The sequence below is a fragment of the Amblyomma mixtum genome, chromosome 1 (assembly GCF_055824585.1).
Source record: "Amblyomma mixtum isolate Tamu chromosome 1, ASM5582458v1, whole genome shotgun sequence".
In the NCBI taxonomy this organism is placed as follows: Eukaryota; Metazoa; Arthropoda; class Arachnida; order Ixodida; family Ixodidae; genus Amblyomma; species Amblyomma mixtum.
The window spans coordinates 57,061,645-57,181,553 of record NC_143012.1 but is presented as its reverse complement, the minus strand read 5'-3'; the positions used below and the strand labels follow the sequence as shown (position 1 = coordinate 57,181,553).

General features: G+C 46.4%; 3 protein-coding genes across 3 annotated transcripts; all 3 read left to right on the top strand.

Moving 5' to 3' along the window:
• The first annotated feature begins 9,284 nt into the window (after positions 1–9,284).
• LOC149366363 (dehydrodolichyl diphosphate synthase complex subunit Dhdds-like) lies at positions 9,285–61,055 on the top strand. The gene is made up of 7 exons (XM_089570533.1): positions 9,285–9,478; positions 10,132–10,274; positions 14,225–14,341; positions 18,409–18,513; positions 19,666–19,888; positions 58,030–58,128; positions 60,894–61,055. The coding sequence occupies exons 1-7, from the start codon at positions 9,431–9,433 to the stop codon at positions 61,053–61,055; spliced, it is 897 nt and encodes a 298-aa protein (XP_089426659.1). The 5' UTR covers positions 9,285–9,430.
• Positions 61,056–111,061: 50,006 nt separating this feature from the next.
• On the top strand, positions 111,062–112,236 carry LOC149366362 (uncharacterized). Its single transcript, XM_089570508.1, has 3 exons — positions 111,062–111,184; positions 111,496–111,646; positions 111,813–112,236. Exons 1-3 carry the CDS (start codon positions 111,139–111,141, stop codon positions 112,234–112,236), a joined length of 621 nt encoding a protein of 206 aa, XP_089426634.1. The 5' UTR covers positions 111,062–111,138.
• A 795-nt stretch (positions 112,237–113,031) lies between these two features.
• LOC149366361 (uncharacterized) lies at positions 113,032–116,404 on the top strand. The gene is made up of 4 exons (XM_089570497.1): positions 113,032–113,091; positions 113,996–114,180; positions 115,418–115,566; positions 115,631–116,404. Exons 1-4 carry the CDS (start codon positions 113,032–113,034, stop codon positions 115,798–115,800), a joined length of 564 nt encoding a protein of 187 aa, XP_089426623.1. The 3' UTR covers positions 115,801–116,404.
• Positions 116,405–119,909: the final 3,505 nt, after the last annotated feature.

Here is a 119,909-nt window from a genome sequence, read left to right as displayed (position 1 = left end):
TGGCGAAGAAAACAAAATGTTATTGCTGCGAGCACGGGTATTTTTTTAAGCGGAAATTCTAGTGTGTTCATTTTCACCAGCTGCCTCGATTGCAGGATGCTCTCGCATATGAGTTGGTTCTGGAGAAAATTATTATCCCTTTATTAACTCAGCTTACAGCGAGTGACTCCAAATTTTCGCAATTCGTGCCGGCGGTCCTTGAACTATCATATCCTAAATGCGGTAAGAAGCATGGAGAGAGCGCATCGCATTGGAATGCTGTAGCTGTCGCATGCCTCAAAGGAATCAGCACGAGTTGTTGCAAACGGCTTTGAAAAGAGGCTTATAACAGGGTGCACATTACAGAACCGCTACGCTGACACTTTCTATTAGAATTTGTGTTATTTGAATGTTTTATTACGGTATGCTAACTAGGGATTAACGTGCCGAAGTGACTCAGACTATGATGGACGCCGCGTAGTGGAGGGCTACGGAGTACCTCTAACAACCTGGGTATCTTTAGCGTGCCACGGCTGACAATGTACTCGCGGTCTTCTAGGCCAGTAGCCAAGCAGCTTATCGCGTGTGCCAAAGCGGTGGGCCTCACTGTTTTCCAGTGGTACAAAAGATCCATATGTCAAAGAAACCAATTCAGCACGCATTCAACTATGTGCACTCCTTTGGCAGCAACACGTGCTCAGCCTTAAAGTTGCACTGAAGAGGAATCTGAACTTGTCTTTTTGCCGCGGGAACTCGATCTACACGTTCCGAGCTTTTTTAGAAACCGCGATTTATTGCCCTGTGTGGCCGATTTTCCTAATTAAATCGAATTAACGTCCGGCTGCCGCCTTTTTTTTTTTGAATTCTGCCTCGTACGATGGGCGGAGTCGACCAACGCGTGGAGTGCCTTTCACCCAGTCCCGTGGCAGCTTGCCGCTCTGCCATCGGCGGAGTAATACGTAGTAGTCCGTAGTAGGAAATAGTCCTCGCCGATTTTTATTTCTGCGGGCTTATTTTGTGGCTATATTATCTGCGAATGAAATTATTTATTCATGGAAACCTAAAAAAAAATAAAGCGAAAGCAAAGCCTCCACGGAGCTGGCTGAAAGGCACTTCTCGCGTTGGTCGACTCCGCCCACCGTACGAGGCAGAATTCAAAAAATAAAGGCGGGAGCCGGACGTTAATTCGATTTAATTAGGGAAATCGGCCACACAGGGCAATAAGTCGCAGTTTCTAAGAATGCTAGGAACTTGTAGATCGAGTTCCCGCGGCAAAAAGACAAGTTCAGAATCCTCTTCAGTGCACCTTTAAGCTAATACTAGCAATGCTCGTGAGTGAATCTCACATTTCAATTGGACTACAGAAAAGGAGCAGTTTCTCTCGACATTGATTTTTAGCCTGACCGTTTTTACTTTCTCTATGTTTTTGATCCCGTAGCAATGAAATTAAAAGAAAAATGTTGTAGGAGCAGCGGTACCGAGAGAAGCGCAGTCTTGTGAAGAAATAGGGCAAAAATTGAACAACTGAGCATTTATTTATTATTTATTTATTTATTATTCCTCAAAGGTCCCTTTCGGGACATTACATGAGGGGTGGGGATAACACGGCAAAAAAAAAATATACATTAATAAGAAAATGGACAAAAATTACATTGATGAATGGGCTTCCTCGATGGTGGTCTTTAAAAGTCGGTGAATCATGATGGTGGCCACTTCAGCAGGGAGGTTATTCCAGTCACGGGCAGTCTTTAAGAAAAATGATTGCTGGAATGTGGTGGTATGGGCACGTTCAGGGTAAACAGCGTTCGGGTGGTTATGGCGGGAAATGCGATGGACACGTGGAATTAATTGGTTGGCTTCTGTAAAGTTGTGGAAGAATTTGTGAAATAAGCAGAGACGTGCTGTGTTCCGACGGGTGACTAGCATCATGGAATCATAGCGTTTGCAGACGAGAACACAGAGAGGACAGACACAACTGCGCTGAACTGTTAAGCTTATTTTGGGCGTGTTGTGACCCGCGCCTTATATTTTACACGAGGAAATCAACGCGCAAGCGCACCTGCAACACAGGTATGGAAAGGATGATCTGTAGCACCCACTTTTGATAAGGCATTCACGAGTGCTCCATCCTGATAAAACGAGGAAACGAGCACGAAAACAATCGCATGAAAAACAATCACAGCAGAAAATTAGCCAAGGCTGGGTCAAAAAATGCCTACAACTAACACAGCAAACACGAAAACAAGCCTAAAAACGAGGCATAAAAGCACGTGAAAAGATGGTAGAGGTGAGGCAATAATTAATATGGCAAAAGTTAATGAAGCGGTAAAAAAACAGATATAAGGAGTGTGGGCCAACAATCAACGCAGCCAAAAATTCAGTCAGGCGATAAAAGCAGGAAAAAGGATGGCATAAGTGAGGCAACAATTAACAGGCTGAAAAGAGGTGTTGAAAACAAATAAGTATGGAGAGGATGGAAGGTAGCTTCGAATGCAATACAATCATATTGATCCAGATAGGATTGTGATCGCTTTTTTTTTTTCCTGAACGCCTACTCGTGGCACGCTAGCGCAGCCTGATTTTAGGTTGTGAATGATGCCTGCTTCAATTATTTTTCCGAGTGAGCTGACTCTGTTATTTTGCCTTAATTCTGGGGTTCGCGAAGTTTGGACGGCAGCGATAAAGTTGACTACTTACAACTCGGATAAAGTTAACAGTTTGGAGCAGTTGTACGGGTGTCCTCTCTGTGTCCTCGTCTGCAAGCCCTGATTCCATGACGTCTGACAAAAGCCCACTAGCCCTGCAACACACCCTGCAAAACAAATCGCGAATACTGTAGACACGTACAAGCGCAAAAAAACACGGACAGAGAAAGACTTGGACAACACGAGCTCTTGAGTTGTCCATGCTTTCTCTGTCCGCGTTTTTTTGCGCTTATACGTGTCTGCTATGCCCCAACTAGCCCAAAGGTCTGTGCTCTCGAGAATATTGTGTATTGTTCAGGTGTTAGTGTCCCACTTCCCGCATCACTGTATCTCTATACCTTTTCGCAATTAGCCGCCGCGGTTGCTCAGTGGTTTTGGTGCTCGGCTGCTGACCCGAAAGACGCGGGTTCGACCCCGGCCGCGGCGGCTGAATTTCTTTGGAGGAGAAATTCTAGAGGCCCGCGTACTGTGCGCTGTCAGTGCACGTTAAAGAACCCCGGGTGGTCGAAATTTCCGGAGCCCTCCACTACGGCGTCTCTCATAGCCTTTGTCGTTTTGGGACGTTAAACCCTATGAACCAAACCAAACCAACCTTTTCGCAATTCTAGAAAGTGACTATTCTGCAGAGTATATTTGTCTTAGATATCTCTATTATTCCTTAGATACTGTGAATCCAGGATGCTGCTACGTCTGTTCACGCGGTAATGACCAACTATTCCTGCAACGGAAGAGTTAATGTCCTCTGAAGCAAGTATAAACTTGTACACTTAATGTCATGCCTCACTTCCGACTCTGCTGGGTAAAAAATAGCTTTGTTTGCGGATGAATTCTATAACAATAAAAAAAAATTCAAGTACAACGAAGTAAACAGTGAAGGGCGCCTGATAAAGAAAAAGAAACACACTGGGGCGCCAAACAGACCTAGCCAAAAGGGCACAAGGAAGGAGATTTATCGGGACAACACACCCCGCGAGGCGAGGTGGATGACACGCGAAAACTCCGGCTCTATGCGGTCGCCCAGGGGGCAGACTCGAGCTTTGACGCTGGTGTTAACCGGACGCACATCGAGGCTTCTTCTCAGCGCAAACTAACAAACCGGCTGTGCACCAGACCCTTGTGTGGGGTCTCTCTTTCGGCGACGCCCCGGAGGCCTCAGCGAGAGAACCTCAGCCGACACCCTGGCATCATAAGTACCAATCGGACAGTTTTCGCTTCCGTTCATTCCCTTTCCAATTCTGAACAAACCACCTGCGCCCGGTGATTTCTGTAATAAGTGCCTAGTTAAGCCGGCTATGATTTCAGTGCAGGAATGTATGCGGCTACATTTCGAGCTCTCCTTGCCCGCAAGTATTTGTCCGCGCGTTCAGAACACGAAAAAACTGACAAAATGAAACACACGCGGCAAAGTATAGGCCTCAGTGGGATTCGGACCCACGCCTCATAGGTGTCAATAATTACTTCTAAGCATTCAGCTTTCTTTCTTTTATTGCCGGACTTTCGCAAACACTGGTTACAAAACAAGAAACTAATTAAGACTAAAATAAAAACTTGCAGATCATCGGCGCTCAGCTTTCTTCACGAAGGTGTTTATTGTTTGTATTTCCCCCTCCCAACACAATTTGTAATTCAGCGGGCTCAGTGTCCAGTTTTGGTAAAAAAAAAAATGTTTCGTATCGTCAAGCCAGAACGACTTTGCACAGCTAGTATTAGACTTTGCCGCATTGTTGTTTTTTTCGCCTCACTAGTGGGGACCAATAACTAAACCTCTGGCGGTGGAGTGGATGTTTCGCGAACGTTCAGCGCATGCCAGTACCTGCCACGTTTTTTCAATGCCTCTCGCGTGTATACAGTGTGTTCCGCCCAAGATTTTGCACACTTTTTAAAAATGCCGTTTTTGAGTTGGAAGGGTGCCTTTTTCTTTCAGAATAGCATTCGCAGCGGTGTAGTACATCAGAATATAGCTACGGCGTGCTAACTAGCAGGCTGGTTCATCAATATTTAGTAGATAACTCTTAACTATTACTGCTTGGCTCCTTAACTATTGTGAGGCGTGTAGCCCACCGTAATCAGCCTCCATATCGGTTTTTCAGAGTTTCGAAAATGATATTACCCTCAGAGCTGTGGTCCAACAAATTTTGAGTTACGTGCACTGGAGAGTTGGCTTTGCCTGTAAGCTTTTCGAAAGGACATATGTTTTGGCGCGATGTAGCCAATGCTTATTGGGCCACAGAGCCGAGGGTAACCGTATTTTCGAAATTCTAAAAACTGGCATTGATATTACTTACTGTGGGCTACGCACGTCTTAGTAATTACGGCGCCTTGCAGTAATATTTTGATGTTTGAAGTTTATTAATTGGTTTTAGTTATTCAGGTTACAAACGCGCAATAGAACGGGAGCGAAAGGCGTAGCCTGAAAAGGGCTCCCGCCCTATCGAGCAGTAACGGCAAACAAGATGCAATCTCATACAAAACTAACATACATATTACATATATAATACATAATGTGCAGACAGCAAAGTTTGATATTGAACAGAAAAGAAAAATTGTGCAAACACGGACAAGGATGTTAAATACATCTAATACAAATAGAGCATGCTAAAGAGAAAGTTAAATAGCTGTATTCTAACAAAAGAAACGTAAACTAGAAGTTAATTATATAATAATAGTAAACCAACCAGCTTGCTAGTTAGCATGTTTTAACTCTATTCTGATGACTTACACCGCCTAAAATACTAGGCCAAAAAAAGCGCCCATCTAACTCAAAAAGCCTCTTTTTAAAGATTGTGTAAAGTCTTAGGTGACACACCCTGTATATGTGAATGCAAAATTATGCCGCACATACTCGGTTAAGGACCGCACTCGCCTATGGGCAGCTCCCTTCAACAAGGCAGCCAATAATTTGAAACAAAAGTAAGTAAACCTCCAAGGGTATATGTGTTCATGTACATTCTTTGTCAAAAGTTTAGAGCAAAGGGGGTTCACTTCCAAGCTTTATACTGGGACTCCATGAGCATTCATGGAAGTCCTACCTATTGCAGGAGGCAGTACCAGAAACCTTCTCATGTCCTGGAAATTTGGAGCGCTAGAGATCCATTAAGAACGACACAGTGTGGCTCAAAAGAAACCACCCTAGGCACCAAACTTTTGACAAAGGCTGTACGTATAAATGTCCACCCGTGGTACAATCTGTGAATAGTTATCAGGTTATAACAGCTGGCTGATTCCGCAGTTTAAATCCTCTTCCAGCGTGCCATACTGTGCAGATATGTGCCATCAATCGGGCCCCTGTACTTGGAGTGTATGGCAATGGTGGGACGTGAGCTGACGCTGACTCCACGTCTAAAGAGAGGTTCAGTGCAGCTCGACCAGCCGTTGAGTTTCGGTTGCGGCAGTGTAGTGTTATCGGAGACTGCCGCAGTATTGAGGTTAGAAATATTTTTAATGCGACGGATGGACCACAAAATGACTTTGTTTAAGAGGGTAGCGAGGAGCAGGGCCCTAGCAGCGGTAGCAGCGATGGCCATGAACGACTTAAAAGTATCTTAAAGCAGGCGCCAGACGCCGCAACAGGCTTTCGGGTAGAAATAAGCAGTTTCCCTCGAATAAAGCTATAAAATTGTTTGAAGAATGCCGCTTCCGTGATAGGGCCGTAACCCGGTAAAATCATGAAATAGAACGCTGTTGCCAGTTCCTAGTAGCAGAAGTTTCCATCGTTGGTGTTTTTACTTGTCCCCAAGAACCAACAATAATAAATAGTGAACACAGCTCTGGGGATAGCCATCGGGGTGTGCATTCTAGATAGTTAATAAAATGTATGTCTCTTTGCCCAAGGTACCATAAAACAATTTTACCAGCCATGCTTGAGTTGACATGCTCCTTTTCTTAGAGAGGAAGCATCACCAGAAAAATTCACGATGGAAAATTTATTGAAAGCACCACGGAAACAGGGCGCGACTTTCAACTGCAAGTGTAATTGATTCATCGACTGATTGATTGAAAGTCCTTTATTTTTAAAAGGAAGGCGCAAGTCTGCTGTGAAGAAAATAGGGACAGAACATTGATCACACGTCGAGGACCCTGTCAGTGTGCTGTGCATTTTGCTGAAGTGTAATTAAACTCCCATAGTTTGTCTTTCCGGAATAGATAATCATACTCATGATGATAAAGACAGCGTCTGTGTTGGCAGCGCTCTAGGCGGCGGCAGAATGGCACGGTTGTGGATCCGTGGTTATCATAGAGACGAAATATATTTAATAAAATGAGACATTTATTTACAGCTTACGATACGATTCAGTGAAACATAATTGCCAGATAAATATACTAACTAAACAAAATAACATGCCACCCAAAAATTTACCCTAAAGTATATTAGCAGTATGCACGAAGTCACTGAGCAAAACATAGGCCCACTGGGCGTTAAAGCACTCTAACCCGTTCATGAATCACGTTACATACAGCATTCAGTCAGTAAGTCTACTACACGCACACATCATCGCCATAACATTCATCGTCAGGCTGACAACGCTCACCGCAGGTTAAAGGCCCCTCCCATGCCTCTCCAATTAATGCTCTTTTGCCAGCTGCGTCACCGTATCCCCGCAAACTTCTTAATTTCATCCGCCCGCCTTACTTTCTGCCACCCCCTGCTACGCTTGCCTTCTCTTGGAATCCGCTCCGTTACCTTTAAGGGCCAGCTGTGATGTTGCTTTTGCATCACATCTCCTATCGAAGACTATCTCTTCCCCTTGGTTCCGAGTAGGATGCCATTAACCCGTATTTATTCTCTCACCCACTCTACCCGCTTTCGGTCTATTGGCTTAGCTATCAGTTTTTCTGTCCATAGCGACTTCCTCATATTGCTTCTGTTCTCATTGCCTGTGGCGAGACCTCCGGCGTAGAGGCGGCAGGCTTAATTAGTGCGGCATTGTTCGCCTTTGTGGCATAGATTCTTGGGCGCTGCTTCAAGGGCAAAGCGTGGCCTAAAGTGGTAGAAAAGCAAACATCACCACCGTCAGCCTGACTGCACCCACTGCATGGCAGACCCTCTCCCATGTCTCCAATTAACCCAGTCATTTTCCAGCTGCGGCCCCGTATCCCCGCAAACTTCTTAATCTCAATGGCCCATCTAACTTTCTGCCGCTTCCTGGTGCGCTTGCCTTCTCTTGGAATTCACTCCATGACCCAAAAGGACCAGCGCTTACCTTGACTTCGCATTACATGCCCTGCTAAAGCCCATTTTTTCTCCTTGTTTTTCGCTGGGATGTCATTTGTTCGCGTTTGTTCCCATACCCTATCTGTTCTCTTCCTGTCACTTAACGTGCACGTGTGATATTTATTTTCATTGCTTCAGTTTTTCATTTTCCTTTTTTTTTCTCCAGTGTAATGCAACATATCCCTTTAAAATTAATCAGTGGCACGGGCTTTCCAACCCCTAGTAGGCCCATGAAAGCTCGGGCTCGATACCAGTGGGGTAGCGCACATACCCAATTTGTAGGAGCTTGTTTTTCGGTTTATACCGCAGTAAACATGGAAACAGAGCGTGTCGCTGTGGAAATAAGTGATGGCAGCCCGTCTTCCTTACCAAGCGAACAATTTGCTAGGGCGTAGGGGTGATGTGGATCATGGAGAAATGCAAAAAATACCGCAAAAAAAATCGTGCTCTGCCGCTATAACAGGATTTGGCCACCTTAGCAAAGCTGTTGTCCGCACAAGTTGCAAAGATCCTTGATTAACCTCTGGACGTCGCTCCTGCTGTCTCCGGTCGCTCTTCTTCAGCGATGTCCTAGCTGATCTGTGTTTTCGAAGCCCCTGTCATGAACTTCGCTTAAAAACTTGCCCCCTTACAAAATTTCTTTTTTCACACTGTTTGTAGACTGTGCAAAGACCTCTGCTTATAAGGTGTGTACACTCTCTATAGACAAATCCTAGATAACAGTCTATAGGGAATACAAATGCTATAGACAGTCCATGGACGATCTATAGATTTACGGCCATACACTTAAAGAAGACTTTTCTCAATAGACTAGAATACAAAAAGAACTATCTAAAGGAAGGAAATAGAATGTATAAGTCTATAGACTGTGTATGGATCATTTTTATAAGGGCTGTAGCTACTGAATGTTTGGGTACACATTTACCGTTTCCCTTTTTGCGCCAAATTGATGTAAAGGAGGCGGCAACAAGTTGTATTTACAGTAAAGTGACAAAGCCCTACTGAAAAAAGTTCTATGATGCAATAACCTCATAGATCATTCATCATAGAATATCATACAATCTGTATGACATATCATACAATCTCTAAGATATATCATATAATTTGTATGATATATCATACAGATTGTATGATATGTCAAACCGATTGTATGAAATTCTATGATCAATGATCTATGAGGTTATTGCATCATAGAACTTTTTTTCAGCAGGGAGGGGCTTCAGTTCGCAGCAAAAGGGGAAATAATTGAATTCGCTGTATATGGCGGCTCCTTTTATAAGCAATAAAATTGCCATCTCACACATCATAAGTAGTTTATAAGCAATAAAAATTTGCCCAATTTGCTTTGCCTTTAGGTTTTCACATGTATTGTTATAAACGACCAAAATCTCTTGCAGTGGTCTTCAAAACTATATGGAACGTACAGCTTTCGTGGCACCAGAAGGCTGTGCTATGGATTTTGCGGCAAGGCGTAGTTCCTCGCCATGTCGCAGTCGTTCCTGATGGGAATAGACGCTACGCCAGAAGCAACGGCATGGAGCTGAGTGAAGCATACGGCATTATGATGCAGAACCTAGTGTTGGTACGAATTCATTACTGGATGTGTTATCTTTTCAAAATATCGCTATGGCACATTGTCTAAGGTATCTCTAGACAGCCTTTATTAGACTTTATTCATGAAACTGCTACTTCAAAGACCAGAACAGCAGCTTGGGCTTGTTGGTGATCCATCTCGAAGTAACAGCGCAAAAACATAGACAGCACACATAGAATAAAAAGACACCACGAGCGCTGACTTACAACAAGTTTATTTCGAGGTAAACATTGCCTGATATACTGCCTACACTCAGCACGTGACACAGATACGTGACTTCAAAGACCAAAATTAGAATTCGGAATTTCTCAGTTTACATGGTCTTCAGATCCTTTCCCACAAATATGGCTTCATTTGGGGTTCTGGCAGAAGCAACCGTGCCTTGTAGAATCCCTTTTCTATAGCATGGCTCATTGCCAGTTAAGAGTTAATTAATTCTGTGTCGCATACTGGATAGCCTACGTAAACGAAGCTCTACAGCACAGTTTATAAATTCTCTACTCCAAGTTTTGCTAAATTCGTCATAGTTTTCTCAAGTCATTTTACATTTTAAACTCTTTCAAACCCGAAGCTTGGAGCAATTGAAAGGAGTTCTTAATTGACGACGTAATTGTTCTTTTCACTCATGTGGGCGCTTCAAGTTTTGCCACTGGATTGCGAACCTTGGAGTCGCTAATATGTCAAGCTTCGTACTGAGCTCTCGGAACTTCGCTCGTGCGACTTCTGAACTGGACGCCGTCGTAAAAAAGCTTTTCCGCTTCTTTTCAGCAACTCTGGACTCTGTGTAAGTGCAGCTCCTACCTTTGTTTTCGTATTATTCCGGCGGTTTTCGTCGGATAAAAAAAAGGTCTAGCCGATTATTTTTCACTCGGAGTATTGCATAAAGGGCACAGAGCGGGAACACTGGAACACACCATTTAAATATACAGAATATTTTCGCGCACACTGTCAAGGAAACTATAGCAGATCATCGGCAGTCGCTCTAGTTTGTTTTTGTCAAACTGCAGTGAACCTCAGAATGCGAAGGTTTACCTGAAATACTGCATGGACTGCAGAGGAACGTTCCCGCATTCCACTTCTTTTAGAGTTGTCAACGGAAACATTCCATTTGAGCTTCGCACGTCCTAGTTCGGAGCAATGCTTTAAACCACCTTCATTGAGATCCCTTCTTGAAGGGCCTTATCCTAAATGCCTGTATAAATATATGCACAGAATGACATCTTAGTCCCTAGAAATCGCGCCTGTAATCGTTGATGACAACAGTTTGGCTTTCCTTGTGGCGTTAAGTAATGCCAGATGCAAATCCCTGAGGCACTTTAAATCTTTGCTGCATAAGATTTCGTGCTTTTTGACCACAACGTATCACAATGTGAGAACGGGGATAATTATATTTTGATGCTCTTTGCAAATGCTGACCGCAAATTGAGTACGGGAGTAGGAAAGGAAAACCAAGTCTAGAAAAGGTCATTTAAAAAGTCTGAGAGAGATAATGTTCACTGACATTCTTCCCCGCCTACAAAATTAGAAAATTAGTCTTTAAGCACTTCCTGACCCTGTGATGTGTTAACAGTGCGACGAAATATTCAGTCATCAGCGTATAAACGCATTTAAACCGATACACAACGAGTCTGGTTATTACATACCTATAAAAAGAAAAAAAAGCGGGCCTTAGATACAGCATTGCGGGTCGCCGGATGTTACACCAACAGAAGAGGACGTTGTTGAAATGAATTATACAAACAGTGAACTTTGAGTTAGGAGGCTGGATATTGAAATAACGAGGTAAGGACTATTTTTAGAAGGTAGTTGATCTTATTAAGTTAATCTTTAATCTGTAGTTAGTTAATCTTAAATTTGCTGTAAGCTACTCTTAAAAATTTCATGAAATTACTGGCATGAATCTAATGGATCGCACATTACGTTTTGCGGAAATTCAGTTAGTTGTGTACTGGTGCTGAATCCTAGACGAAAACCATGTTGTCAATTCCTTAGGCTACTTTACAATATCTTTCAAGATAATAAATGACTTGTGTAAAGAATGTGTGTCCGAGTAAGGCGCCTCAATAGACCAGTATACAAATAGTTCTACAAGTAGACTGCAATAGAGTGTTGCCGTACCAGTGGAAAGGCCTTACTTTGGCAAGTTATGAAAAGTAGGGTAGGTGGATAAAGATTTACGAGAGACGATGGCACTATATCTACTTATCGAAAGGGAGCAGCACATAACAATACAGATAAGTGCCTCATCTTGGCGCCTGTTTGCTTCAGTAAATAAATGTAAAATTGTATTAACACCTTCACTGAAATTATGGGAACACAAACAGGTGAGTGTAAATCACAACAAAGTGGAGGGACTTCTAAGTTATGCAACGTTTGAGCACGGAATTAAGCATATATTGAAAGCATATGTAATTGTTAGTCAATCTGAAGCTGCCAAGCATTTAAAGTAAACTACCTTGAATGTGCTGATCTGTAAAACATGTAAGAGGTCGTTTTATATTTTCGGTATTGTAACAACACAGGATAATTATACAGGTGATTTGACATGTGTTAGAGTTGGAACTTAGCACCATTGGACCTTGCAGTTTTACAGCATTTCCATTTCTTTAGAACAAGCACAGGCCGACACACTAGGCGATAAATGCAGTTATTCGCTTTGATTCACGATGAATCTGCATTTTTCTTCTTTTCATTTTGGAAGCAACAAAGCGGCTCAAACCAGTTTTAACAATATGGTCACAAAACCCATGACAGTGTTAACATCATCAGTAAAAGATAATTCTTCGACTTTCTCGAAGAATTCGTGCACTGCGTCAGTTACAGTAACATTATTGAGGCGGCAACAAAATAATTCTTGCTGTTCGTTATGCCAAGAATTTTCACACGCCTAAAGGATTTGCATGGGCAGATTTATTTTCCTACGCAGTAGTCATTTGTAACGAGGCCAGCTTTAACAAAACCTTTCCTCCTAGGATCCATTTGTAGCAGTAGTACTAGTAGTAGTCGTAGAGAGAAACCTTTTTCATACTGGAATGCTTTCACGCGGTTTTCAGTGTACGGCCTGTATTCCGCACCCTAGAGGTGTCCTGACCAGCATTGACGAGCACAACTATTTCTGAAAACTCCCGAGGAGATCGGCCAGGCGCTGTAACGAGGTGTTAGCGGTAGGAATGGTTATGGGAGGAGACGGAGAAGGAGGAAAAACTTTGTCTTCAGAAGTGCGTGTTGATAGTTCCGTGCTCGCTTAAGTCATGTATATATACAGGAAATTCACAGGAATATCAACAATATATGTAACCTATACCAATTACAGGACAGAACTCCAAGTTACCTTACAAGACACTTCGAGGATTGGTCAGTACCGATGTCACGTTCAAGTTAGGGGAAACCGTGTCTTAAGTACACAATACTAACGCTTTTGAATTATTATAATTCTGACCGTTTTGATCTCTTCACGGCAACCTACAAGGACCTCCGGCAGATGTATTTGGTTTCTATGTTATGTTGTCTAGCCTTGCTGTTGTTTTCTTTGGCATTTGTAGCAGTGAGTTCCGCTGCTGTTTTCTGTTTTTTTTTTGTTTTCTGTTGCTTTCGTTCACTATGAGTAATATATTTGCATCATATTAAACATGTATGTATATGTCTGGGTGTCAAGAATATGTTTGCTCATGTGATGCTGCTACTCTGCCGAAATAAGGGATTGTGGACCAGTCAAGCTGTCCAAGAACAGCTTTTTTTCTACAATCCCCCCATCTGTATTTGATGGCACATAAAAAGATTTCATAGATGCTCATCAGTCCTCGACTGACGCCGACCTGTGCGGCCCACTCCATGGCCCGGACCTGCACGGCCGTGTCAGAGCTGGCCAACACGGCCCCCCAGTGCTCAAAAGAAGGATATTGCAGCAGAGCCACAGTGGGCGGCTCTATCTTGCATTCCCACAGGATATTATCATATGTCACCGGGTCCCAACGCCATTTACACTACGGCTTCAGCTTTTGCGGATATATTTTGCTGAGTATATAGGGACTCGGGAAAGATCTCGTCTGGTGTTTTCTCCAAACACAGTCCTGCCCCTCCACCAAGTCTTATCCTGCGGTGGGAGAACCCTCCGGCTCAACATGGGAGGAGCTATGTTTGCTAAACCGAGCGTTTGGGAACTTTCGACATACGCATAATTGACGAATCTGGAGAACAGTGCAGAAGCTATAATCTGAGTGTAAGCGCTTCAGTTGGTAAATATTGTAAAGGAGTCCTACATGGTGGTTTTAATTAAACATTTATTAGAAAGCAGTACACACCAGATAGACATTCAGCCTTGGAAGCAGGAAATAATTAAGAGGTGGGTCCACAACGCTCGATTCAGCGCACATGACGCAGAGGACAAAGGAGCCTTTGCTAGAAACTGGAAGCTCAACTCTTAAACTAGGGTCTTCCAGGCGCCTATCAGTGCAACCACTTCATACCGAATGCCCTGAAAACAATGGCTGCTGAAGAGGAAACGGCATAGAAAAAACTGGATGCTCTCAAGGCAGCAGTCATACCACGTATTCTAACGACCTAATCTGCATGCTTCAGATTTCGTTGGTGCTTGAGCACGGCGGGAAAGTAGTATAGCTAGTCGAAAAAGGCAGTGATTATGGGAAACAAATCGGACTGCGAATCTCTTGTCTAGCGTAAGTTACATTGCGCACACATAAGTTTGTCCACGCTGAACATTATTCTCACGCGCAGTACCTGCCTCTCACGGCTTGGCCTCTGGATGCGACACTCGGGAGACATCAGTTTGTTCCCCGAAGGCATGCAGACAAAGATCGCACAAGTGGACGTGGCTACAGCTGACGAGAACTGGTGGGTGCCTTCCTGTTCCTTTCATATTCACATGACCCCCGCCCTAACACACGATCAGACCAGCTAAGGACCAGTGCAAAATAGAAATCCATATCAGAAATTCTAAAAAGAAAGCGCGTTGTAATGAGTTCATTCTCCCAATGAATATAAAAACGCGACCAATCAACTTCTATGCCCAGAAAATCTTCGTGCAAGGACAAAAATACTGCTTGGTTTGGTCCGTTTATGGAATTCTTTCGTTCCAAGGCGACTCACGCTTTGAGGGACGCCGTAGTGGAGGGCTCCGAGCAATTTAATTTGGAACAACGGGGGGTTCTTCAACGTGCCTTCACATCATGCAGTACATGGACTTCTAGAATTTCGCCTCCATTGAAATGCGTCTGCTGCGGCCGGGATCGAGCTGGTGTAAGTGTTCTTTTGAGCGCACACAAAGACGACACAGCAGAGGACGACCAGGATGCTGGCCCGCGTCTTCTGTGAAAGCTTAAAAGCGGTTCAGCTATCGGAGGCTTAAAGGAAGTATGTAACCGTTTGGGCTCAGCACCTGGAGTTTGATATGCAGGTGGCGATAGCTTCCCGCGCTATTGGACTCTCTTAAGTAAAGGTAAACTCCCGAAGTTATATACGCTACAAGATCACTGTTCGCTAAGTCGCCATAATCGCGCGTTATTTCACCCTGTTACACTGGTAAGGACCGCCGCCTCGTGAAAAAGCTATCACTCTCGCCTGTTGGCGACCTCTCGTTGGTTCGTTTCTTCACTCTACCCCTCACTCTTCCGTTCATTGGGGCCGCTTTCGCACGTCAATACTCACAACCTGGTGCCCACGTTTCGAGAAAAGAAAGAACGGCTGCCACACGCATATGACGTCGTTGCCCTGAATGGCGGCCAGGTGACAAATGCAAGTAAAGAAGCACCGCGCGATAGCATCTTGTTTATATGGCAGCGAGATAATTAATGTATGCTTTTATTTATGCCAGCGAAGTTTCCCCGCTAGGCCAATAGAGGACACTGCGCTCTGAGGCCCCGGTTTGGAGGCGGCTGAGTGGTACTTTATCTTGCCGCTAGAGTTCATTGCGTTTCGCGCATTGTGCTGTCAGCTTGCGTATTTGATCGCGTAATGTGCGCACTTTTCTCCAAAACATGGCTGGAGATTTGAGAGGTGCGTTCGTTACACGGGGGAAAGTACTCGGAGAAAATATGAAGTTGTAAAAGTGTGACAAAAAGGAGGCTGGTGAAATAAACACAGCTTTCGATACGATTTCTTGCGAAACAGCGCAACGGCAAAAGGTACCGAGGACGAGAAGGGACGATACACAGCGCTGCTCGATACGACACATCTTCAGAATAAAACAACGCTCTCATCCACTCAGTTTCCACGGTATACTATAGCAGGTGCATCGACTTTCATCTTAAGCCCGTTAAATAACACCTGCAGTGCCCTATAATGCTGTAAAAAGAGAGAACTTCAGTTCACTCTTGCAGGATTCCTTGCGTTCAACCGCAACAGTCCAACCGCAACAAGTTTATACAGTTCTTAACATGGCAAGGTGGAACAAGAAGCCTTATACAACCGTGCGCAATTTCAGTTGGTTCTCAGATTGCTGGGGAACATTTCTCTGATTGTTTCTTCGCTAGGACGGTATAAAGTGTCAATATAAAGAGATGACGATTTACAAGACTGCATAGTAGTTTCGATGTTTTAAAAACTGACTGCTGCTAGCATTCTCTATCATCACCAGTCAGCAGACGGGTGCGCGACAGGAGATAAGGAATGTGCACTGCGCTGGTAAAGCAAAATATGTTTTACACCATGGCTCAGTAAATGGCCGCTTCATTGGATACTCACTTCTGTAATAAAACGAGAACATGATGAATAGGCTGCGTTTGGTGTCGAGCGATATCCACAACCTGAGCCCACCAAAATTCCCGTATGCGGCCGTTTTGCTCGCCATTAGACCATGGCATCACTGAATTTGCGAATACTGGCACTGCTCTCCTTTGTTGAACCTGGCTGTCAAGCGAAACAAAAGCTTAACTTCAGCAAAAACTGTGCCTCTCCCGTAACCGACAGTAGAGTAAGCATGAAATGTTTACGGGCATAATGCGAAGCGCGCGCGGACCCTACGAGACGCTGGCCTGACAAGAATGTATATGCAGCGCGTTCAAAACTGTCCGAAGTGCGTAGAGGCGAAACCATTTTCAGCACCACTTTGGTTGGTTGGTTGGTTGGTTGGTTGGTTGGTTTGTGGGGTTTAACGTCCCAAAGCGACTAAGGCTATGAGAGACGCCGTAGTGGAGGGCTCCGGAAATTTCGACCACCTGGGGTTCTTTAACGTGCACTGACATCGCACAGTACACGGGCCTCGAATTTCTCCTCCAAAGAAATTCAGCCGCCGCGGCCAGGATCGAACCCGCGTCTTTCGGGCCAGCAGCCGAGCACCATAGCCACTGAGCCACCGCGGCGGCTCAGCACCACTTTGCGTATGTGACACTGGTGATGTTACCACTGGATTACGTCACACATAATTCATGTCGAAGTAATTACAAATTACTGATTAGTGTGTAATGACTGATTAATGAAAAAATACTAATAAACTGCTAATTAATGACGCTTAAGCTTCGCCTTTAGGAGTGGAACGCGACAGCGTGTTGTAGCGCTGCCAGAGAGAGAGAGAGAGAAAACTTTATTTACAAAGGAATTCGGGGCACGCTCCAGGGTCCCCGCACGACCCCACTGCACTCAAGTGTTTATGTTCCTGAGGTCCATAACACTGGCAGCACGGCCGGTGGCGATGGTCTGCACGGCCGGGTCCTCCGAATGCAGCAGGGTCTCCCAGTCCTCCCAGGTCTTGAGGTTCTCTAGGTCCCGCGGGGGAGGGTCCGCCGGGCAGAGGGAAAGGATGTGGAGGGAAGAAGCGAAGGGTTCTGGGCATAGGGCGCAAGCAGGAGTGGGGAAGGAGGGATGATAGTGGGTTAGGGTAAGGGGCGAGGGGAGAGTATGTGTTTGTAATCTGCGCCAGAGTGTTGCGTGCCTGTTATCTAGGGAGGGGTGGGGCGGGGGGTAGGCAGTCCGCGGAACGCCACCACCCGTTCGGCGTGATGCCTCGTCCTTTGAACGCGACGCTTTTTGAGGAAAGGAAATTACGCAGTAATTCTCTGCCATCTCGGTGGACACCTGAGCCGCACCTTACAGGAAGGTAGGAACGCCACCACCCGTTCGGCGCGATGCCTTGCCCTTTGAACGCAACGTTTTTTGAGGACAGGAAATGGAGCAGTAATTCTCTGTCATCGCGGTGGACACCCGAACCACACCGTAAAACATTTCATGCTTAAATATTGTGGCATGTATGTGCTTTTTGCACGCGTTACTAGCAATCGGAAATTATAATTCCGTGCATTATCAAACGACAGCTCGAATGATATCTTGATAAACATTGAGAAGGCACTGGCAGCAGTTATTTTTTGTGACTCGTTTGGAGACCAACCGGCGCTTGCATGTCGGTCGCGTAGGAGGGCTTAGAGAGTCTCGTTAAATCTCGTTAAGTCTCGTACGGTGCCCGGAAGTTCTCGTTTCAGAGCCCGGATGAGTGGATCTCGGTCTCGGAGTGACGTCGCCACACTGCCGACAACGGGAGCTAAAAGCATTTCATGCTTAAAATTGTTTTGCAAACAAATAGCCAACTTCAGCTGAGCGTAGACTTCAGTATAGCCTGTGAGTGGCACCTCCGATATGTGCGTAGTCTCTCCCATCATCTTTCCATGCATTCCACATATCATAGGTCTTTAGAGCGCAAATGTGAGACAAGGAACTGATGCTCCCGTTTCTATCATTAGTCGATGTTTCTGCCGCTGGTCGATGGTGGTTCAAATGGGGTGTGTGATTTTTATCTGATCCGCGAAAGGCCACGCAGTGGTGTCCTGATTTCATGTGGAAATGTCTGTTTCGTCGGTTTCAGAAATCTACAAATTTGAATTAACGACATACTTGCATGTCTTTTAATGACAGTTAGTTCCCCATTAGAAATCATCTTTTAAATGCACTGTGTACACGGTTCTATGTTGCAGTAAACTCACATGGACAGTTTGCGCCGCCTACACCAGTAGGCAGAACACGAAGTTCATGGCATTTGATTTTGCGAAGGCTGTTAAACAAGGAACCATCTCATCTGGGTGAGTAATCCAAATAACCACAACGATATTTTGTTCCTTGTCAACTCTGTTCCCTTTGCAGATAAGAAGCAAGTTTCAAAGTGGTGCCACTTTTTTGGTACCACTGTGATGCAGTTTTGTAAATGCCAGAAATTAATATTACACGTAGAACACCTTAGATTTACCTATAAGTTTTTTCTTGACGTTTAAAAACGTACATTCTTTTTCCCCGAGAGCTCCTGACGCATCTTTTCATTACGTTATAGCGCAAAATTACCACTGCTGCAGTCTGGGAAGGGCTTGCACACGTCTCTGTAAAGTCTTTCTTAGGCCGGAAGTTACATTTAGCCACACGTTATTCCGATATTGTGTCCCTACCACACTCAGACGCAGTTGGATCGCCAAAAACTTCGTTATGGAGCAAGAATGACACAAATACATAACTTTAGGCAAGCGAGTAATATCCAAAATCAATTGTCAGGACGTAAAGAATATTCTGCTTAAGGCACTGAGAACGGAATGAAGTTGGATTAATGAAAATGGATCCCCCACAAGCCCGAGCCCTCATAGTGCTATTTCGGAAGTAAATGCGCTGCATGGACCTATTTGTTTTTTTGACGCTTATTCCTTTGAAGAGGCTACAGAGCCATTCAGTTCAAAATTGTGATCACGGAGTATTTTTTTTTACGTTGGCGTCACGAGTGTGAATGATGCGACGGGAGAACATTTCAGAGCAAAGGTATTTGCAATAGTTGTGCAGTGTAGTGGCGGGCAAGCATGAAGCTACCAGAGGAGCCATTGAATCCATTATTTCTGTCAACAAAACTTGGATGGAGTGGTCATAGGTTTCTTTTTAACATGTTTGTTTTTTAAGTCAGGCTGCAAGGTACCGCAATGATCCACTTAGGACGCATACTTTGCACTGAAAATATAAAAATATCTAAGCAATAGTATATTTATGTGGTTGTCACTCGCACTTCCCTCTTCAGCAGGACATCTTTAATTGAAGAGGCAATGCTGATATATCTTTTTGTTGCAAAAAATGTAAAAGGTTTGTCTTGCTTATGTGACCATGCCCTTTCTTCGCTCCTCTAGCTGCCTCCATGAAGAGTTTGCCTCAGCCCTTACTTACATTTGATTTCACTTGTTCTCGCATGCTTCGGATTTTTGCAGAGACATTACACCGGAACTTGTGGACCAATACCTGGCACAGAACGAGAGCCCTGAAGTGCAGCTATGGTTTCGCAGCTCGGGCGAAGCGCGGTTCAGTGAATTTTTGGTGCTGCAAAACGGTTACGCCTATATCCACATGGATCCGCCTTTCTGGCCTGCGGTGAAATTCTGGAACTTGGCGAGCGCGATTTTGATGTTCCAGCTCTACTGGCCAAAAATCAGGGTGAGTTAATTTCCTCAAATAGGAACAGTGAATGCTGTCTCTGGCCAGATAAGACAAAATATGTTTAATAAGCCCAACACTTAAAAAGGCTGACACCTGGAATTGATTTCCGATCATGTCAGCAGTGTTCACTCTAAGCCAGGCAAAGTAAGCTGAATGAAGAAGCTTAGTTTTTAGCAATTATGTAAAAAGAACTGCAGTCACAAGTATGGTACTGAAAAGGACTACCCCATCGCATTCTCTAGCGAGAATTACAGAAATTGAGTTGCATTTTACAGAAATATCAGGCGATTCTTAACATTTATTACGGACGTGCAGCAGTGGGCTTCCATAACACCTGGATACAAAGGAAGTTTTCTGGTAAGAGGAAACCTAGGTTCGAAAAAAGCTTGAATGATATTTTTATTTCAAGAAGTATAAAAATACTCGAAAATTTTAAATTTAAAACTAATTTTTGGGGTAAGGAAAGGGCGCAGTGATTTCCTCACATCTTGGTGGACACTTGAACCGCGCCGTATGTGAAGCTATAAAGAAGGGAGTCACAGAAAAAAGGGAAAAGTTACTGCAATTCGTTTGTGGGTAGAAATCTCTGGCAGAACCAAGGCCACGCAATAAAAGAAAACATAGCCGGAAATTCTGGACAAGCACATTTTTGAACGGGAAGTTGTTTATGAACGCACTATTTTCATGCATCATATTATTCTCGTATAACAAGAAATATATCCGCAAATCTCCGCTAGAAAGGCTTGCACGGTCTTGCTATTAATTTTTTATATTGTTCAAAACGTCCGGTCTTGGCCGAGAACAGTTTTACGCGTGAAATGCAGTGCAGAAAAGACATATAACAGTCTAAAGAATAGCGCCCCAAGCAGCACAGTTAATCCCCCCTATATTGGAAATGTATTGGAAAAGGCCGGCCCTACAAGGGACCGCTGTGAAACGATCCATTTCCAATATTGGGCCGATTACTAGACCTGCTTGCGGCATAGGTGATAGTAGCTGCACTCGAGTTTTAATGGCCGCCAATCAGCCGCTTTTCTTGCCATTTCATAGCGAGCGACAGCGCGCTCGGCTGCCTTCGCTGCTTTTGCTGTAAGGCGACCCGTGTGACCACTGCAGGCTTCGTAACAAGAGCAGAAGCCGCGTGCACGTGCTAGCGATCGCGGTCGACGTCTGTGCCCACTTGCTCCTGCTTAAGAGCGCATGTGGGCGCCATCTCAGCTCCTTCAAAACGTTGCCGGCACTGGTCATGAAGGTCGTTACGTTTGCTTTAACGGTAGCTTAGTTAAACAGCCTATCGTTTTGTTCTGCGGAACGTGTTCCACGTCTCTGGCTGTTTATAGGGCCGTAACTGTCGCTATCTCGTTCGCTCTGCGGCGGCATTCGCCGCGGTGCCTTAGTGGATAGGTAGCTGTGGTGCTGAGCGAAAGGGCACTAGATTTATGCCCGCCGGCACCAGACACCGTTAAACACAGCTGGAATGCGAAATACGCCACTGCGCAGCGCAGGTTGCGCGCAATGCAAAGGACTGCAGGTGGTCGAAGTTAATCCGGAAACCACCTGTACAGCGCTTCTCTCTTCTTCTGTTACCTTTATCCCCTTTGCGCACCGTGATTTTGAGAACGAAACGAGAAATAACAGCACCTTTTTTTCCGCTTAAAGGAATTTTTTATTTGCTTCTCTCGCAAACAGCGCAGGCGGGCACGCTTCAGTGTAGGCGAAATGCAATACGCCCGCGTGCTGTGCTATGTGGGTGCATGTTAATGACTTAAGTGGCTGACATTTATTCGAGGTTTAGTCTATGGCAACCTCTTTCCACTCTTCTTGAACTCAATTCTTCCTGCTTTCACTCGAATACAGACTGAGGTGTCCAAATGGAAGGAAGACAGTTATTGTGGGCTTTCGTTCCTCAGATTAAATTCTCATTTTCCCGGCGCAGAAGGAACAGTTCAAACGTTACGGAGACGGTAAAATTGAAAGCACAGCCCGAGCGGCTACCAGTTAAGCACGCATCTCCAGTGGCTGCGCGTATGACCGGGCGGTCTAAGAAAGCGGAAAAAGCAGGAAGCGGAGATTATATGAAATGAAGTTCCGCTTCGAGCTCAAGACCATTCTGCGGGGTGCTGTTCAGACAGGAATGTTAGGAATATTTCCGATCTATTCGCCAGCATGCTTTCGTGAAGTTATTCTTAATTTTCGCCTCTAGCTTTAGACGATGTTCGCCTTAATTTGCGGAGAATATGAGCTAAACATGTCTTTCTTAAAACCTTCTCACGAGCAGCTGTAGCGATTGAAGTCATAATTCCGGAATAGATAAAATAAATTCAAGGAGTAAGTTGCTGCTCTCAGTCGCAGGCAATTTTTTAGGTTTCCCAGCAGCTTTCTACGTCTCTCTAACTTTAGAACCCTCGATCAGAGGCCGGTACTCTGAATATTAGTTCTAAACACCTGCGCTGAAGGCCCTAGGCAACATAAACGTTAACACGTGTTTATCGTTACGAGTAGTGGTTGAAACAAGTTTTATTATACTTCATTCTTGCTCACTTTTGCTGATCACCAAAGCTACCCCTACAACATGCCGTCAGCTAAAGGGAGAGCATTGGTACCTGGTCAACTGAACTTAGCAACGCAGCGCTCGTGCCGTTTGCTACAGCGCTGCACAATAGTATAGCAGGCATTTTCCGGGTCGACATAACCTGACGTCTTCACAGAGTTTCTCCGGAAACGCACAGATGTGAAATTTACTATTGGCTGTAACTTTTATGTTGCCACGTTTACGTTCACACTACATGCGCAAGCATTTCTTCCCGGGCAACTCCCGTGACTAAGTAACGTCACTGCCTCTGCTGATTTTCATTCCATACCATACTAGGTGGTGAAAAAAAGACATCGGAAATTCAATACCTCGGACATGCAGCGGATGGGTCATGCTGCACTTCTCCGTCAACGTGCATTCCTGAAGCGCACAGAAATGGAGAGAATGACCCGCATGCAAGAGCTTTCTTCTCGAGCCTGAATTCAAATCCTTCCCTGCGTGTCTTTCTAGCCCTACTAGCGGTGGTCCATTGGCAACAATTTTAAGCCTTCTGCAATAAAGTGAGTGAACGGCTGGCAACTGCGTGATGTCAGGGGTGGCTACTAGCGTCATCACTACTTCCTCAAAACCCTCCTAACTCTGCCTGTTCTTTCACATAACGTATCCGTCCCCACTGTGCACGTCATGAACACCAACGTTTCTCCTACATCGCTGGCGTTGAATTTCTCTGTATACTCACAACCCTCTCCGCCTACGTGGCGGGCTTAGTTACCCTTCAATTAGTTCGCGGATCAACTGGCTTTGCTGACTCTGACACAGAAGGACATCGCTGATGTTTACTGCTGCGCCACTGTAATCTTTTTTTCTAAGGCGAAAGCCTTTAGTGCCTCATCGTTGTCGACTGAAGGTTGTCAGGAGAGTGTTTTCAGCAGAAGTGTCACGTTTTTCTACTCAAACCAGAACAAAAATCTTTGTGCACGGTGGGATTCGAACCACCATCCTTCCGTTCCGTAACCGAGCGTGCTAATGGCTACACTACATCCTGCCAACGCATATGTAGTTCTCCTTGTCTAGGACGCTGGAGAGTGTTTGTAGAAAGCCGTCGAATCAGACAGATGCCTCTCAAAAATCTTTGTGCATGATGGGATTCGAACCACCATCCTTCCGTTCCGCAACCAAGCGTGCTAATGGCTACACTACATCCTGCTTACGCATCTGTAGTTCTTGTCTAGGACGCTGGAGAGTGTTTGTAGAAAGGCGTCGAATCAGACAGGTGCCTCCCAAAAATCTTTGTGCACGATGGGATTCGAGCCACCATCCTTCCGTTCCGCAACCGAGCGTGCTAATGGCTGCGCTACTTCCTGCCAACGCATATGTAGTTCTCCTAGTCTAGGACGCTGGAAAGTGTTTGTAGAAAAGCGCCAAATCAGACGATTGCCTCCCAAACGCCTTTCAGTGTCTCCAGCATTTAAGATTCACAAATAATTGTGTACTTAATTAACATCTTAACCACACATCAGTAACACAAGCAGTGACACCGCGCTTAAGGCTTTCGTCTCACCGCACTTTAGATCGACAAAGCGCCCCCCTGAATTTTTTTTTATACAGCGACAGCTATTAGCAGCGCATTCAACCGAAATCAGGTCGACCGGTGTCCACACAGCTGCAAACCAGAAGTTGGAAATTGCGTGCAGTGGCCGCCACTAGAGTGCTTGTATTATGCGTGTGCGATGCGGTCTGCGCAGACGCATAGGAGGTCGCATGATGACGCATACAACAAGTCATTTCTCTCAAACCGCTTGACGTGTAAGCAGGCGAACAGCTCGAAGCGGCCGCTCTGTGCCCCGCACGCGATTGAGACCGCCAACTGTTAGTCCCGAGCGTACCCGGAACGGTGCATCTCTGATATACTAGCAAACACTGTCGCGAACTATAGATCATGATTCTGTGCGATTAGCCGATGCAGAAGCCGAGTGCAGCCGCGCATGCACCTCAGATGTAAAAACTATCGATCAATTTTTCACATTTCATAGCAAGTGTAAGCGTTTAACGCGGTTTCTCACTCGCCTCTCGACCCAACCGAAGGTCGAAAAATATAGCAAGTTTTCAGTTTTGCGAACTTTTATAAAAATAGCGTGTGATGACTAAAGCAGACGCTTATATGCAGCGTTGTCGTGAAACTGAAGTGGTCTGTTTTTCATTTGGGCTGCAAATAAATAGGTAAATTATTTTTCAAGACGCGGCATCAAAAGATTATTGTAGCGCTGGCTCCTCAGAGGAGAGGTAGAATGTGCAGTCTTTGCCAACAGTTTTAACGGAACAGTGTTCCGCTGCAGCAAAATGAATGTTCCTAGAATGTTCCGCGTAGAGGATAAATCAAAACACAAGTAAAGCAGGAAGCTTATCAACCGCAGGAAGAAACTGTTTTGCATATTTTGTACCGTTTGTGTTTGTGTTGTGTTATGTCGAACTGTATATCGCCAGAACAAGTGGTTTCTATGAATTGGTGAAAAGGTGTAGATGTAGCCACTATGCGGCACCAGCCTCTTTGTTCTTGTTCATGTAAATGAAAAAAAAAACCTCTACTAGCATTTCAAGGTCATTCCGTCTTTAATGGTGCTGTAATGTCTATGTTATGCGGCTGAAGCAAAATGCCCTTGGACTTAAAACTTTTGACCAAGATTTACATAAGTATAAATAGACGTCGTTTTCTGATAATTGCTACGCTATGCTGCCTTTTATTGAAGCCTCAATTTCTGTGGACACAGAGAACCAACGTAGCCTTTAAATGCGCGAAAGGAATAACAAAGCGGTTTTCTTCCTCCCATTCACGTAACCAAATATTTGCTGAAGACAACTCTATATGCTGGCTACAGAAATGACTGCTAGCTGTGCGATGGGAAGGATATCTGAGAGCGCGAAGAAAAATATTTAAATCAACAAATATTGGTACGAGTGCAAAATGTAGTCCACGTTAACACAACTATAGCTATTCAGTTAAAGACCCTTATTAATCCGTATATATTGCCTTTTAGGTTAGCCCATAAGACCAAGCCAGGGAAGGGGAAAGCCATTTTATATTGTTTCAGGCTGCTCGTTATTTCTCAAAAATGTTCCACTATTTTCGTTTCCTCTTAAAGAATCTCATACACTCTTTATGTTAGGATCGATCGGTGCACATAATTATGGACTAATGGAAGATATACTCAAGAACAATCAAAACCGCATCACACAATTTCGACAATGTCTTGTACTATGGCCGGTGTTCCAAGCGCTATACACAGAAAGTTTCTAGTCATCATTCAAAATGGCGCTGCACAGAGCGGAGGACATTCGCATCTTCTACGAATGAACTGCAGATTTGCTATTATCGCCACTGCGGAGGTCGATTGGCAAACAGTTTTAATTATGCGTCAGCCTTGGTGCCATTCATCTATTATCCTTGTAGCCACTTAGTAACTGTATTCGATTAGGCTTCTATTCCGTAATCGAAGCCACATATTGATAAATATGCTACTGCTACGTCACTCCCCGAAGGAGGTAAAAGTTTAGGCAAATGGGTCGATCCTAAATGCAAAAAAATTCGGTGCCAACGAGAAACGCGAAAATTAGAGGATCGAAAATTATACCACTGCGTCGGCTACCAACCCTTTTTATCGCACGACATCTACGCGCTTCAATATGCTGCCCCGCACAGCATACTCATAAGCGAAATTACATTTCAACTTTTTAAAAAGGCACGCACAGAAAATGTCATCACAGCAAAGAGCAAGAGCGCAAAGCATGGGTTTCGACACAAGCCAAGGGCTCACACAATATAATGGATAAGGAACCAACTCAAACTAAAATTGATCATCTGGCAAGACACCGTTGAAAGTAGGTGTAGTGGAGCAGTATGACGCACGAAAAAATAAAACGAAGCAAGTTGTGCGAAAAGAAGTGATTTATAGGGTTCTAGCGTCCCAAAGCGGCTCAGCCTACGATAGACGCAGTAGTGGAGGGCTGCGAATACACCGACTACATGGAGTTCTTTAACGTGCACTGACATCACACAATGTACGGGCCTTCGTCATTTCCCTCCATCAAAATGCAACCGCCGCGGACGGCATCGAACCGGCGTATACCAAGTCAGCAGCCGAGAACCATAACCTCTAAGCCACCGTGGCGGCGTGTCATGAAAGCTGTCAAAACTGCCATCAGAAGACCAAGAGGAAGTTAAATCCAAGGTCAGCTCTGTAAAAGGAGAACCAACAAAACAATGATATAAATACAAGAATTAAATTTACACTTTCAGATCAACTGCATGGCATGAATGTAGTTGAAGCCATATGACAAGGAAACTCAACAGCCGGGGCATTAATAAACAAAAGCATCGTGAACAGTTCGAGAAGCCGCTCAGTCTACATCTTGTGATCAAGAGTATGGGATGTGACGCGCAAACATCGACCGAATCGTGGGGCTTGCTCATCTGGATGCACGAACCCCAGGTTAATACTGTCACGTAATGGTGACGACAGTCGAAGCAGTGAGGAAGACAGCCAAAAGTGCTTCAAAAGAAAACTCTTTATTGGGCTGACCTTTCGCCCAGAATGGACAGAATGACTCGGTGGTGGCGAAAGCAACAAGCATGCACGGCGGTAGTCGAACAGAATGCCCGCAGCTTTGACCGTGCTCAATTTAAAGCTCATAGCGAACAGCGTACAAATTTACTACAACTCTCCAGAATAATGTAGATCAATCGAGATAAATCTGTAATAAGGGAGCAATTACTCATCGACATCCACCCGAGCGTAGCCATATGGCTACAAAGGAAAGCACTCTGGTGAATGTCAATGAGTAATTACTCCCTTATTACAAATCAACTCCACCTTGGGGGATTCCCCTAAATATTGGACCAGAATGAATCTGGGCTTGTCTTGCATCACAAAGAGAGCGACAAAGCGGCATTCCGGCTGCTTTGAAGAATTAACAAACAAACACTACAAAGATTCACTGCAATATACATTCTCTATCTCAGACTTGACGTGAAGATGCCGCAGAACGACCCCATTATGAACGTTCTTAGAAGCATAACGGGCGACACGCTCTACCTAGTAGGAACAAGAACTGCGTGACAACTGGCGCAACCATCGCAGAATTTCAAATGAAGAGCCGCCGTTTCATGCTGCAGTTCACGTAAATCTCGATTACGGTCAATACCGCCGTCGCACAAGGACAAAGCACCTTCGCGTTTGGTACTGACACCGGGAAATTTGTTGCGAATAATTTTTCGCCACCGCGAATCCATAGCGCCAGTTGCCCTGACCGATCGCCATCAAAAGTAACTTTTTATTAGCCCTCCTGCACGCTTCGTGACCGGCCGGAAATCGTGAACATTGGCGTATAGTCTGTTCCCTCTCTGATTCACAAAAGTGGTCTTCCAGTTCACGAACCCTCCAAAGTGGCAAATCGGGCATAGCTCCTCTCCACCGCACCCAGGGTGTATGGATAGCAGCCTACCGAAAAGAATGGGCTTCAACTGCTGTGGAGAGGGCAATCTCTGGAGATAGCACCAAGCCACCTGTTTACGCAACTACCAGGTTTTTAACACTAAAATGCGACCACCCACATCAGCCGGTCCCAGCCGCTAGAACGTCGCCGATCACCATCAACCTACATTTAACCGCAGCTCTTCATTGCTCTGTAACGGTCTCCTGATTAAAAACGAGCAGATGCGGAGCATGGAGGTAGTATTACAACAACAAAAAGTCCAAAAAATTTCTCTTTCGACTGCCTGCATTAGCCGCAACTTGCTCAGTGTGTTAATTGATGGCCTACCTGCGACAACACTAACTGAAACAGTAGACCATGGGTATTAATCGGTTGCTAAAAGGCCACACGTCTGTGGCCTTTTGGGAATCTATATGACAGCAGCAACGAGTATGAATCGTTTCAGCCCCCACCTTCACCATGACGATTTTTTTAATGTGAAAGCACTCATACGATCGTCACAGCCGAGAAAAAATCATGCTTGGGCATCGCTCGTTGCCATAGCAACTGTGGTGCCAAGCGGCAACAATTTGACTCGGTCCACCCCGAACTTTGACCATGGCCGATTTGGACCATAATCGTTGCCCAGCCATAACTGCGCGTACCAGACACAACGGCGACATACAAATGTGGCCAGGTTCATTGCCGAAATTTGGCCCATGTGACCCCCGAAGTTTTACCTTAGCCGATTTTCCCCAGCATCGATGTCCAATCATATTGACCGTGCCCGAAACGATAGCGATTTTCAAGTTTGACCCAGGTCATTTCCAAAAATTTGATCAGGGCCGCGCCCGGAAAAGTAACCGAATTCATTGAGATTTGCAATATTTCGTTGCTTTAGTGTCGCTTGTGGAGTAACCATTTACGTCACCATGCTTTTGTACGTCACACACCGCTTCAAGAGTAGTTAAACCCCGGCTAATAATTATTTCAGCGTTGTTGTTGCTGTTGTTGTCCTCCAGATAATGGCGCGTACTCACTGCGGGGGATTGGCTATCACATAGGCGGTGACTGATAAGGGCTCAAAACGTTTAAAAAATGAAAACAAAATTAACTAAAATTTTGATGGAATAAAAAAACAAGAATGATAATAATAACAATAAGTAAACAAACAAAAAGGATTTAGTTTTGGAGATTTTAATAAACAAATAAAACACTGTCAGATGGGTGACTGAAAGAGGGAACGGGGCTAAACATGTATTAGGAAGCTTTGGTTACAGATAAATTTTGAACATCTGAAAGATGTTAGAACTGCAGCCGTTTCCTGTTTGAAAGGAAAGTTTGAGTGGCGGAGAGCACATTCCAGTTACTATGCCCAAGGGAGGAAGCACCAAGAAACAGAAACCCCAGCAGACTGACTCAGACCGGGCTATCGTAACGGGTGCTAGCAGGCGACTCCGCAGATGGGGAAGCGGCGGCAGATCAACAAAAAGTGTGTGTGTGAGAGAGAAAAACAACTTTATTGAACGTGGGATTTGGGACACGTAGGTCCCTGTCCGTCGTTTCGGGTTCAGCGCAGGGCGGGTACAATGGAGAGACCACCAGACCAGCGCCTTCAGCGTTTTCAGTACATGCTTTCATTTTATTGTTCTATTCTTTTTTAGCATGCAGCTACTGATGGTGGAAAACAAACAATAGTAGTCTGTAACTCTGGCTGCATTTTTCATTTTTAAGGCGAGAGCCTTTAATGGCTCATGCTCGCGGTGTCCGTCCATGCTCGCGGTGTCCGTCCATGCTTGCAGTGTCCGTCCATGCTTGCAGTGTCCGTCCATGCTTGCAGTGTCCGTCCATGCTCGCGGTAGCCGTCAATGCTCGCGGTGTCCATCCCTGCGCTGGAATCGTGCCAACCGCGGCCTCTCCTCCGCGCAGCGGCGCCACCTTCTCCGTAATTTCCTTTCCTCAAATTGTATTTAGAATGCTTCAAAGTATGCTAGGCGTGAAAATTCTTCTGCACAACAGCCGACCGTGCAGCCTCATAGTGTAAACGCTGGTAACTAACCACAAGCATCTAATCAAGATTCTTAAGCTGCGAGCTGCGGTAAACCAGAATTTACCTCTGCAGAGCAGCTTGTCCCGCCTACTAATAGGTGAAATGTGGGTAACCAAACGCAAGTGCCAACCAGTTCGTCCGACGAGCCAATCACTATGTTTTTCCACTGACCTTTTCGACTATGCAGCCGGGTGTCAACGGACCAGCAGGAGCCACTAACCTGAAGCGACTGCCTGCACACATGCCTTTGGGTAGGCTGCGCTGGGTTGATGAACTCAAAAAATTGGAAGAAGTGCTTCCTCCTTTGTTCTAAGGACTACGCCAGTGCTCGAAGCTTCTTATTACGTGTCGTGCCATGACCTGCCAGCTCTTCTGCTGGAAAACGCTGATATTCGCCAGTAAAATCTATTATATTCATGTTGATGACAATTTCAGCAGTACAGCGCTCACATCGCGGCCGTAAAGCTTGCTATTTGGGTGTAGCTAATTAAAAGCTCAATACCAGTGTAAGGCTCTACTGTAACAGCAAGTTGCAAACAGTGCCTACACTTGAACAGTCGTCTACGAATAACCAAGCTTAGTCCAGCCCGCGGGTAGCTTCAGAAAACACGTTACGCCTGAAAAATTTCACAGCAGAAAACTACACAGCCGAGGCAAACGCAATTCAGAGATATTAAGACATTGGCGCATAGTCTCAGGCGCACTTCATTACCTTTGGCCATAAATATCCCTCAGCGTTACGAAGCTTGGATCACAAGAGTGCCTTCAAGTACGAAAAAGATTTTTAGTTAAAAAAAATGCCGGAATTCATGAAAATGAACTCTGCCTTCCCCATAGCAAGATGCTAGTGTTTCGCAGGCTATGTCGCTTCGCCGTGTGCGGGTGAATGCTATATAAGCTAAATTATTCTTAATTTATATTAATAGCAATGTAGCGTACATATCGAATTAAACCAAGAAGAAGAGTGCGTTTTCAGCGCCATAATAGGTTCGCGGATGATGTAACAACATCAGATTATCGTTGAAAAAGACTGGCAATGCTGTATTTGCCATTAGAAGACACGAATGAATCTTAAGCGAGGAGACTGCACTGAAAACGACAGTAAATTTTCGCTTTTTATAGGAACACAAATCTCGCACTCCTTGGCGCGCAGTGCGGGAACTTCAGGACCAGTAATGATACGCGGAGCCTGTAGAGACACGTGTCGCCACGCTATAAAGTTTTTGAAAGAATGAATGTGGATACCCCAGCAGCACAGCTAGTAGGCTCAATACCGGAAATACAGTGGCAAAGGCGGTCCTATAGACGACCGATGTACAGTCATCCACCTGCCCAATATTCGAAATGCACTGTCAAAGGCCGGTTCTACAAAGGGCCGGCATGAAGCCATTATTTTCCCACATTAGGGCGGTTATCAGTGCTGCTTGAGTATAAGGAGAGAGGCCAGGTCGTTCGAGCCCTTCCGTTACTTTCCACAACGGAGCAATTTTATGGTGAAGGGGTTAATTCAATGAATACTTATGGTTTCAACCCAGAACAAGGGACGAGATTGGAAATACGGTTGCCTCTCGAAAGCTTGAAAGGTCGCACACGTGGAGCAAGAAAAGCACATTCTTGGCCACGCCTTTGTCGTGAAAAAAAAAAAAAAGCATCTCAACATTGGAGCATTGGCCGCAGGATTATTCATGCAGGTGGTGAGCGTCGAAGGCGCCAATCATGTTGGCTTTCGGCTTTACGCAGTCGGTAGGCTGAACTTTCAAGAGCTGCGCGCCATTGTTGTTCAGAAATTTTTTGTGCTTAAACTGCTTATTCTGGCCTCAAGAATGCCGAGTGGCAAAGGGTAAAATAATGTCAATGACTCTGTTTCATATATGCATGTGCAAATTTTATTGCCAAGTATCCCTAAATTGAAACACCATCACTCTTTAGTTGATAGGTACAGATATCATGGCATCGTACGTTTTTCTTTTTAGAAGGTGCACATCGCGATACAAACGTTGAAAATAACTGATAATATTAGCAGTGAAAACATTTTCCGCCATGCTAACTGCCACTGATGTACTGCAAATCTTGCTGCTCCGAAAATTGTCTACTGCATTCGCTGCCCAACATGAAAAAGAGCAACGCTCTTGATATTGAGAGGGTGAAATTGCTAAGAAGAAAATAAGCGCTTTTATGTGTGAAAAAACCCCTTGAAAAAGCGGTCAATTCGTAATGTACAGAGTTATGTGCAAAATACGTGTAGGGGTTGAGCCATCTAAAGATATCTGCGGCCAAGTTCAGCTGTTTAAGAGAGGTTCTTATCACATTTCTTTCAAAATAGTGCCCGCAGAATGTTCCTGCAGTGTTTCATTTACTACGCAAATCCCCGTGTCTTGCCTTCGCTAAGTGACTTGCTCCGAGATTCACCTTTTATACCTAGACCACCTGCGACGTGAAAACAGCACCGATCAGGAGCTACTGAAAATGGTTAGCGCGTAAATATATCTTGATTAACCTGTCTCCTTCCTGCGCTGTTGCCAACCTGTTGCTTTCCACTTTCATTTTTCTATGTGCCGTCTCTGTTTGCTGCAGCTACATTACTATGTTAGCCTATACCATACGTGACAAAAAAATGGAGGAGACACTTAAGTTCCGCCTTAAGTGCATGGAGTGATAAGGTAAGGGGCTAATGCTATATATGCTGAACGTCATTCTCCACTTTACGTTCTTAGATCCCTGGGAGTCCTCATACCACTCCTGACGCAGTGGTGCAGCAGTTAAGCGATGCGCCACCGCCCTGCGACGGTAGGTGCTCCCAGCGGTGGGCCTTGTGTGCCCCAGGTTGCCCTTCCCGAGAAGCCAGCCTTTAGGTTAACTGCCACCTGCCGCGGTGGTCAGTTTGCTCACCGTCCGGTGGACAGGTTGCGATGACGCCACAATGTCACGTGACCTAGGAGGCGCACCTACCTCCGAGGTAGCTATCGGGGCAACGCCTGCCAAAGTCATGCAAGTGTCTTTTCGCCCACAACGCCGGCAACGCCGACGCCGGAATTTCTGGGTAACAAGGCCTTCATCGCTAACGCATTAATGGGACGTTTTGTTGAACGCAAGGCCAAGCTGTAAGCATAATTTTCCCTCTGCGTGCCTGATTTCTTGATGGACTAATTCAACAAATGATATTTCATATTAGGTGGTCGAAATTTCCGGAGCCCTCCACTACGGCGTCTCCCATAGCCTTAGTCGCTTTGGGACGTTAAACCCCATAAACCAACCATTTTCTGCCATTTTGTTTTCTTTGTCGTGCCAATTTCTTTCCTTCTTGAACAATCGAGGGTTTGTAGTTTCAATAAAGCCCGACAGTATTTCTCAGAAGTCAACAAAGTACAATGTCAGAAAACAAAGGTGTCGGTAGTGTGAATGTACAGGCGTGATAAAATACCTGACGGTCATTGCTCCTGCTGAGTCACTTATTTGAATGATTGCGTCTCTGCCTCTATTCCGTAAGGTTACTCGTCTAAAAAACCTCAAGACTAATTTCGACGCTGACCACCGCTCACTTCAGGTGCCCTAGGGTACACGATACGAGAGACGTCGTTCATTGGAACGTTCAGTCTCATCAGGTTGCCCAGTAGTGCCTCACGTTCGGCACAAAACTGCGGGCGTGCTGAAACTAAACGGTGCACATAAGCCACAACGTCACAGTTTAAGCACATAATTGCAGTGGCGCGACCCTACTGTCATGTTCTATATGAGCTGGTCGTGTAAAATTATGGTGATATGCAGTCCATAAGGTACGAAAGGATAAATGGAAGTTCATAGCTTTTATGTGCGGAGTTCACAAGCATATTACACATAATTTCCATACGATTTCCATACAGTGCACATGCCGTCATATGGAGTTACATAAGTGATTTCCGTATAGACTATATCGACTCTGTATGCTTCATATCGACTCCACAAAATGTATATGGAAACTTATGGAATTGTGGGACTCGTCATATAGAAATTTCCAGTAGGGGGGTATACTCTTTATCCATGGCCGTGTAGGGGCGGTGTTCGTGTGCCGAAAACAGAATCCCTCTGGCTGTACGAAGAATGCCGCTATTATGTTTCTTTGCACTGCGTTTTCCAACCTGCGTTTTGTGAGTGAGTACGGCAGCAGCCCTTGTAGAAACCCATGCAGTAGAGACTCTGCAGCTGCATCGCAATTACGGCAAGCATTCCCACGTGGCACCTCAAGCACATCACCTCGTGCTGGTGTTATTCCGTGCTAGCATTCTGAAAGCCCACTTCTAGCGCGTGCGACAAAGCAATGGAATGGCGGTCAAAGCGGGACTTTGACCTCATCGGCCCTTTACGGCCACCATCTTCGGCAGCTTTTGGAGCGCCACGCCCACGATCACAACACGGACACTAAAGGAGGCGTGAATATTTTTTGGAGCTGTGGTTGTAGTTTCATCCCAAATGTGACACGAATGTTAGCGATGACGGCACGAAATTAAAGCCATAGCACAACACGTGGCGCCTAGCGAGATTCGGTTTCATCGGTTTGCTTCTTTTCTGTTATCCACTTTTTTCTTGCCTGCCTTGGAAAGTGTGGTATTTCGAGATTCCGGTAAGCGAGGAATGCACAAAACAGATGCAGCTGTCATCGCTTTTACCCTCGTCCATGTAAAGACCTCAAGAAGGCGGATGAGCGGCTCCTCCTGCACACCAATACATTGCTGTGCCCGGCATCACTAAAACATTTTGACCCTTCCTTTAACGGCACCTGCTCGCACTGTGGACCGGTGTCTGCTGACACCTATTACATGGTGTGGGCCTCCCCTCCAACTCGGATATTTCCCCCATCCCCAACCCAACCCAGGAAGTCTGGGAGGTGACCCTGCTCGGCTGCCACGACTTACAGGCCCAACAAGCTTTAGTCGGGCGCGCCCAGGCGGCGGCCACCGCCAATGGGGTCAGAAACTAGGGACCTCCGCCTTGTGCTTGTAAGGATATCGGTCCCTTACGGGCTGATCCCAGCATACCTCCTGTCTCTTCCTAATAAATGCTTTCACCACCACCGTCTACCGTGGTACGCGGTAAAGGGCAGTAAACGTGGTAAAGGGCACGCGTGCAGTTATTTAGCCTGCTCCAAGAACTGCTGCTGCTAGCTGCTGGCTCCTTTCAAGAGACAGCTACTCACAGCTGCTCGCAGCTGCTCAGACAAGACGGAGAGCCGCGATAGGGCATCTGACGATCGTTTTTAGCATAGAACAACGTTCTCAAGAGCCACAAAGACGTACAAAGTCTAGTGAAGAATGCAGCGTTTAAAAGAAGCAACAAAAAATTTGGAGGACGCTTAAGCTGAGCGGAACGCGACAGCGTCTTGCAGCGCTGCCAGGGAGTCCACAGAAGAGAGAGAGAGAAACGACTTTATCGCCATAGAATGGCGGGATTTAGGGCAGGTGGGCTTGGTGTGGGCCCCAGGTGGAGGCGACTTCCTTGGCCCACGAAACGAGTGCCAGTTGCATGCTCTTGTCTGCCCTTCTGAGGAGTTGGTTCCATCCCTCCTCGGACGGAGCTGGTAGTAAGGTTCGAGGGGGCGGGTTTCCCGCGCAACCCCAGAGGATGTGCGCTGGGGTGGCGATTTCTCTCTGGTAACAATTTTGGCAGACGGGGTCGTATTCCCCGTCTGTGATGAGTGAAAGTCTAGAATGGCTAAGGACGGAGTGTGTCTGCAACCTGCGGAGCAAGGTGGATTGCGCTCGATTTAAGTCGGGGTGGCGAGGCGGGAACTGGCGTCTCATCTCTCTGTGGAGGTTGGTGATTTCGGCAAAGGGCTGGGGAGCCTCAACAAAACACGTGTATACTACGTGGACGCTTCCGGCCCTCACCACGGGGGATGGTACACGGCCGCGGTAGTTCACAACAGCAACACAGTTAACGGCCTAACTTTCAGATCCCGCAGTGCAACACAAGCAGAAGAGGTCGCGATTGCTCTCGCGGCTTCACATTCCAATTCAAAATACATAATCACCGACTCGCGAGGGGCTTGTCGGAACGTCTAACAAGGCTGCACTCCCTTCCTAGCCTATCGAATATACCAAAATTGCATACGGGATACGGACCCCGCACACCGTTACCTCATATGGGCCCCTGCTCATCAGGGGTTGGCAGGAAACGAGGCAGCAGACGCAGCCGCCCGCGCGCTCTCTCACCGGGCTGTTTTCTCCTCCCCATCCATCAGGAACCCGATTTTAATCCGGTCTATACATTCAAAGATATTACAACATATTATCAAAATTGTCATCGCCTTTACCCTAGCCCATGTAAAGGCCTGAAGAAGGCGGATGAGCGGCTCCTTCTCCGCCTTATTACCAATACATTGCTGTGCCCGGCAGCGCTAAAACATTTTGACCCCTCCTTTAGCGGCAGCTGCCCACACTGTAGTGCAGTGTCTTCTGACACTTATCACATGGTGTGGGCTGCCCCTCCAACCCCGCTATTCCCCCCATCCCCAACCCAACCCGGGAGGACTGGGAGGCGACCCTGCTCGGCTGCCACGACTTACAGGCCCAACAAACCTTAGTCGGGCGCGCCCGGGCGGCGGCAACCGCCACTGGGGTCCCATACTAGGGACCTCCACCTAGTGTTTGTAAGGATCGGTCCCTTACGGGCTGATCCAAACATACCTCCTGCTCATTCGTAATAAATGTTTTCACCACCACCACCCCGTAAGAGCGTCTGGGTTCGTGGTGCCGGCCGCCAGGTTGGTTAGTCGTGGGGCTAGTCGGTCGACCCCTCTGTTTCCGGAGTTCCCCAGGTTGGCGGGTACCCAGACCAGGTTGATCTTATGGTCGGGTGTGCAGCCGCGAAGGATGCGTGCAGCGGGGTGGCAGATAAAGCCTGCAGAGTAATTTTGGATCGCTCTTTTGGAGTCGCTTCGGACTGTGAGCGTACGTGGGTCAGCGATGACCAGCGCGATGGCGGTTTCTTCCGCCGTTGTGGGAGAGTGGGCTCGAACTGTGGCGGTGGTGACGAAAGTGGATTGTGGTGTGGCTGCACAAGCCACGTATGTGTTTGCATTTTGCAGTGTAGCGTCCACGTATATTGCGTGTTCGTCGGCAAGGTATGGGCATCTAGTGTTTGGGCTTTCAGCTGCCAGCCCTTATCATGGCGGCTAGGTAGCATGTTTTTGGGGATTGGTTTTATGACAAGCTGGCTATGAATTCCTATCGGAATGGATGCTGCGTTCTGCAAACGCCATCGCCCGTTGTTCGGCGCAACGTTTTGCCCGTTGCAGAAATGTAAAACTGATTTTTTCAGGAAAGGAAACGACATTTTAACAGCCTCACTTGTCTTGGAAGGCACCCGAAGCGCGCGGTACGCAGCCCCCGACTGTAGGTCGCGGTTCCCTTGATTATAGGTCACCGGTTTTAGTTCCTGCTCTCAGCTAAGTCTACGTTTAAGCTGCACAAAACACTGAATCGTATGACACCATCCAGAACATTCTGCGGCAACCGGTTGGCATGATGCGATTTTTTCCGGCGCGCGGTGCCGACAACAATTACGACGCCGACGGCTTTTTGACTGAACAACCTGCATACAACTCACTGTACACAACACGTTTCAGACGCCTACGCGGATCAGCAACAGTGTCAGCATGGACACCAGTCCGGACCTGACGCTGAGCCGCTGCATCAACGGCGTTATCTGGAACAGAACACAACATACACTGGGCAGTGATCATTACATTATACAAATCACTGTCCCATACAAACCACCCCGTCACGCAAATATAACACAAAAACTCATTAACTGGGATGCCTTTCGCGCTGTACGCACCGCCCTCCCATACACTCCCATCGCGGACATCGACGCATGGGTGCAATCACTCACGCATGACGTTCACCACAACACGCGACACATTGAAACTACAACCGAAACCCCTACACTCGACACACGCCTAGCCCACCTCTGGGAGGCTTATCACAGACTCCTGGGACGCTGGAAAGGCAACAAACACAACAGAACACTTAAAAAGCGGCTGGCCGCGCTGCAGACACAAATTCAACAACACTCTGAGGAGCTCTGCCGGTCCAACTGGGGACAGATATGTGATGGAATCGCAGGAAACCTGTCCAGCAAACGCGCATGGCAACTCCTCCGATACCTCATTGACCCCACACACACCAAATCAACGACAAAACACCACGTGACACGCCTCACACACGAACACATGGACGATCCCGACACCCTCCTAGACACACTTCAAACCATGTACAATCTCCAGGCGCCCCCACACCTTTACCCCACTACACAGGACAAGCAAATCCCACACTCGACACCGACATCACGGAGACGGAAGTCAGAGCGGCCCTCGTGATTCTCCGCGCCAATTCCGCATTTGGTGCAGACCAAATCACAAACTCCATGCTCCGTAATCTGGACGACCGATCAATCACCCAGATTACGAAATACTTCAACCAGTGCTGGAGGGAGGGTAGCCTCCCGCAGTCGTGGCGCCACGCGATGGTAATATTCATACCCAAACCCAACAAACCACTTACCATCCAAAACCTTCGCCCTATTTCGCTAACCTCCTGCCTCGGGAAGCTCCTCGAGCATGTTATGTTAGCGAGACTCACAAGTCACATGGCGGACAACAACATTTACCCGCATAGCATGGTGGGATTCCGCCCCCATCTATCCGCACAGGACGCAATGCTGCAACTCACACACGACCTTTTTGACCCGCTTCTTCCAGGTCACACCAAGGCAATCTTAGCTTTGGATCTTTCCAAAGCTTTTCATCGCATTGAACATCAGGCGATCATGACTGCCCTATCCCCATTGAATGTGGGTGTGCGCACGTATGCCTACATTCAAGCATTCCTCATTGACCGCACAGCTGAGATACACTTCGGCCCTTTGTCTTCCCCCTCCTACACGCTTCAGAGTATCGGCACCCCTCAAGGATCCGTCCTTTCCCCCTTTCTCTTTAACATTACCCTCATCCCCCTCGCCCGAAAATCGGCAACTACCTATTCCCCACCTGAAGCACACTCTTTATGCCGACGATATCACCATGTGGACCACCCACGGCAGTGACGGCGGCATACAGAACACCTTACAGGAAGCAGCCACACTCACCCAAAATTATGCACGGGCCATCGGACTGTCTTGCTCCCCAGAGAAGTTCGAACTGCTCCTCGTCCGTCCTAAGTACCACCGCTGTCCCCGCTCCCCTATTGTCATTGAATTGAATGGTGACCCGGTACCTGAGGTTGGCACCCTCCGTGTATTGGGCCTGCACATCCAGAAGGATGGCAAAAACACCACCACCATCAAGAAACTCAAGCAGGTTATAGGCGTGATATCGCACCTCATCCGAAGGGTTTCGGGACATCACAGAGGCATGAAGGAGCGCGACCTATGTCGCCTCATTCATGTCTTTGTCCTCAGCCGTGTGCTGTACACTACCCCATACTTACAACTATCCAAACATGACATAAATGCTTTGGATGCTTTGATTCGCAAGGCATTCAAGGTAGCACTTCATCTTCCCCTCAACACACCCACAGACAGATTACTAGGCCTGGGCCTCCACAACACGATCGGGGAACTGGTGGAGGCCCACCGCCAGGCCCAATACATAAGGCTCACACAAACCTCCACAGGTCGGTATATCCTGGAGTCCCTCGAAATCAGAATACCGGCCAACGACCCAACCCTCCTCGCCATCCCACGACCCCTTCACCAAGAGCTCCTCATCAGGCCGCTCCCGAGGAATATGCACCCGTCCCACCATGAGCAGCGCCGCAGAGCCCGTGCGAAGGCACTCCATCGCGCATACGGCCCCGAGCCGGACGCCGTGTGGGTGGACGCTGCCTGCACGGGTGATGAAGCGACAGCAGCTGTGGTGGACTCCTCTTTGTCCGCCCTTCTCACACTACCTCTCCCTCCAGACACCTCCCCAGAAGCTGCAGAGGAAGCCGCCATTGCACTTGCTATCACCCGCACGGAAGCCCGGTACATTTTAAGTGATTCTAAAACTGCGATTCTAAATTTTGCTCGAGGCCGAGTCCATGTCCCTGCTTTTGGCATACTAGACTCGCCCGATGCACCCCCGCCCCGCCAAGTGGAGCTGATATGGGTGCCCGCGCACTCCTGGAATCCCGGAAACAAGGCCGCCAACCTTTTAGCCCGAGGTTCTTTAAACCGGGCTCAGGTGGCCACGAATCGGGGATTCACGAAGGAGCGCATGCACTCATTCAGCGAGCTGACGCAGGCCAACAGAGCCTCATTGCCAGCTCTACCCCCCGCCCCACCCCTCCCTAGATAACGAACACGCAACGCTCTGGCGCAGACTACAGACACACTCTCTTCCCTCACCCCTTACCCTAACCCACTATCATCCATCCTTCCCCACTCCGGCATGCGCCTTATGCCCAGAACCCTTCGCCTCTTCCCTCCACATCCTTTCCCTCTGCCCGGCGGACCCTCCCCCGCGGGACCTCGAGAACCTCAAGACCTGGGAGGACTGGGAGACCCTGCTGCGCTCGGAGGACCCGGCCGCGCAGACCATCGCAACCGGCCGGGCTGCCAGTGTTATGGACCTTAGGAACATAAACACTTGAGTGCAGTGGGGTTGTGCGGGGACCCTGGGGCGTGCCCCGAACTCCTTGTGCAATAAAGTTTTTTCTCTCTCTCTGTCGCATGGAAGGGGAAGAAAACGATGTACCTTTTTCTCAGGCGGGATTTTCATCTGGAACGTTAGCCGATTGGTGCGCTCTTAACTTTTTTCAGTGTCTCGCGGGTAATGTGAAAGGAAAGTAACTGCAGTAGCTTTGCTTATTTCTCCCTAGAGCTCTGCAATGCCAATCTTGTGTTCTATGATAATTCCAGGAATAACAGCACAATCTGCGCGAATTTCATCACGATAGTGTGCTTTAGCAGGTGTCGTCAGGCGGTTGGTTTTCTGAACTCCAGCAACTTTGTTGCCGATGCTCCTAAGAGGCAATAATGATTAAAAATGAATGCCCTTTTTCCTTTCTACAACATCCTTCATATTGCTGAGGTCATCAGCGGATCATTCCGTCATCACTCTTTTCATGGTGCATTCAGTGAACATACACATGTGTACCAAGTAAAACGCGCAGATGGCTAGAGAGCAAGCGAGCGGGCCAAGAAACCCAGCGTCATGCTTCTTGATATATGACCACCTTAGTTCTGTTTTTCCACTGATGCTCACTTAAATTGTTGTATCTATAGTACACAATTTTCAACATCGATCGAGCCTAGAATGGTATACATCCTGCTTGTGCTGAACGCAGGTCCGATGTTTCGACCAAACCGAACTATGTGCTTAACGATGAACGCCAAACGAAAAACCTTATTACAAATCATTCAATACCGCAGAAGACCGCAAAGAAGAAAGTAATTACGTTTAGAGTAGACTTGAGCCAATACTCTGCGTAGGACCTGCCACCATCGGAATATGGTGAAATTTACCTATGTTCAATATGTACTCCCATAAAGCCTCCACATCTGCAGTTTAATTGCAATTCTAAAGGCGTATGATTCAGCGGAATACAATGAAAGATACACTGAGGAATGACACTACAATAATAAGTCTCCCTCACATGGTGAAGGCCGGAGAATGAAAACATTTAGTTTTAGTTTTAGTTTATGGGGTTTAACGTCCCAAAGCGACTAAGGCTATGAGAGACGCCGTAGTGGAGGGCTCCGGAAATTTCGACCACCTGGGGTTCTTTAACGTGCACTGACATCGCACAGTACACGGGCCTCGAATTTTTCCTGCAAAGAAATTCATCCGCCGCGGCCGGGATCGAACCCGCGTCTTTCGGGACAGCAGCCGAGTACCATAGCCACTGAGCCACCGCGGCGGCTGAAAACATTTAAAATAGACAGCAAATTAACCCCTGAAAAAAAAATAATGAACCAGAAGACAAGGGCGACTTGACAACAGTAAAGTAACAATGTCTTCATAAAAGGCATCAGTCGCAGGTATTTACATGAAAAAAAATTAACAAATAAAAAGGACCCTACCATGACACAAGAGCAAAGGCGTTTACAAGCTGTTGCTAGCAAGTGTACAAAACGACCCGACCCTGGAAGTTTTGCGAAACAGTATAAGTAAAAAAACTAACAAACAAATATATCGACGGCTTAAATAATGCCAATTTTACTTTATGATGGACTATCTCAGGCAATCAAAGTCTGGACTAAACAAACGGCAATTTCTGCTCTCTTTCGAATAGCAGTTCTAAAAGGTACAATGCTCCCGTTGATTTTCCTGAAAGTACGGTTCTTAACGGAACGCTTGATGGCTTTTTCAACATGCCAAGTATGCTCGTCAATTGGTGGTATATCGACCCGAAAATCTTGTGCACATAACGCTAGACAGAAGAAGACGACGCAGAATACACGGGAGAGGGGTTAACTTTCAACCTCATTTCAAGAAGGCTTGACCACCGGGGTCATATAGCAACCACACAACCACAACTAAAAGATACGCATGAGCATTACATTAAAAGCATAAACAAGATGCACAACTTCTAGACAGAACACCCGGTGTCGGGGAACGTAAAAAATAGAGAAAGGAAAGGAAAAGGGCCCGAAAAATATTTGAAAAAAAAAGGAACGGTTCAATTTCAGTGGTTTTCAGGTTTCACCAAAAGGTTGGCCTTGTCCATCTCCATACCGACAAATTACGCTGCTAAACGGTAATTAAGGGAGTTTAGTTTAGTTTATGGAGTTTAACGTCCCAAAGCGACTAAGGATATGAGAGACGCCGTAGTGGAGGGCTCCGGAAATTTCGACCACCTGGGGTTCTTTAACGTGCACTGACATCGCACAGTACACGGGCCTCTAGAATTTCTCCTCCAAAGAAATTCCAGCCGCCGCGGCCGGGATCGAACCCGCGTCTTTCGGGTCAGCAGCCGAGCACTATAACCGCTGAGCCACCGCGGCGGCGGTAATTAAGGGAGTGAAACCAAGTAAAAGCTAAAATAAATAACAGGTAGAATCAATAGAAAAGATGTTAAAGAATGGAATGTTGAAGGCTCCTTCAAAAAATATATCTCATCGCACCACTTTATCTTCCGTGAAGACCCCTAGTAGGCTGTCACATAAGCGGACGGAATTGCATGGTGCAGGCATTTACAGCTGTCATAAACGTTGATGGGAAAGTGATGGCAGCGATATGGTGGGGAAGGCCGTTCCAATCAGTTGCTAATGGAAAAAAAATCAATTGTTAAAGACCTTATTACGGGCATGTGCGCGCAGAACTTGCAGAGGGTCATCGATGCAATGGGTCTGCGTGATGGGGGTGCGCAGACGTAGGGTTCTTCTCTGATAGGTTTAAAAAAATTTGTTTACGGTTGGTTTATGGGGTTTAACGTCCCAAAGCGACTCAGGCTATTAGGGACGCCATAGTGAAGGACTCAGGAAATTTCGAGCCCCTTGGGTTTTTTAACGTGCGCTGACATTGCACAGTACACGGGCATCTAGAATTTCGCTTCCATAGACATCCAACCGCTACGGCCGGGATCGAACCCTCGTCTTTCGGGTCAGCAGCCGAGCACCATAACCGCTGAGCCACCGCGGCGGCTGTTTAAAAAGGGAATATGGCAATGGAAGAGTAGGAGGGTGGAACTTTGTGAATACAGGAGAGGTCTGTAAGGCAATGCAGTGGTTTTATAAAGACTATGGCAATAAAGAAACATAATTTTTAAACTCGTGTTGCATGTGAACAAAAAAGCGTTTAGAAGGCAACAAAAACTGAAGTCCGATAGCTCAAGCAACGGTTAAAACCAATAACAAAAGAAACTGTAGATTAAGCTTTAAAATACTTGTTGTTTTATAGTGATTAACAGAGCGAAATAATGATTTTTAAAATCATGATGCATGTCAATAACATGGTCGCTTCGTTTCACGCAGCTCTTTCTATTTCATAGTCATAATGACGTATTTTATTCGTCGGAGCCGGCAGAAGTGCGTCAGCACCCGTTCCGTTAATTTAAACGACACCGAGTCTGAATTTCTGGAAGGTCATCTCTAGGGGTGCTTCATGTTGCTGCACTTGTTAGTTTCCCTGCGTCATCAAAAATCTGTGTTCATTTCACCTTTCTTGGCTCCTTTAACATTTTGCGCTTTCAGCTTTTGGATTCAGCCTTTGCCGTGTTTTCTAGCGGTTTTCAAGCTAGCACCTGCCTTGCGTATTCAGTGTCGGCTTCGTCTGTTCAGTGCCATGTGTACAAGAACTTCGAACCAACTAGGCCAAATCAAGCTTGTGTTATGGCTTATGGGGCTTACCACATAGCTTATAGGCTTATCAAGCTTATGGGGCTTATCACATAGGAGGTATTCTCGTGACGTCAATGCTTGAATTTTGTCGTACAGAGCCCAGCTGCAGCAACGCAAGCCGGAACAGAGTGATAGGCCGTACTAGATATGCCTCTACCTCTAGCCGAGCTTCATGCACCACAAAATGGCGGCTATTGTGCATGGCGTGGGTGCATTCTGTTTATGACGCGGATTTTCAATTTCAATAAAAGGTGCGCTTCTTCACTTTACTCTAAAAAATTAATCTTCATCTTTGTTTTCAACTTTACTGTCGCTTATTTGTTCTGGTGTTGTGTTGGCGTTTGGTGGGTTGAGGCTTGTGGAGGATCAAGGTTGATGAGAGGGTGGTTTGGGGAGCTTCGGAAGGGTGGGTGTTGTTGTAGCCAGATGGATGCCTGATTGTTTGAAACATCTGTAGGTGGGCGATGCATTTTAGCGATGAGTTCCCGAAGGTGCAGCCGCCGGACAGAGAGAGAGAGAGAGAGAAATGAATTTTAATGAGGAAAAGGTGGAGAGGTCGGCCGGTGGTAACATGGCCCTGGCCTGCTGCTCCCTCGGAAAGTGTCCGATTCGCTCACACACATGCACATACCACGGTATTCTTGCCCAAAGCGGACAGCAGCGTTATCGCAGTAAAAATTCATCCTGGTACCGGGATCGAACTATAGACCACTGTTCTTTCGAGGCAGTTACGCAACCTGCTAATGTAGAACGCTGGTAGCGGGACATGCTGGAAAGACTGGCTGGAAACTGAACCTGGCAGCTTTAACGCTGGAACGCTATCCAGTGGCGCTAGCGCAGTTGTGCTGTTCGAGGAACTAGCGGGTAGCATCAAAACTGAATGTCATAGGGCTTAGTGAAGTTGGGAGGACACATGATGATCATAGAATTCAAAAGGGTGGGAGCGTACTATGCTATCGTTGTTGAACACACAGCCGAGAACCAGGCATGGGATTCCTGTTCAGTGAGGATATGGCAGGTAACATGTAATTTTATATCAATAAAGAGATGGTGGATGTTATTGCAATTGAGCTTTATGAGTGGCACTGACTGAAGGTGGTTTCAGGACTACGCGCCTACGTCTAGGCACCATGACCAGGTAGAGGAAAGCTTCGATAAAGACACGGAGTCGGGAATGCGTTAAGCGAAAACACAGTAAACTATAGCGATGGGCGACTTCAGGGACAAGGCATACCAGAAGCATGTAGGCGACCACGGCATGGCTATAGGAACAAAGCAGAGCGAAGTTGTCAGTTAAGTTAGCATAACGAAGTAATTTACTAAGTAATGGTCCGGCCAAGAGTTCACCAAACTTGTCTCTGTGTCGTTTTTTTTTGTACCGCGCTACAATTCTTCATCCCAAAGTAACTAATGAACATGAATACCTTCTTCCGCAAACGGGAGAACAACAATTGGACGTGGTGGAAACTGAATGGCTAGAATAACAATTAGAGACTTCCTATTGTGCACGCAAAATGACATCGTGCAGGATGTGGAAGTGCTATCAAAAGAAAGTGGTAGTGACCATAGAATGGTGAGCTCTCGAATAGCTCTACATTTGGAGAGAAAACAAACCCATCAATCGGTTGGCAACAGGAGGATAAGCATACGAATTCAGGCTCTCGCTGCACCACGCATATTCGGCTTTATAAGAGGGTGTTTATCTTGGTGTCCCACACCTGAGTGATACCCTTACAAATATTGTTACGGATAGCGCAATGGAAGTTGGGGGTAGAGTTGTCTTAAAGAACGCCCGAAGACTCCCATCAGACGAGAGATCAGACTAAGAAACACGAAATATTGACAGAAAACAGAAACTGCCAGAAAGGCGAAAGTTTATCAATAAGATGGAGATAAGCGCATAAAAAAGTATATTATTCAGAGAATAAAGTGTGCTCCAATCAAAGGAAGAAGTCTAAAAGTTGTAAAGGAGCAGCTGACATACACGGAAACCATAACTACGCACTATGTGGCAGGGACAGCAAGGTCACTACCAATGTGAAAAAGATATCTAGGAGCCAAGGAGTGCTACACAGATCTACGCATGAGCCGCAATATCTGCATAATAATGACACAGGCAGCGCTACAGAGCGATCGTGTATCCCTAGGGTAACGACAGATGATGTAAAGAAAACCGTTAGAAGCAATAAGCTGGGCAAAACATCTCGCAAAGATCAGGTGAATGGTTTCATAGTTTTATGGGTGTTTAACATCCCAAATCGACTCAGGCTATAGGGAACGCCGTAGTGAAGGGCTCCGGAAATTTCGACCACCTGGGATTCCTCAACGCGCACTGACATCGCACAGTACACGGGCCTCTCGAGTTTCGCCTCAATCGAAATTCGACCGCCGCGACCAGGTTCGAACCCGCACTTTCCGGCCAGCATCTGATCTCTATAACCAGTGAGCCACCACAGCGGCTTGGATGAGGTAACTAAAGCTCTGTTAAAGGCCCATGTGGAGATTCTGCCCGAACAACCCGCTGCCCTGTATAAGCAAGGCCTCATGAACTCGGGCATACCGAAATCTTTGAAGAAGGTTTAAGTTAATGCATACGAAACGTAAGGTGAAGGACTTCAAAAGTTAGAGAATGATCACCTTACTGCCAGTTGCTTACAAAGTATATACTAAGATAAATCGTAATAGAATCAAAGAAACATTAGCCTTGAGTCGAACAGAGGAGCAGGCTGGCCTTCGTAAAGGTTACTCGTCAATTTACCACATTCACACCATCACTCAGGTGATCGATAAATGCGCAAAATACAAACAATCGGCATCGCTAGTGTCATACACAAAGGGGAGACATCTCACTCCCCTGAAACTTGACGAACACAAGACCTGTTGCCAAAATTTTGCCAAGCTACGTAAAGCTTCGCCCTCCTTTGTTTACTCTGAGTTTTCAAGAAACCAATCTGCCTGCCCTTTCCTTGCCATAGCAGCCTCAGCAGTCATATAGATATTGCTTTACCAGCGTGTAGAAAATGTGCAATGAAATATACTGGAAAATCACGCGGCGGCTTCATAGCCGGCATACTCCCCCACAGGGAAAGTGGAAGTTCCACTCACAAGGTTCCACTCAGAAAGGGTGTCATGCAGGGGGATGCGGTCTCCCAAGCACCATTCACCCGAGGTTCCATGACTTGTTCAGCGAGGTGAATTGGGAAGAGGTACGTAGGTATAAAATTTAATGAAGAACACCTTCGCATTCCGAGATTGGCTGATGACATTATATTGCTAAGTAATTGAGCGGACGAATTACTAAGAATGATCGCGGACGATCTGAATGAAATTTTAATCAACTGCGAAACTGCTGTGAACAGCAGCTTTTCTTTGCAGTGGCATGACGGCGATTGAGTGGAGGCTCATGAGTAATTGTTCACGACATACTTACTCCACCTTGGTGAATTCCCCATAAGCACCTTGGGCTAACACCTATTTGCTTCTAGTTGTTGATCAAACCTGCATCGTCTCGTCATCCGACAGACTTTTTGGTTATCTCAGTTGATAGAGCGTCTCCATCGGATAGGCGGTGGCCCAGGGCTGGAACTCCAGACATGGCAGAATTTTTTTCAACTGCGAGGCTTCTATTAAAGCTCTACAACTTTCCTGAGTAGCAGTATGACAGTGTTTGGGTGGGTGCTAATAAATTATTCCTGCCGTATTATTACTTTACAGCACCTAGAATGCATTCGAACTCTTGTTGTTACCCAAAAACCTTTCTTCCATCTTGTAGCTACGCGATTTGGGCACGTTTTGTGGAGGCCACATTATAGCGCAACTTTCAATAGTCGCGGGAATTGTAATTGTAATCAACGCCTGCTGAAATGGCTGATATGAAACAAGCTGCTCATCGAGATACCCAATATGAGCAGTTTGACATTTAGAGCTTAGCTGCTGTAACAGAGCCTTCCCCGCAGCCTAACATGCGAACAATAAGCATTGTGAACTGTAGCAGTTCTTGATATGCCGGCCGCGCACATGCGTCAATACACTGCCTCCGACAACTGAAAGCGTCATCTGCGGTATGTCAGAAATGCTCCGCACCAAACCTCCGAAACAACAGTTCCAATTGTTCTCATGTTTATGATGCATCGCCTTGCTTAAAGCTAAGAAACGAAAAATAAATTGAATGCAATAATGCAGTACTCTGAAAGATTAATTTTGTGGGCACATGTTATCGGAGAAATATCGTGCGCATGAAGGAAGAGATAATAAAATACCAGCTTTACCGTCATAGGAGGTTCGACAAAATACGGCGTTTTAACGTCATGTCTTGCTCGAGAACTGTTTGAAAATTGTTTGGACTCTTATTTCTTCGCATTGCTTGCCTTGCATACTGAGTCGGCTCTCAACGTCAGAGTACGCTCTTGCAAATGTCAAGAGATTCTTTCACGCTTTTACTAACTCCTTGAAGAAAACTGCAGGGTTTGGTACGGTGTGGCTATTTTTCGTGGCAGATATGAAGCTACGGAGCGGCAATCCGTCCAAGTGAGCATTTATGACTAAACATTCATGAAAACTGTCTCCGTATCCACATGTTAAGCCACAACCACAACTATCCAATCCACGACTGCCGCCGCGGTGGCTCAGTGGTTATGGTGCTCGGCTGCTGACCCAAAAGACGCGGGATCGATCCCGGCCGCGGCGCCTGGAATTTCTTTGGAGGAGAAATTCTACAGGCCCGTGTAATGTGCGACGTCAGTGCACGTTAAAGAACCCCAGGCGGTCGAAATTTCCGGAGCCCTCCACTACGGCGTCTCTCATAGCCTGAGTCGCTTTGGGACGTTGAACCCCATAAACCAAACCAAACCAATGTTGGCAGCATACACATTGTCCTCAGGAATGTGATGTTGAATTCATGGCGCAGACAAAGCAAAGGGGAAGAGTTCGCCAGATAAGGAGTATGTAGCATACCCCTTTCAGATGCACTTCGTGCTGTACTATCGAGAAACAATCTGAACATTTGTGCGCAAATATTTGGAATCTACTATTCTGTTTCACAAAAATAATCTGAATGCTTCAAGAATATTTTCGTAATTCACGCATGCGCATACTTCCACGCCCATATCATTGCAGCCCAGTTCTTTAAAAAATAATTTATACCCGAAATACAATTCCCTTTATCATCCGACGCAGTTTCGCGCGGAGAACTGAGCTACAATGTACTTTCGTAAAAGATTCCCCCGCTTGGGAGAAGAAAATGTTACTGCCCCAGACATTATTATCATAGTGGCTTAGAAAAAAATCGCAAAATCCATCCTTATATACCGTTTTTAAGGCGGAAGCCTTTAATGCCTCAGCGTTATAAACAGGAGTTGTCGACAGAAATGTCACGCTTTTTAATTGGTCTAAATGGTCATGACGTCACAGTGCGCGAATTTCAAACGGGGCCAATTATACTTTGCCTGGTAACCACGCAACCAATTAAAGGGATCGTATAGCGATGCTCCGACTAAGTGTGACTGAGTTTAGTTCATTGCTTAATTAACCATTTAGCCTAATTAAGCTTTCTAGTCAGACCAGATAAATAAATAAAACCAAGATGAAATTTTATCGAGTTCGGGAATCGAACCCCGGTCTCCGGAGTGTGAGACGAGCACGGTAACCACTCCGCCATGCCAGATTTTTTTTCTTTATTGCCTGGCTTTGGCTCATGACATTGCACAACAAAAATACACATAACGCTATGTACATACGACACTGTCGTGCTTAGCCAGCTCGAGACTGGCTTCGTCAGCTTAAAATTCCCGCAACATACACAACGGCTCTAGTCTTGAGAGCCACTCGAGAGGCTCCGCAGCTGCTTTTTGGATTGCAAGAAACCAGTCCACGCTTTCCCGAAAATAAATTCGGGCCGGTCGTGCGTCTTTGTCACAATGGTAGCCTGCCATTCTGGAGCGCCATATACAGTGGAGGCCCAAGAGCCATGCCGGCTCGATGGTTTGGGATGAACAAAGGCGCGTCTAGTGAATACGTTGTCTTCGTTCACTCCCATCTTCCTCCCTTCCCTTAAGGCGATGTTCAGGTGTCCACCGAGATATGCGAGACAGATACATTTCCTCTCCTCAAAAACTAATTTACCGATAAGCAAGACGTAGAGCCGAACGGGCGATGGCGTTCTGTGGATGGATGGATGGATGGAAACAACTTTGGACTCCCTGGCAGCGTTGCAAGACGCTATCGCGTTCCACACTCAGAGGCGAAGCTTAACATCTTAACCACACATCAGTGACACTAGCAGCAACACCGCGCTTAAGGCATTCGCCTCTCCGCGCTTTAGGTCAACAAAGCGCTCCCTTGAATTTTTGTAAAGGCATTATTTTTTTATTGCGAAAGCAATACCGCGCTAAGTTTTGAGCCTTCAGCGTCGTGCCGGCGGATCCACGTTTGACCTTTAGCTTGACCTCTGTGGTGGCGTTCATTGATGCGCTCTGACATAGCCAGCATTGAGACTGCGATTTGGAGGAAAGGAAAGGCGTTTTACCAACTCTGTGGCTTACTGGACACCTCAATAGCACTTTAAGCTAATTCCGCGTTCATTGAAGCGCATGATTGAAACATAGACAGCGCTTTAGACTGCATTGATCTGAAGGAAAGCAAAGGCGCCTTACCAACTCTGTGGTTTAGTGGACATCTCAATAGCACTTTAAGCTAATTCCGGTGTTCCGTGCAGCACTCAGGCTTTCGCATTTCACTACTCTAGTCGCTAAACTTGCTCGTAATTTGCTTTCGCAACCTTCCGGGCTTAATAAAGCTACGCCTCTGCCAATTTTTTCGTCATGAAATGGCGCCCCCATTGTGGCCAGCAAGGATTGTAAATGCAGCCGGATCACTGAATTCATAAAAAGGCCTCTAGACGCTTGGAAAACATGTTTGATGTTGAACATTTCAGCGCAGAACTGGAGACACTAAAGCGCAGAACAACACATCAGGCGGCCCGATGCATTGGCAATGATGTGCCTGCGTCACGACTCACCCCGCAGTCTTTCTCCATGGTAGGGCATACCCGTCTGTAAATTGGGCTGCTATTCTCGCACATGCGCACATCACGTGTTGACCGCGGATAACCGGGGAGCCCAGCTTGTAGCGCAACGAAGCTGTCCACTACAAGACGACTGGCTCGTCTTCTTCGCTGATGAACCTTCGTGTCTATTATTGCTGCAATCTGTCTGCCAGTAAAACAGCGAGTTGGTACATACTTGAGGAAAACAGAAAGAAGTGGGAATTGAAAATTGTACCGTTTGAAGTCAGCGTCCATCCTGTCCACTTCGTTTATCCTTGTCTTTTTGCGCTGCATTCTTTAACCATGATCACTGACCAACAAGTCCAAACAGCCAGTTTAGTTCATCAGATTTCTTCTGCATTCGTCTCTTTTCTATCTACCCTTAGCAAGCGAGATGCCGCCATAACCTGCGTGAACATTATCGCGATCAGTACTTGCAAGGCCATTGATTGCTTACAAACATCTTTATTTCTTCAATATTCTCAGAACATGTGGGTGGGCCGACTAGTCCGGTAGTCTACTGGCTGCTGCTGCTGCGCTGGCCCTCCCCACCAGCCATTGCTGACGGTCAGGATCATCGCTGAGCAGAATAGCCTCCCACTGCTCCTCCGAGGGGTTGAGAATGGGGTCAACTAAGGGATTATATTGGCATGCCCACACCATATGGTTGAGGTTAGCTACCACTCCACAATGTGGACACTGCGGAGAGTATAGTGTAGGGTACCACTGGTGTAATTTGGCTGGTGTTGGGTATGTGTTGGTTCGTAGTCTCCTAAGGGTGTTCTCTTCTAACTTGTTGAGGGATTTGTGTGGTGTTGGGTACTCCTTTCTGGCTGTTCTGTATGGCGCAAGATTGTCAGCATATACTGCTAAACCTATTAGGTCGCGGTACCCTTCATGGTTATCAGGGGGAGACGCCCGGTATAGAAGAGCTCGGGCATGCCTGTGGGCGGCTTCATTTCCTCCTGGTAGTTCCAGGTGACCGGGGAACCAGATGACTGAGACTTGGTTGGGTGGATGCTTAGTCAGCAATGACAACCCTGACTTGTGAATTAATCCGTTATTGAAGTTGCGACAGGCGTTCTGGGAATCAGTGAGCACAACGGCGTTGGGGTTAGATGCTACAGCTAATGCAATAGCTGCCTCCTCTGCGTGAGTGGAGTTAGATGTTTTCACCGAGGCGCAGTTCTCCATCGACCCTGAAGGCGTTGAGACCACAACAGTCATGACTCCATTCTTTGGTCCTGCTGCGTCCACGTAAAGGGTGTTAATTTGCTTGTCCCATTTCTTCTGCAGGGCTTCACCTCTTGCTTTCCTCCTCTCGATGTTATATGCGGGATGCAGATTCCGCGGAATGGGGTGCACGTTTATGCGTCTTCTCACATCGCGTGGGACCTCTTCGCTTTGGTCAGTTGTATAGGGCTGATTAACATGCATTTTTTCGAGCAGTTCTCTGCCGGGTTTTGTAAGTGCGAGCCTATTCAGTTGTGAGAGCCATTGTGCTTCCCACATCTCTTTGAGGGTATTATGTACTCCTAGAGCCAACAGCTTTGCCGTTGGCGTGGAGTTCGGTAGCCCCAGTGCCGTCTTGTAGGCTTTCCTGATGAGTACATCCAACTTTTCAATTTTCGACCTGGAGAGGTTAAGGAATGCCGTCCCGTACATTATCCGAGAGATCACGAAAGCTTGCACTAAGCGGATGGTGTCCCTTTCCTTCATGCCATGGTGTTTATTTCGGATACGATGTATCATCCGGAGGATTTGCTCGGTGGATGTTCTAAGCTTCTTCGTAGTGGTGGTGTTCTCTCGCCCCTGCGGGATACACTGCCCTAGGATCTTGATCTCCGTGGGTTTCTGTACTGGGTGGTTCTCTATATACACCGAGATGTTCTGCGCTAGGGGTGTCCTCGGGTTCTTCAGGATTAGCAACTCGGACTTTTCCGGCGCACACAGGAGGCCTCTCTCCCTGGCGTACCGGTCCACCGTGTCGGCTGCTGCTTGAAGACGCTCCTCGATCTCGGCGTCACTCCTCGAGTTGCACCAGACAGTGATATCATCCGCGTACAATGTGTGTTTGATGCCGGGGATTTCGGAAAGAAGGCCTGGTAGATCTTTCATAGCCAAATTGAACAAGAGGGGTGACGGTACCGCCCCTTGCGGAGTTCCCCTTGGGCCTAGAGTGATGGGATCTGATTTTATTCCACCGAAGTTTATAGTGGCTTGCCTGGCTGATAAGAAGTTTTTAATATAGTTGTAGGTTCTTGCGCCACAATTGGTATCGGCGAGGCTTTGCAGGATGTTTTTATGTAGAACGTGATCGAACGCTCCTTTGAAATCAAGTGCCAGGATGGCCCTTGTCTGTGACTTGGGAGGTGTCTCAAGGAGATCTTTGTACAGGTACAAGAGGGGCCGCCGCGGTGGCTCAGCGGTTATGGTGCTCGGCTGCTGACCCGAAAGACGCGGGTTCGATCCCGGCCGCGGCGGCTGGAATTTCTTTGGAGGAGAAATTCTAGAGGCCCGTGTACTGTGCGATGTCAGTGCACGTTAAAGAACCCCAGGTGGTCGAAATTTCCGGAGCCCTTCACTACGACGTCTCTCATAGCCTCAGTCGCTTTGGGACGTTAAACCCCATAAACCAAACCAAACCAGGTACAAGAGGGCGTCTTGTGTCGATAGGTGAGGGCGAAATCCGAATTGAGTATTAGGTAGGAGGTTGTTTTCTTCTATCTACTCAGTATCGTGTTGATGACCCTCTCTATGAGCTTCCCCAAACACGAGGTCAGCGATATCGGTCTTAGATTATCCAGTTTAAGGGGTTTGTTCGGCTTCGGAATGAACCGAACCTCGGCTGTCTTCCAGGATATTGGTAACGTTCCTGTAGCCCAATGCTGTTCGTTGAAGCATTCCACCAGCGAGGTGATGGTGTCATCGCTGAGGTTAAATAAGAGCTTCGCGGTTATTTGATCTGGACCAGGAGCTGCATTTTTTCTCATGGCCGCGATTTCTGCTTTGATTTCTTCTTTCGTGAGTGGGATGTCCAGCTTTGGATTTGGCAGCCCAGAATACTCCGGCTGTTCCACGACTTGGTCCGTGCACAGATACCTGGTCTTGAGCTTTTCCATCAACTCTGTGTCCGTACCCGGGGTGGTGTGTACGATCTTAGTGAGCCTGTCTTTAGTGGTCGACTTGCTGCTGGTGGGGTCGATTAGGACACGTAGGAGCTTCCAAGTCTTTGACACACCTAGCTTCCCCTGAATGCCATCGCAGAGCGAATTCCAGTTCTGTCTGGTTAAGGATATGGCATAGGATTCTGCCTTTTTGTTTATCTCCTCTATTTTTTTCTTGAGTTTGCGGTTAAGCCGTTGTCTGCGCCATCTCTTTGTCAATGAGTGCCTCACTTCCCATAAATGTAGAAGGTGCGGATCGACCGCTGGGCAATCTTCTGTCGTGCAGATCTCTTTCGTAAAGGCTTTCAAAGTATGCACCTCATCTTTAACCCATTCCTCTAGGTCGGTAATAGGGTTTGCAGTAGATGCCTGGGCCTTTCTCCACCTGTCCCAGTTCGTAACTCTTGTGATACCAATTTTGCGCTTGCACGCGTTTGTGCTTATCTCCAGAGAGAGTAGGAAGTGATCGCTTCCCAGGTGCTGTTCGGTATTCTTCCAAATGGCGTTTTGTATGTTCTTGGTGAACGTCAGGTCAGGACATGTATCTCTACTGACACTGTTTCCCAGCCTCGTAGGGTAAGTGGGATCGGTGAGGATCGATAACCCCTCTCGCGTCACTACTTCTTCCAGTTTTCTGCCTTTTGGTGTCGCCGCCGGGTAGCCCCATGAAGGGTGTGGTGCGTTGAAGTCACCCCCAATCAGGCAGGGGGCATGGCCCGCTAAGGTCAGAAATTTCTTTATGAGGGAACCCAATTTTGCGTGCCTGTGGGTTTCGGCAAGACGTCTGCTCGGTGACCTGGCGTTCCACAATTGATACAAGCAGCCCTCGTTTTACGGTAGATGTAGCAGCGGCGCTCTCACCACCCGTAGTTGACGGTGAAGGGAACCTTCTGCCCGGCGAAGACGATGACTGCCGACGTAGTCTTGCCCAGTCGGCGCGCTCCCAGGATTGTATGGCTGGGTGAGGAGACGTCTTGGAAGATAGAGTCATCACTCACATCAGGCTTGATATTATGTATTACACCCCTGCAAACATCCTCTGGCAAGGCGACGTAGGCGGTGACCGTTATACTCTTGCCGTCTAGGTGCAGACAATTAAGCTTGGCGAGGCAGAACGCGTCTTCCTCACAGTGAGTACACACCATTATAATGTTCTGCTGGCTAACAACGCGCAGCGTTGGCTTTTCTTGTAGAGGGGTGCTGAGGGCTGCTTGGATCCCTAACTCGAGATCGTAGGAGCGTGGAGCCACAGTTTGGAGATCCACCGTGGTTTTAGGTCGGATGATGACTTTGTATGGAAAATTCCTGAGACTCGGTAGACGCGGAGGTCTCGGTGCAGGAGGCTCTCGGCGTTCTTTCTTCCCCGGCTCTTGCTTGGGAGGTGTGGATTTAGCTTGCGCCGCTGTGTCGTTGTTGCGCCGGGACCATATTTTCCAGCCATGGCTGTTGTCGTCCTTCGGGAGATCCTGCGGGGGCATCAGCTGCTGCTGGGATGTTGGTACATGACTGAAGTCCACCTCCGTCGGGTCGTAGCCTCTTAGGGAATTCATCGTGGTCGTGGTAGTCATGAATGAAGCGGGAGCACTCACTGGCGAGCGTCGTTAGACCCGCGTTGCGCGAACGCTATGCCGCGCATCCGCGGGCGCACCGGCGTCTCCGCGGCGATGAGGCACCCCAACCCCTTGGCCGTTAGGGTTAGCGCTCCTCACGGGGTAACGAGAAGTCAGACAGGCTTTAGCACCGAAGATGTGGCACTCACAGGCTCACTGGTGGTACCAGGCCATGTCAGGCTTTGAAGGAAACTCGTGGATGGTAAATATACGGTGATCCAATTTTCTAATCCGCCACAATCGAAGATTGTCAACGGAGGCCATGAATCGCACAACCGTTCGTGACGAACGCTTGCAGCGCCTTTCCTACTTCCAAGGCCAGGATCCTCTCCTTCTATCTCAAAAGGAAAATTGTACCGTTTGAACTCAGCGCCAGTCCTGTCTACTCCTTCGTTTGTCCTTGTCTTTTCGCGCTGCATTCTTTAACCATGACTGCAGCAGGAAACCAACGCTGGGAACACACCTATGTGGCGCTGGCGGACGCCGTAGCCGGAGGCGTCCGAGGGTATCGTTTGCGGCGCCGTCAAGTACAGTGCGTGGTTCTCTTTCGTGTGTTCGCCATGGTGTTTGAGGCGTGCTTTTTCAAGTAATGCAGCCTAGGCTGTCAAGTTCAAACGATCGCATTAATGAGACAAATGTAGCTCACGCGGCAGCCTATCCGACTCCACTAGAAGCTTAGGCGATATGGGGAAACACGAAGTGAATAGAGCACCTTTTGGGGGTATGCTCAACTTCACAACCCAATTTTATAGTGGCATACTGAAAAGAGAGCTTGGAAATGAAGTTGAATACTTTTTCGCACTCTTCTTAAAGCACTCACAAGCTGTTAACAAACAGCTGCCTCCGTGCGTATTCATGGTGGAACAACAGCGCAAACTTAGACAGAGAACACAGAACAAGTGAGCAGACACTTGCGCTGTCGTTCCACCATGAATTCACACCAACTAGCCCAAATGTCTGCTCTGCTCCTTGTGTATACTGTTGGAAATGGCAAAAATATTTCAGAAATTTTTCCTCACATGTGTTTCAAAAGGCCGGATATCAACCTCACATAAACTTAACGCGGAATTTCAAAAATGCATTGCCTTTTAAATGACGCTCCATAGTTTCAGAATTTATTCCAGAATGAACTTTGCTTTTCTTCGCGAAGGGACATCATAGGACCTCCCTGAAACCAGAAAACTGCTTTGAACACGTTTGCTTTCATATATTTCTAAGCACGTAAAGGCTATAGCTTCCTTCCCTAGTTCTACCCCCCCCCCTCCCCCAGTCGTCTTAGCCAGCGACAGGAGTTGTTTCGTCACGTCTTGCTTACGTCACAGATCGGGGTCGATCAACTGAATAAGGTCTTTTTTTCTTAAAAATTTTTCTTGGTTCTGCCATACATCTTTTTAGATTGAATGCCATTATTCTGCAGTCCTCTATTAGACACGTGTACGTAGCCGACAGTAACTGGGCCTGGTTGGGAACTTCTACATTAGGCTACCGTCTAGTACAGTGATCCAATGTTCATTGACCCCGAAGCGCACCAAATATTCACTATTTCGTTTATCTAAGTCAAAAGAAGTTTATTAAAACAAAGTACTATAAACCACTGATTATAAAGATACCGGAAAAGTTGGCCCCGGTGATATTGCCTAATCGCTTTGCTGCAAATGGTTTCTTTCTTTACTGCACATGTGGCATAAGGTGGCATGTTATTGATGGAGCTGCAGATGCTGAATTTTGCTTATACGTTTCGAGAAAAATAGTGCAAGTGTGAAAGATGATGCAGGTATCTATTTTCTCAGGCGATTGTGACCTTCTGCTACGACTGCCGTCACAAGTTTTTTTTGTAAGTTGCAGATGGCATTCTATAAAAAATAAAAATGCTTACAAAGGAATAAAAAGCTGCTAATACTTGTGGCGTATATATATCCATGGGCGCGGATATTCCAGGTTACTGTTCGCCTCGATCTATACACTCTAGGAAACTACAAACGAGGACATGTTGGTGCTTTTCTTCGCTGTTTCCCTGCAACTTGCTGCGGCTTCTGGTAATGTGCCAACCCTCGCAGACCTCGTTGAGGTAAGAATATTTTCATTTCGCTGAACGCAGGAAAGAAAGTGTCAAAGAAAGAGCTTATTTTTTCAGAAGATTGCCGCGTTGAGCTCTCCGTGAGAGCGTCAGTTTTATAACGCGTTTCCTGTGGTTATCTGTCATTTCCTATAAGGTAAAAAGGTCGAATGTCGTAATGTGTCTTCGACAGAAACTTGATTTCATCGTTCTTGTAAAGGGCATATATTGCAGTCACGATCGGACTGAGCCATAGAGGACAAGGAGTGGGCCTTTCGAAGTGAAAACGGAGGAGGGGGTCGAAAGATCAGTGTTTGCTGCCGCTCTTTTACCTCCGAAGAGTGAGTGCCTGACTGATGCCAGGCAGATTTTCATTGACCGATGACAGTGTTCTGCAGTGCACCCTAATCTTACAACATATCATCGAGCTGAGATCATGAAATACTTTGCAATGTGTCTAGTGTGCTATGCTAAGAAGGAAGCCGGTGGGTGCTGGCAGTTCATGGTCGATAAATCCGGGGCAGAAATGACAAAAATTGAGGCCAATAGGAGACGCCATTTTCATTTTCATTTCAAATTATCTGTCTGTTCTTAGCCGTTTCTTAGGCTTTAGTGAGCTATGGCTATGTCTCAGGCGGAAAGATGCCCTATTATCGTGCGTATCACCCCCTCTTGTATATAAGGGACGCTTAAAATTCACAACCCTGCAAAAAGGAAACATTCCTTTAAAACAACCCCCAAACTTACCTGCAGGGAGCAGGTTTATCACTTTTATACCTTCTCAGGCAGTGATCACTTTTTTGAAAACAAGTTTATTTCGGCAAGCTAACTGTAATATTTGACTTACCACAATCAACTACGACTCTCACTGTAGTGTTCCCTGGCTGCTGCCAACGATGTTTCCATCTTCCGATCCATCTACGCCGTTGCGAGTTGTGGGCTTATTGTAGCATTTGTACGCCATATCGGTTGGTATCCCCTTGCACACATCTACGATATAATGGCACAGCAATACGATGTTTGGCCTTCGGACGCGTCCGTCGGGTATCCGTTTAACCTATGGCTGCTTCACGTGTGCACTGAACGCCTTGGTAATTCACACATCGTATGGTTAGGGAAGGAATGTCGTGACACCTGGTGTGATAAAAAGTTCCGTACTTTGTTACACGAGGCGAGCTTTCATCGCTGCTTCCAGTGCCACCGCAACAAGTCTGTCATGACCAACAACCGAAGTGCGAAGATGGTCGCTGTTTTGTAACTGTTTCTGAAAATGAACATACTAGTTTGCTACTCATGGAACAGAGCTTCCGTGCCCATAGAACAACCTCGAGGGGAAATGAGGACCCTATGACTGTCTTGAGCTATAATATCACTTAATGGAGTACCTTTGTTCCCTCGGCAAGGCACACAACACATATATCCGGGCAGCATGATATTCCCGCCACTGCGGAAACTTTCCGCATGGAGCCCTTACTCTTCAGCGCTGGGTTCATAGCCATTAGGAAGTACTTAGGAGCTGGTCAGCGTGATCAGTATGTTTCATTTAGCTGTGCTCCATCTCAAGTTTGATCTTATAGCTCTCAAGATTCACCATTTTCTCCTCGCATGCATCAGGCAGCCGCTGGCACAAGATCCTTCTCGTTCTCATCGCATAATCGCTCCCTGTAAAAAATGCGCTGGAGACATTCATAGCTCTCACGAAACTTCTCACGTGATAATCCTTGTACTCAAGCCCTCCTCAGAAATTACATTTGTCCCGTCCCCATTGAACAGCGTGACCTTGACATGCTAGGTTGTTTAGAAGCTCCGTCAATCGTAATTCTGCACTGCGGTCTGCGGCACCGGAATGCTGCCTTAGAGAATGTTCCTATTGGTGCGTTGTCATTCAGTTCGCATAGGACAGGAGCTAGCTTAAGATATTGGACGGTTGTAAAGGAAAATAGCATTTTGTTTCTCGTGTTTCGCGTTGTGCGTGAGGAAACCTTCAACTGAAGGGGAATGTTCCCTCAAGCCTTTGTATAGAGTGGACATCAGAACGGTATTGATAGCAATACTTTTGCATCGCAACTCATTTCACTATTAACATAATTATGAGGCAGATTAATCAGGGAAAAACTTGTTTTATTTTCTAGTCTATGCACGACCACGCATTCACCTTTGCGATCTTGTTGACTTCGCAAATTCGATGCCGAAAAGTCTGCCCTGAATTTATAATGATTTTTAATGTTGGCAATATATAGGGAGAATTCACAGAAACATGTAATTTACTTTTAATTTCAGGCAAAGCGCCAGAAGAAGTCAAGCGAGACAAATATTCCGCTATGTGCGGAAAGTTTTTGGCGGTTCTCTTAACAACACAATTCACAGAGCCATTCTAATTTGCTTTCAAGTGTTTATTCTTTGCTAACAACATATACTAAAAGAGAAACAGAGTTTACTATACACCTTAAACGATTTTATTTGACCAAAATAACGCCAGTAACATTCCATTTACGCTTCCAGTTTAACAAGTTAAGGCATACAGCTGCTGCACAAAACGTTTTCTGCTTAACACTATTTTAGTTTACTCACTGCATAATAGCTCAGTAACTAAGCAGCTGCAATTTATCTGTGACACATCGTCTCTCGTGTGTAATATGAATGGTTTGCAGGGGTTCTTAAACTTGCTTTGGTCTACTTTTCCCGTAAATCTGTTTACCTTCCATCAAAATCGATAAATTTTGCTCTAAAAAAACTGAAATGCCCTTACTACAAAAGTTTCATTACCTATCCTGCAGGCATTGAACACAACTGAAAAAGTTTGGCTCATCCTTCGCAGCTATGACAATTACTGGCAAGAGCGTTCCCATCGCCACAACTGCGTATATGTTGAGAAAAATTTCCTCACACAAGATGCATACGACTTCACGCAGCACTACATAACAGACGGAGAAAAGTGAGTATTTTCTGAGTTTTTCCCAACTAAGAAAAATCTTTACGCAAGTGAAAGAAATATGCTAGTTATTCCCCAACATATCCAGCTCAGCCTATGTGCAAAAAAGAGTTCAAATTCAAAAACAATGACCACACTTATTAATGCGAAAGTATTTCTAGGCTATGTCGGCGGGGTCGTGTCACCAAAACGTTGCTACGGCAGCTGTGACGTTCTCGGAAGAGGTAGCAGCAAACGAGTTACTGTAATCGAAATATCAAGACGTGATGATGATGATGCTGAAGAAAAAGTTGGGTCAATATGGTTATTAAGTAATTAATTAAAGCCGAAAGTGAACTTTGACGGTATGGAATTTGTAGGCGTCACCATAGTGAAAGAGCAAAAAAACGCGTGCGGAAATTCGACAATTGATGCACCAAACAAACCAAAAACGAAGGACAATAACTAAAAACACTAAAATTTAAGAAATAGCAGAAAATGAAAATAATTAAATATTTAAAGCAAAAAACAAGAACCCGCCAAATTTATTGAAATTACAATGCAGACAAGTGAAGACAAAAAATTGTGGGTAAGTTCGACAATTAATGCACAAATTAACAAAAAATAATAATAGCGAACAAAAACAATGACGAAAATAATTAAAAATATAACTGAAAAAAGCAGAGCCGAAGACTACAGTGGAGGCATCGATGCTTCCGCATTCTCCCAATTCGGCTCGCCGCACGCATCTGTAGCGTTTTTTACACTACCCGGCAGAATGCATTCGGTGGCTCTCTTTCCAGAACAACCGCGGAAATTTAATCCATAGTTGTGAACAAGGCCTCTTCATTTCCTTGTGCGCAGCGTGGAACACTTCATGCCAACAAGTTACTTCTAGAGCCACTCAGTTGAGTTTCCCCTTCACGTGGCGATGTGAGGAAACATTTGATGATGATTAAATCGGATTTCTTGACGGATTGATGGTTCGGACTCGCAAACAATCACATTACTTGACGGCGGGGCAAGAAGATTAACTATTTATTATTACATGAATAAACAAGAAGAAACAAGCAAGGAGAAAAGTATTTACAACATGACTGAGCCGTTGATTACACGAAATCAGCCCCACTTAACCGAGAGTTTCTTCTGCCTCCGCCCTTGGCGAGGACAGCAACCAACAATAAAACTGGCGAAGCTTCTCACCAATGGATACTTAGGGAAAGGACAGTAAAGTTTCCCTCAGACAATCAAAAACTGGGGAAAGGATGTTAGCTAATCAAATATTTGGTAAATGAGAGGTTCCGAGCACACATACAAACAGCACTGAACTCGCTGCGTTCCGAACCTCTGCCTTCCTCTTCGTCTCCCTCTCCGCGCACGTGCATACGGGAAACACGTATGCAACGGGAACAATCGCTGAAGGTTCCGTATTAAAAAAAAAGGGAAAGCTATCGATGAGGGGTCCAGCGTCCAGTGGCAACTACAGCTTAACTATGGGCCTCTTCTGAGTATCCGACGCTCATAGACCCATCGGCGCCACATCGCGTACCAATCGTCCACCGTACACCTGCGTCCTCACAGTAATCCGCAGGGAAGCGAGAAGGTTAAAAAAACATCCACTGGCCACAAACACGACGACTGCAGGCATTCAAACACTGCACTGTAGAAAGCTGCGCGCTAGAAAGCTGCGCGCTAGAAAGTATCTGTGGTGGGTAGGCAAGGCGGAGACAGAGCGAGGGTTCTGGCGACGGTGCCGCCAGCAACAACAGAGCAGCCACCGCGTCTCCGTCGTGCGTCCGCGGTTCCATGAATTCGGTGACCCTTCGACCGGGGAAAGGTGCACATGTTAGTGCTGGAGGCTCGATGGCGCATCGGAAAGTTCAGCGAACTTACAGACTCCCAGGAAACTATAGGGACGTACTTGCACTTTCACGCCTTTGCCGTGCCGCGGCCGGTGACCACCATTGACCTTCATTTGACCTTGTTTGCATTAGATTAGATTAGATTAGATTGGATTTAATTGAAATGGATTGGATTGTATTGCTTTGGATTACATTACATTGGATTGGATTGAAATGGATTGGATTGCATTGCTTTGGATTACATTACATTGGATTGGATTGAAGTGGATTGGATTGGATTGCATTGAATTGGAGTGGATTGTGTTGGAGTGGATTGCACTGGAGTGGATTGCATTGGATTGCATTGGATTGGATTAGTTCGGATTACATTACATTGGATTGGAGTGGAATGCATTGCATTGTATTGGATTGCATAGGATTGGAGTGGATTGCATTGAATAGCATTGCATTTGATTGCATTGGATTGGTTTGGATTGGATTGCATTGGATAGCATTACATTGCATTGGATTGGAGTGGATTGAATTGGATTGTATTGTATTGAATTGAATTGCATTGGTTTGGAATGGAATGGATTGTATTGGATTGAATTGGATTGGATTGAATTGTATAACCGATGCATCACCACAAGTCTAACCTCAAGCACCACCACCAGCTACACTACCAGCTGAACCAGGGCGTAGGTATGGATATTTCTTTCGCAATTACCGGGCTTAACCAAGCTAAGCCACAGCGAATTTTTATCTTGAAGCTTCTGTTGAAATTTCTGTGTGTGTTTGCGCCTGTTTCTAAGCAATCCTCGGTCTAACAAAAGTGATATTCGAACTGCTAGCGGTAGTACCAGGTATCCACTATGCTGTGACGGTGCCACCATTTAGATGCACAGGTTTCACATTTCTTCAGATTTTAGCGCGACAGCATTAAATAGCCCGCGACGCAGAAAAATTGGCGTCGGTGTCTACGTCGTTAACCGTGGGCGAAAAATCCCCAGTGAAACAACCTAGGTAGGCCACCTAGGTGGCAGGTGAGCCACCTTAGTCACGTAACCTTCTGGTGTCATCACAACCTGCCCACTGTTGAAGGTGGCAGTTAAGATAACGATTGGTAGCGACAGGATGCTCGGGAATAGCAACCGGGGTCGTACAAGCCCCGCAGGTGGCAACATCTGCCATCACTCATCGCTTTACTGCGGCACCACTGGATCAGGAGTGGTATGAGAACTCCGAGAGATTTATGAATGTAAAGTTGATAATGACCAATTACACATAGAGGCGGCTACTTGAACACTACAATTCATACCACTCGTACGTGGAAAAATAGAATCAACGGCTATGATATGGGAGCTCGGAATGCGGTTGAGGTCGGAGTACGACGCCAGTGACATCAAGTGAGAGTCCTCGCAGCATTATACGCCGGACGAAGACAGACGAACCACGACGATACCAATCGAGCGTTGGGCATTCTTTTCTTGCTAACCAGCTTTACATGGCCTCTTGTGTCTGAGATGTGGTCAGAGATGACAGGAATACGAGCCATAGCTCTGCGATCAACCGCCTGAATAATCAGTGACATCAAAGTTAAACGCGATTATGTTCCTGTAGCGCTGAAATTCGCAGTACTTTCAATGGTCGCCTCTATTTCCTCTGGCGCACTATTTCTGCGGCACTTCCCCAGCTCCACAGCAAGTTATTTCTCAGGTGGCAATTTTTCCTTTTGTACTGCTTGCAATGTGCTACGTGCAAGAAGAGTGTCCAAATTTTCCCATTCCCGTAACCCACAACATTTCTTAAGATAGCGAGTCACTGCCCTAATCAATACATGTCGCATCTCCTTAACGAGAGCGTTGGGGACCCGCAACACACTCCCCAAAAAGCATGCCGGCATAAAAGTGTCCGTCACGCTGCGCGTCTCCCGCCCAGTAACTGGCTTGGAACGGTCTCTAAAAGCGTTTCTTTATTGTTGGGATGGTAGATATACTTCACGTGGTCATGCGCAATCTTTGTAATGCATTAGAGTGTTAAAAGCAGAGGAATCGCTACCACTTAAGTTGTTAAAGGACTGCAATGCTCATTTAGCCCATCTTTGCTGGGTGTTTTGAAGCGTGTGTCACGCCTTGCTTTCCTCGTGCTTTCTACAAACTAGGTGTGTATTGTTTTTGTTACAGCAAAACCGTCAAGCACCGTGCGAAGCTACTCCCAGAAAATAGCTATGGTCCCGTGATGAACGTCATTTTGAAAGGAGGTAAAATGCTCAATGCAGTTGGGCAAACTTTGTCTCACACTTGGGCATATTGCACATATTCTAAACTTTTGCAGAATATTTCACTGTAAAGTTAAAATCGCAGAACAACTGATGAATGCAAACGAGGCAGTAGGTCAGAATTCAATAAAAATGCCTCGCAATACCTTCCAAGATGTTACCTCTCTCAGGACACGCAATTCGCAGTTCTAGAGCTAATTGTTCAGCTGATGTCAAGCAACTAGGGTTACCGTTGCTGAAAGTATCCAGGAAATGAGGTCAGAAACGCAGTAGTGGGTTCCTCTGTGGTTTTCTTTTCCACACTGGCACATTGTAGGCGCCGTTAATAAGTTCTCGGTTCGACTCACTTATCGGAAGGTGCCATAATGAAAGAAACATGAAAAATGACTAGTAAAACAAAAAATCTCATTACTAGCACAACGCCCATATAATATCCGAGTTTAAGAGAACGACGAGAGAAAAATATGGATACCAAATTTCAGCATACAGTGCTGGTTTGCGATGAGTTAGCAACAAATTAGAGCAATAAGAGAAACAAAGACAAGGAGACACATATGACAATTACCAAACGCTACTATGAATTATTTTACTGATGTGTAAAGCACATAATATAAAAGAAAATTAAAGAGACTTCTTTGCCAGCAGAGACATCACAAAAAATGAGCTATAAGCTGTTCAAGGCGTTGAGAAAAAAAGCTAAGTAAGGTCTTGTAAATTAAACTTGAAAGATTGAAGGATTCAAGAAGGCACGCAGTGGCTACAAACCGCTCAACTGAACTCTGCCTAGAAGACAACAAAACCGAAATATGTGTGGCATGAGCAGGAGGAAGCCTTCAGCTAGCTATTATAGTCTTCTTGGGTGCTACAACGACATTAGTTATATGTCTTTCCGAAATCATCGATGTGATCAGGGGAGACATTCCACACAAATATTTCGAATACCATGAGTGATCCGATTATTGGCTAATAAATAGGAAACTGAATGTGTAACTTAAGGGCAATGACTAATGAAATGAAACCACGGTTAACTATAGCTCTGATAAATGGAAACCGCGTCTACATTCCTATCTCGACAGCGGTATGTAGTGAGCGATGTGCAGATATAGGTCTGCAGTGAGTTACGTACACAATGCAGGCAAATAAAGAATTCTTGTATTTTGGCATGTTCAGTTTATGCTACTCTGCTGGTGCAAAACTCAAATGTGTTATATAAAATATCGCATTTTTAAGCTTTCGTTCAATGAAAACAAATTATTAAAATAAATGTAATATGCAAAATATAAGAATACATAAAGCAAGTACGAAAAAAAAGAAATACAGTAGCTTCCTCAATGGTTGCTGTCAAACTCGGATGGCTAATTTCAATAACTACGAGCCTTACTGCTGAGCTAAGCGATGAAGAGATGTATAACTCATGTGCAATCACGTTTTCCAGCAGCGGGGAAAAACGTCAAATATACACTGAGGACCTGGAGGAAAGAACACAAATGTGGTATTTTCACATTTAAGGATAACGAAAGTAAGTCAAGACTGATGGATTTAAATATGTCAAAAGCAAAACCCAAGTGTCAAAGAGAACGCTAACGGGAGAGATGCTCACAAATATTGGACACTAGCAATTCACTGATCTACGCTGAATTATTAGCACAGGGGCGCCTTTACATGGTGTCGTCATCGAAATGCGGTGATCATAGTTTGACCTTAGGATTTAGTAGCTTGAGGCAATTGCCGCCGCCCCATTTCGGGTGGGTAGAGCCCTACAAGGTGCTTGTAGCATCTTGTTCTTATTCTGGCCACAGCGTCAGGCAACAGCATTTTTTTAACGTGTGAGACAGCAGCAGTACTTTATTGCTTTCTGTCCTTCTGATAAAGGAAAGGACTGCAATCCCGGAAAATTAACTGCGCGCAGTCCTGCACGCCGTGCAGAATTAGCTGCACGTAGCGGTAATGCTTAGGCCCCGGGCTATTCTTTGAATGAAGTTTGCACAATCACTGATCATCAATGGCGATATAAAGTTTGCCAACTTTCCGCTTCATACAGCACGGTTCGCACGTTGTCGATTTTCGATTTACAAGTGTGTATTCACAAGCTTGCAATTTTACCGGGCAGAGTCCGCAGCGCCTGCTTCCTGTGTTTAACCCTTCGTACCCGTGGCGCTGGCTCAGGGGTTAGGCTACTCGCCTCGGTCCCGGGTAGTCGGTTACTGCGCCGGCGTACCCGGGTTCGAACGCCGCGGCCGCGTTTCGGTGGAGGCGCACATGTGCTGAGCGATGTCAGTCCACGTTAAGGATCCCCGGGGCGGTAAATTGTTGCGGATACCTCCACTGCGGCACCTCTTTCCTCTCTTTTTCCTTTATTTTTTTATTTCTTCATACATACTGCCGCGTATTGGAACGATTTTGCAGGAGTGGGTGAGTAAGGCTAGAGATATAAGAAAAAACATACAACGCGGTCTTAATAGTCGGAATCTGCTCAGAATAAACGAATTACAAAGTACACTTACAAGATAATTATAATAAGTAATTATGTGCGTGGAACGAAAAAATAAGGTATGAACGAAAAGAGCATAGTAAATGTGCAGATTTGGGTGGTAGGCATAAATACAAATGGTTATGTGCTCGAATGGCTCCCACAAAACTTTCAAAATGAAAGGAGCGAATATTTCCGGGTAATGCGTTCGAAGTTTCAATGATACGTGTAAAAAACTCAATTTAAGTATGTTAATGGCTGCGCAGAAAGGTGTCAAATTAAGTTCATCGTGTCTTGTGGTTGATGTTTCTTAAGCAAAAGCACAGTAATCGGATGAGAGACCGACTGGGGGATTGATTATGCAGTGCAAGGATTTTATTGATTCGATGCGGTGACGTGATGAAAGCGTTGTTAGTTTCAAGGAAGGAATTGCCGAAGACGCCGAGAAATAACGGTCATAACGGCGAAATATATACGGACAGGTTATTTTTGCACAGCCTATAACGTAATATTCTTCATGGTGCATATAGGTTCCAAACTTCCGAACCATATTCTAAAACTGGATGTATTTGTGATTTAGACGTTCTCAGCTCCATGTCTCTCGCTGGAATAGGCTAATTTTTGCAGCAAAGAGGCTAACTTTCTAACTCTTTTATTGCAGATGTATTCAATGTGATGAGAAGTTATGAGCGAAAATTAGAACAAGCTATTTATAGTCGCAAGCACCGCTTAAAGTACGGTTATTGAATTAGTAACTACACATCAAGAGAAGTTCAATTAAAGGAGGCCATCAGGACAGTATTATCAATGTAATTTTCGTCTGCCATTTACTGCATCAAGTACGAAACCTAGTAAACGGCTCTTGTAGCCGAAAATAATCAAGAGAACAATTGATCACTTCGTGTAAAACGAAGTAATCAGCCTGAAGACGAATATTAGATAAAAAATTTTATGGTAAACCTTTTATGTATAATAAAACAGTAATGGCCCGATAAGGCGCCTAGAGGAACCCCTGATGTAGCACTTATTTACGAAGTTAAACGTTACTTCTAGTAAAACAGCAGTTCAAGCTATCGAGAATCAGCGTACAATGTGCGATCCAAAGCAATGCCAGCCAACGATTTCTTGAAGGCTCACTCGAATATGAATACTACTAGTAGAGGAGTGTCAAGGGCACTCATTGCAATCCGCACGTGCTTACATGAGTTAAATCGCAACTGCGGGGTTTTTCGAAATTTACGTATTCTAAGTAAACATTTACTATATACCTTCCTCTTCGTCTTGATCCTTTCCAAGAAGTTTGGGAGCTGCCCCGCCGCGGTGGCTCAGTGGTTACGGCGCTCGGCTGCTGACCCGAAAGACGCGAGTTCGATCCCGACCGCGGCGGCCGGATTTCGATGAAGGCGAAATTGTAGAGGCCCGTGTACTGTGCGATGTCAGTGCACGTTAAAGAACCCCAGGTGGTCGAAATTTCCGGAGACCTTCATTACGGCGTCCCTCATAGCCTAAGTTGCTTTGGGGCGTTAAATCCCAATAAACCAAACCAAACCGAAGTTTGGGAGCTGTGTGGCGATTAATTCCTGCGCAAATTGATTTTAAAGTTTGCCGTTTTTGTGGCCTCAATTCAGGAGATTTAGGTGAGAAACACTGCATTTTCGGCGTCGAAAACAGCAGTTGCTCTATATTACAAGCACCCCGCGTCAACAAAAAATTATAAGCTTCTATGAGGTCCTATTACACATTATATGAACTGAGCTGCGATTTTAATTCGTTATTCAGCCATTCGATGAGGGTGTCAGTGTTTTTGGAATACTGTATGTGACGTCATCGCTGCGTCAACTAGATTATCTTTTGTGGCCACGAACCAAGTTCAGCTTCTTTTTTGCTATTTTAAAATAGCAAAAATTGATATATTAAACAAAGGGTTTTTTATGCCAGGGACACGGGGCTCCAAGAAATGTGTTGCGATCACTACCTGAAAACGTTGGAAAATCCACAGCAGTAGCCCTTTAATTTGGAAACAAAAATAATTACACAAAAATCATTTCTATTCTGAGCACCATGTTTCCTCAAAAGACTAGAATTTGCTCAATTTGTGTGAGCGGGGGTCCGAGTATGACGTTCAGCAAAGTGGTTGGTTGGGCGTGTTGAGTATGACGACCAGCGTTCCGGGTCGAAGGTTTATAGTTTGTTGCTTTCATCATGCAACACAGTGATAAATATTTACGCATGTTATTTATCTCGCAGAGGAAAAACAGTGCGAGATGTACGCATGGGATAGTGCGGTGGTTGACCTTAATGATGATGACTCTAGTAGTAGCAACTCATGTGAAGACGACTACGAAAAAATTTGCGGTAAACAACATAAACACGACGGCAACGCTTACCAGTGCAAAAGGTAAGAAGTCCTCACTGTGACTACCTATTTCGACGCTTTCCTTTAAGCGTATCCTCCAGCATGTCCTTTAATCTCTTTAAAGAATCACGCTATCTAGGACTTCTTGTTTTTAAAATATTTCAGAGGTTGATGTTTAGAGGTTGATAAATTGATGTTAGTGCCTAAGACTTTCTGGTTTGAACGCCTTTCGAAGCACATTGTATGCATTAACTGCCAAGGCGATTATCTATTACAGAACCTATGCATGCTAACCAGGATTTTTGGAAAGGCCAAAAAAATGGCCTACCATTGCGCTTCTCGGTAATGCGATTTGTGAGCGCCGCTGTTCCGGTATTTGAACCGTAGGCGACCGCATAGGGTACATGCAGTGTCGAATGGGGGCGGACATTGATTTCGGCTTGGGCAGCGCACAGCGGTCCACCGCCGCTGCGCCTCTAGTCGGGCGAGTGTCGTAGGCTCGCGTACTCTGGCGCCATCTCTTAGCGGGTCGCCGCCGCGGAGCTCGTCTCCTGGCTGATGCCGAACTTTCTGCCTCCGCTTTCCTCCTCGGGGCCTCTTAGCTGTCGTCGCGCTTATTTTCTCCACTGCGCTCCGCGTTCGCTCTTTTGTTGCGAAAGCAACACTACGTGAGTCGCCGAGCCATTTCGCGGAGCTGACGAAAGGCCAAGCTGCGCATGCGCGAGGAGCAGTGACGTCACACGGCGCACAGCTGGCGCGCCGTCGCTGCGCGGGGGACTCAGAGGTGCCGCCGCCAGCTCACCAATTGCGCATGCGCGGGTTCCGGCGCATAGTTAGTGTGCCGGGGCCGCCGCCGCTGCAGCGCGTTCTCTATAGCCTCTTTCTCTCTCTCCTCGTTGCTTTCGCAATCCTCCAGGTTTAGCCAGAGCTAAACCAATAGCAATTTTTCTTTTCATCCTCCGCTATGCTGCTCGTTCGCTCTGCCAATTACACCGAGGCCGACGGCTAGGGACGCCACACAAGCGATGAATGAGCGCTTAAGAGCTGCACTGTGATATGACTTCCAGATCTTAAACATCCATGGCGTGCCTAGAATTCATTTAAGACGCACAGTAACCAAATATCTTACACTTTTTGCAAATAAGGGTGGCTATAATGTTTTAGACAATTCATGCTTGGCTCCGTCCCCTGCTGGAGGGAACAGTACAATACGTAGTTGCAGTATCACATCTCTACACAACTCCGCACGAGGGCACCGTCTATATTATTTTGCGCTTGCAAAAAGCATTAAAATCCTATCTGCTCATGTGCGGCTTGTTTTTCCTCGTTACCTCTTCAGTATTCAGCATATGGACATTCATGTTGAGCCTAAAAGCAGGCGAACGTGTACATCAGTGCGCTCTGAACTTTTAAAGAAGGAATAGTTAACACTTATACCGGAAAAGTATTGAGCACCAACCATAGCCCTCAGTTGGTTGAAACTGAACCCAAACGGTATGCAATGAGTGTCATTTTGTTGAAGAGCGCAGGCCAAGCGCTAAATATAACACGCGAATCGTTTGGCCAGTGTCAACAAGCCTTCCAGCTACGCCTCGAACAGCCAGACACTTCAGGACGGGAGCGATGAAACCAACCAGTTGGAGCATAACGAGTCTGAACGCATTCAGAGAATCAAGCGAGTATGCGACGCGTTCTCAAAGGTTTCGAAGCTTCAAATAAACTGCGAGGATGCAGTAACCGATGGTTCCGGATAATTTCGAGCACCTGTGGTTATATAACATGCACCGACGACCGCACGTCGTGCGAGCATTATTTGATTCATCTTAATGCAAATGGGAATGCCCAAGCAGGAAACCGAACAAAAAATTAAGAGGCATACAAACTCTATGAAGTGTGTTGAAACCTGGAAGACTTGAGTTTCGTTGTCAATAAATTTAGGCGGATATCATCCGAACATGACGCCCAACTTGACACCGAAGCCAAACTGTTCAAAACATCCTGTAGGAATATTGGCTAGGCGCAACAACCGACGTGGTGTGAATAAAAGAATGCCGTGCGGGCGGTAAGTGGTTCTCTAACGACGGAGAAAAAGATTATTACAAGGGTTACGAGGGGCAGCACCCACAACTCTTAGAAGGGGAATGAGACGTTAACGCCATCAGGACTGCGTTTGTGTGCGCCCCAGCCTGTGGCTGAACAGACGACATACATGTGGAGTCTATAAAACACTCCTTACCGCCCCCAATAGTTCCTGCTATTCCTGTGTGTGTATTCGAATGACCGCTATACCCCGCCCAACTCTCCGGTGTGCGTCGCTACACCTACCCCCTCCCGTCACGACGGAGTAGAAGCCGATGCAGTTGCAAAGAAGCTAAGAATGGGCTAGCTACGTCTATTTTGCCATGCTTCAATACTCTACCCCTCTTCGAGGACGGGTAAGCTAAAAATGTCTAAGAATATATGTGATTCTTTGGCGTCAAATGGAAAGGGACCAGGTACACATTGTGAGGCAATTTTGAGTGGTTGGCAGTGTTTCCTAATTGTGCGTATTAGGCCAGGAGATCGGCTACCATTCGAGGTCTCGGCCATGACATCTTAGGTACTCGTGCGTGAAAGTGGCGGGCTAGTAGGCAGGTCTACTCTTGCGAACCTTTCATCTCCACGGGCGCACAATACATATACTGTGTACTGGGCCCGGAAATGTAAAGCTTCGTCTTGGTCTTTCTGAAGCGGAGGTACTTAATCTTTGCTGAATAGAGCGAATAGCTACCAAGAAGGCTGTGTAGACTGTTTGCGGAGAAGACTGAGGGAGCTTTATGAGGGACATTAAGACAAGGAATGGGTACTATTTCTGATACAGCAATGGAACTAGGACTTCTGTGTGGCACACACATGCCGAGTGATGACTGTGGGTGGAAATGCTTGAAGAACGCGTATCGCGTAGAAGATACGTTGGTGACAGATATGGACAGGGAAGAGGGCTGGAGGATGATAAGGTTGTAATGTATTTCCTGCTCCTCCTTGCTTTCCTCTTTACATTCAAGGGGAAATGTCGCTTGCGAGCGAGCAAACGCTGTGATTAAGGGAAGGGATGATGGCGTCGTTGACCCATGCCTAAGTAAACGGATGAGAGAAAAGTGTTCTCTGTAGGGTCCAGCGACGTTGCACAGTACTGGAATGTCGAGGAAGGTAGCGGTCTTTATAGAAGTGTATGTAATAAGCAAAAGGAAAGAAACAGGACTGTACCGTTCCGGGTAGAGGTGTTGAAGGCAGGTTCAAGAGTACTTTATAGCATTGCTAGAGGGGGCAGCGCAAAAAGACGAGTAAAAACGCAGAAACTAACAGTACAGCCGCTTCTGTTAGTTTCTGTGTTTGTGCTCGTCTTTTAGCGGTGCTCGCTCCAGCCGTGCTACAAGACCAACAAGCCCAAACCACAACTCTGGAGAGAATTTTGCTGGTGCGATTTTCTTGCTTCGCTGCCTTCTGGATTCATGTCTGTCCCAGTGTGATGACTTCCAGTTGTAAATTTCAATGCAAGTGTTGCGATGAAAGCCCAGAATAAATATGCTAGACTCGTATTTCTCTCCATGTGATTCTTCTTTTGGATGACTGCGAACTCTCATGCACGCTTTCAAATTGATTTCCCTATAAAAATCTTAAGGTCAGCTCAGTTGCCCAGTTCAGATATAGGAATGTGCAGTTTTGAAATGCAGTTTACTTCCGATTTAGAGCTGCGTCGGCCAAAAGCAATTGGGTGGTTTTAGTATTAGATTTATTTTTGAGTAACAGGGGAGGTTTTTACATGCAGCTCAAAATTTCATACATGTATCGCTATGTACAGGCGTGAGCAAAAGTGAAGAGATCGCGGCTCATGCGGTAGGACGGCTGCGGGTCCCCACCGCGGCGCTGCTATCTAGCGCCGCGCGCCCGCTGTGAGAGAGCCTCCCAGTGACGGCAAAGCTCACTCTCCTTCTCGCGCGGTAGCCTATCATACCTGATAAACCGTTCGTCTACACTGCTACTGACGGATGCGACAAAGTGAAGCGCGCATCGTAAAGAGTCCACGGCATCGATCTGTCCAACAGTAGCGTAACAAGCGGACGTCAGCGTGCCGTCATACCACTGCGCTCCTGAATGGTAGAGACCAGTTTCATTTTAACGCGAAAGCGTTAAGCACCTCTTGAGGCAGAAAAGCCGGAGTTGATGGCATCGCCGTCGTCAGCATCAGTAGAGTCCAAGGCTGCCGCGGCTCCGTCGAGTCGTTAGTGCCTGAAAAATCGCGGAAGCACCAGTGGCTCAAGCCTTGCGCACTTTCAGAGAAAGTAAGCTTTCCACTTCTCGCGGAGACCACCCATAGCGCAGTGAGTGAGTGCGACGTCATACAGTTCGTCCTTCAGGAAGCGGAGCTGAAAGTTTCCATTGTGCACGGGGTAGCTTTTTAGAGCAGTATGGGAGTGATGCCGTCATGTGGATGATTTAAGCGGACGCTATCGCGTTTCGCTCTTAAGGCGAAGCTTAAGCGTACGCCTTCGAAGTTTTTATCGGCTTGTTTCATTTAGGTTTAGTCTTTTTCTACAAAAGACTGAACAGGAATGCAAGATCAAGAAGCGCTCACTGCGCATGCAGGCAGGCGCCGCGAGTTGTCGCTGCTATGCATTTCTGGCACGCTTTCTGAGGTCTCTCAACTTCTGCTTACCTGCAGTCTGGAGGAACTCAGAGAGCAAACAAGGAAGCACAAAGTACGTCGATGCAGCCAATTAGAACTCAGGGTGTGAATCCAAACCACCATTTCAAACAAGCTTTCCGGTTCATAAATCAGGGAATTTGTTCCGCATCGCAGATTGGAATACGTTATTAAATGCGTAAGACGGCGAAAACAACCTGAAGACAAGCTCGCATAGCTATGAAAAAAAAAAACTCTTTATTCAGTTTGGACAAAAATACTCAACATCCCAGCAAATAAAATCAAATGTGCCTTTACCACTCCTGACTGGAGTAGCTTGACACCGTGCTGCAATCCGCTTGCTCCGCTACGGAGCGACAGCGCCATGCCCCGGACACATAACAATGTTCGCTACCCTTCGTCGAGACCGTCAGCACAAGAGCTGCCGAACGCCGCTCTTCAAATTCATTAATCTTGAAAAGCACAGTCGCAGATGCTAGAGCGAAGTTTGTCGTCCCTCGATGCACTCTCGAGGCGCGCGCGCGGCGCCGATAAGTTCCTGAATATTACGCATAGGGAAACCTGGCGCCACCGTCTATGCAGATTTCTTGAAGCGCACTTCATGCACCGCGGGAATACCGGGAAGGCTAGGTTTCGTGTCTGGCTTGGCTTGTGTTGAGCCGAAAACGTGGATTTTACCTACAAAATTGGTAGTTGCGCCGCGATGCTCTCCTTTGTACGCAGATTAGGTGATTTCAGTACTGTGTTTTGCACTTCAGTAGATTTAACGCAATTGCAAGTCACTTGTTGGGCAGGCATGGGTGGAAACTTTTGCAGAATTTCTTCGAGGTTTCTCAGGAAAAGAGCCGTAATTTTACGACTAAATTTGCGTTCCATATCTAAGAATAGACACGCCAAGTTAGAAACCTCGTCTTCCCGGCATTTTTTCGTCTTTCCATGGTGGATGAAGCGTAGCGCCTTCAGCTTTCCTTGTTATAGTAAGAAACTCAACGCGCAGCGCTAGATAGCACCGCCGAGGTGCGGCCCCACAGCTGCTCCATCCTCCGGAGCCATGGTCTCTTGCACTTACTCACATCTGCACTAAGTTTAAGTTTGTGAGGGCTTAACGTCCCAAGGCTATTGGGGCTTTGAGGGACGCATGAAGTAGTGAAGGGCTCCGGAAATTTCTGCCACCTGGGTTCCATTAACATTCACTGACATCGCAGAGTACACGTGCCTCTAGAATTTCGCCTCCATCGAAATTCGACCGCCGCGGCTGGGATCGAACCCGCGTCTTTTGAGTAAGCAGCCGAGCGCCATAAGCACTGAGCCGCCGGGGTGGGCTCATAGCCCCATACCTATGCTGTACAACTTTTCTCGTCATTCTGGAACTGTCTCTTCGGAGGGTTATTATTTCGTAATAAACAAAGTAGGGTGGGACAATAGGAGCATTCTATCGAGCGGGTCAATTAAACCGTATTTTAAATCTCTTGTACGGGTTTGAATTTCCTTATGGTGCCACGGTCAACCCGACATTTAGCCGGCAGGTCGTGATTACGGGGACCATCGGGCTTCTAGCTTCGAATTAATTCATGACCGCAATTGTAGTTTTGTGCCGAAAGTTTCCAAAGTTTTTTGTGCCGAAAGTAAACAAACACAAATTAAACGGAATATAAAACCACTTCGAAAAGAGTAACATGAAAGCAAACAATCTGTCTTTGATATCAAACAGCTCCAGGTTCCTGTTTTTTTTTTTAAATCTGACGCAGTTCAGGAGAACTCTTGTATCATTTCACATGCCCAATCGAATGCGAGCTGTGTTTCGATTGTGCCTTCGTGTAATGCAAGGTTTTTATATTGTGTTTTATAAAGTGTGTTACGACCACTTCTATTAAACGAATACTGTATATATTTTCAGAGCTTTAAACCCGCCTGAGCCACCTGCACCAGCATGTCGGTAAAAAGAGCGCACAAGCAATTTACCAGCAAATAAACGATCTTTTTCACAAGCAGCACTGCGCTCTGTCACCTGACTTTTTTCTCCTCCCCACCCGATCAGGAACCCGAATTTAATTTGATCTATACCTTCAAGGCTGTTACAGTTTACTATCAAGACAGTCATAGCCTTTACCCTCGTCTATGTAAAGGCCTCAAGAAGGCGGATGAGCGGCTCCTTCTCTGCCTTTTAACCAATACATTGCTGTGCCCGGCAGCAGTAAAACATTTTGACCTCTCCTTTAAGGGCAACTGCCCACCCGCACTGTAGTGCGGTGTCTTCGGACACCTATCCCTCCGGCCCCTCCAACCCGGTTATTCCTCCCATCCCCAACCCAACCCGAGAGGACTGGGAGGCGACCCTGCTCTGCTGCCACGACTTACAGGCCCAACAAGCCTTAGTCGGGCGCACCCAGGCGGCGGCCACCACCACTGGGGTCCCATACTAGGGACCTCCACCTAGTGTTTCCAAGGATCGATCCCTTACGGGAAGATCCAAACATACCTCTTGTCTCTTCCTGATGCCTTGACCACCACCACCAAAAATCTTTCCAGTCCAGGAACAGGATAGAAAAATTGAAAATTGGTTTTTCGGAAAGGAAGCGGTGCAGTATCTGTCTCACATCTCGGTAGGCACCTGAACCGCGCCGTAAGGGAAGGGATAGAGGAGGGAGTGAGAGAAGAAAGTATGAAAGAGGTGCCGTAGTGGAGGGCTCCATGTTTGCATTAATGTTCGATAAACAGGGTTTCGCGCTCGAAGCCTCCTACACTCTCCATAGAAGAAAATTTTACTGAGATTGGCTACAGAATTTATCTGGTAAGATGTAGTCACGGGACACTGCTTCTACAACATACTAGATTTTCGTAGATGTTTTGCATGCATTATTTCCGGATGTATCCGCAGATGAACGCACTAACAGTGAATTGCACGGCGGCCTTCGATCTTCCTCTTTCCTGGCTGTAAACAAAGTCACGACACAATATTAAAACAGCAGCGAGTTACGCGCACACTCCATACCATCCCGCATGATATTCAGGCATCGTCTCTAAGCCCATTGTACCAGGTGTTTGAGCGAAGACCCATCCGAGCTACACGAACCATCCTAAGCCTAGATGTCAGCAAGGCTTTCGACAACGTGTCACATGCTTCCATCCTTTCAAACCTCTCACAAATGAATGTAGGCACTAGCACTTACAACTACATCGCCGACTTTCTTCATAACCGTACAGCAGAACTTCACATTCCAGACCTCCACAGCGAGAAGATCACACTAGGCACCCGAGGAACACCACAAGGAGCAGTCCTATCTCCGTTCCTTTTCAACACTACAATGAGAGGCCTCCCTCCGCTCCTGGAAAAGATACCTCACATTAAACACTCAATATATGCCGATGACATTACCCTGTGGACCAACTCTGGCTCTGACGGGGAAATCCAAAACTCCCTCCAAACAGCAATCGATAAAGTACACTCCTTTGTACAGGCGAACGGGCTCACATGCTCCTCCACGAAGTCCGAATTACTAGTCATCAGGGACAGACGAGCTCACCTGCCCGTACCCGACCCGCAAGAACCTATTGTGCTTCATGTCGACACACATCCCATACCTCCGGTCCGCACCATACGCGTTCTGGGTATGTTAATACAGAACAACACGCAAAACTCGGAGGCCATTAAGCGCCTCCGCACCACAGCCAATCAGATCAACGGCCTTATCCGCCGCATCAGCACCCGCCGGAGAGGTATGAAGGAGGATGACCGCTGTCGGCTCACGCAAGTTTTCCTCATTAGCAGGATAGTCTACTCCTACCCCTACTATCACCTCCGCCGGAAGGACGAGGAAGCTGTGAACAGCATTATACGTTCAGCGTACAAAGCGGCACTGGGACTACCTCAGTACGCCGGCACACAGCACCTGCTCCAACTCGGCATCTACAACACGCTCACAGAACTCATAGAGGCACACAAGACCGCCCAAATCCACCGCCTCTCCCGCACTAAACACGGGCAGCTCATACTTGACCGTCTCAACATCAACCCCATAGGCGACGTCCACCCCACGACGCCCATTCCAATAGGGGTCTACAGCCGTCTAGTTATAAAACCAATCCCCAAAAACATGCTACCTGGCCGCCATGATACGCGCCGTCAGCTGAAAGCCCAAGCACTAGATGCCACATACCTTGCCGACGAACACGCAATATACGTAGATGCTGCACGGCAAAGTGCAAACACATATGTGGCTTGTGCAACCACGCCACAATCTACTCTTGTCACCGCCGCCACAGTAGTAGCTCACTCTCCGACAGCGGCAAAAGAAACCGCCATCGCGCTGGCCATCGCTGACCCACGTACGCGCACAGTCCTCAGCGACTCCAAAAGAGCGATACAAAATTACTCGGCAAGTTTTATCTGCCACCCCGCCGCACGCATCCTTCGCGGCTGCACTCCCGACCATAAGATCAACCTGGTCTGGGTACCCGCCCACGCGGGAAACTCTGGAAACGAAGGGGTCGACCGACTAGCCCGAGGACTAACCAACCGGGCGGCCGTCCCCACGGACCCAGACGCTCTTGCCGAGGCTCCCCAGACCTTTGCCGAAATTACCAACCTCTACAGAGAGATGAGACGCCAGTTCCCGCCTCCACACCGCGACTTGAATCGAGCGCAAGCCAGCTTGCTCCGCAGGTTGCAGACACACTCCATCCTTAGCCATTCTAGACTTTCACTCATCACAGACGGGGAATACGACCCCGTCTGCCAAAATTGTTACCAGGGAGAAATCGCCACCCAGGCTCACATCCTCTGGGGTTGCGCGGGAAATCCGCCCCCTGGAACCTTACTGCCAGCTCCCTCCGAAGACGGATGGAACCAACTCCTCAGAAGGCCAGACAAGAGCATCCAACTGGCACTCATTTCGTGGGCCCAGGAAGTCGCCCCCACCTGGGGGCCACACCAAGCCCACCTGCCGTAAATCCCGCCAATCTATGGCAATAAAGTTGTTTCTCTCTCTCTCTCTCTCTCTCTTGAGCGAAGACATTCAAAAATTTTCAAAAGTAGGCTTTTTGGGGTAAAAATATTGCTTTTGCGGCATAGTATTACCAGTGATGGCAGACACCAGCAAGCCAGTGATCTGTTGCCGGTCGTTAGAAATAGCCATATCAGTTTTTAGTGTTTTGAAAACGTGATTACCTTCGCCGCTGTAGCTTGACAAAATTTGGCTGCATCGTGCGAAAATACATGCGCTTTCAAAAGCATGTAGGCGAAGCAACCCTTCCAGGGCGGGTAACTAGTCAGAAAAAACAAACTTGGTCGAGCTACAGCCAATGGTAATCTCGTTTTCGGAATTGCAATAACTGATGTTGCTATTACTAACGGCCGGCTACCAATCTCTTACTGCAACTAGGCGCCTAACTAATAGTTAGAAGTTAATTATTCAAAATTAGTCAACCTAGTTAAGATGATTCACCAGTTGGCTGTTGTCCGCCGACACCGTTATACTACACCGCAAAAGTAATAATTTTTTTACCTCATAAAGTCTATTTCTGAAAATTTTTCCGTGTTCGCTGAAACGTTCGGCATACAGTTTTCATGTTAACGTCATCGCTTTACATTTCTATATCGCGAACCATTTTCTCCTGCACCAGTGTGTTTTTCTTATGCTTTCGGATTTGCCTCGAGCCGCCAAGCCGCCTTTGGCGATTCTTTTCAACCTATGGCTCCGTGCCTCGTCCCAAAAGGTCAGTGAAAGTGGTTCGCAGCCCCGTGCCCCACCTGACTGGGCCTAACGCTAGGTCTAGCGCGGGCCGCGGATCCGCAGGGGCTCGCCACCACCGCCGCAGCCATGGAGCCCGGCATCCTCAACGCTGCGATGGAATACACCGTAGAAGGTGAAGACGCTACCGCGGACCAGCTTGCGGACACGAACTGGGAGCTCATCACTAGGCTTCACGACCGATATCGACGCACCGGCCCGAAAGCCCGGCAGACTGCCCGCGACGCCAAGGGAACGCCGTCGAAGCAGAAACGCAGCCCCCTCCCCCTCCCCTTCCCCATCCACGGACAAGTCCAAGTCAACGCTTAATCAGAATACATCGCCACCGAAACGTAAGCCGCCTCCAACATAGATAGAGACATCATGGCGTCGGAAGTCCGCGCCGCCTTTAACCACATCAAGACTACCGCGGCCGCCGGCGACGACCCCATCACCAACAAGATGCTACGCAAACTCAACGACCATTCGGTCGAAGCACTTGCAGATCTTTTCAACACCCAATGGAATGAAGGTCGCCTTTAAGACTACTGCAAGCATGCCAAGATAATCTTCATACCCAAACCAGGCAAACGACTCGAGCTGGGCAACCTCCGGCCCATCTCGCTCACATCTTGCCTGCGGCAGGTTATGGAGCATGTAATTCTATACAGACTTCACACCCACGTTTACACGGAGGACCTCCTCCCCCCACCATGATTGGTTTCCGGGCTCGACTGTCCACCCAAGACATCATGTGGCAGTTGCAACATGACATACATGACCCGGATCCCATCCGTGCCACACGCATCACTCTCGGCCTTGACGTCATTAAGGCGTTCGACAACGTGTCGCATGCATCTATACTGACCAACCTCTCCCAGATGAATGTAGGCACCCACACCTACAAATATATTGCCAAGTTTCTCCACAACCGCACTGTAGAACTCCACATTGGAGACCTCTGCAGTGACAAAATCACCATGGACACCCGGGGGACACCACAGGGAGCAGTCTTGTCCCCGTTCCTCTTTAACATCACTATGCGAGGCCTCCCCTCGCTTCTGGACATCATACCCCATATCAAACACTCACTATACGCCGATGATATCGCCCTCTGGACCAACTGTGGCTCGGACGGAGACATTCAAGATTCACTTCAACAGGCAATCGACACAGTCCACGCTTTTATGCAGGCAAACGGTCTCGTTTGCTCGCCCACCAAATCCCAACTGTTAGTCATCCGGGATAGGCGGGTTCACCGACCAGTCACCGACCGCCATGAGCCGATCACGCTCCACATCGACACCCACCTCATACCTCACGTGCAAACCATCCGCGTGTTAGGTATGCTGGTGCAGAACAACACGCAGAACTCCGAAGCAAACCAACGCCTCCGAACCACCGCCCACCAGATCAAACGGCCTCATCCGCCGCCTTGCCACTCGCCGCAGAGGCATGCGGGAGACCGACCTCTGCCCCCTCTCACAAGCCTCCCTCTTAGTAGGATTGTCAATTCTTACCCCTATTACCACCTGCGCCGCAAAGATGAAGAGGCGGTAAATAGCGTCTTCCGCTCGGCGTACAAGAGGGCAATGGGGCTGCCCCAGTATGCCGGCACGCAGCGTCTGCTCCAGCTCGGGGTATACAACACCCTCACAGAGCTTATAGAAGAACACAAGACTGCACAGATACACCGCCTTTCTCGCACCAAACCCCGTCGTTACATTCTTGACCGCCTTAACATCAACCCTACAGGTGACATCCACCCCACTTCTCCCCGTCCAACTGGAGTCTATAGTCGGCTGATCGTCAAGCCCATGGCCAAGAACATGTTGCCCGGCCGCCACGATACGCGCCGCCAACTCAAGGCCCAGGCTCTGGACGACAGGTACTCCACTGACGAGCACGCTATGTACGTGGACGCGGCGAAATGCGACTCCAACACATACATGGCCTGCGTAGCCACGCCAACCACCACCCTCATCAACGCCGCCACAGTGCGCACACAATCTCCCACCGCTGCCGAAGAGTTCGCGATCGCGCTGGCCATCGCAGATCCCCGCACACGCACGATTCTCAGTGACTCTAAACGAGCCATTCAAAATTTTTCGACGAACTCAGTTTGTCTACCTGCCGCACACATCCTCTGCGGCTGTACTCTCGACCGCACTGTAAGCTTGGTGTGGGTACCTGCGCACGCGGGGAACTCTGGGAACGAAGGGGTCGACCGTTTTGCCCGAGTCTTAACCAACCAGGCATCCGGCCCCTCGAACCCGGATGCTCTCGCCGAGGCCCCCTTATCCTATGCGTAAATCACCAACTTCTACAATGAGACAAGACGCGTGTACCCGCCTCCCCACTCCCGCCTCGACCGAGCGCAAGTCACCATGCTTCGCAGACTGCTGTCAAATTCTATTCTCAGTCCTTCTAGACTATACCTCATGACTGACGGGGAATACGATCCCGTTTGTCCTAATTGGGACCACGGAGTGTTTGCCACTAAGGCACACATCCTCTGGAGATTCGAGGGTAACCCCCCCCCCCCACACCCCACCCCGAAACATTACTGCCAGTTCCCTCCTCGGAGGGTTGGGTTCAACTTCTTGCAAGACCAGACAAGAAGACAACTCGCACTCTTCTCGTGGGCTCACGACGTCGCTCCCACCTGGGGGCCACACTCAGCCCACCTGTCCTAACTCCCACCCTCAAAAAATAATGTTGTTCTTTCTCTCTCTCTCTTTCTCCGCTTCCCCGCCTGCTGACAGACGAATACAAAGTCGTCGTCAGACCCCGCGGTAGGCTGGCCTTAAGCACCATAAGCCCACAAGTTTTACACGCGGCAGTTTGCCGCGAACTCAGCCTCCCGCATCAAGAGGCAACAGCCCATGATCACGTCCGTATCAACCTTACCAACAACACGTTTGCCTCAATTCCCTCAAATTGGGAGACCAAACGTACGACATGGCCGCATACATCCCACCGCCAGACAAGTCCGTGGAGGGCATCATAAACAACGCCTATTGGAACGAGACGCCCGAAGAGGTCATCAGCGGCTTCCTAGATTGTAACTCACACATTCCCGTGGTGGCGGCCCGCCGCCTTGGCAGGTCGACCTCCATCGTGATCACCTTCGCCGGAAGCAAAGTTCCCTGCTCAATATGCTTCAGGGCAGGCCTCTTCAACTGCTTCCCCTTCCACAGCCGCGTTGAGACGTGCTTTAAACGCCGCAATACGGGCCATCGCACCGACGTGTGTCCCAAACCTGCAACGCATCTATGGCGCAGATGCAGTGAGAACCACCAAGCCCCACCCGAAGGCGAAGAACCCAAATGTACGCCAAAATGCACCGTATTTAACGGTTCCCACATGACGGGCGGGAGGAACTGCAAACGCCGCTTCATCAAGCGCCCGCAACAGCCGTCTAAGAACGAACAAGGACCAGAACAAGAACTCGACTCAAGTAGGGATTCGAGTGCCAGGCGAAGGAACGCCGACTGCAGAGGATTACCATGGAAATCCTGCGCTGAGTGAATCAGCTTGAGCGGTCGCTTGAAACAGTTGGAGCATTGTCAAAATCGGCATGAAGCAACTTGACCAACGGCTTAGCCTTCCTGTTTTTTCCTGCAATACAGATGGCCTACATATTGGCCACCAATGATAGCTTCATGGTAAAGTTACTGCTCACACAGGCTCACCCAGCGTGCTCAACGGCCGAGTGCCTTCAAAAAATTTGCGCTAGTAAAGTCAAAAGGAATCCTAAGCACAACAATTCTCAACAAAAAACCAAAAGTTTGCTAGCGATCGCATAATTCCTTTCTATATCAAAAATTAAAGGGCAGATGATAAATGAGAACGGACCACAAGGACAGAAGTAATGGCTTGGCAACAATTTAACTATCTTTCTCAGGATGCGTATGCCGCTATTCTGGAGACGATTGTGCCGCTAGCAAGTAACTGGGTTGCCTTTGCTAAAAGCATCTAGGAATAGAAGTCAGAAAGCACAAAACTTGATTCAACTACTGTTTTTTTTTTTCGCACTGGCACAGGTGAGGTTAATCGATAACTTCTCCGATCGAATGACTGCCCAATAGGGGCCATAAAAGAAGAAACAAAAAATATGATTAATAAAGATGGAAAAAAACGCAATAGAAGCTAAACACGCCTATGATGTCAGAGTTTTTATTTTTTATTTTATTTGTAACATTCTTTCAGACACAGGCGGTCTAGGATGACAGAGCAAAAGGCAGATGTTCTCTGCCTGACGAGGGCCCTGTCACCCTTACAGTGCACATAAAAGTACAAAGGATTACAGCATTATACAATTGCTAATGTAACAACATAAAAATAAATAACATCCAATAAAAAGTTTAGTTGGTTATCAAAACATGTATGCTTAAAGCTTTGAGTTGGACAGTATGTAGGTTCGGAAGGCATTTTTGAAGGTTTTGAGTGCTCTACATTGCTGTGATATGTCAATGAAAGGTGGGTGTGTATTCATAAAATTAGGGATTAAATACGACATTGTGTACCATAGCTCGTTCTTATGGCGGGTAATCTAAAGAAATTCTTTCGAATGTTATACCGAGTTGTACTGGGCTGGCGCAAGTTAGTAAACACTGAAGGATTTGTCATGATTTCGTTCCTGATATGGGTAGCAAGTTTCAGCTCATATCACTGATTTATTTTTAGGGCGTTATGTTTTAGGAACACCGGGGCCGTATGTTCCAGCCGCTCAAGGTTTTCGATGCATCGCATAGCTCGTTCTTGAAGAAGGATCAATTTGTCAAGGTTAGACTTGGTAGTAGATCCCCAGATTAGTACAGGCGCGTTCACACTAGGCCGACGATCGGCCGATTTCAGTCTGGCGATGGTCGGCGGCAGCGATTTTCGTGCCGTCGGCGCGCCTGTCACACTGCGCAGACGCCGACCGAGCGCCGATCGTCGTCCGACGAGCGCATCGCCGTCGCGTCGCCGAGATAGCAGCCGTCGGCCGACCCGTGTGTCACACTCTGCCGACAACAGCGCCGACCTCACGCCGACGTTGTCCTATCCCGACAGCTCGACGCTGCTGCTTCGTGCGCATGGTCTCTTTCTGCCGCAGGCACGGACTCGGCGAGGCGGTGCGATGGGTGACGTTCAAGCAGCGGGCGCGGCTGTTGCAGCATTGTTACTGCTCAAGGCAATTGGCAAACCACCGAAGAAAAAACCAAAAACTTGTCGCCAAGTGCAGCTGCTATTTCGCTGTAGGCGTCTTCTTTCAAATCGTGTCGATGATAGTGCTTGTACCGCACGTCCCCAATCAAGCGCCTGAGCCCGATCAGTTCAGCCTCCTCTTCGCTTGAGAACGACGCCGATTGTGAATGATGACAACACTCGGTGGGGCAGAGCACAGCTCAAGTCGTTCGCACAGCGTTTTAAGGTGGGGACACATGTGCGAAAAGTGTGTGCGATTCGCTGGCCAATACCGAGTTGCTGGTAAAAGTGATGACTGCGATACAAGCAAATTTCATCCCACAGCCGCTTTGGTGCTGCTGCTACTTGGTGCGGTTCGCCTGCCGTCTGCTAGCTCCGTTGCTGTAGGCGTCGTGGAAATCGAACATATCTTTTATTACGGGACGAGTTCGCAGTAAAGCGGTGTGAATAGTATGCCTTTTATTATAGCGCAGGCGACTTCCGAAGCGCCGTCAGCTGCGACTTCGATGTGAAACCAGATAGGCCTAGCGACGACTAGGGCAGCCTGGGACCAGTGCGCAGTTCGTCGCGCGGCGTTGCCGCAGGCAGTGTTGTTGCCGAAAGATCCACTTGTGCACATGCATATTGTCGTTGCTCTAATCTAGGAAGCATCCTCTCTGGTATAATGGCTGTTTTGTATCTTCTTGTGCGAACGTCAAGTACGCCGAGCATGCCCATGGGTGGCCGGCCAGCCTGGATCCCGTTTGCCGGCGTCATAAAAACGAGCTAGTGTGTTCTTGACGTATATAATAAACCCTGGGATGAGAAATATGAGAAATGTGAAAAACGAGTCATTTTTGAGGATCGCTGACCAATACTGAGCTGTTGGCAAAGGTAACGACTGTGATACGAGCAAACTTCCTGCCACAACCGCCTCGCAGCTGCCGCTCGCCCGACGTTGAAGTCCGGCTCGCCTTGCGCCCGCTCGCTTCGCTGCTGAAGGCGTCGCGGAAATTTACCATACTATTATTTTATTGTGAGATGATGCTGTTGACAGTAGGGCGATGTGTAGAGTAGGCCTTTTGTTATAGCTCAGACGACTTCCGAAGCGCCGGCCGCTGCGGCTCCGATCCGAAAGAGGCTATAGGCCTAGCGACGACCACGGCAGCCAGGCAGCAGCAGAGCTCGCCACCCGGAGAGCCCGCGAGCCGTGCCGTTGCCGAAAGCTCGAAATATAAGCAGGCATGCTTTGTCGCTGCTCGAGCAGAAGGCGATCTTGTGTTTTCTTGTGATATTTGTACACCATCCCAAGCAGCGCTCACGCACTGCTGCACGGCGGCGAAGTGTGACACCGGTTGTGGGCGGCAGCGATGCTCACCGCTCCGTGTGTCCCTACTTGCAGTGGGGCGGCAGTTCGCAAGCGACGATCGGTGCTGTGCGTCGGCCAAGTAGTCATATGGCGTGATGAATGTTGCTGCGCGTGCATTATTTGTCTACACAATGATTGCACTTCGCGCTCTGAGCTCGGTACTCGCTTTTGGTCGGCGAATGTTTTCGCTCGGCCGCCGATCTGCCCAAGACACGTCGACCGACGGGTCTCGTCGGCATCTTTGGTCGGCGACGTTGTCACACTAGGACGACGCTTGAACGTTGGGGGCGTCGTCGTCGTCGTCGGTGCAGTGTGACTGGCTAGTCGGGGAACGACCAGGTTGGCCGACGCGACCGCCGATCGTCGGCGTCGCCGTCGCGTCGGCATCGGGGTCTCGTCGGCCTAGTGTGAACGCGCCTTAAGCAGTAATTGAAATGCGATTGAACAAGGGCGAAGTATAACCGGCGCTTTAGCCAGGCAGGAAGCAGGTACCTAATTTTGTTCAGCATGCCAACAGATCTGCAAGCACTAGCATGTATCTTGTCTACATGAGGAGTCCAGCTCAAGTGCTGTTCGAAATAAACGCCCAAGAATTTAAAACAAGCGACCCTGTCTATTACTGAGTCATTGTATTTAACCGTGATCTTTTCGTCATCAGGTTTATTTCTTGGTTTGAATATGACATATTTAGTTTTACTAACATTTAATTGCAGTTGATTTACACTCAGCCAAGTGTACAATTCATTTAACCATGCGTTAGTTCGGCATGCAATATTGCCCAAATTATCTCCATAGAAAAACAAGGTGTGTCACTGAGTAGATAATTGTGTGAGGGGTACGTGGAATGCGTGTGAAGTCATTAATGTAGATAATAAACAACAAGGGTCCCAGTATAGAGCCCTGAGGAACACCATATTTTATCTCTTTTAACTCAGAACGAAACCCATTAAGGTGTGTGTATTGCGATCTTCCAGATAAATACGTTCGAATCAAACTGAGCGCTACTCCTCGAATGCCGTAGAACGGGAGTTTTCGGTACAGAATATTATGCTGAATTGAGTCGAACGCCTTCCTGAGATCTAAGAACAATCCGATGGTATATAGTTTATTCTCGAAATTACACATCAGTTTTTCTTTAGCTTTCAATAAAGCCATTTCTGTAGACTTATTTTCACGAAAACCGCATTGCTCTTCGGCGAAGGCTTTCTTCTCTTCAAGAAAGCTAGTTAAACGAATTTTCAGGAGACGCTCTAAAATTTGAGAAGACAGGCAAGACTGAAATAGGGCGGTAATTATTTATATCATCATGCCGACCTCCTTTATGTATAACTGCTACTTTGGCTATCTTCATGTTAACAGGGAAAACACCACTAGTTAAAGCTTCATTGCAAATATGACATAAAGGAGCGCATAAGATATCAGCAACGGCTATGATCGGCTCGACTTTGAGGTCATCTACCCCAACTGCTGTGCTTCGTTTTAAAGACGCAAGAAGGGAGAAAATTTCACTTTCCGTGCAGGGGTTCAGAAAAATAGAATTTGAGCTTTCAGCACACATAGTTTTCTATTTCCTCTTCAGTGCCACTAGAGTGTGAGCATGCACCAGCGTTCAAGAAATGGTCGTTAAATTTTTGCGCTAACGAAGTATTGCAGTATTCAGTACCATTAAGCATTAGTGGGCTAGGGATCGTATTATTGGTGCTTCCCATAAGGCTTCTGACTTCTTCCCATATTTTTTTAGGATTATTAGATATTGAACTGAATTTTCTTTTGTAGTAATCAGTCTCGGCTTTCTTAAGGTCGGAGTTCAACTTGTTTCGACATCTCTTGTACTCCGATAGTTTGTCTAGGTCTCTGGAGCGAATAAACGTGTTATACAATTTATCTCTATCTCTGACCCTTATGTATAAGTCGTGAGTAACCCATGGCTTCCTAGCTTTTTTGTGTTTTCTGAGCTGTACTTGTGGAAATGCTTCATCGTAGCAGTCTTTAATTCTGCGCAAAAAGATGTCGTATGAGAAGCTGGGATTTTTTTCATTATACACGCAGTTCCATTGCACTGCTTCAATCAAGGCCCGACAAGCAGCAATGGTGCCTGGATTAAATTTCCGGTAAAAAACAGGAGGGGCACGGCTATACTTGATTCTCTTCTGTGCACATGGAAAAAAGCAGAATATAGGTAAATGATCGCTCAAATCAAACGTAAGAATTCTCTAAAAAAACCTTGTCTGGGTCATGGCCGGTGACACACAAGTCAATCAGCGTTTCACTTTGCGGTGTTATTCTCGTTGGCAAACGGATAACATTAGTACAATGAAATGATTCGATCACATCGAGGAACCGTTCTGTTTGTGGACTTCGTAGTGCCATATTGATGTTAATGTCTCCAACCAGGACAATTTGCATAGAAAGTACAGACGCATATGCAAGAAGACTACTTAAGAACTGAATGAATTCTTCAAGATTGCCCGAACGTGGGCGATAAGCTGTGGCAATAATTGACCCCGAGCATTTGACAGTCAACGACTCATGATGATCAGTTATAAGTGAGAATCCTGGTATAACATCATACTGCAGCTTGTTATTTCATCATCAGCCTGACTACACCCACTGCAGGGCAAAGGCCTCTCCCATGTCTCTCCAATTAACCCTGTCCTTTGTCAGTTGCCGCCACTGTATCCCCGCAAACTTCTTAATCTCATCCGCCCACCTAACTTTCTGCCGTCCCCTGCTACGTTTGCTTTCTCTTGGAATCCACTCCGTTACCCTTAAGGACCAGCGGTTATCTTGCCTTCGCATTACATGCCCTGCCCAAGCCCATTTCTTCCTCTTGATTTCAACTAAGATGTCATTAACCCGCGTTTGTTCCCTCACCCACTCCGCCCGCTTTCGATCTCTTAACGTTACACCTATCATTTTCCTTTCCATAGCTCGCTGCGTTGTTCTTAACTTAAGCTGAACCCTCTTTGTTAGCCTCCACGTTTCTGCCCCATAGGTGAGTACCGGTAGGATACAGCTGTTGTATACTTTTCTCTTCAGGGATATTGGTAAGCTACCATTCATGATCTGAGAGAACCTGCCATATGCGCTCCACCCCATTCTTATTCTTCTAGTTATTTCCCTCTCATGATCCGGATCTGTGTTCCCTACCTGCCCTAAGTAGACATATTCTCTTACTACTTCCAGCACCTCGCTACCAATGGCGATCTGCTGTTCCCTTGCTAGGCTGTTGAACATTACTTTGGTTTTCTGCATGTTAATTCTTAGCCCCACCGTTCTGCTCTGCCTGTCTAACTGATTGATCATGCTTTGCAGTTCTTGTCCTGAGTGGCTTAGCACTCAGTGTTATTTAGTGTTATTTAGTGTTTTAGTGTTCAGTGTTAGTGTTATTTAGATAGAGTGAAATTCCGCCACCTCACCGGTCTTTTCGGTAAACACATTCTGACTGGTAACCTTAGATGTTAACTGTATCATGTAGTACACTCGAGAACCACGTCTCCGTAAAAGCAAGCATATCAAAACTATGATCCAATGAATCTAGAGCTGTAGCAATGTCAAATTGTTTTAGAGCGCAGCTCTTTGACGTCCGTTCCTGGGTTTCGCGTCGTCGTCGGCGTTGTCGTCGGCCTCGTAACCAGCTCCGCCCCCCTTTCATCCCCCCAGCGCTAGCAGCGACCGACTGATACCGCTGGATGCCGCTGACGCCGCTAGAGAGTCAAGATAACGTGACTGCATAGAACACCGTCGCCGCCATGCAGAAAGATAGCAGCGACCGACTGATACCGCTGGATGCCGCTGACGCCGCTAGAGAGTCAAGATAACGTGACTGCATAGAACACCGTCGCCGCCATGCAGAAAGAGGAGGAAAGGGTCCCCCCCCCCTGTTCTTGTGTGGCGGATAGGGTGCTCTTCAGTTGCCGACGCGCCGGTTATTTCACGTAGGCCCCGGCACGTCGACGAATACGTGACCACCTTCCCACGGCTAGACCTGGTTGTTAAAGGAATACGTGTGAAAAATAAAAAAAAATCTGTGATAGCGCATACATGTGTTGCTCGATTTCTTTGCCTCAATCTATCGAAAAGGTGAAACAGCTTATTTGCTGCGCTCAAATTTCGCATTAGGAAGTAACGTAATCGTCGGTAATTTTTTTTCTTCTAACTTCTGATGTTGACATGAAAAATGGACACACTATTATTACAGTGAAAAGAACTGCGCAGGAGAGAGATGAAGGACACACTATCGTGATACACGTCGTCGAAATGGCAAGCCATCAGAGTGCACAGGAAAAAAATAAACAGATGGCACGTCTACAAAGGCGCAGCAGCTCATATTATCAGGTCAAGATCCTCATCGCGAAGAATGCGGATGACCCGTGCGCCTGAGGCCTTGCGCACAAACAGCTTGCCGCCCCTTTGCCAAGCGTACTGATAACCTTTTTGCTTTGCTCTAACCCTCATAGCCCACAACAGCCTCTTATTTTCTGCTGCAAGATTGTCCAGAAAGAACACTTCGGAATTATTGTCCTGCAGAACACCTCTTTTTGACATCCAGTGGTCACGCATGAACCGTGAGATGAAGCGAACAAGAACTACGGGTTGTTTACCTTGTTTTTCTGGAAGCCTATGGAGGCTTTCAACATCAGCGTTTATCAGTTCGGCAACACCCATTTCCTTGGCCAGAACATTTACTTTAAGGAGCAAATTTTCATTATCACTTGAGGGCAAACCATGAATTTCCAGGTTCTGATTTCTGCTGTACTGTTCCAAACTGTTCACTTGTTGCCGCAAGCTCTGGACTTCCTGTTTAGTATGGTCGCTATCAATTGAGTCGACACTTTTCTTTAGGTCAGCAATCTCGCTTGTGTGTTTTTTCACTTCTGCGAGCACGTCATCGTAAGAATCTGATAGATGCTGGACTGATTCCTTCATTTTGTCCAATGTGACCTTCATCTGCAGCAATGTCTCCATCTTGCCCTTAATATCTGAGAGTTCTGATATCACACGACTCATTTCCGCGAGCACTTTTTCAAGACCCTGTGGGTCCTCACGTTTCTGTTTCTGTGCACCTCTGGCACTTCTAGCAACCATAATGACACAGGTTTGACACTTCCAGCTCTTTTTACCAGCCTCATTCCAGCCTTTATAAGCTGATTTTGTAACTCCCGAACAGGACCCAAGGTGGTACCCATAGCAGCATTCTGAGCACGCAGCAAACATGCCATTGTCTGGAAGTGTCTCGCTGCAGACAAGGCAGCCATCACCCTCGCACATCCTAGACGAGGTGCAAAAGGAGCTACCGCTAAAGATGAACGCAACAGCAGTGGTACTCACAAGTTTGCTGCACCTCAAGACGCGTCCGTCTTCTGGCAGCGGCTCATTTTAGGACTGACGTGCCAGCCGCAACCAGCAGTCCAACAGGGGCAAATACACGTCCACAACCTTTCGCTAGCACTCACAACTTACAAATAAAATCCCGGAACACACACAAAAAAATGCACAGCACACAAATACGGGGGCAACGGCGGTAGTAAAAAAAAACGCAGCGTTAGAGACGGAAATAAAGAATTTACAAACCTGCAGATGCGAGAAGAAAAAAAATTTCAAGATAAGGAGAGCGTCCTTCCACCACCGCCGCCACCGCCCGTGTCGAAACGTCGAAACGAAAAGAAAACGTCGAAATAAAAGTTATGGACCCACTATATTTATGATTTACGGGGGTTTACCGTCACGTGGGGCATCAGGCTATGAGGGAAGTCGCAGTGGAGGGCTCCGGAAATTTCGACAACCTGTGGTTCTTTAAGCCGTATATGCTCCATACGAGTTCATATGTGTCACAAATGTGTCTCGTATGGACTCACATGGGCAGCATATGAGCCATATGTGTCGACAAATGCGCATCGTATCAGAACATATTCTTCATACGAGTTCATACGTGTCACAAATGTGTCTCGTATGAACGCATATGGGCTGCATACGAGGTCATACGCGTCGCAAATGTCTCGGATGAACACATGTGCTGCATATATAGTAGTTCACGCGCTACGGAAATGTGCCTTGTATGGACTTATTACATATGTGGCACACCTCAACTGACACGCGACACTCGTGCGTACACAAGAGCCCCGATATGCATCGTATCAGCTTACATCAATCTCGTGCGAAACAGATAGCAGCTCATGAGTGCCTCTTATAGAGATGGCATTGCTGTTTGAAACACGCCGAAAAGAAGGGATGTACAAGTGACTAACAAGTGCCCAACCAACACATAAAAAAATCTCTTATCCTGTTTCACATAATTTCCTCCCTGATTCTCTGCTGGTGCCCTCTTGTTGCAAACAACGGCTACACAAACAGTCTGACGTTCGGCTTTTCCAGTGTGCTTGGACAAGCATTCATCTAAAAGGCCAATATTGCCTTCTGTGCTTAGTTGAGCTGTCGAATAATGCCTGATTTGTGGCAGAGCTCCGACTGTAGTTCACAATAGGTGCGCAATGAGAGTACTACCATGAAAGGTGCAGGCGCTGTGAAAATTAAAATGCACGCAAATATCGAATCTTTCAGTGCTTATCACACAGCACATCAAGATTCACAATATCAGTGGAAGTGCAGTCGCCTGTAGTTCAGCTCCTTGAACCTGGCATATAAACATTTGACCTCACACCTTACCCTCGAATTCCAAAGCAGCGAGAAGTATAGCGTAAATTTTGTCAAGCAAAACTAATGCTAACATTTTCTGTCTCAGCTGTGGTGTAGTGGTTAGTGCAGTGAGCTGTAGACCTGCAGCACAGTGGTTTGAATCCGGAAGGGCACGCAGTTTTTTTTTCGCCCTCACTATTTTTTTTTACCTTCATTAGTTCACCAACTTCTACAGAAGCTATTTTACTGTTAACTGCTTTTTAATTTTAACCTTTCCCAGTAATTGTAAACGAGACACATATGAGATGTATGACATACGTGGGCACATATTGCATATGTCGACACATATATGACACATATATATGAAATTTTTAGATAATATCAGAATGCCTATATTTTAAAAAAAATGTAAAATCTCAGGCGACACACCTTGTATAAGTAAAGGCTAATGACCAGTTAAGTAATATGCACTTAACTATACTCCTTACAAGTTAAAACCGTGCGTACATTATCTCTACAGCAGTATCTACTGAACTATGTACATTTATGGGTCTGCAATGCGCTACACAGAAACTAAAGGCGAACAAGGAATTCGTCTATTTTTGCCAGGCTTAATTTATATTTATATGCCGGTCCTGAGCCAAGATTTGGTATATAAAACCTATATTTTAAAGCTTTGCTTCAGTGATAACAAATTAAGAAAATAAATTCCATGTGGGAAATTAGGCAACGCACAAAGGCAGTACGAAAAAAAAAGAAACAGTAGCTTCCACAACGCCTGCTGTGAAACTCGGATAACTATATTACATAAGTAAGAGCCCTACTGCTGCGCACAGCGAAGAAGAGCTGTATTACTCTTGCATAATCATTTTTTTCACGCAGGAGAGCAAGGAGTCAATTACACACTGAGGACCTGGAAGACAGACGACAAATGTGGCCTTCTGACATATAATGATACGAAAAGTAAGTGATGACTGAAGAATTTGCATATGCCAGAATCAAAACCAAGTCGTAAAGCGCATTAAATGGAGCGATGCGGATAAAATTTCGATGAAAACGGATTCACTGATATGCGCAGAAATCTCAACACATTGGCGCTTTTGCATGTTGTCCTCATTGAAGTGCGGTGGTTGCAGCTTGACCTTGGAATTAGTAGCTTGAGACAACTGCTGCTCAGCCACCCAGGGCGGGCTGAGCTGGATAACCTACTTGCAGCTTCGTTGCCTTATTACGGCCACAGCGTGAAGTAAGAACATTTTTAAAGCGAAAGCCTTTAATGCCTCTTCGTTGTCTACAGAAGCTTGTCAGCAGAGGTGTCACGCTTTTCGTTTGGTCGAAATGGTTACGACGTCAGATTGCGCGTATTCGAAGTTAATGAGGTCATCCGCGGATGCCTGAAGCCCCTTCTAAGACAACTAATAAAATAGTTGTCGTCAGCTCTGACAGGGGGCGTAAGGCGTCCGTGGGTGACATTACATACCTGATTACTGCGAACAGAGCCATGGATACAACCGAACTCTTCGAAGACGAGAGATAGTCGTGCTAAATAAGCAGTCAAAGTCGGCAATCAAAGTGCGTAGTTGCAATGTGTAGTCAAAGTATGTAGTCAAATAAACCACTAGTAGAGCTCAAACAGTCTCGCAGTCAATGCAAAACAGTGCGCCAAAAAGGCCTTCCAGCACTATAGAGAGCTGAGTTCCTCCGGAATTTTTTTGAACGTGCAAGACACCAGCGCTGCGTCATTACTTTACATTCTTTTTCCTGATAAAAGAAAGGTCTACAATTGTCACGAATTAGCTGCACGCCACGCCTTTCTATACGCTCCAATGCTGCAATTAAGAAGTGCCTCTTTTCTCAGGCAACCATTTATTTCTGCAGCAAAAGACACAAAGGCCTTGATGACCATTATTAATATTATTCTATTGTTCTAATACAGTTTACCTTCCCACTCTGAAATTTTCAAATAATCAAGAAAAAGAAAATTTTATGTGTGCATAATACCATGTTCTGCACCCAGTCTATTTGTTAGCTGGGCTAAAGTTGACGAAATGGGCATCTGACCTATTAACAGCATTTATAGTTTGGTTAATTTTTGCAACCCGGAGGAGTTGCCCAAAGAGCCAGATTGAAGGAAAGGCCTCGAATCTTTTAGATTATCTAAAAGGCAGCTAAAAGGTTTTGTGTAAATAATGTCTTTCCTTCTAGTCCACAGCATTGTCAGATAATTAGAGACCAGGGATGGCTAGACGCTAGATGAAAACCACGCATTCGCGTCTCCTTTTCCTTCACACAGCTTGCTTCCAGTGATGCCAAATATTTAGGACGGAAAGCGCTGGCTACTCAGAGCATGCGGAAAGCAAACTTTGATACCCAGCTCTGTGCCGTAATTAGTAGGGCCCGGAAATTTAGGCACTAAAGAACGCCGAAATAGGCAGGCATTTAGACTCTAAAAAATATTGAAATAGGCGCTTTAAAGCAAAAATAGGCGCTTTGATTAATACTTTTTATTCATAAGTACAAGATTTGTAAGTCAAGCACGGAGCGTACGCCGTCCTCAACTGAAGCAATAAAGCGCATTCTCAGGTTTTCGAACTTCAAGCTCCTTTGGTTTGCGCTAAGCATACATTTGCACTTTAAAAGGGTTCTTTTGACATCACATCAACTTGGTGACTCGCGAGCCTAAAACATGACAGTTGATAAAGGCTTAGGCCTTTAGGTGATGTGGTCGTATCGTCTCCGCGTAGAAAGTCTGGTTCGGAAAATTGTTTCTAGGCATCTATATTTTACTACCAATTGTTGCATGTTCGTAGAAGCAGTAGCGCCCTTTCCTTCCAGTCTGCGAGGTGCTGCTGGTATACTTCTGCCACTACCTTCAGCGATTCATCAATTGAGAGTACAGCCTTTTCAACTTTGTCATCCCTTCCGTCAATGTTGAGAAGTTTGCACTGATGTATATCAGGTCTCTTTCGAAACTTCATTACAATACATTCAAGTTACAATTTGAGAAAACGTTCGGCGAGACCCGCGCCTTTTGTGCGTGCATCGGAGCGCGCCTTTCACCATGCATAGACAGATGCCTGAAAACTGAAAAACGGCACCGAGGACCGAAGTGCCGGATTTAGGCATTTATAGTTAAAAAGTGCGGTTAAATAGGCAGTATTTACTAAAAAATTACAAAAAGGCAGGCAAGTGCAAAAATCCACCGTTGAGGCATTTATAGGCATGTTTAGGCAAATGCCTACATTTCCGGGCCCTAGTAATCAGTAACTAGTGTACAAACGGTACGTGGCGAAGTCGTGACACTGGGTAATACACAGCTAACAGAACATTGATGAAATTTGATTTCAAAAACATGCTGATACAGTTTGCAAGGTCACCTCACCAGCACTGCAGGCAATAGCCTATTTGAAGCTGCAGGATTTTAATAATTGGTAAATTGGTTTTCGAGGAAAGGAAAGGGTGCAGTGTCTGCCTCACATATCTCGGTGGACACCTGAACCACGCTGTAAGGGAAGGGAGGAATGTAGAATATTTGTTTTAACGACAGGAAAATCATTTTAAACAGGTGAACAGCCACAAACGCCACTGAACCTTTGAAAAAAAACAATGTTTCAAAAGGGGACCTTTGAAAAGACTTTTGAAAAGGGGACTCAGCGTCCAAAAGGCGTTTCTAAATATGTGGCGACATTTTATGACCGCACGTCCCCCCTGATGACAACAAAGGTTGGAAGAGGCGTAAGCTGCGCGTACGAAGTGGTAATGTGAGCGTGATTGATCTTAAGGGCCCACTCGAGGACGGTGAAGAAAACGCGAAGCAAGTGCTTCGCTCCACTACCGATGACAATTCCGCGGGCACCCCCGTGTATTTTTCCCCTTTCTTTTTTTTTTGTGTTCCCTGCCACTGCCCTCCAACCTGTATGTACGCTCCCCCTTATGTAATGCCTTCGGGCCTTTAAGGGACAAATAAATGAAATAAATAAATGAAATGATCTCGGTGCCGCTCGAGTGAATAAAATATACAGCTACAATTAAATCTTTTAATCTGTCCAGTATTCCACCGGGCGACGAATATACTGACGACTGTTCAAGCTCTCAGGGGCCCGAATGATTCTACGTAATCAGCGCTATTTAGAATAACGGAAGCCTTTCTAATTTACTTCTTTAAACAAAACATAGCGCTACTTCGAATCAACCGGCAATTCGCATTAACCAGAGTCTCTGTACAACTGCAGCTTCACAGTAACGCCAGCGGGAGTTTCCTCTAGAAGATGCATGCCAATTCCAATAGAACAAGTCTCAAGAGCGCTCATGCCAGTCCGTGAGGGTTTTTCTTTAGGGAGTTTGGATGGAATGAGTGTAATTGCTGTTAAATTTTTTTCCCTTCCAAGCGTCATGCTCAAAGTCTGACAACCTCATAAACACACCAATATTTTAGCAATTTGAGGCGAAGGGAAATTGGCTAAACTATTGTAGTTCAAAGTCAAAGGCCTATATAGTTTTCTCACTGAAATCATGAAACCCTCGAAACCACGTTTATGCATATTTTTTTTTATCTTTCAGATGAAACACAGTGTGAGATCTACGTTTGGGATAGTAACGTTATAAACATTACTACCCGTGGTTACTCATGTGAAAAAATGTACGGTGACCTTTGTCGGTATAAATACAGCGGTAATGCTTACGAGTGTAAAATGCAAGTCCTCATTCTTACTACCCATCTCAACGCTTTGCTTACAGTCAAGCATGAAATTCTTCGGCTCTGCTTAGGAAGCCGGAACCGAATCAGTTCGTTCGTCCTTCAACCGCTTCAAATGTGCACACTATCTACTACTGCCTGTTCGTGGAGCTTTTAGAAGTTACTGCGTTTAGGTTAGTGGCTCAGAGTATATGGCTTAAGGACTTCGGAAGTGAATTAGTTCTAGCAACTGCTACACCCATATTTAGAACTAAAACCAACGAATGCAAACTACCATTTTGGAAAAGTGAAACAAAAATATAACTTCGAAAGCTTACTTATTCACATTCTTGACAGAACTATATATATCTGAATATCTGACACAAATATCTGAATTCTTGTGGTGTCAGTCCAGGTGGCTTAAAAGATTTAGGCTATTCAAGCTCTGCACCTTCCACTGCTGGAGGGAACACAGGAACGCGTTTTTGAATTGCATAATATCTGGTTTCCCTTAGCAAAAACTAATACGTTTGGAATATACGGTGGGCTATTTAAAATGTATTTTAAACATATTTTGTATTCATGAATGCACTAAAAATATGTAGGAAATACGTTTCTGAAATTTCATGCTTGGTATTCGAAATATATTTTTAAAATGTGCCAAAAATACCTGACTTAAAGCATACTTCGAGCACTTTTCAAATACGTGAAAAAATATGTATGCAGTTTTAGCATCTTGTCAGTGTATTAAAAGTGTATTTTCGGAAATATGAAATTAATTCATCGAAAGTATACTTCAATTCTAGAAAACGGGCAGCCCTTGTAAACGTATATGTATGCAGTTTTAGCATCTTGTCAATGTATTAAAAGTGAACTTTCGTAAATATGAAATTAATTCATCCGAAATATACTTCAATTCTAACAAACGGGTAGTCCTTTTAAACGTCTTTGCACACTTCTAGCTGCCGTGGAACAGTCGAGTGCTAGAAATCGCGTTTCGCGAAATGGCATTTGCGTGTCGTCAATGTATTTGAAGTGTACTTCCGTAAATACGCAATTAATTCGTCCAAAGAGCACTGAAATTCTAGGAAATTGGCAGTCCGCATTAGCATGTTTCCAGCGCACTACAAGCTGTCGTTGAACAATCTAATGCTCAAAATCGAGTTTCGGGACATCGCATTTTGGTGCTGGCCATCTATTTAGAGTGTACTTTCGTAAGTACTCAATTAATCCGTCTGAAGTATATTTAAATTCTAACAAATGGGTTGTCCGCGTAAACATATTTGCATTACACTTCAAGCTACCGTGGAACAATCTAGGGCTCGAAATGACGTTTCAGCGAAGAGTGAAAACTTTCCCTTTCTTGTCATCCTTTCATTTATGGTAACTTCTAGCAGGAAGGTGATCACCACTTATACCCCTGCTACACGGGCGCTTCGAATGCCTTCCAGCCGAATGTCATCTAACGATGCTACACGTGTTCTGTCTAAGGGAGTGCTTGAAGATAATATTACGCCAATGAATATTAACCGCGTCAGCATGAAATTTCCCCGGGAGTGCGCCGATGAGGACGACTGCACTCATACTGTTGTTTACATCGCTTGTTTACATAACATAAAACGCAATCTGCGCTTTCGTTCTATTAAACAATCTGTTTTCTTTTTTACTGGTTGTACTCGCGTGCTTATTTACGCAGTGCGACAATACGATGATGCGATCGCACGCCTGAGAAAGCCGGGTTGTTGGCATCGCGCAGGACTGGCGCTTCTCGCCATACCTCGGCACCATGAGCGGTGGCTCACTCACACTCACACTCATGACCACTCGCATTCACTACTACTCGCACACACTCACACTCATGTCGATTCACACTCACAACCACTCACTCACACTCGCACTCATGACCACTCACAACCACTCACTCAAACTCGCACTCATGGCCACTCGCACTCACAACCACTCACTCGCACTCACGCTCATCATCACTCACACTCACAACCCCTCACTCACACTCACACTCATGACCACTCGCACTCACAACCACTAACACGCACTCACACTCATGTCCACTCACACTCACAGCCACTCACTCACACTCGCACTCATGACAACTCCCACTCACAACCACTCACTCGCACTCACGACCACTCGCACTCACGACCACTCGCACTCACGACCACTCGCACTCACAACCACTCACTCACACTCATACTCATGTCCGCTCACTCGCATTTACGTTCAGTGTACTGTTTCCTTGTTTGCTGACAACGGAGGGGATGAGAGATTTACTGTCGCGGCGACTGCCCTCGTAGCTCCCCTAACATTATCCTGAGTCGCAAAGATGTGGTGGTGAGCTGCCCAGGCTTTGTCGGGCTATTTGGCCAATTTGCAGTTTCGATGCTCGAAGAAAGTAGTCGCTCATCACGCATATTCCATGCACCGAATGCTACGCACTTGTGCTCCTGCGCTTGCTGCTGAGACGATGATTAGCTGTATAGCGTCAGCAGCTGAGATGCTTAGACAAGTTTTTGAACAGTGTCCATAGGCGTGCGCAGGGTTCTCCATGAGAATGAGCCAAGTTTTAGCGCAGTGCCCCCCCTTCCTCCCCGCCCCCCACTCCAACCACCTCTCACCTAGGCCCCTGCCGCCAAAACGGAGAGCAAATATGAGGAATGATTATAAAACATTTATTTCCATGTGATGGAATTGCAAAATATACATGATATTATAGAGGTGTAGTTTTTTATTTTAATCTGTAACATCGGCAGAGGAATATAGGGTATAGAGAGGATAAGCGGCTGGTTTTTTTGACGTTCAAAATGTGAACAAGTGAGGGGAAATATTCACAGTATTGCCAGCGTCTCCACAAGAGGTCTTGTCTCCACCCAGACGAAGACAGTCCTCTTTTTGAAACGTTCGCAAACACCCTGAGGCTTTCCCTCCCTTGTTCACCACGTGAGTACCGGCAGAGGAAGGTAGTCATTGCGTCGCTGAAGCATTGATGTAGCATCGCGCTTCCGGAGTAATTTCCGTTCTCTCTAGACCACAGAAACTATGACAGATTTGTTTTTGGTTACTGTCACAGCAAAAAAGAAACTGAAAATATTGCCTCCAAAATGACCTGGCAAGTAAACAGTTCTTGCAACGCAACATCAGAGGTCTTTGGCAGATAAAAAAACCTGCTTGGCGGTAGCACTGCACTGTAAACAATGACCGAAAAGGTCCGACAGATTAAATGTATGGGGCAGACTTGGCGATTAGGGGGGAAGGGGACGGGGGGCGGGGCGCACCTCCTTCCCTTGTTCGTGTGCCTATGACGGTGTGCAAGTAATAATAATGAGTTTGCCTTGACAATATTTTTGGATGGTGTCTAATTAGTAATTACCAAGATTTGGTCTTCCTTGACAATGACGTGTCCGTGACTCTGCATCAACTCATTGGAGTCAAGTGACGATTATGAATACTTTTCGCGGCATGGAAAATGGAGCGTGTTTTTCAAAAGATCGAGTGATTTCCTCACGCAAAAGAAAAATGGCTGGAATGGGTCGCAAGTAGAGAATTTCCCCGCGTAATAACGATGCTAGGGGAGGTTGCCATTATCAATCCATTTACAAAACCTACTAAGCTTACTATGTGTGACCGATCTGGGTACTGTACATGTCTGCAGGAAGTACGTTTTCTGTATTGCCCATAATCCCTGTCTGAAGGAAGTTTTACAAACCAACGCGGTGTTTCTGAGGCCAGTGCATGCGGAGACCACATGCGCATCCGCGTGGTAATAGGGGTGCTTACTTTGCACCCGATTATTCTCCAACGTCGTTCTCAGAAGAATGCATATGCAGCTAACTTGTTAGCCAATTTGACCCAATCTGAAATGATATGACTTTACTGGGAAAAAGCGCTATCCAGAAGTTCTTGGTGGAAATCATAGTATCTGCTTCAAATGATGCCTCATGCTGTCCAGATATCAGTTAGGGTAATATTGCTGAAATCGGTGCCTGCCAACAGAAGTAAATCCCCTTGTTGTACGCGAAAAATGAACAGAATCGCATTTCACGAGTTCATTTCGGTTTCACTCGCCAAATGCCGAAAATTAGGCGGCACAAATGAGAACCAAGCCTCGCATACATGCAGCGGAAGCTTTTATGCGTTGTTGACTTGTTAGGAGAAGATAAGTGATGCCAACCAAGTAAAATACAGAAAACAACAGAAAAAACACGACGTTTCGGGACCGGCTCGGCCCCCTCTTCACGGTGTGGCTACGGGCGAGCGCAGCTTGGCTTTTTAAGCCCCTGCGTGGAGGACCTCCGGGTCAATGGTCGCAGCCCATGGACGTAGGATGAGGGGAGAGTCCCCAGGGAACGATTAACATTCTCTCGTGTTTGCTGAATGTGCCACGACTCGAGTAGAAGCCTCCTGCGTGGGTTAGCTTCCGTTTCCAATGCAATGGTGCTGTCGAAGTCAATTGGGTGGTCACACCCTTCGCAGTGTTCGGCCACGGCGCTGCGTTGACGATTCATGTGACGGACGTCGGCTTTGTGTTGGCTCATCCTTTCCGCGAAGTTCTTCGTTTCCCCTATGTACGACGTCGGGCAGACGGAACACGGAATTTTGTACACGATGCCCTGGGCCTTTTCTCTGGGCTGCCGGTTTTTTGGGCGGGGAAGAAGGCGACGGATAGAGCTGGTCGGTTTGTGCGTTGCCAGCACCCCTTCTGCCAGCACCCCAACCAGACAGACTTCTGTCGAATGTTTTCTTTTGAGTTGTTGACTTGCCAGGGCAGCCCCCACCTGCTCATATTGCAAACGGCGTAGTTCTGCTTACATGACGCTGACGGGAGCCTATTCATGACCAAAGAAAAAACATTTTTTTTTCGACTCCGGGGAGAGCGTGGGGGAGCTTAATTTTCAACTCTTTCCTGTTCTGCGAGCACAGTCCAGAGTCGAATATGTCGGCACCCTTCGAACTGTTTGTGAAAAGCTCCTGGCCCCCCTTCCGCCCGCCGCCCTCAGTTTTCTGTTCTCTTCTAGTCACATTTTTGGCTGTGGCGTCGTATGTTTTTTTCTTCAGTGCCTTAGCAGCACTCGCTTGCACGATACTTTTAAGCGAAACTAAAACTGTCGCCCTAGCTTGATTCTTATTAACTTTCAGTCGCGTGTACTGCTTTTCTTCTGTAGTTTTTTTTTTCTCAAGTGAAACGGTGACAATACTCAGACACATTCTATTTTATATCCCTTTCCCGAGTACATAAAAATTAATTTCGAACTGTACACCCAACCAATCATTAAAAGGTCCGGCAATTTGGTTGTCACCTCATATCCACTGCCGAAAATCGCCGCAACGCTTCATCACAGTTGGGTTTCCCTCTCAATCTTGTAGAGGTAAATTATGTTGATGATGATTATTGAAGGGTGCTTGACGTCTTGCAGATTCGATATTGCTCGATCACGTTGCCAGAGGACACTTCTGGAGAGGTTAACTTTTTATTACCAATTAATAAAACAAAGAAAGATGCAAGCAAGGAGAAAACTTGTTTACATTTGACTGACCAGTAGCTTTACGTGACGAAACCAGCCCTTGGTCCCGCCCAAACACTTATTTTAAACCCTATGACCCTGCCGTCGGTGGAGACAGTAACCAATCAGGTAACTCCACAAACATCAACCCAAAAAATTATTGGGGAAAGGAAAACGTCGCCAATCAACAACTGTAAAAGGACAACACAGCCAATCAGTGATTTTGGAAAGAAGATAACTCACCTCCACAAACACTGCACAAATATGTACATTTTCCACCATCAAGATTTCGGAGGTTTCTCCCCTCGTCCCGCGAGCTTCGCAAACATTCTCGATTTTCCACGGTACAGGTTGTTTCAACCTCTGGTAAACTCATGTTCGGGGAAAGTCACCTCAAGGCCCATCTGTTGAGTACCGTCACTTACAAACTGTCTTCAAGGCTGTAGTTAGCGTGGCAATGTCCTGTTGACCGCGCCTCAAGTTGTCAACGCGTGCTGCCATAGACATGGGACAAAAGCTACACGACGAGGATCCGCCTTTCCGCAAGAACGTGCACAGTGGGATGCGACCTGACGTATATGTTCCCGGAGGGTGTTTGACCTTTCCCTTATTATCGGAATCCGTCGCTATCCCGCTCCCCTTATACCGCTGGGCAGCCAATGTGACTCATCCCCCTCCCTGCAGTTGTGCGGAGGGCAGAAAAAAAAAACTCAGTGGACATTCCTTTATCGCGAACCCGGACGCGACAAACAATGCACAGGACCGCGAACTTCACTACCACTATCAGCACGAAACAATAATTTCTGGCGCAAATTAAAACATAAAATATTGCTGTTCTGGATATCTCCTTGGGCGTCAAAGATATTACCATGCCTGATGCTATGCACACACACAAAAAAAATAAATTATAAAAGCCACATGCTTGATTTCCGACGCTGGGCTCTTTAAGTACATGATAGAAACAAGAATCCTCTGGCGTTACCGAAAAGCGCACTTGGTTTTCGCGTCGTTTCCGGGCTTGAGCCGGGTTTGTGCAGTTCAAGACCTGGGATAAAGGAGGTCGGGTTACCGCATGGGTTAGAGCCTATGAACAAATTACGGCCAGGCGAGAGCTCTGCAATGCGCACACCTGGGCAAAGAAAAAAAAAACCGAAGTCCACTGCAGCACCCGAGGTCCCAACTTACGGTAGTTATTGCCGAGCAGCGGACAGTCGTTGTTTCAGCAGTAAGCATTTTAACTCATATGTATACGAGATCGAGCCATGCGGGGAGCGCGGCAAGAGACATATATCTATATTTTCAGGACTAGCAACGCGAAATTCGATAAAGGGTCTCAAAAAACTTGTAGCGGCTCATTGCATCCGCGAAGGGCCTGCGCCCGTGCCAACGGTGAACTACAAAAGCAACGAAAGATTGCCGTTCCCGTGCCAGCGGAATCCTTTCCTTCGGTTGTCCAAAGACACCGGCATGATGTCTTATGCTGCCTCGAGCGCCTTCAGTAGTGAATATTTTCTTCCCCGCAGCTGTCAACAACATGAAAATAGCTAAGCGGGTATCAGCGTCACGAAACATGGGCGACCGACTTCGCTGTCGCTTCCACCCACCACTCACATCCACTCATTGCCACTCACATCCACTCATTGCCACTCACATCCACTCATTGCCACTCACAACCACTCATTGTCACTCATATCCACTCATATCCACTCACAACCACTCATTGCCACTCACGCCCACTCACATCCACTCATCAATCATACCCACTCACCTCTACTCACGCTCACATCCACTCAATCCCATTCGCACTCATGTCCACTCACACTCACGTCCACTCACACTCACACTTATGACCACCCCCACTCACATCCACTCACTCGCACTCACACTCACGTCCACTCACACTCACGACCATTCACTCACACTCATGACAACCCACACTCATATCCACTCACTCGCACTCACACTCACGTCCACTCGCACTCACGACCACTCACTCGCACTCACACTCAGACCACCCACACTCACATCCCCTCACTCGCACTCACACTCACGTCCACTCGCACTCACGACCACTCACTCACACTCACACTCACAGACGTGAGTGTGAGTGTGAGTGAGGCGATATGAGTGCATTCATGAGTGAGTGTGCCGACCTATGCCTAACGGTCGCATTGAATTTGCCTTAGTTTCGTTTTTATTTTCAAGGCGGAAGCCTTTAATTCCCCATCGTTGTTGACGGAAGGTTGCCAGCAGAAGGTTGTCATCAGAGGTGTCAAGCTTTCCTAGTCAAACGAGACAAAAAATCTTTGCGCACGATGGGATTCGAACCACCATCCTTCCGTTCCGCAGCCGGGCCTGTTAATGGCTACGATACATTTTATCTTTATTGTCAATGCCTATGCTACTTCCTGCCAATAGATATGTAGTTCTTGTCTAGGGCGCTGAAGAGTGTTTGCAGAAAGGCATCGAATCAGACGGATGCCTCTCGAACGCCCTCCAGTGTCTCCAGCGTTCAAGATTCACAAACAATTGTGTATTTAATTAATACTTAAACCACACATCAGTGATACAAGCACCAACACCGCGATAAGGGCTTTCGCCTCACCGAACTTTAGGTCAACAAAGTGCCCCCCTGAGTTTTCGTAAAGAATGTATAATCAAATTGCCCATCTGAAGCAATTAACTAACAAATTAGCTTTCTGGTCTGTGTATTCCACACAGCCCCGTCACGGTGGCTCAGTGGTTACGGCGCTCGGCTGCTGACCCGAAAGACGCGGGTTCGATCCCAGCCGCGGCGGCTGAATTTCTTGAAGGCGAAATTCTAGAGGCCCGTGTGCTGTACGATGTCAGTGCACGTTTAAGAACCCCAGGTGGTCGATATTTCCGGAGCCCTTCACTACGGCGTCTCTCATAGCCTCAGTCGCTTTGGGACGTTAAACTCCAATAAACCAAACGAAACCATTTCTTGCACAGTTGTTCTCGGTTTCTCGGTGGTCGCAATGCCGATAATCGCACAAGAACCACTTAATCATCAGACACGGTCGGCAGAACAAGCTGCCTGATAAGCCTGTATACTTCTTCGCAGCACAACAGAACTGAAATTATTAATGTTGTTTATACATTAGCAACAAAGTTCTGCCCGCTCCCGTTTTCTCGATGTGGCATGTAGAAATTATTATTCTTAGTGATGGTATCCTTGTCATGGTTGCCGCTGTTCTTTCTTGAGCCAAATGCACTGAAGGACCCAAAAACAATAGTTCGACGTAGTTCCTGCGGAAAGCTTCGGGTGCGCCAGTAATTTCACATTAATTTGAATTGAGCAAAAGGACCAATTGCGCAAAGACCACCTTCGGTAGTAAGCTTAGTCTGCTAAAAGACTTGTCAGATACGCACTCCCATACATTTCAACTCTTGTCTAAGACCTTTCTCAGAGAAATAAATCACCACAAAAAGCTAACACAAGGCCATACCGGAGACCCTCGCTCCTATCGACAACTCATAGCTACCCAGCGGCGCCAAGTGCAGATCCCCGCCTCTCTTGCATACGAGGACATTGCTAAAATCCTCAGCCAGCGAGGACTACCTTGCTGAGTCAGTGTGTTCATATTTCTACAGTAGAGGGAACAATGCAATGCCGGAAAAGGCAATTTATTTGACAGCAACTTTAGATATGATGGATCCAGCTGCGAGAATTACGATGAATGTCGCGTAACGGCTCTTAAATGGTGCATGTAAAAAGGGAAGGCTTTATTTGAATGGTCACTTCCTCAAGCACAGTCTTTTTCAAAAGTAACCAGGCTGCATGGTTTGCTTCTCGTTCGTATAACAGAGCCCGCACGGCTTCCCTAAAGATCAAAAAGCTCTTTGAAGGTAAAAACGGGGGTTCTTCTTACCATACAGAGATTAAGAGCTTGAGGGCTGGCATAATAACTTTAATATGCGGCTGAGAAGAAATACGGAAGCCTGGTTACTTTTGACAAAGACTGTACATAAGGATATTTATTTAATTATTTATTTATTTATTTACTTATTAGTTACCTGCATCGCCCCGCAGGGCATTACTGCAGGGGGGTAAAGACTTCATTATAGGTATAAAACAATTATTGCAGTGCATGGAAAAATGCTTCATTAGATGTGATACATACAATGCACGATGGCAAACTGTTCCAGTCCCGAACAATTCTAACAAAAAAAGAATAACGCAAGACGTCACCATTGCAAGAAAATTCCCTGACCTTCAAGCAGTGGTCCAGTCGTTTTGATATATAATGAGGTGCCTGGATATATTGTTCGCGGTTTATGCCAGTTTTTGAATAATAAATCTCATGGAAAAATTTCAATCTGATTTACTTTCTACGGTCCTGCAACTCTTGGCAGTTAAGTTTTCGTTTGCTTTCCGTCATACTAACTTGCCGATTGTAATTACCAAGAGCAAATCTAACAGCCCTATTCTGAATTTTCTCCAATTTTCCTACACACTCAGATGTGTGTGGGTCCCAGCAAACACATCCATATTCAAGTATGGAGCGTACATGACTGAAATACAGCTGTTTATTTAAGTTACTTGGTAAATGGCTAAAATTCCGCCGTAGAAAACCCAAACGTGATTCTGCCTTATTCGTAATATAATTAATGTGCTTATTCCATCGTAAGTCCGATGTAAAAAAGACGCCTAGATATTTAAATGACTTGCTTAGAGTAAAATCATTAATTCTATACCTATATGGATGATTAGCACGTTTTCTTGTGAAGGTGACGTGAACAGTTTTGTTTATATTTAAGGACATGTCCCAACGTACACACCAGTCTGCTACAGTATCTAAATAAGTTTGCAGGATTTTCCAATCAGAAGTGGAATTTACTACCCTGTAAACAACACAATCATCGGCAAACATCCTGAATGAAGACTGTATGCCAACTGAAATGTCATTAATGTGCAGCAAAAACAAAAGTTGTCCCAATACTGAGCCTTGGGAAACTCCCGACGTAGCTGGTGCATACTGTGAAGAAATACCGTTCAGAACAACAGCCTGTTTTCGTAACGAGAGATATTCTGCAATACACTCAGTTACTTTACAATCCAGGTTATACGCTTTCAATTTGGAGAGAAGAAGACTGTGCGCGACAACATCAAATGCTTTACGGAAATCCAAGAAAACGCAGTCCACAACTTGTTGCTTATCGATTGCCGATGCTAAATCATGAACGAACTCTACCAGCCAGCTACTAGTCACTAACACCACGTTTTATGCCGCGCGGCAGACTCAGCGTCACAAATAAATAAATAAATAACTCTACCAGCTGCGTACTGCAGGAAAATCCACGCCTGAAACCATGTTGACTAGTGCATGGGAGATTGTGTTTGGTGAGATGGGCCATAACGCAACTATATATTACATGCTCCATAATTTTACAGGTTATGCTGGTTAAAGGGAAACTGCACCGGTTTTAGAATTCGACGAGCTTCAGTGGGTCGAATGCTTGAAGCCTGTAGGTTAAGCATGCGAAATATTTTGGCGCTAGCTTTAGCAGCAGTGCCGTAATCGTCATTTAAAGCCGTGACCCCGTTCAGGCTTCACCGCAATGCACAGCGCCGAAAGGGGGGATGGCAGTAGCAGACGACAGGAGTATCACAGACGGTAGTGACGTCAAGGTGGGGATCGACCAGACTTCCGCTGTCGGAGCCGCGGTACGCCTGGCTGTGCCGTTTGCTGCCGAACGTTGCAGCGCTAATTTTTTTCCTTGTGTGGCGCTTGTTTACTTCTCCCGAATCTTAGCGCAACTTCTTTAGCGTCATTTATAGCGTTTCTGACGAAAAGAACAAGCATGCCGGGCTTCTGCGCAGCGTATGGCTGCACGAACACTATCGGCCGAGACGATGTCGCGTTTCATAAATTCCCTAAGGAGAGCAAGCTATCAAGGCAGTGGGTCGCAGCGGTGAAGAGGAAGGACTTCAAGCCAACGAAATTTTCTGTGCTATGTTCAGACCATTTCCTCGACAGTGACTACCACCAAAGTTTGTCGATGATGCGTTCTTTTGGAATGCCAGTCAGGTCTGCGCGACTGAAAAGTGGTGTGGTGCCTTCCGTTTTCGCGCACAAAAGATGCGCCTCACCGCCGCCAAGAGCTGCTTTCGCAAAAAGAAGAAAACTTGAGGTAAGAGGTTCAATACATTGTCTTGGTTGTTTGTGCAGTTGGTAGCATGCGCGGTGTACAGACTCGAGGAAGCGGTGTGCTGCAGGACAAATAAAGTGAGGTCTAGCGGATCTGCTGCTTTGGGGGTCCGCAGTGCTTGAGCAGAAGAATCTGCCATGAAAACCTCTACAAGCTTTAAAATTTCGCTTCCCTTGCTCCGCTGAGCACAGCATGAGCGCTCTAAAGTCTGCCCACGTCTGTGGCTGCCAGCTTAATCACGAAAGTGCACTGTCGCCTAGTGCACTGTTCGTTTCGGTGATAGTAAATGTATCAAGCGCGAGCTGCTGAACTTTAGGACAACGAAGTTATTTCATGACGACCCAAGCGCAGCACGGAAGCTCATTGCCGATAGCAACAGGTGCTCCTAGCCAGCGGCGAAACGCTACAATGTGCGACTCATGATTAGGTAATTGATACGATGTGGAAAGCGTCATCACGCTGCTGAATCGCGTAATGAAAAAAGGCAGTCCTTTCGTAATGAAAAAAGGCAGTCCTTTCTGACTCGCGTTCATAAACGCCAACAATTTCATACCTGCGTGTATATCATATATGCGATTCCGATCGTGACTGCGCTTGCCAGAGACGTAGGTGAGAATAATAACGCTAGGTCATAAATGCGCGCGGCAAAAACAGAAGGCAGATCCACAGCGATGCAAACTCGCGTCTGTTCTGTAATATTACGTTCGTTATGTTGTGTTGTACAAAACCCATTTTCTTATTTTCAGATTCTTGGAGAGCTTTTAGAAAGTTCAGACTGCGGTGCTGCCATTCCTCCAGGCTCGCCTCCTCTAGCCTCCCCACCTGTACACTTGGTACCTGGAGACTTGCCGCCTTCTGCCTTTTTAACACCGGTCTTGCCATCACCAGACTTACTCCCTCTAGACTCGTCACCTGCACACTTCGCACCTGCAGACTTGTCTCCTCTAGCCTTTCTATCGCCAGTCCTGCCACCACCAGTGTTGTCTTCACCGGACTTACCAACATCAAGCTTGCTAGAACATGTACCCTCGCCACCTCCAGCCTTGCTGCCTGCGGTCTTTCCAGAGTCAGAGTTGCCATCGGCAGGCTTGCCGCCCTCAGACCTACCACCTCCAGACATCGAAACAGCTAAGATAGCAGACAAGTGCGTTCAAGTGGCAGTGAAGCCATCAACAGCGTGCCAAGGTTCGCAGACAGTATGGGCTAGAAGTATGGTGTCGAAGTCGCTGCAAGCAAGACCTCAGATGACATCTGTCGGTAAGTTCCTTTAGTTTCAAAACAAATTTTTATACTTTCCCCTCCACTGCTCTCCCACGATTTCTTGCAGTAAACTGGATGCAGCCTGTGGTGCAGTGTGATTGCATAATAACCTAATTTGTTAATTCCCACCAATATTGTATATTAGTATATCTCACAGATACAGTATCTCATTGAGATATTGTAAAGATTAACCAGAAAAGAAGCATCAGTCAGCTGTGGGTGTTATGTAGCTCATCCGAAATGAACCAAGTTTATCAGGTTTGAAAATTGCCATGAAAGTACAGACCATAAAAAAATGCGTGTTTCAGGTATCCAGGTTGGTGGTTGCATGATGGATGCTGCTGTGCAAGTTGGCATGGGTACAGAGGCATGTGTGCACAGTGACGACAGCTGCAGCAACAGCGACAGCGAGCTGGCAGTTGATGAGGATGAAGACTACAGTCCGTTGACTGAGTTCAGGTATGTGTGCAGTATGTTACTGCTAATCTGGCACTGTGTTTGCATCACCCCATGTCAGCATTTGCTATATTTTGTTACACTGCACGAGAAATTTATGAGTGAGCTGGTACCGGCTTTTCTGTTTATGTTCTGCTATTCACCAGAAAATTTGTTCCATTTGTTCCAGTCATGACGACCCCACTAGTACTGTAAACGAGCCCACTCAGCCTGCAGAAGGGAGCGTGTTTTTAGTGGAGGTGAAGTGGCTGAAACAGCTTTTTCAAACCTGCTTCACCTGCCTGGCACCGTGCACTTTCATAATGAAGTGTACAGGGACGCTGCTTGAAGTCTGCGCAGAATGTCCAGCAGGCCACATATTCTCCTGGAAAAACCAGGATGTTATCAGGCAGCAGCCTGTGCTGAATGTCCAGCTGTTAGCAGCCATTTTGTTCTCTGGGAACAACCCCACTGCTACGTTGCGAATGCTGGCTTCAATTGGCATCCAGACAGTGAAGCAGCGAGCATTCTTTAGAATCCAGCATGATTACCTCTGGCCTGCCATTGGTGCCGTAAGTTGTTCTTTCATTCAGGCATTCATTGCAGATGCTTAGTGCTGTGCAAAATTTATTACAGGTTTGGAAAAAAGAACAAGAGCAGTTATTTGAGGATGCCTCATGTAGAGGACTGAGGCTTGCTGGAGATGGGCGGGCTGACTCGCCTGGTTACAGCGCAAAATTTGGGACGTACTCCCTGCTCGACGTGGAGAAGAACAAAATTCTGCATTTCGAACTTGTCCAGGTTTGTCCTAAACTTCCCGCATGGTCTGAGGACTTGGCAATACCTGCTTATATTTCGTAAGCTAGTTGTACAGTAGCGGTATATATTTCATGTTACTCAATGGGTGCATGCTTCATGGTGTAGTGCAGCATAAATTTGTACTATCTGTCTTGCAGTCGAATGAGGTTGGTGGTAGCTGCCATATGGAGTTGGAAGGGCTAAAGCGGTGCCTCAAATTCCTGGAAGACCATGGGTTGTGCACTGAGGTGCTTATTACTGATCGGCACTCACAAATTAAAGCCTTTATGAGGAAGCAAAATGCAAACATCAGCCACGAGTTTGATGTGTGGCATGTGGCAAAAGGTACTGCAACGAATTCTTGATTGAAGTACATCCTTACATTTTGTAGACTGTGCATTCACTTTTATTGTAAAATTTGCTTCCAGGTGTTGCAAGGAAGATAACTGCTGCCGCAAAGCTGAGTGATTGCCATGAACTTGGGGTTTGGGCGAAAGCGATAGAAAACCACTTGTATTGGGCAGCAGCGTCAAGCGACGGGTGCAAAGAACTGATCGTGCCCAAGTGGACGTCAGTTCTAAACCACATTAGAAACGTACACTTCCACGAGAATGCCCTCTTCCCTGTATGCCTGCATGACGAAGTTGAACCTCGGCAATGGCTCAGTGAAGGTACGTCGCATACTGCTGGAAGGAGATGACTAACAATGCAATGTTCTTGCCATGTTGCAATTTCAAAAGCGCTGCTGTACATCCAGGACAGTGCCATACCAAAATTTCTTCTTTTATTTTTCATTACTGCATCATGTGCATATGATTAATTATTTATAATAAGTAATCCCTTTCATAGCTGCAGTTTTAATGCTAATGCAATTTGACTGAAGCAACAACGTAAAGGCAACAACAAAGTTGGACGTGCCACGATAAGCAATGGCTCTTAACACTGTGCTTATGTTGTGCCCAGTACACTCAATGTTTGCTGTTGTCGCAATGTGCAATAATATACTAATAGGAATACAGTTCAAGAGGCTGTTCTTGTAGTCATCTAGCGCATCTTGCATTTAGCAGAGGTGAAGCAAAAGAGCCCTCCTGCAATAATTTTGTCTGTGTTTTCACCAATATTAGCTTAATAAACTTGATGTGCCTTGTGAATGAGCATTGAAAGTGTACTTTTTTTTTTGCATAGCTCATGCTTTTCATGCGGTATGTGCCCCTGGGCACAATATGAACAAGTCAGTGAAAAAATTTCAGCCAGCAGCTCAGCACAGAAAAAAAAAAGATGGTGTGAAGAATAAGCTACATTTGCTGCAAAATTTTCCATCCTATTCAGGCATTCCCCTGTTTGTGCTCTTCAAGTCTAATTGTATCGAACAAATTTGCTGTGTAAAGAAAGACGGAATGGCAAGATTGCTTCTAAAACGCATGACATAACTTTCTGTAGCCTTTGCCTTTTGTGCTTTGGTTGTTTGACAACACAACTATCTGTTCTTGTTTGGGTTTTATGGTGGCAGCAATTGCAGATTATTTTTCCAGGTGACGCCTGTTTTTTGTATCTTCTCTTTTCTTAACATGCTTCGATGCCCTTTCAGAATCCAAGGCATTCATAAAACTCAAGGCCATTGCAACCTCCAAGCTTCTACTGGCTGATATGCCGAAGTTATCTACAAGGCACCAGACGTATGGGCTGGAAACATTTCATGGGCTGCTGCTCCACTTTGCCCCGAAATTCTGTCAATACTCATACTTTGGTATGAAGGCAAGGTAAAGCATGTTCTTTTCTTTATCCCACACTGGGGAGAGTCAAATTTCCACGATTTTATTTCCACATAGACTATCACAAATCCCTTCTATCCTTGTCCCATGTCTGCGGTCAACACACAGAGATTAAAACCTGGAAAGTCCAGCAGGCAACCAGGTCGCCGTTGCATTTTTGCATGGTGGCACATGCCAGTTTCAGTGAGCTCATTGGCAAACAATATATGCAGAGTGGATGCAGACCACAGCTTCTGTTTTATTTTTATCTCATGTGGTACACACACACTTCCAGCAGTGCACATAAACTTGAACATTGCAAATTTGTGGCACATGCCTTCCTGCTTTACATACGACTTAAAGTAAATTCAAGAGCTGGGCAGGTTGGTATGCTTTCATTCTAAAAGTTACTACGCAGCAGATGGGTACAAGAGAACAGGATGTGGCAGTCCTGACTAGTAACGGGCACATGTTATGTACTATGGGAATATATGCTTTAAAGGAACATGGGAACATATGCACTATAGGCAGGCTAACCTGACAAAGAAAAATACATGTGAAAATGTACTAATCACTAACAAGAAAGGTTATCGCCCAAGATAAAAAAAGCACTTTGTTTGCTGATGACATGGAAATCTGGTTAATGCATCTGCTTGTTGTACAACAGTACGGCACGTTGGGCTGGTTGGTTAACATACATCTTGCAGATGTAGCACAACAGAAATGAAGCACAGCGTTCGTGTCGTCTATTTTTCACTGTCCTTCGTTTTTGTAGCACTACGTCTACAAGATAATCTGCTTGTGTGTTTAGCAGTATAGGAGGCCTTCACTATTTCTGAGATTTTCTGGTCTCCATACTCAAATAGAACAGAAGCATCGCCTAAACTAATGTGTTGCCCGCATTCTTGCTGCTGCGGTTAGCGGTGGAAATGTGCCTCTGCATTTAACATGATGCAACCTTGCTCACTATGTGATGTCTTATGAATACTTGTCCGCGATTTGCGCTCGTGTTTTACAATATTACTTTGCTATATAATGTCCTTTGCATTGTGTGTATTGCCCTGTTTCTAAACTAAACTGCCTGTTACTAGCCAGCACTGTCCTGTCTACTCTCCTGCATTTCTCTGGGGCATTTGAAGTGTTTAAAATTTTAATGTGCTCATTGTGATGTCTGTCGGTTTGCGGTGGCTCGTGCAAAATGACAGTCATCATTTGTAATTGCATCGGCCATGCATGACTCTTACAGAACCCAACTAGCAGCACTCCACTACAATGAAAATGGTGGAAGAGGCCAGGCTGTCACTCAGGATGGTAGAGAGAGGTGGAGCCTCAGGTTCCCAAAGGCCACAGCAGGCAAAGCGACAGCTCGTCCTGTGAAGGAGCAGCCCACCCATGGTATGCTTAGTGTTTTTTTTTTTTTGTGGTCTAAGTATCAGTGCCATCTCAAATGCTTTCACAGGATACGTCGACAGACTGCTGAACATGGTCATGGCTGAGGTGAAGAAGACATCATCCACAAGGAGCGTCCTCTGTGCAGAGGCACCACCACCACTGAGTAGCCAGTATCCCACGGTGTCAAAGGATGAGGTTGTGAGGAACAGGAAGACGAGATTTAGCTCATTACTTTAAAAAAGTGTAGACACGATAATTTGGCTTCCGTGTTTTATTTCTACTTTTTCTTTTACTAAGGTAATCACTAATACAGCCAGGACAACTTTAGACTTCAATCAACCAAATGATCAGGCAGGCTATCATAAAGGATACTCGACAGTAGACCATATTCACACTATCAGTCAGGTGATGGAGAAATGCGCAGAATATAACCGACCCCTATATATAGCCTTCATTGATTACGAGAAAGCATTTGACTCAGTGGAAACCTCAGCAGTCATTGCACAGTCAAGGTGTAGAAGAGTGTCATGTGAAAATATTGGAAGATATTTATAACAATTGCGCAGCTACCATAGTCCTCCATAAAGTCAGCAAAAAAATTCCAATCAGGAAAGGTGTCTGGCAGGGAGACATGATCTCGCCAATGATATTAACCGCCTGTTTACAGGGGGTATTCCGGGGCCTGAAATGGGAACAGTTGGGGATAAGAGTTAATGGAGAACACCTAAGTAATCTGCTATTCGCCGATGACATCTCCTTGCTAAGTCACTCAGGACATGAACTGCAAAGCATGATCAATGAGTTAGACAGGCAGAGCAGAACGGTGGGGCTAAAAATTAACATGCAGAAAACCAAAGTAATGTCTGACTGTCTAGCAAGGGAACAGCAGTTCGCAATTGGTAGCGAGGTGCTGGAAGTAGTAAGAAAATATGCCTGTCTAGGGCAGGTAGTGACCGCAGATCCGGATCATGAGAGGGAAATAATTAGAAGAATAAGAATGGGGTGGAGCGCATATGGCAGGTTCTCTCAGATCATGGATGGAAATTTACGTGTATCCCCCAAGAGAAAAGTATACAACAGCTGTATCTTACTGGTACTCACCTATGGGGCAGAAACGTGGAGGCTAACAAAGAGGGTTCAGCTTAAGTTAAGGATAGCGCAGCGAGCTACGGAAAGAAAAATGATAGATGTTTCGGAAGCGGGCGGAGTGGTGAGGGAACAAACGCGGGTTGATGACATCCTAGTCGAAATAAAGAGGAAGAAATGAGCTTGGGCTGGGCACGTAATGCAAAGGCAGGATAACCACTGGTCCTGAAGGATAACGAAGTGGATTCCAAGACAAGGCAAGCGTAGCAGGGGGTGGCAGAGAGTTATGTGGGCAGATGAGGTCAAGAAGCTTGTGGAGATAGGGTGGCCGCAACTGGCAAAAGACAGGGTTATTGGACTGACATGGGAGAGGCCTTTGCCCTGCAGTGGACATATTCAGGCTGATGATGATGATGTTTTCTTTTTAAATGATAGCGTGGTGAAGCAACCTTGCTTGTTACAGTGCTGAGCACAAGGGTTCGCAAAAGGAGTTGCCCACATGAGCCATTGGGCATCGAAGCTCTAAAATGGTAGTACCACAGACATGGCAAACTATGAACTTTCAGTTAGGTTGGCAGCAGGGACAATTGTGATATGTTGAGTGCAGGTGTCTGCAGGCAGTTGATTATTTCAGGCTTTTATTCTTGATCCCCTTTGCTAGGTAGGATTGCGAATAAATTTTACATTTTGGTCACAAGTGTCATATTTCTTCCTAACATGCACATGCTCGTATGCTTTCGGCAGGTGGCATCAAGCTGCAACGAAAACTAACACACAGCACAAAAAAAGGATTTCAAGTGCCATTTATGTGTGTACTGAAACGCTTCTGTGGGATACAACTCCGGAACAAAGTGGCAAACATCCCTCAAAAGGGGCCCTTCAGCCAATGTTGTCGGCGTGGTGCCATGACGTGACTTTCAACTGTTGTGCACTATTGTCTGGAAGGCCAAGGAGCATTTGCAGCTTTGTTTTTTTACCTGTATCCAACCATAGCAGTAGGAAAAAAAGTTTTTGAAATAAATTTTTACTGTGCAGCAGACGTCTTCTTGTCCTGCAATTTTAGAAGTGCCTGAAGCCTCTGTAGTGTCCATCTTTTGATGGGTACAGTCTTCTGATGCTACTGATGACACAGCTTGGTAAAATCCGTCTGCTGCCTTTTCCCATCCTTTTCCATGTCAGGAACACAAACTGGCGGTATGCGGCATACCTCATTTGCCTGTGGACATAAAAAGTAGCATTACAGCATTCAGCCTTGGAAAAAAAGGCTTTCTTACCTGTTAAATGACTCTATGTCAGCTGTTGCAGCTACTTTACTGCCCTGCTGGGCAATTGCCACACGCAGGACAGTAGTATTCAAGCACGCGTCTTTGAATCTTTTTGTCCTTGCAATGCACCGGGGGGACTTCTGCCTTCTAGTTACTTCACGTACCTCCTGGCAGCAAACGCATTCTTCTTCGGTGTCCATTGGGACACAGTGCATGCATAAGCACCTGTAAACAAAGCACAGTTAGAAGTGTGAGCAATGCAGGAGGATAATTTATTAAGAAATGCCGTAGTTTTACTCTAGTTTTAACATCCATTAATAAAGCCACCGATCGAGTGGCAGCGCTGCAATTGCAGCAACACGATGGCTGTCGTCAAAATCGCGATGTTTTCCGCAGCTAAATACAATTTGCAAAATACACGGCATGGCAGCGCATGATTGCCGATACTTGCCCTGACGTTTACCGATTTTATCGAACATTATAAATGGGATTACGCGCGTGCAGCCACGAACTTCGGTCTGGCTTCTTTCCGATAATGCTGGTAGCTGCCGGGCCCCGGTGCAAGGGTATCGGGAGTCGCACCGCGCTCTCGCGCGAACAGCTTGCTGAATCATGCCATTAGAAATGTATACTGTACACACTCGAGCTTACGGTACCTGACAGCATGACTTTCGCTGCGCTTCTTGACATACAAATCGCTAATTCACGCGACGAAACGAGACAGCTTATGTGGGTGCGCCGTTTGTTTACACTCTATACCAATCCATCAAGCGCTTTTAACGTGACAGTCTGGCGGGAGTGTAGGGCACGATCAACGCAGATCTGTTCGCTGGAAAGCTGGTCACAGGCGCACGCAACAATGCAGCGCACGGGTACGTACCATTGTGAATTTCCCATTCGAGAAAATGTAGGCGCCGTCTCCTCGCTGTTCGCACGCATCGTGTTGTCATTGCTGTTAGTGTCGCCTTGTTCCGACGCCGCCAATGGTTCGAACAAGTAGGGCTCAACGCCAAGTTCCCTTGAACAGCTTGAACGTTGCATGTCTAGCCCGATACATCCACAGACAAGCACGTGCGTACAACGCTTTCGCATGGGCCGCCGCCGCCGCCGACAGATCTCCCTTCTTTGACGTCACGACGCGCTTGACCAATGAGAGGTGACAAAGGCGCTTTCAGAATGGCCTGCGGCGATGGTGCACATTTTTTCAATATTAAAGTTGTTTGGGGTCATTTGTGACCAATTTTATTGTTATATTCGGTTTCAGGGGTCCTTGAACTGTAGATTCGCGCTCCTAACTCAATTTTTTTGAAAAGTGATGCAGCTGCCCTTTAAGGAAACGGGTCTGTAGTTCTGAACGGAGTTTCGTATACCACTCTTATGTATGGGCACGACACGCGCTACCTTCCAATCAGCAGGCAAGTCGGTTTCATTAAGGGACTTCTGGAACAGCCGGGTGAAATACAGACAATGTATCCGCACAATTCCTTAAAATTGCGGCAGGAATGTCATCAGGGCCACAAGCCTTAGCCGGATTCAAATCCTTCAATAATTTACGCACACCGTCAACACAAAAAGTAACTTCCGGCATGCAATCTATTTCAAGAGGTAATGCAAAACAGACAGAATGTGAACTAGATGGCAAAAACACAGATGAAAAATAACGGCTAAACATTTCAACTTTAGACTCATCATCATAGTTGATTATCTCATTTTTCAGAGCAGGTACTGAGCTGTCGTCCTTACCATTACGCTTCACATATCTCCAAAATTATTTGGTATCTCTGACAAGTTTTTCTCCTAAATTCGAAAAATACAAGTCCTTAGTAATGTGAGACTTCTGTCTGAATTCATTTTTTATTGTTTTCAGCAAGGCCAAACACTCTGGCGATTTAGACAACTTGTATCTGTCTGCGAACAAGGGCACGTAACTCGGTGTTAAACCAGGGTTTATCTCGAATTCTCTTACTTGATATAACGCTTGATGGAATAACAGCT

Bases quoted from the DNA above. Each gene is read 5' to 3' on its own strand.
- LOC149366362 (XM_089570508.1), top strand. From the start codon at position 111,139: ATGGTGTCGAAGTCGCTGCAAGCAAGACCTCAGATGACATCTGTCG. The intron at 111,185-111,495 runs GTAAGTTCCTTT...TGCGTGTTTCAG, and splicing joins ACCTCAGATGACATCTGTCG to GTATCCAGGTTGGTGGTTGC. The intron at 111,647-111,812 runs GTATGTGTGCAG...CATTTGTTCCAG, and splicing joins AGTCCGTTGACTGAGTTCAG to TCATGACGACCCCACTAGTA.
- LOC149366361 (XM_089570497.1), top strand. From the start codon at position 113,032: ATGCCCTCTTCCCTGTATGCCTGCATGACGAAGTTGAACCTCGGCAAT. The intron at 113,092-113,995 runs GTACGTCGCATA...TTAACATGCTTC, and splicing joins TCGGCAATGGCTCAGTGAAG to GATGCCCTTTCAGAATCCAA. The intron at 115,567-115,630 runs GTATGCTTAGTG...ATGCTTTCACAG, and splicing joins GAAGGAGCAGCCCACCCATG to GATACGTCGACAGACTGCTG.
- LOC149366363 (XM_089570533.1), top strand. From the start codon at position 9,431: ATGGAGCTGAGTGAAGCATACGGCATTATGATGCAGAACCTAGTGTTG. The intron at 10,275-14,224 runs GTAAGTGCAGCT...TCTCACGCGCAG, and splicing joins TCAGCAACTCTGGACTCTGT to TACCTGCCTCTCACGGCTTG. The intron at 19,889-58,029 runs GTGAGTTAATTT...TATACACTCTAG, and splicing joins TCTACTGGCCAAAAATCAGG to GAAACTACAAACGAGGACAT.